General features: G+C 40.6%; 10 protein-coding genes and 4 long non-coding RNA genes across 20 annotated transcripts in view; 7 read left to right on the top strand and 7 right to left on the bottom strand.

The window, feature by feature from the left end:
* Positions 1-14,158: 14,158 nt before the first annotated feature.
* Positions 14,159-42,029, top strand: LOC124260899 (DNA repair protein REV1-like). Its single transcript, XM_046695222.1, is given in 21 exon segments — positions 14,159-14,291; positions 16,652-16,818; positions 17,215-17,329; positions 18,269-18,437; positions 22,199-22,640; positions 22,642-22,891; positions 23,379-23,680; positions 24,475-24,599; positions 25,833-25,907; positions 25,909-25,985; positions 26,685-26,804; positions 27,611-27,831; positions 29,747-29,891; positions 30,299-30,428; positions 31,827-32,159; positions 34,016-34,148; positions 34,676-34,939; positions 37,211-37,528; positions 39,153-39,318; positions 40,703-40,805; positions 41,216-42,029. Coding segments are annotated over 20 exon segments (3,732 nt in total). The 5' UTR covers positions 14,159-14,291; positions 16,652-16,701; the 3' UTR covers positions 41,343-42,029.
* On the bottom strand, positions 17,681-39,511 carry LOC124260902. The gene is made up of 3 exons (XR_006894207.1): positions 39,458-39,511; positions 36,287-36,292; positions 17,681-17,727 (listed from the first exon to the last, which is right to left on the bottom strand). It is a non-coding gene; the product is annotated as an uncharacterized LOC124260902 (long non-coding RNA).
* Positions 42,030-44,771: 2,742 nt separating the features above from the next.
* LOC124260901 (serine/threonine-protein kinase 35-like) lies at positions 44,772-45,954 on the bottom strand. Its single transcript, XM_046695223.1, has one exon. It carries the CDS (start codon positions 45,883-45,885, stop codon positions 45,052-45,054), a length of 834 nt encoding a protein of 277 aa, XP_046551179.1. The 5' UTR covers positions 45,886-45,954; the 3' UTR covers positions 44,772-45,051.
* A 2,151-nt stretch (positions 45,955-48,105) lies between these two features.
* On the top strand, positions 48,106-59,579 carry LOC124260904 (protein SCO1 homolog, mitochondrial-like). Its single transcript, XM_046695225.1, has 7 exons — positions 48,106-48,310; positions 53,291-53,454; positions 53,825-53,915; positions 54,833-55,030; positions 55,498-55,590; positions 57,016-57,131; positions 58,017-59,579. Exons 1-7 carry the CDS (start codon positions 48,280-48,282, stop codon positions 58,152-58,154), a joined length of 831 nt encoding a protein of 276 aa, XP_046551181.1. The 5' UTR covers positions 48,106-48,279; the 3' UTR covers positions 58,155-59,579.
* LOC124260905 lies at positions 59,183-63,854 on the bottom strand. 3 transcript variants are annotated; one of them, XR_006894208.1, is made up of 10 exons: positions 62,707-63,854; positions 62,361-62,492; positions 62,274-62,317; positions 61,963-62,137; positions 61,604-61,691; positions 61,515-61,558; positions 61,043-61,476; positions 60,678-60,899; positions 60,609-60,639; positions 59,183-60,401 (listed from the first exon to the last, which is right to left on the bottom strand). It is a non-coding gene; the product is annotated as an uncharacterized LOC124260905 (long non-coding RNA). The 3 variants fall into 3 exon arrangements; XR_006894209.1 differs by lacking the exons at positions 61,515-61,558; positions 61,604-61,691; positions 61,963-62,137; positions 62,274-62,317; positions 62,361-62,492 and having other exon boundaries at positions 61,043-61,514; positions 62,707-63,853; XR_006894210.1 differs by lacking the exons at positions 61,515-61,558; positions 61,604-61,691; positions 61,963-62,137; ... (1 more) ...; positions 62,361-62,492; positions 62,707-63,854 and adding an exon at positions 62,575-62,600 and having other exon boundaries at positions 61,043-61,514.
* LOC124260906 lies at positions 61,630-62,327 on the top strand. 2 transcript variants are annotated; one of them, XR_006894211.1, is made up of 4 exons: positions 61,630-61,723; positions 61,907-62,038; positions 62,082-62,126; positions 62,307-62,327. It is a non-coding gene; the product is annotated as an uncharacterized LOC124260906 (long non-coding RNA). The 2 variants fall into 2 exon arrangements; XR_006894212.1 differs by lacking the exon at positions 62,307-62,327 and having other exon boundaries at positions 62,082-62,134.
* A 761-nt stretch (positions 63,855-64,615) lies between the features above and the next one.
* Positions 64,616-66,220, bottom strand: LOC124260910. Its single transcript, XR_006894213.1, has 2 exons — positions 65,458-66,220; positions 64,616-65,048 (listed from the first exon to the last, which is right to left on the bottom strand). It is a non-coding gene; the product is annotated as an uncharacterized LOC124260910 (long non-coding RNA).
* Positions 66,221-66,251: 31 nt separating this feature from the next.
* Positions 66,252-83,956, bottom strand: LOC124260908 (glutathione S-transferase kappa 1-like). The gene is made up of 8 exons (XM_046695231.1): positions 83,840-83,956; positions 82,357-82,444; positions 79,868-79,968; positions 72,622-72,750; positions 71,850-71,885; positions 71,315-71,431; positions 70,882-70,975; positions 66,252-67,312 (listed from the first exon to the last, which is right to left on the bottom strand). Exons 1-8 carry the CDS (start codon positions 83,906-83,908, stop codon positions 67,263-67,265), a joined length of 684 nt encoding a protein of 227 aa, XP_046551187.1. The 5' UTR covers positions 83,909-83,956; the 3' UTR covers positions 66,252-67,262.
* A 226-nt stretch (positions 83,957-84,182) lies between these two features.
* Positions 84,183-89,758, top strand: LOC124260907 (mitochondrial coenzyme A diphosphatase NUDT8-like). 4 transcript variants are annotated; one of them, XM_046695228.1, is made up of 5 exons: positions 84,183-84,253; positions 85,065-85,614; positions 86,821-86,953; positions 88,132-88,212; positions 88,948-89,758. In XM_046695228.1, exons 2-5 carry the CDS (start codon positions 85,115-85,117, stop codon positions 89,155-89,157), a joined length of 924 nt encoding a protein of 307 aa, XP_046551184.1. In that variant the 5' UTR covers positions 84,183-84,253; positions 85,065-85,114; the 3' UTR covers positions 89,158-89,758. The 4 variants fall into 4 exon arrangements, with proteins under 4 accessions (XP_046551184.1, XP_046551183.1, XP_046551186.1 ...); XM_046695227.1 differs by lacking the exon at positions 84,183-84,253 and adding an exon at positions 84,278-84,377; XM_046695230.1 differs by lacking the exon at positions 84,183-84,253 and adding an exon at positions 84,278-84,377 and having other exon boundaries at positions 86,829-86,953.
* A 3,723-nt stretch (positions 89,759-93,481) lies between these two features.
* Positions 93,482-103,483, bottom strand: LOC124260903 (mitotic spindle assembly checkpoint protein MAD2B-like). The gene is made up of 7 exons (XM_046695224.1): positions 103,139-103,483; positions 101,753-101,871; positions 100,991-101,163; positions 100,266-100,360; positions 99,433-99,545; positions 98,629-98,721; positions 93,482-93,961 (listed from the first exon to the last, which is right to left on the bottom strand). Exons 1-7 carry the CDS (start codon positions 103,161-103,163, stop codon positions 93,920-93,922), a joined length of 660 nt encoding a protein of 219 aa, XP_046551180.1. The 5' UTR covers positions 103,164-103,483; the 3' UTR covers positions 93,482-93,919.
* Positions 103,484-105,731: 2,248 nt separating this feature from the next.
* Positions 105,732-107,456, top strand: LOC124260916 (polypeptide N-acetylgalactosaminyltransferase 5-like). The gene has a single exon (XM_046695239.1). It carries the CDS (start codon positions 105,732-105,734, stop codon positions 107,454-107,456), a length of 1,725 nt encoding a protein of 574 aa, XP_046551195.1.
* Positions 107,457-124,479: 17,023 nt separating this feature from the next.
* Positions 124,480-127,671, bottom strand: LOC124260894. The gene has a single exon (XM_046695217.1). The coding sequence runs from the start codon at positions 127,669-127,671 to the stop codon at positions 124,480-124,482; it is 3,192 nt and encodes a 1,063-aa protein (XP_046551173.1).
* A 6,167-nt stretch (positions 127,672-133,838) lies between these two features.
* LOC124260895 (polypeptide N-acetylgalactosaminyltransferase 5-like) lies at positions 133,839-135,470 on the top strand. Its single transcript, XM_046695218.1, has one exon. It carries the CDS (start codon positions 133,839-133,841, stop codon positions 135,468-135,470), a length of 1,632 nt encoding a protein of 543 aa, XP_046551174.1.
* Positions 135,471-143,450: 7,980 nt separating this feature from the next.
* The window catches only part of LOC124260896 (polypeptide N-acetylgalactosaminyltransferase 5-like), a 4,910-nt gene continuing 4,181 nt past the window's right edge, over positions 143,451-144,179 (top strand). The window contains exon 1 of the mRNA XM_046695219.1: positions 143,451-144,179. This exon is cut by the window's right edge and continues 709 nt beyond it. Coding sequence (XP_046551175.1) covers positions 143,451-144,179 — 729 coding nt within the window.

A 144,179-nucleotide genomic window follows, 5' to 3' on the forward strand; every position in this document is an offset into this window, starting at 1 on the left:
CTTCCTTGGACATACTTTGACATCTTGACCTTTCGCTTAACCAAAGAACTTTACTTCCACGTCAGAGAAATCAGGTGAGGTGAGGTGAAATTGGGTTTTACGTCATATGACGACGTGCATGCGTGTGTATGTGTATGTGCGGCTGCTTGTACTAGCCCAGACTGAAGCTGGTTTTATAGTGCTAGCCCACAGAGATACCATGCCGCAGTGAAGCATGAATACCCCACTCAGACACATTATACTGACTCCGAGCCGACCAGTCCTTGTTCTACCCATTAATGCCGATCGCCAGGCAGGGACCAACATGTACCATATTTTAACGTCTTTTGGTATGACGCGGTCGGGGATCGAACCCGCGACCTTCCGCTCTCCGGGTGGACGCTCTAACCACTACACCACGGAGGCGGTCCAGAGAAATCAGGTTATACGGTCGTTTCATTACGATATAACAAGTGCGTGAGATATGCTATCCTGTTTAAATGTCAAACGATGATGAATTAGTGTGAGATACGAATGAATGTAGTCTTTAGTTGTCGTAGTGTGATCTACGCAACGCTTCCAAGGGTATTTGCCGAATGTATCATGGAATGTCTTGTTGAAATGCCTCCTGTTTCGGTGTGCTTTGTTCTGAAAACTGGCGTGGTTCTTGGTAGAAACTTAGCTTTGGTGTAATATGGGTAACTATTGCCTAAACTATCTGTAACCAATATTCCCTCTATGTATACAGCCACCTTCGGTTGGCATTCATCTAACGCGATTTCGCTGGAAGGACGTCACGCCGAAGACCCGGGTTCGAATCCCCACATGGGTACAATGTGTGAAGCCCATTTCTGCTAGAATATTGCTAAAAGCGGCGTAAAACCAAACTCAGTCAGTCAGTCAGTCGCTGGAAGGAAAGAAATATAGGTAAGAAATATTCCATAACCTCTTTCTGTTGATTCATACTGGGTTAAGACATATTTTACTTCCACCTTCTTTCAGTTCACCCAGAGGTGAAATGTATTTTATGTTCCACTTTCTCTCAATTCACGCAGGGTTTAGAAATGTTTAACACCGTCATCAACTCATGGGGTTCGATTGTCTAAGGTATTAGAATTAGCAATAAATGGCCGCTTCCGTTTGTCGCGTAAGAATCTGATGCACATACGTTTGTTTTAATACAAAGTGTTATTATACAGCAATATATCAAGAAATCGGGGCACACTGTCACCACACTCACGTGTATTGTACGTTAAAAGCACACACTTCAAACATATGATGGTTTTAAATGTGTGTCTGTTTTGATGCCTAGTCTTAAGTTTCAGTAGTTCCACAAACTGAGTCAGAATTTTATATGTGCTTTAATCAAAATTAAAACAAATATAAGATTCTGACTTTGTCCCCGACTTCATGTCTAATCACAAACTTGTTCTGTAAGCGGCATTTCATGATGTCCATATAAAGATGAACCTCGTGGAATGAAGTTTTCATTGACTGTCAATATTCACGTTTCCCAGTTATAGATCTAATGAAAGAGAATGAACGTCAGTTTTACACATCATGTCCATCTAGATTGGCCATTATTTTCATTTTTTCTAATAATACGATCTTAAATAATCTGTGCTTGATAATTCAAACACGCCTGACATGTTTGTTCTACTTTCATGAACAACGAAATCTAATTGAAGAGCGTTAATACAACGTGTACAAATGCTGTCAAAATAACAATGTTTTGCCTTTCTTCAAGCCAGACTCATAAGCAGTTTTGGAATATAATCGATACGTTTAAAACTCCTAACATCAAGCAGTTAATGTTATTGTGAGCACTCAATTTGGAGCAATAAAACTCGTTTTTCGAGTCATTAAATGAAAACGTTATCTTAAATTACAATCCCAGTCAATTGAAGAAAAACGGTGTCTGGTTTAATGTGTCTCCTTGCGTCTCCAACATGAATAGAACGTTGCGTTTTGACATTTAAAAAATAAAAGAAGCGTCGCAATGTTAGGACCAATTTGTCTCTTCCAAACAAAAAACATTCTGTTTACTCCGGTGGTCGTGTATCGTTAAAACGAGAAACGTAAAATTTGTCAAAATTGTCCGATTTTATATTTCAACACAAACGTTAATTCAAATGGGGTTTTTTACCTCCGAGATATTGAAACGTTGCAAGCACTTGATGGTATATATTTTGTAGGGCCTGGATTGTTACAAGCGACTTTAAAATTCTTACGCGAACTGGAAACTTTAACGTCATCTAGCTACATTCATGTTGTCTAAAAATCAAGTGCTAAAGATATTGAGATTTCTTACTAATTCAGAATCAGTTTCACAGCTGATTTATCCAGAGTTTCTTAATGCAGAGGCCTCAGATGTCAACGCTTACGCACGCGTATTTTTTAATTGAAGCAAATCGTAGAAGCTTGAGTGCGAAGTGAATCCTTCAGAGGTAAAAGCAGATTTGTATTAACATTACTCCATTTGACACTAAGTGTTAAAACGAATAGTCGAACGAGCGTATGCTCGTACAAAAGAACGCGGGCACACAAGACAACACACATGCAGAGAACAATACATGCATGCACATTATTGTTTGCTTCAAGAACTGAATTTGATAGCTATGATCAGCTCTCACGGTTCGGAACCACGTAACAAACGAAAAACAAATCATTTTACTGTAAAATGCAAGCACCTTAATTCACTCATACTTGCGATTCATAACCCCTACTTGTCACAATGGCAACATTCCGTCTTGAAACAAGACTGCCTGGTAACATGATCAGGATCATAATGCATACTGATCTTAAACTAAATTTTCCGGGGACACCACAGGAGAGACTGAATAACCCATAAAGACCGCCACCTAGTACCACATGAGAGACTGAATAACCCATAAAGACCGCCACCTAGTAGCACAGGAGAGACTGAATAACCCATAAAGACCGCCACCTAGTACCACAGGAGAGATTGAACAACCCATAAAGACCCCCACCTAGTACCACAGGAGAGACTGAATAACCAATAAAGACCCCCACCTAGTACCACAGGAGAGATTGAACAACCCATAAAGACCCCCACCTAGTACCACAGGAGAGTGAACAACCCATAAAGACCCCCCACCTAGTACCACAGGAGAGATTGAACAACCCATAAAGACCCCACCTAGTACCACAGGGAGACTGAATAACCCATAAAGACCCCCCACCTAGTACCACAGGAGAGACTGAACAACCCATAAAGACCCCCACCTAGTACCACAGGAGAGACTGAACAACCCATAAAGACCCCCACCTAGTACCACAGGAGAGATTGAACAACCCATAAAGACCCCCACCTAGTACCACAGGAGAGATTGAACAACCCATAAAGACCCCCACCTAGTACCACAGGAGAGACTGAATAACCCATAAAGACCCCCACCTAGTACCACAGGAGAGATTGAACAACCTGTAAAGACCCCCACCTAGTACCACAGGGAGACTGAATAACCCATAAAGACCCCCACCTAGTACCACAGGAGAGATTGAACAACCCATAAAGACCCCAACCTAGTACCACAGGAGAGACTGAATAACTCATAAAGACCCCCACCTAGTACCACAGGAGAGATTGAACAACCCGTAAAGACCCCCACCTAGTATCACAGGAGAGACTGAATAACCCATAAAGACCCCCACCTAGTACCACAGGAGAGACTACACAACCCATAAAGACCCCCACCTAGTACCACAGGAGAGACTGAATAACCCATAAAGACCCCCACCTAGTACCACAGGAGAGACTGACACAACCCATAAAGACCCCCACCTAGTACCACAGGAGAGATTGAACAACCCATAAAGACCCCCCACCTAGTACCACAGGAGAGACTGAATAACCAATAAAGACCCCCACAGGAGAGACTGAATAACCACAGGAGAGACTGAACAACCCATAAAGACCCCCACCTAGTACCACAGGAGAGACTGAATAACCCATAAAGACCCCCACCTAGTACCACAGGAGAGACTACACAACCCATAAAGACCCCCACCTAGTACCACAGGAGAGACTGAATAACCCATAAAGACCCCACCTAGCATCACAGGAGAGACTGAATAACCCATAAAGACCCCCACCTAGTACCACAGGAGAGATTGAACAACCCATAAAGACCCCCACCTAGTACCACAGGAGAGACTGAATAACCAATAAAGACCCCCACCTAGTACCACAGGAGAGATTGAACAACCCGTAAAGACCCCCACCTAGTACCACAGGAGAGACTGAATAACCCATAAAGACCCCCACCTAGTACCACAGGAGAGACTACACAACCCGTAAAGACCCCCACCTAGTACCACAGGAGAGACTGAATAACCCATAAAGACCCCCACCTAGCACCACAGGAGAGACTGAATAACCCATAAAGACCCCCACCTAGTACCACAGGAGAGATTGAACAACCCATAAAGACCCCCACCTAGTACCACAGGAGAGACTGAATAACCCATAAAGACCCCCACCTAGTACCACAGGAGAGATTGAACAACCCGTAAAGACCCCACCTAGTACCACAGGAGAGACTGAATAACCCATAAAGACCCCACCTAGTACCACAGGAGAGACTACACAACCTGTAAAGACCCCCACCTAGTACCACAGGAGAGACTGAATAACCCATAAAGACCCCCACCTAGCACCACAGGAGAGACTGAATAACCCATAAAGACCCCCACCTAGTACCACAGAGAGATTGAACAACCCATAAAGACCCCACCTAGTACCACAGGAGAGACTGAATAACCCATAAAGACCCCCACCTAGCATCACAGGAGAGACTGAATAACCCATAAAGACCCCCACCTAGTACCACAGGAGAGATTGAACAACCCATAAAGACCCCCACCTAGTACCACAGGAGAGACTGAATAACCAATAAAGACCCCACCTAGTACCACAGGAGAGATTGAACAACCCGTAAAGACCCCCACCTAGTACCACAGGAGAGACTGAATAACCCATAAAGACCCCACCTAGTACCACAGGAGAGACTACACAACCCGTAAAGACCCCCACCTAGTACCACAGGAGAGACTGAACAACCCATAAAGACCCCCACCTAGCACCACAGGAGAGACTGAATAACCCATAAAGACCCCCACCTAGTACCACAGGAGAGATTGAACAACCCATAAAGACCCCCACCTAGTACCACAGGAGAGACTGAATAACTCATAAAGACCCCCACCTAGTACCACAGGAGAGATTGAACAACCCGTAAAGACCCCCACCTAGTACCACAGGAGAGACTGAATAACCCATAAAGACCCCCACCTAGTACCACAGGAGAGACTACACAACCTGTAAAGACCCCCACCTAGTACCACAGGAGAGACTGAATAACCCATAAAGACCCCCACCTAGTACCACAGGAGAGACTGAACAACCCATAAAGACCCCCACCTAGTACCACAGGAGAGATTGAACAACCCATAAAGACCCCCACCTAGTACCACAGGAGAGACTGAACAACCCATAAAGACCCCCACCTAGTACCACAGGAGAGACTGAACAACCCATAAAGACCCCCACCTAGTACCACAGGAGAGATTGAACAACCCATAAAGACCCCCACCTAGTACCACAGGAGAGACTGAATAACCCATAAAGACCCCACCTAGTACCACAGGAGAGACTACACAACCCGTAAAGACCCCCACCTAGTACCACAGGAGAGACTGAATAACCCATAAAGACCCCCACCTAGCATCACAGGAGAGACTGAATAACCCATAAAGACCCCCACCTAGTACCACAGGAGAGATTGAACAACCCATAAAGACCCCCACCTAGTACCACAGGAGAGACTGAACAACCCATAAAGACCCCCACCTAGTACCACAGGAGAGACTGAACAACCCATAAAGACCCCCACCTAGTACCACAGGAGAGACTGAACAACCCATAAAGACCCCCACCTAGTACCACAGGAGAGACTACACAACCCGTAAAGACCCCCACCTAGTACCACAGGAGAGACTGAATAACCCATAAAGACCCCCACCTAGCACCACAGGAGAGACTGAATAACCCATAAAGACCCCCACCTAGTACCACAGGAGAGATTGAACAACCCATAAAGACCCCCCACCTAGTACCACAGGAGAGACTGAATAACCAATAAAGACCCCCACCTAGTACCACAGGAGAGATTGAACAACCCATAAAGACCCCCACCTAGTACCACAGGAGAGACTGAATAACCCATAAAGACCCCCACCTAGTACCACAGGAGAGATTGAACAACCCGTAAAGACCCCCACCTAGTACCACAGGAGAGACTGAATAACCCATAAAGACCCCCACCTAGTACCACAGAGAGAGACTACACAACTCATAAAGACCCCCACCTAGTACCACAGGAGAGACTGAACAACCCATAAAGACCCCCACCTAGTACCACAGGAGAGATTGAACAACCCGTAAAGACCCCCACCTAGTACCACAGGAGAGATTGAACAACCCTGTAAAGACCCCACCTAGTACCACAGGAGAGACTGAATAACCCATAAAGACCCCCACCTAGCACCACAGGAGAGACTGAATAACCCATAAAGACCCCCACCTAGTACCACAGGAGAGACTGAACAACCCATAAAGACCCCCACCTAGTACCACAGGAGAGATTGAACAACCCGTAAAGACCCCCACCTAGTACCACAGGAGAGACTGAACAACCCATAAAGACCCCCACCTAGTACCACAGGAGAGACTGAATAACCCATAAAGACCCCCACCTAGTACCACAGGAGAGACTAACAACCCATAAAGACCCCCACCTAGTACCACAGGAGAGACTGAATAACCCATAAAGACCCCCACCTAGTACCACAGGAGAGATTGAACAACCCGTAAAGACCCCCACCTAGTACCACAGGAGAGACTGAACAACCCATAAAGACCCCCACCTAGTACCACAGGAGAGACTGAATAACCCATAAAGACCCCACCTAGTACCACAGGAGAGATTGAACAACCCATAAAGACCCCCACCTAGTACCACAGGAGAGATTGAACAACCCGTAAAGACCCCCACCTAGTACCACAGGAGAGACTGAACAACCCATAAAGACCCCCACCTAGTACCACAGGAGAGATTGAACAACCCGTAAAGACCCCCACCTAGTACCACAGGAGAGACTGAACAACCCATAAAGACCCCCACCTAGTACCACAGGAGAGACTGAACAACCCGTAAAGACGCCCACCTAGTAGCGCCCTCTACCCAAAATGACCTCCTTTATATCTGGCTTTACCACAAAGAAAAATCAATTTCATTCCAATTCACCCTTTTCAACAGAATCAAATTTCATTAACAGATGTTAAGGTATATATTACGGCAACATTTTACAGTGTTTCAAACAACCGTTTTTTGACTTGGCGGTGGGTAAGCCTACTAGTTAAAGGAGGTAATAATGTACCCCAATAGTGTGGATTGATCATGTTATCAACCACAGGTCAAATTTAGAGGCCGGTCTGAAAGTGTGGGTTTGAATCCCGAATGGGACTCAACTCAACAAAAGTACTACAATCTGTACTTTTCTGAAAAAGTGAAGTCCCAAATATAACATGCGTTATGTCGGTGTTGTTTTGTATATAGGTACATATCCCACAAGTGAAATGATGGGTTATTTGTCTGATCTGATTTGTGTTTACTTTTACCGCTTTGAGAACCAATGTTGGAATTAGACCGTAATACATCCCACTTCTCAAGACGGTCGCCTCACTTGAAACGGAACGTTAATCGGTTTGATCTGGCAGACCGTGAGATATCATGTCCCAGCAGCTAGTCTTGCTCGTGTTATCAACGACAGCCCGGCCTGATACGGCGGGAATATTGTTGACTGCGGCATAAAACAACATTCACTCATTCATTCCGTGCTATACTGTCCCTTGTTTCCTTCCTGTTTTATTAATGGAAATGTGTTCTCGTCGCTGTCAAAACCTCTGCAACAGTTGTCACACGCACCCCCTCCACCTCCCACCCCCAAACTTCGGGTCCGTTTGAATCATTATATCCATCTAGATGAGCAATTCAGACATGTATTATTCGTGACGCTAGACATGTTCGCAGTGATTAACTTGGTGGAGATTGTCCTGATCAATAATGTCACATGAAAGAATGTGTTCCCTTATATGAAATCCAGCCACGAATCAAGGAAATATTCCCACAGTCTGTTTGTGATAGGTATGTCAAAAGTCTGTAGGTATAAGGGGGTTAGGAACCCTTCATAATTTATAGCGGGGGAGTGGGGTGGTAGGGATGGTGTGATGATGATTTTTATGGTGAAGCATGTACAATGTGAATGACCCCCCCTAAAATGTATGTACAAAGTAAGTGACCCCCTGCATGTCATGTACAAAGTCAATGACCCCCCTTCCCCTTTCCATATTTTTAAATATTTTTATGTACAAAATTGCTGACCCCACACTAGAAACATGTGTGCAAAATTGATGGACCCCCACCTCCCCAGAGCAAAATGGGTGACCCCCTTAAAATCATCATCAGCCCCCAGCCATAAATTATGAACGGTCCCTTATCGTAATTGTGTTGGAAATTTACACATTTGTACAGTTTCTACAATTGCCTATTAATTTTCGGTGAACGTGTTTTACACAACTCCTTATGGTGAAAGTTGTTCAGTTTTAGGTTTCAACAAATCATATCAAAATGTGTTTGACAATTGTGCCTCAATATTTTAAAGCAGACCACCGACCTGAGTAGTCTGCCGCGCTAACTCTAACGGTTTCAAAGGAGTTTGTGAATAAGATAACCGCATTTGAGGCAAAACAACAGTGGAACTAGTGAACGAATAATGCATTCGAACAGGTATTGAGTGTTTTGTGTTTGTTTTTGGTTTCTGTAGCCGTTTTCTGAGTGGGACTTAAAGATAATTGCAATAATGGCCTTATGGATAATGGAATAGGAAGTACATGCAGGTAATTTTCTATTTTTTAAACACTTGTTTTCAACGTGTCACATTTGTGCTCCTAGTTTTTAAAATTCTCAGCACTTTTTTCAGTTTCATATAAACCTTGATATCACATTTGAAAAACGGTTTTTTTTCAAACTTACTGAAATGTCATTTACGTTTTGTGTGATAAACAAGGAAGCTAAATAAATGGATAGGTAACTTATCAATTACAATAAATGCAACGCTTCACTGTAAGTGTCAACACTGTTAAGATGAAGGTGATGTCCAGAAATATGAAGCAGGAAGGTTAAACACGTGAAGATAAGATTAATGCTTGTTTTCAATTTAAACGGGAAAAGACTAATGTGTACTCAACAGAGGTGAAACAGGTTGAAATATGAGTGAGTGAGTGTGGGTTCACGCCGCTTGTAGCAATATTCCAGCAATATGACGACTGGTGTGAAATGGGCATCACACATTGTACCAGCGCGGGGGACTGAACCGGATCTCGGCTTAACCACTCGGCCACCCCACCTGTTGAAATATGAAGACAGATTGATGTAGACATAACACGATGGGATATATTCAATAAGACACGATGAGATAAACATGGAGTGATTAGATAGACACGATCAGTTAAACAACATGGGTTGATTGGAAGCCATTGCTAAGGTAAGAAGGATGAAGACGACAGTTGGGTATGAATAATCTTGTCTAGTGATGAGCTGATGATCCTTGTATGGGATGTAATAACCTTGATGTTCGTAGATGGCTGGTTTTAGTCTTTTCATGCTGAAAGCTTTTCAGAGTTTCCTGATCTTGCAAGTGCGATTTCGGGAACGTTGAGGTTAAAGCGTTGGCTCGTCACGCCATAGACCCGGGTTCGAATCCCTTCATGGGTACAATGTTTGAAGCCCATTTCTGGTGTCCCCCGCCGTGATGTTGCTGGAATATTGCTAAAAGCGGCGTAAAACCAAACTCAGTCAGTCAGTCTTACAGGGTTAATTTGTTCTTTACTTAGCACTCATAAATATATCATCTATACGGTCAGTAAATAATAGAGTCTGGACCAAGCAAAACAGTGATTGATATCATGAGCTTGGATCTACGTCATTGGGATACGATGATATGCACGAACCATGTTAGTGAATAGCACCACCCAGTCCTAGTTATCGCCTTTTAAGAGCATTTTTTGTCTCATCCGAAAAGAGCTGGTTGCTGAAGACTAATTTTAATCCAGATCTTAATGTGTATCTTCCAACGACTTTTGGTATGACGGGTATGGGAATCGAACCCGGATCAATATTTGTCGTCTGATTGTTTATATTGAACGATGTTTATAACGAACTGGCGGACTGCATTTGTCGTCCCGCTACTTCCTGTATAGTTAAGTCGAAATGTACATACTGAACTACAGTTGCCACGAACTAAAGTAAATAGTCCCTTTGAGTTCCCTGTAGCCATAGGCTACTGCATGTCGACTTCGATGCTGGCTTCCTTGATTATGCCAAATCTTTTGATAATGCTGGTGATATTATCCACAACTGAGAACATATCAAAGGATTATTATGAAAAATAACTGCAAATTGTTTTTACGTTGTCGACCTGACATGTATGCCGCACAAATTCCACACATCAGCCAAACACCATTCCGACGTATGAGCGCCACAACAACCTTAGCTGTGCCATTCAACAATAACAACGTGAAATGTAAAGTATCAACATCGGCACCACTAACCTGATTATAACTGCACCATTCTTGACAGCGTGCCAGACCCAGAAATAATGTGAAACATTTATCTCATCAGTTGGTAAAACAGACAGCATGTAAAATATTCTGATTTAATAAAAGACAAATTCAGTAAGAATCGTCAAGACTGGTTCCTATATTGGATCTGAGTCAGCAGATTAGGTGTTTGATGGATGGTTTCTCATACGGTCAAATTGTGTCTGGTGTTTAGATCTGATTTGTGCATTGTCGTTATAGTGGCGCTCAGTGGGAGAACTGTTTGTGGCAATTCATCAAGTTGCAGCAGAACTTCTGCTGTGAGGGAGCGTTGGGTAGCCTCCTGGTTAAAGCTCGTCACGGGGAAGGCCGGGTTTGATTCTCTGGATAGGTACAATGTGTGAAGCCCATTTCTGGTGTCCCCGATATATTACTAAAAGCGGCTTTAACCTCACTTTGCAGACTCACCTCTTCTGTGCGGCGTCAGGCAACAAATCCAGATACATTTACGTGTGAGTGGCCGGTGCTACTGGTAGAGCAGCAGAGCTACCCTTTCATCTTATTTTTCCTTTTACGGCTCTTTGAATCTGTTTCGGCAAAGCATGAATGGAGACGCTCTGTTGTTTATATCCTCTGTCGTTTATCTCGTGGTGCTCTACGCCGTTTCACAATTTCTGGCGTCCCCCCGGCGTGATATTGCTGGAATATAGCTAACAGCGGCGTAAAACTACACTCACTCACTCACCCTCTCAGTTGGCTATTTTCTAAGTGATTTTGTGTGTAAACTGATGGAGGTTTGTATAACTCACTCATAATGTTGTGTCCACTTATATCAAGGCTTTTTTGAAGGAGGAAGGCCCAGATTGCTGAAAACCACGAGCACGAGGGTTGTCAGGACTAACCTAAAATAATAATCCAAGCGTACGGGGATTCAAGCCGATCAACGGATCCTGGTCTGTCCAAGGGACGTAACTCAGCAAATTGCGGACCAGTACAAAGCTGTGATGAAGTGAGGGTCGGGTTGTTGCTTTGTGACTCGTGTTGCGTGTCATGGAACTCCGATATCTTGGAACCTAACTGTATTGATTTGACAAGTCACTAGTTTCACTGGCCCAGACCCTTAAACAAATATAATATATTTTATCGCTCTGTTTGCGAAACAATAGATACGCCAATTGCATTAACGTGATCAAGATGCAGTAAAGTTTTATTTAATTTATTTATTTGTTTATTTTCATTAGTATTTTCGGGCGATCGGGTAAGCAAGTGGTTAGAGCGTTCGTCCGACCTTGATTCCCCACATGGGTACAATGTATGAAATCCATATTCTGGTGTCCCCAGTCATGATATTGCTGGACAGTAAAACCATATTCACTCACTCATTAGCATGTCTTCAGTTGCCTTTTTTAAATTTAGTCCAAGTTTGATCGGAACCATGTGGTCTCTGATGTAGTTAAGAAGAAACATGTTTGCTCATGGGCCAAAAGGTCGTAAAGGCCAGGTTACACAACCTCATTAAAAACAAGTTACTTGAGATAAATAGTGAGTTCTCTCCATGAAGAAAGGTACAGAATCGGAATACAAAGATGATTTTGATTACATTGGGTTCACAAAAACCCGATCAAATGCACAGAAACGTGTCTACATCGTACACCAACCACCAAACATCACATTATGTCATTAGGTCAGGTCTCGGTTGTGATTAGGTGAGTAGGTGACTACCGGTCCTTAATATACAATCAATCATTCATCCTTTTTATTACCATAAGTTTACAAATACATGCAAAGCATCATGGGGGGTATTTTTCAAAAATATATCACTTTTAGGCTATGGCTTGAAACAAATCCAGCAATTATGTACAGGTAAACTAATCATGTCATGTTGACAGACATTATAATGGAAATAAATTTACATAGATTTCTTAATTGCTTCATATTATGAGTTTCAAATAGGGCTGACATTTTATAATAGTTAGGGTTGTTTACATAATAATTCTTTAAATACATATTTCTGGAAGCAGTAAATTTATTACATTGAAATAAATAATGAAACTCATCTCCGAGTTGGGAGGGACATGACGGACAGAATCGTTTATTTGAGGGAATATTTTCCCAGCGAATATTTTCCCCGGTAATTTATGGTTGGCTGTTTTAAATTTGATTAAAATATTACAGTGCTTTGTTCCTAATTTACGTTCCAGTAAAGAGATATCATAATGAGATTTCATACATTGTACAGTGTCCTAATTGCGCAGAGCGATGACCCGTGAAGATCCGGGTTAGAATTGGTCTTCAGTAACCCATGCTTATCGTGGTCAGGCTTGGGTGGTCAGGCTCGCTGACTTGGTTGACACATGTCATCGTATCCTGTTGATCACTGGATTGTCTGGTCCAGACTCGATTCTTTACAGACCTCCGCCATATAACTGGAATATTGCTGAGTGGGGCGTAAAACTAAACTTACTCACGTAGATCGATGTTCATGATGTCAAGCACTGGATTGACTGGTCCAAATCTGATTATTTACAGGCCCTTGTCATAATGCTGGAATGTTGCTGAGTGTGGCGGTAAACGACAAACCAACAAAACAAAATATTCAGAGTTCAGAGTTTACGACACGTTTTGTCAGTAGGAACTATTAATGATCCAACATCCCACCAAACATATACCGTCAACAAAATGTAATCCCGTAGATAAATCGTGCCAGTGCAGACCGGTTACATAGATATAATAACTTTGGTTTCCCAACACAGACTCAATTATTTACATTTTGGTAAAAAGCTGTCATATGACGGACATTGACGTAAAGTCTGAATCTTGGACTCCCGACTGGGGGTTGAATGCGGAACATGGTGTAAGGGAGGTGACTCTTTGAGTGTTGACAGTAAAGAAGCGAACCCTGTTGGTAAAATCATTACACCATTCATATACTGACTGACTGAGTTTGGTTTTACGCCGCTTTTAGCAATATTCCAGCAACATCACGGCGGGGGACACCAGAAAATGGACTTCACACATTGTACCAATGTGGGGATTCGAACCCGGGTCTTCGGCGTGACGAGCCAACGCTCTAACCACCAAGCTACCCCACCGCCCCACACCATTTATATAACATCGGTAGACATAAACGTTCTATTGCATTAAAACCAAATCCATCATGCAACATTCATGAGTTTGGGTCCATTGCCAAATACAATTAACTCTCAGGGCAAATCGGATGCGGCTACAAATAGATATTAGCGGCGGTCGAATTGCCCCCAGATCAGAAATGCGAGAACTTGTTTTCCTCTTATGGTGCTGTTGTCTAACAACAACGAAACTATATTCCAGGGTGACAGTCCACATCATCTGACAACATACATCTTTGTATACATGTATGTGTGTAAGTTGGGTTAAACCACGCTTTGGACAGTATTCCAGTTATCATGCTTGTCAGCTTTTTTTATATGAGATAACTTTGTTTCAGGGTTTTAACGTCAGTCGAGACCCATCTCTGCCTGGTGAATTGCTGCACTTTGGGCAAGACCCGTGATGTGAAGATACGCATTGATGGTTGGATGACGCGGAAGTGAGAGCCGTCGTGGAATTCTATTAATCATGGAGGGCTAATAGACGTGCACAAGTCTCTAAGGTAAAAAATTATAGTTTAAATTATAATTTCTGAAAGCAAAATAAATAAATAAATAACAGACTGGGGTCCTATCTTCGAAGGATAGAATTACTATACACCCATGTACTTAGCATTCAGTACAGCCTTCAGTTGGAGCAAGGCTAGGAGGGATAACTGCAACGAGTTTTGTAACACGTAAATAATCAAGTCACATGTTTGGATCGATGCCAAGCTAGGTAACTAAGTATCGTTATTTATTGGAATTGAGTATATATCGTTATTTTGTGGAATTCATACTATTAACCATATATAAATAGAGTTATTTATCTCACTCACTCATTTATCAGCTACGATAAGCAGAGCGTTCCCTATATTACTTACATGTCTTTTTCTTTTCTTTTTGGCATGTACCAGCATCTGGTCCTCTTCAAATAGTGTTTTTATCAGCAGCGACAATTCTTCATCGTTCATATAAGCAGCAATAATCATGATTTGTTTGTATAAGCAGCAAAATAATTCAATGTTCTAAAGAATATGTTCTTGTTTCGGGGTGGAACCAAATATAGTCTTTTTACAAAGTTGAATTAATAGCACTTTGAAAAAAATGGAATTAGACACGCACCAAAACAGTGAAAGGACAATTCAACACATACTTCTGAAGTCACCCGATGTTTTTCATAAAACAAGCTCTAGGTCTCTGCTTCAGTGAACTATTGTCATAAAACCAATCAATTAAAAGTATTGACTCATCATATGAATGAATGTCAGAAAGTAAGCACGATCAATATTATGTTATATTATGTCCTGAAGCGATTTTTGTGGTTAGGGGCACTTTGAAACATTTTACAATGAAAATTAGCGGCAAGCCAGTATTTACAAGAGTTATGCCCCTTTCTTCCGTAATGGCTTTGTCCAGGCTCGTTGAGAAGTTGCACAATTTAAGACGTTTTGAGTGCTGCTGAAGTTACAAAAGAAAGGTAGCCTTCCTTTAGCAGACCGACATAATCATTTTATACTTTGAACTTTGTAACATAGGTTTGTGGTGATTGACAGTTGAGATATAGCGAAGTAAACATGACAGAATGAGGATCCAGTTAATTATATATGGTACTGCAGTAAGTAAATATGGAGGAACCTGAAGTAGGAATTGAAAATATCAAATGTGAGTCTCCTCACTTGGTTCAACAGGTCAGGTCTCCAAGTTACCCGAGTCACCTGTTTGTTGCTGGGTTTTTTTCTGTTAGCCAGGTCTGTTTTCTATTCATGAATCTCAGACACAGCATGATTTGACAAGTAGCCTCTAGAAGATGATGTCATGTTTAGTGGCATAAAATGATGGTTCCATGTCACTTCGTATCCAATCAGCTTTGTTACTCTCATGTCTATTCCTTATCCAGATTACTTACACAGTGCTCTTAGTCTGTTTTTGTGCCGAACATATTTGCAGATTCATAAATTTGTTGCCAGATTGATTGTTTTCAGACGATACAACAAGGCAGATTGCGCCACACAGATACTTTGATACTTTGATGATAGTTGTCTTAAATAAGTTGGTCAGGTGTTTTTAAATTGTTCATGCAGTAATCAAGAAATGGTAATCAAGAAAACAAAGTATGTTATCATGCATCGCAAGATACATACATAACAAGTATTGCATTCAAATTCATTAATATTGAAGTTCATTGTTAATATATGTTACCAGTGAGTGAGTGAGTTTAGCTTTACGCCACTTTTAGCAATATTCCAGCAATATCACGGTGGAGGGACACCTGAAATGGGCATCATGCATTGTACCCATGTGGGGAATTGAACCCGGGTCTCCGGCGTGACGAACAAACGCTTTAACCACTAGCTAGACTACCCCACCGCCCCAATATATGTTACTAAAAGTTTCTACTTCCACATGGACATAATGGGTACAGATCCTACTTTTGATTATAGTAAATGTTACTAATACTTGTTGTATTCTGCTAAAACTGTAATCTATTGTCATGTGCCGACTTAAATTCCTGTCCATGAATTGTATGGAAAACTCATTTCATTAAACAACCTGCTTAAGAATTGACATGCACAATTCAATAGTTCTGGACAGAGACCATATACCATATACAGTAAATACTTATTTTATGGAGCCAACATGTTTTTCAACTAAAAAATGTCCAGGGACTCTATTTTACTGATTGTAGACATCAAGTTTTGTTTTTCGAGGTGAAAGGCAGCAACATGGCAACTTCATTTGATCAAGCAACATTACAATTGACATCTATACATACTTTCTAATGAATTTATCACAACTTTGCTTTAGCATACACAGTTTGTAGGAACAGATCTAACAGTTATTTACAGAGTCAGTTATTTATTTTGGGCTTTATTGCACACAGATTTCATGAAGATGACATGCTGATTTAGTGCATTCAGCAAGGGATACAATATGTCGTCAAGAGGCCGCAGCCGAGGTCGACCTAGAAGGGGAGGTAACTCATCAGAATCTACGTCAGGAGGTGCCCTGAGAAAACTGAGACATGAAGGAGACGGCTTTGAAGCCTGGGTGAGGAATAGTCATTTAGCCTCAACTACAGGAACCTGTTACATAGAACTAGTGGTGACAGGCCAAAGGGTTTATTGCCATCAATATGATTTGTAGAACCTGGCAGGAGTTGTAAATCATTGTGCTGCTTATATTCATGGCTTGTAAGATTGTCAGCGTGACTGTTTGCACAGTGTTGAATGGGGGCTATTCAGGCAACATGAAGCTTACCAAATATCCATTTCGTTTAAGCCAGTTTGAGCTCCTGAAGTAAGTTTATATGTTTATTATATGTATATGCTGGGTTGGGGCGTCCTTGACAAGAAGGTGACATTTTATGTTCATAAAGTTATCTTATAGCAAAGTGCTGTACCGTTTATTAAAGCTGATTTAGTCTATGGAAAGTATTTGTTGTAGGGAGGGTACATGCAGGCCAAGATGCAGAAGCTGAATGATCAGTTCAACACAGCAGGGGGAACATCTGGATCAGACATCTTCAATGGAATTCATGTCTATGTCAATGGATACACAAGTAAGTTATGGGCAATGAAGTAGCCTAGTGTATAAAGCGTTCGCTCATCAAGCCAAAGTTTAATTCCACTCCATAGGTACAATGTGTGAAACCCATGATGTTCCCTGCCATGACATTGCTGGAATATTGCTAAAGGCAGCGTAAAATCCTAATTTTTCACTCACATTTAAGTTACATATACACCTGCATTATTCCAGATACCTTGGGGTGGTGGTGTATTTTACATGACTGACAGTGAGTGAGTATAGTTTTACGTGGAACCCGGGTCTTTAGCATGGTGAGCGAACGCCTTAACCACAAGGCTACCCGACCGCCCCTCACATGAATGAGTGAGTTTAGTTTTACGTCGCACTCAGCAATATTCCAGCTATATGGCGGCGGTCTGTAAATAATCGAGTCTGGACCAGACAATCCAGTGATCAACAGCATGAGCATCGATCTAAGCAGTTGGTATACGATGACATGTGTCAACCAAGTCAGCGAAGTCTGACCAGTTGCCACTCGATCTCCGATCGTTTTAGGAGCACAACTTGAAAACCGTTTTTGGCATATATATATCAAACAGACTTTGAAGTGGTGCCTTTTGCTATTTGCTGATTTTTGGCCTTTATAGTTTTCATGATTTCCATGGAAACAATTTGGGCTGGGGGGATTTGTCATCTTCTGATGACTCTTGTTTAATGATTAATGCATCAAAATGTTTACCATAGTTTCTGTAAGACAGGAAATATTCTTACTCAGATGCAGGAAATTCAGACACTTTTCCTTTGTCTGTGTGTGGGTGGGTGTGTGTGAGAGAGAAAGACACAGAGAGAGAAAAAAACACACACATTAAGTTCACATTTATAAGTGTATATAACCGAGGAACATCTGTCTGATCTGTCAGTAGCCATGGTAACAGAGACAAAGGAAGCTGATGTCAAAATATGTCTATTACAGAGCCATCCTCTGATGAGTTGCGCCGTCTGCTGACCACCCATGGAGGGACGTTCGAGCAGTACCTGTACCGGACACGAGTCACTCACATCGTGGCAACCAACCTCCCAGACAGCAAGGTCAGAGAGCTGAAGGGGATGAAAGTCGTACGTCCAGAGTGGATTACAGAGAGGTAGGGACCTAATTAAAGTGCTCAAACAATAGTTTTGAGGTGATGTGGACGAGTGTAAAAGAAGTTTGAAGACAGACAGTGGGGGTGTTTTATCACAGCATACTCACTTAGTGTGGGAGCAAAGCAAGTTGTGGATGCAGCGACAGACTAGACTATTCATCATATTTCAGTGCTGGAACAAGGGGTTAAAGTACTGTCGGAAATAGAAAAACATGTTTTTTTCGCTTTTATATCTACAATTTATGCAGTTAATATGTGAAAGTGTGAAATATCTGTTAACTAAGTTCAGCCTTACTACCGTCTCAGTGGTAGAGAGATAGGAAACATGGAAAAAGGACTTTACTGAGGAGAGATTAGTGCAGAAATAAGCAATGCAGTCCAAAGCGAATTATTTGGAACAGACCATGACTTTATGCAAATTAGTGTGCGATGATACTGTATTGCAAAGGACACTTTTTAAATGCCCATTAAAAAAATAAACTTATCTTTATTATAAGCGATAGCTGACGTAAACAATAATAACTTTAATACTGAAACTATTAAGGATGTAGCTACCATGGAGTCTCACTATCACTATAAAAAGAAACAGGTAGGAGGGGTCGTCTCAAACGGTGGTGCGGTTGGGCTGGGTGATAGAGATATCAGCTGAGATGAGATAATCCTTCAGGGGAAATAGACTGGGGAAGCAAACAGCATGTCATAACAATTTACAAATACTATCCAGTCCTGTCGATCATTGGATGGTCATGCCACCTATATATTTTGAGACATTCATTACAATGGCTGGTATAAGCTTTTCTATGGGTATCATACTCTTTTACATATCTCAATATAAACTTTGTGAAAGAAAGACACGTAAGATGTTAATCAATAGATGAGACATATTCAACACACATGAGAAAGCATAAAATATCTTTGAGATGACCCCCTGTGCCCGTAGGCAGCACATGTATTTCATGCCAGGTGAGTCTACGGGCCGTCGTCATACCTGGCTGAGCGACCTAATTGCCATCTATTTTCTGATCTATTGTTTTCAGTAGCTATTGGTATTTTTTCTAAGTTTTGCCCAATTTTACAGGTAAACATGTTTTTCTGGATATCCTATTACGCATTCCACTGAATGCCCAGTTAGGTTATTTCGACATATACTAACTGCAATTGTGTAAATTTTAGGGATACAGAGTAACAGCCTAGAAACAGGTTTTTCTATTTCCGACAGTACTTTAGCAGTGTTTAAAATTCCCGCCTGCCCGACCATCCGGAATGGTCTATTTTCATCTCGGACGGTCAAATTTCAAAAGTAGCCTGTCCGGTGGTCAGGTAGATGTTTTTACCCCTAACAGTAAATATTTCATAACATCAGACAGGTTCTCTTGTCGTCAGTTTGAGGTGTTTAAGGTATTATGATAATTATGTTAAACTATTTACGATCAGACAGTTCATTTTACAATAACCAATTACAACACATGTACTTTGAGTTTACTAAACTCGGTACATTGCCTGTTAGTGCTATATTGTTCATTGCGATGCCTACAAACAGTAAAGTATTCAGAAACCTGATTTTTTTAAACCGGACAGGCAAGTTTGTATCCGGACTGGTAATTTTTCGAAAACGTAACAGATGGTGAAATATCCGAATGTGAAAATGATAATAATCCCGTAATCTCTGACGTAAATTGCGAACTCACAGAACAGATACTAGACTCGCATATAACTAGGAAAGAAATATTAGACAGCATCCAGAATCTTGAGCTTAACAAATCCCCAGGAATAGACAATATGATACCTGAATTGTTTAAATATTCGGCTGACCTTCTCACCCCATACTTAGATTTATTATTCAACCTGATACTTGAAAAAGGTAACTTCCCTAAAGAATGGTGGAATAATAGTTCCTTTGCACAAAACTGGCGACTTAAACAACATTAATAATCATAGAGGGATAACACTTCTCAGCATTTTCAGTAAAATTTTCACTTCAATTATTAATAAGAGGTTAGTATTCTGGGGGGAAACAATGGATAAGTTAACTGAATGCCAGGCATGTTTTAGACAAGGCTACACAACCATTGATAATATGTTTGTTGTACAAGTATCATCCAGAGATACCTTAATATTAAAGGGGAAAAATTTTATGCGTTATTTGTTGACTTTGGTAAAGCGTTTGACTCTGTCGAAATAAATAAATTATGGAATCTTCTAAACACAAGTAGACTAAGCCCCATAATGAATAAACTCTTAAGACAGATATATGAGAATGTTAAAGCTTGTGTAATATAATAATGTAGTATCAGGAACCTTTGACATACAAGTAGGAGTCAGACAAGGCGGTGTATTGAGTCCCTTCTTATTTTCTTTTTTCATAAAAGAATTGGCCATGCAGATCGAGAATAATTGTACACAAAGCGTACAATTACATCCTGATTTCTGTTGCTTTTTGCTGATGACATTGTATTAATATCAAGTACTATTATTGACCTGCAAAGGCAAATATATGAACTGGAAAACCTTGGTGAGCAGTCAAAGCTGACAGTGAATTTGGATAAAACAAAAGTAGTGGTATTTAAAAATGGGAGAAAACTAGGAAAACATGAAGAATGGTATTATAAAGATTGTAAACTTGAAACTACAAATTCTTACAAATATCTAGGTGTATATTTCACTAATCAATTATCCTGGTCATTGCACGCAAACTATGCAGCAGTGCAGGCACAGAAAGTACTTCTTGGAATCCTAAGACAAATACATATTCTTGGTGATCTCAGTATGAATTCATTTTTCAAATATTTGATGTAAAAATATATCCTATTCTTTTATATGGTGCAGAAATTTGGGGATTAATTACACTTGGAAAATTAAAAATGGTACATTTGTATGCCTGTAAAAAGTTTTTGGGTGTTAAACAAAACACTCCAAATATCATGATTTATGGAGAATGTGGCAGGTTTCCTTTACATATACACTCTTATTTTAAAGTAATTCGGTATTGGATAAAGTTAATACACATGCCAACCTATCGCTTACCGAAGAAATGTTATCATATGATGCTTTTATATGATAGAAATGGACACAAAAATTGGGTGAATGAGATTGAACAGTTATTATTTTCTACTGGATTTGGAGATCTTTGGCATAACCAAGAAAATGGTATATATCCGGAACTTATCAAATCATTTACTCAAAGACTAGAAGATCAGTATTTTCAAAACTGGCATTTTTGTTTTTTTATCTATTTCAAGCAAATGTGACACTTACCTAATGTTTAAATACAATATCCATGCCGAATTCTAGCTATCATGTTTAAATGTAAGAAAGTATAGAGTAAGTTAAACACGATTCCGATGCTCATCTCATGGACTTCTAATCGAGAAAGGTAAATATGTAAATATGGATAGAGAACATAGAACTTGTAAATTATGTAATACAAATGCAATTGAAGACGAGTATCATTTTCTTCTTGTATGCCCTAACTACACTAATCTTCGAAGCAAATATATAAGAGAAAAATATTATGTCCATCCAAACAGCCGTAAGTTTTCACTACTGCTAAACAGTTCAAGTCCTAAAGAAATTGAAAACCTGTCCATGTATATTTTCTACTCATTTGTACATAGAAAACATATTGTTCCTTGAACGTGTATAAGGCAACATATATAGTGTACTATAGGCCTGGGGCCTTTTCAGTACCGGAATAAGATTGACACATATTGAGATAGATATGATCATGCTCACTCTTCGATTCATTTACTGGTCAATTTCAGTGTGGCTGCCGGCAAGCTGCTTCCATACACCAACTACCAGCTGTACACAGCGCAGACTAGATCACAACACGGTCTCACATCCTTCACAAAGACATCCATTCTCAGCCGATCATCAAGTGTCTCCTCCAAAACCTCGGAAGCATCTGTTGGCTGCACCCAGTTCAGTAAACATGGCAGTGTGTTAAATGACAATGACCTTTACCCTATGTCAGATGGAGACAGTTCGGATGAAGACTTGGCCAACCTCCGAACAAAGGACATAGAAAATATGCATGACACCAGCAACGAGAACAGTCTGGACACTATTGATGAAGAAGTATCTGTGAACCAAACCCGCACATCTGCGGAAAAACTAACAGGGTCTTACCATGACAAATTGTCAAATAAAACAATGGCACGGGCTGGAGATTCTAATTTTCTCTCAGAATTTTATACTCATTCCCCGATTGCATCATATATCAACTTGGGGGGCAGAATACCGCGCCTATGTGAATGAGCTGCAGAAACAGAGTGATGGGTCATTTCCAGGGCGACAGAGGTTACAGCAGTTTCACCAGGACAGTGTTGCCAGAACCGGGATCAATAACTTCACATCGGGCTCCTGCAGTGGGAAGCCCAAGAAGGTCATCATGCATGTCGACATGGACTGTTTCTTTGTGTCTGTTGGGCTTCTTGACAAGCCGGAACTCAGAGGTATGCTGCTTTCTCATTGGCTGAGATACTGATCATGCAATTTTCCACAATGGTTCATGAATCCAAATGTGAATTTTTTTTAAAAGATAAAGTTGAAAAGCCAACATGAATATCAGCAGAGCAGCTGGTTATAATTAATAACATTTCATTCATTTATTCATTCATTCATCTGTAATCATGGACATTTGTTGATTAAGACTGCCCTCAGCAATATTCCAGCTACATGCTGGCAGTCTGTAAATGATCAAATGTTAACCAAACAATTCAGTGATCAATATCATGAGCATCGATCTACACAGTTGGAATACGATGACATGTGTCAACCAAGTCAGCGAGTCTGACAACCCGATCCAGTTAGTCGCTCTTACAACAAGCATGGATGCTGAAGACCAATTCTAACCCAGATCTTCTTGGGTTGCAACCTGTATTGTTCGGAAAAGTAATGTCCGTTATCTGACTTGTGTGTGATATATGTGTTATTGCCCAGGTCGCCCCATCGCTGTGACCCACTCCCGGGGCAAGGGGGCAGCCAAGGAGACCCCAGGGTCAGACTTCGCCTTCGAAAAGAAACAATGGGAGCTGAAACGTCAACAAGGAGGGAAGAAAGGTCGAAGGTCACATCATGTCAGTGAAGCTGATGGAAGGTTTGACGAGGAAGAAGAAGAAGAAGGTGAAGGCAGTGATTTGAAGGGGAAAGAAATTGACTTTCTCGTACCAAAGGGTTCCACTGGGAAAGATACATTTCATTCTCTGGCGGAAATTGCTTCCTGTAGTTATGAGGCGAGAAAGGTGAGACAGTTGAATTTGGTTTTGAAGGATTTAAGTAATCAAATAATTGTGGTGTATTTTTTCATACACTTCTGGTTTGACCTGATAGTACTTTATTTGGGCCTCTATTTTCAATGTCATTTAATCTTTTATATTTTGACAGATCTGTGGAGAGTTCAGTTGTGTAAACAATAGTAAAGGGATACGTGATAACAACTATAAATATGATAATATCTGTGAAAATTGTAATGATATTAAAACTCATGTTCTGCTTTGTTCATATCTAATCTAAGGGCTGAAAATAAATTAAAAGGAGAGTTAGTATTTCGATCCTCTTTGTGTTGTGTGTTATATGTTTTTTAGATGACAGCTTTGGAGTATTTTATTTTGATATGCACTGAGAAAATGAATATATTTATTCACAGTTATTTCAGTTTTATCATGTGCTGTCATTTTACTCAAAAGTTAGTAAGTTTAGTTTTATGCTGCTTTTAGCAATATTCCAGCAATATCATAGAAGGGGACACAAGAAATGGGCTTCACACATTGTACCCAAGTAGGGGATCAAACCTGGATCTTTAGAGCAAACACTTAACCACCAGGTTACATCACCACCCCTTATTCAAATGTGTTTCAAGTTGTCGATGTTTACAACATTGTAGTGGCAAGAACAAAGGATCAATATCAGGAAGAATTAGTGGATCCTTGCAAACCAAGGGAGGCTACTCTCCAGACAACTCTTCTATCAACACCCTTATATACATTGAAGCTGTTGTTAGATTTGACTCGTTATAATCTTGTTCTCACTCTTTCAGGCTGGTGTGAAGAATGGGATGTTTATGGGACCAGCCAAGCTACTGTGTCCCGATCTTGTGACCATTCCCTACAACTTTGACAAATACCAGGAGGTGTCTCGAGCTCTGTACGACACAGTGGCAAGGTAAGTCTCACATTACTGCAGCTGGAGTATATTATAAGTTGTTCACTGGTCACGAGGGGGGCATGGGTTGATGTACCCTCGATGTTTGTTAATGTTCCCTGAGCCCGAAGGGTACATCAACCCATGGGCCCCGAGGGACCAGTGAACGACATATTTATCTTACCGAACACCTTAATGTTAATTTTGAATTGTTTGAAGCACGGGTACAAATCTTTTTGTAGCCATCGCTAGATTTTGCTGACAAGAAAAACAGATTTAGAGTTATCTCCCTTCCATCGATTTGCATTTGCAAAACATCGGTAATTTCCGTACATCATACGTGACTCAATGTAATTCGAGATAAAGAATTACTACCACGAAGTACAAAATGAGTTGCCATTGACAGCGGGGTACATTGAAATGTTACTCGCTTGTAAGCAGGGTACATTGAAAATAATAGAAGAGCGCTCAGCGACATTCATGTGTGAGGTAAGATAATGGTGAATGTGTAGAGACACAGTTATGTTTGTAATAGGAATATATTGAAATATGGCTCAGTTAAAATCAGTGAAAAATATACCTTCATATTGTCAAGCAATTGTTAACTAATCAGATGTCAGAAAATACATCTCATATCATTGCAGCCTGAATTTAAGGTGTACATGGTCAATGACACAGTTACGTTCATACTTGGATGGCTAAAATATGTCTGTGGTGCCCGAACATTTCTGCTGGGCTCCCTTGAAAGTCAGTATATGTATTGGGGCGATGGGGTAGCCTAATGGTTAAAGGGTTGGCTCGTCACGCCGAAGACCTGGGTTTGAACCCCCACATGGGCACAATGTGTGAAGCCCATTTCTGGTGTCCCCCGCCGTGATGTTGCTGGAATATTGCTAAAAGCGGCGTAAAACCAAACTCAGTCAGTCAGTCAGTATATGTATTGTAAAAGCTTTCTGAAATGCCCACACTCATGCAAGTGGGCACACTTTTAAAATCAAGCTGTGTTTTTGATGTGGCATGATTTGATTATTTACATTTCAAATACATAAGGTAAACTTTCTGAGACATATATAAGATGTTATGTATGTAATCCAGCTAAAATGTAATTACAAACACACATGTTGCCACAATGGCTGTACCTTGAATGACTACGTTTGAAGTTAACAGAAGTTGTCTACCCCTATCTCCAATTTAGTAAACTGTTAGTAAATATGGTTTACACTATATTATTCATCTCCGTTCACCTGCCTCTAGTTTCACTCATGACATCGAGGCAGTGAGCTGTGACGAGATGTTGGTGGACTGTACCGACCTCCTGGCCGTCACAGGCCACACCTGAGGAGTTTGCGACGTTGCTGAGGAAGGAGATCCACGACAAGACTGGGTGTACTGCTTCAGCCGGCCTTGGTAATGGTTTTACTGTTTACATCTGGCCCCGATTTCTTGAAACAAACTTAAGTCTGAGTTTTGACTTAAGTTAGAGTAGTACTCAAATTTATGAAAACGCAGGAAATTGCATTTCCCAGAATGAACTGAAATTGATATTAAACTCAAACATAGTAGACAATTTGAGTTTGGTGGATTGGTTACTTAAGTTGTTTGAGCTTTTTTATTTTAAAAATGCAGTTGAGTTAAAAATTCAGCTGTGTCAAATTGTCAAGCTCAGTTTGAAATTTGAGCAAAAACGTAAGTTTGTTTTGAGAAATCAGGGCCTGGTCTCAGACTACAGTCTTTGCTATCTGTAGTAAAATGACTGCCCACAATAATTGTAGACTGTTCTCCTGACTAACTTGATGACTAACTTGCCACTTGTCACTAAACAGGAAAATGTCAACCAGAATCCACCATAATAATAATAAACACAATAAACTCTGTCAACAATGGTCATCAGAAGTATTGAGGCAAAAACACATTCTAGAGGCATTGTAATAGCCATGTGTACAAAATGTTCACTAGACACGCTGAAAGCCAGCTTTGATTCCCAGAATAGGTACAATGTGGCAATCCCTATTTTTGGTGTCTCCTGCCATGATATCACAAAAGTGAACCATACTCCCTCTCATATTATAAGAATTTGAAAAGATTTATTTAATATTTTTGTTCCAGGCGGGAGTATTCTGCTGGCTCGTCTTGCCACAAGGTCCGCCAAACCAAATGGTCAGTTTTATCTGACCGCAGATGCTGTTCCAGAATTCATCACTAAACAATCCATCCGAGACTTACCAGGTGCGTATGTGGACTTGCTTGAGAACACTTATTTTAGTTAGTTATAACCATATGTTGTTAAATTCTTTTCCTAAAAAATATACAGAATATGGCCAGGACCCGAAAATGAGTGTGTTTGTTATAAACCTAGTATTATGTATTTCAACTTTTCTGAAATATGTTGATAAGTTTATACTATGTTAGGCCTTATTTTTTTCGTAGGTGGTTTAAGATACCAAAGGACAGCAAAACAAACACTGAAATTAGAAAGACAACAACATAACCTCTGACATTTTTTTTCATTTCTACAAACAATGTTTCACAATACAGTGAAATGGAAAACTAAATTCCAAACTGATCCTTACTTCGAATTCTTTGTGTGGCATATTTAGAAGCTGGTGAATCAGATAAGGAGAAACTTTATGACTGATCTTCTTTATTCAGGTGATGCGCATCAACAAAGCAGTTGTTCAGTCATAAAGTCATACTCTTAATTTTCAGGGGTCCTGACACTTAAACATTATTATTAATACTGCTGTTGTATTGTGTATCATGGTTATCACATTGTTACAGTAATTAAATTGCAAATGATACCATAACCCAGCTAGTAGCAAACTCAGTGATGACTTTATTGTCACTTGATTGGAATTTTTACAAAATGTATTCGGACCTTTTCTGAGTCCCTGTGGAGGCGCTAATAAATTTTGTTGCGTCCATTGTCAATGTTTATGAGTATAGATGCAGGAATTCGCATCCTGTAAATCCCTGTGATCCTATGAAATGGTTACGAACAAGTTTCTGACTCATTCACACACTATGTGATTCAGGTGTGGGGTACTCCATGACCAAGAAGCTGACCACCATGAATGTGACCACATGTGGCGACCTCCAGAAGCTGTCTCTGGTCGCCCTTCAGAAGGAGTTCGGACCCAAGACCGGACAGTCCCTGTATAAATACTGCCGTGGACAGGATGACCGTCAGATCAAGATGGAGAAGGAGAGGAAGTCGGTGTCTGCAGAGATCAATTACGGAATCAGGTTTCAGAGGGTGGGTGTTTGTAAGGTTATTCCACTTCATCAAGGCATCATTTTACTGATGCCAGAGATATTTTGTTTTTGAGAACACACCTGTTTGATTAGCTGTTTCCAGGTCCACCTTCTACATTTTAACCATTTTCATAAAAGGCAACTAACGGGATCAGGCGTTCAGACTCGCTGACTTGGTTGACACATGTTATTGGTTCCAAATTGCGTAGATCAAGGCTCGTGCTATTGAACACTAGATTGTCTGGTCCAGACTTGATTATTTACAGACCACCACCATACAGCAGGAATATTGCTGAGTGCAGCGTAAAACTAAACTCTCACTCACTCACTCACTCACTCACTCACTCACTCACTCACTCACTCACTCACTCACTCACTCACTCACTCACTCACTCACTCACTCACTCACTCACTCACTCACTCACTCACACACTCACTCACTCACTCAAAAAATTGATGTAATTATTTTTTAATTTTGTGAAGTTGAGTATTGGCAGATCCATAATGCAACTGAAAGTGATGTGATTGTTCAGATTCATTGGTAGTTTGATTTTGTTTTTATCCCCCCGCATATAATGTGGGGGGATATAGTCGACGCCTCATCCGTCCATCCGTCCGTCCGTAATCATTTTGTTTCCGGAGCATAACTCAAAAAACGTTCAATATTTTTCAACAAAACTTGGTAGATATATCAAACAGAACCTTAAGTGGTGCCTTTTGCTATTTGCAGATTTTTGCATTTTAATTTTCCCGGTTTCCATGGAAACGATTCAGACTTAGTCGCAAAAGGGAGGGTTGGGCTTTGTTTCCGGGGCATAACTCGATAACCGTTCAATATTTTTCAACAAAACTTTGAAGATATATCAAACAGAACCTTAAGTGGTGCCTTTTGCTATTTACAGATTTTTGTCATTTATATTTTTTTCGGTTTCCATGGAAACGATTCGGACTTAGTCTCAAAAGGGAAGGGTGGGTTTCATTTCCGGAGCACAACTGGAAAACTTCTTAATATCTTTCAGCAAAACTTGGCAGATTACTGAGGCAGATGACAAAGTGGTGCCTTTTGCTATTTGGCAGAAATTTGGCATATTTATTTTTCCTGGTTTCCATGGAAACGATTCTGACTTAGTCCCAAAAGGGAGAGGTGGGCTTCGTTTCCGGAGCATAACTCGAGAACCGTTCAATATTTTTCAACAAAACTTGGTAGATATATCAAACAGAACCTTAAGTGGTGCCTTTTGCTATTTGCAGATTTTTTGGCGTATATATTTTTCCTGGTTTCCATGGAAACAATTCAGACTTAGTCCCAAAAGGGAGGGGTGGGCTTCATTTCCGGAGCACAACTTGAAAAGCGTTCAATATCTTTCAACAGAACTTGGCAGATATATTAGGCAAATTTTGAAATGGTGCCTTTTGCAATTTACAGATTTTTGGCATTTATATTACTCATGATTTCCATGGAAACGATCTGGACTTAGTCTAAAAAATAATCAAGCTGGACTTTAAGTAACTGTCAGATGATTTGTTCTTTCAAATATGTGGGGGGCGGGGGGATATGTCATCTTCTTATGACTCTTGTTCTGAATTTTTGTTACTTTTCATGAACACAAATATATAGAACACCTTAAGTCTTTTAAAATTTGTGTTGGGATCAGATCCATAATTCAAGCCCATTTCTGGTGTCCCCTGCCGTGATATTGCTGGAATATTGCTAAAAGCGGCGTAAAACCCAACTCACTCACTCACTCCATAATTAAAGTGACAAAAACAAATGAGTTTTTTCCGTGTAAACTCATCAGTAAGTTGATTAATTTTCTTGTTTTTAGAGTTACCTTCTGTGAATATCAAACTGAAGAACATCTTACAAAGTTTGAGAATGTTTAAAGGATTCACAAATAATTCATGCCCTTTGACAGGAGTCTGAAGCGGAGAAGTTCCTATGTGACCTGGCAGAAGAAGTGTCGACACGCCTCAAGAACATCAACATGAGGGGCAAGACAATCACGCTGAAGCTGATGATAAGGCGAGGGGATGCTCCCAAGGAAACAGCCAAGTTTATGGGTAGGATTTGACTTGAAAATATACTGAGTTCCCTAGTATATTGATGATTGTTGTATTTTTCCTTATCCTGACTCATGCTTATGTGCTTATCTTCTTCTTCTTTGTGAATGGTAGTGGAACACTTGAATCCCTTGTAGTTCATGAAGAGGACGTAAAAGTTCTCTCACCCACGTGTTGCCTCCCTTTTCCCACCAAAACAGTCATGTGACCTGCCATGCTTGTCAGGATAAAATGTATTTTAAAATATCACATTATGGTAGTTACTTAAAAATTACATTATGCGACGTATGTGTGTACGCCCGATTCTTGTTGTTGTTGAAGTTATTAGTGTTAAGGAGGAATAAGGTTACAGACAATAACACTTTTCAGTGGATTGGTGAGATATGTTCATTGTGTGTTTGATTCAGGTCATGGAATATGTACCAATGTGTCAAAGTCCTCCAGCCTCCCGATGGCGACGGATGATGGGAAGGTTATTGCCAAGGAATGCGTTGCCATGATGAGAGCCATGAAAGCTAATGCTGCTGACTTGAGGGGTGAGGTGCACTAGTTTCACTGTTCCATATACTTTCTTAAGCTAACCCATGAAGATCTGGGTTAGAATTGATCTTCAGTAACCCATGCTTGTCGTAAAAGACAACTATCGGGATCGGATGGTCGGGCTTGCTTACTTGGTTGTCATCATATTCCAACTGTGTAGATCGATGCTCATGATGTTGATCACTGGATTGTCAGGTCGAGACTCAATTATTTACAGTTCCCCGCCATATAGCAGGAATATTGCTGAGTGCGGCATTAAACAACAAACCAACCTTTTTCAGCTATAGTGTACAATCAGTGTAGGATCAATATAACAGCAACATTTAGGAGTTCACTTATTTCATGATTTATCAACCCCATCATGTTTCAAGTGTGGAACAGATCCCTCGTACTCCATATTTGTCATAGACTGAGATATGTGACCTGGGCCTGGTTATTATAATGTGAAAGGATGGACGTTAGGATTATCTTTGTGCAGAGATTCCTGGTTGTGTCACTGTTAGCTCAGGAGCTGAACATGATAAGGTGTATGAGAGAAAAGGCCAAGCAGTTTGGTGTAGTGGTTAGTGTCCGCCCAGAGAGTAGAAGGTCATGGGTTCGATCCCTGTCCACGTCATACCAAAAGACGTTAAAATATGGTACTTGTTGTTCCCTGCCTGCGCTCAGCATTTATGGGTACAAAATGGACTGGTTGGCTTGGAGTCAGTATAATGTGTCTGAGTGGGGTATTCATGTTTAACTGCAGCATGGTATCTCAGTGAGCAAGCACTATAAAACCAGCTGAAGTCTTGGCTAGTACAAGCAGCCACACATACACACGCATGCACACGTCGTCATATGAGCAAAATGTGTGACGTTAAACCCGATTTTACCTCAACATGCAGTGTTGCTCTTTCTGTATTAGTTAGGCCCTTTGTGTTCAAAAGAAGTGTCCAGGTGGATTGTGTGGAATGACTAGACTTTTCTGATTGCCTGAGTTTCTTGGTTTTACGCCGCTTTTAGCAATATGCCAGCAACATCACGGCGGGGGACACCATAAATGGGCTTCACACATTGTACCCATGTGGGGATTCGAACCCGGGTCTTTGGCGTGAGGAGCCAACGCTTTAACCACTAGGCTACCCCACCGCCCCCCTTTCTGATTGCATTTGTCATCATGACCTGATAGAATGGGACGTTGCTCATACTATTAATCACTAGATGTCTATTCCAGGCTCACAGACTCTCAGCCCACCGTGTTAGTTTGTATATCGCTGACTGTTATTAGACACTATTAGACACCATTCACCTATATCATTTTAAACAATTGAACCGCCGCCATATGGCAGGAATATTGCTGAGTGCAGCGTTAAACTAAACTCACTCACTTAAACAACTGATTTTGCATGTGTTGCAGATTGGAATACAGACTCACAGGCTGGAGAGTTCCACACTGGGAAGGTCGTCTACAGGTCCAGGCAATCAGAGCATCCTCAGCTCTGCTGTCCCCAGAAACAAATCCACGTCACCAAGTGCAGCCTCCCAGACCAAGCCTGTAGCCCCTCACAAACAGGATGAACAGGAGTCTAGCTTGACACAAGCCAAGGGGTCTTTTGATTGGTCAGATAAAAATATGCCTACATATGTGTCCGATGATGAGGAGGAGATTGATGATGTTGGTGTTGGAGACGAAGGCAATGCTGTTGTCTTTAGTTCTTGCAGTCTGCCAATACTGGAAGAACTTGCTCGGTGAGTGAATGTTACTTGACAAACTGTTTTGTTTAAATTTAACATACTTAAATGAATAGTACTCATGGCATGATAGATTGTATAGATATAATATTATGAAAGATTCTTCTTTCTAAGATGCTTGGTGAAAGATCAAAGGCACCGACAGTACTTTATCAGACAATAATGTGCACTTTTTTGCATTACATCACAATGTATTGGCGTCACTGCACCATTCTAGTCTGCCCCCTCGTAATCGAACAATTCTGCATTGTGTCACAATGTAAGCGATGTCACGATGCATGTCAGTTGTCATCGCCTCGTACAGCTTCCTACAGTAAACTACCCTGTTGCATCGCGTTTCTTGGTTTGCAGTTGCTTCCTGCAGCTAATATCACTGGTGGATTCATTACGTCTGTGTTTTCCGACGGTTAAAATGTCTCAATTCGACTCAAAAGTTTTCAGCCACACGGTAACGGTCGCAATGTTTACATTCCCACAATGCAATCGTGGAATGTTGCTGGACTACTCAGCTTCATCTAGATGTACTGATCTAAACTTACGTTGGTAGTAGAAATGTGACGTTCATATTGCCCCATATTGTTTACGTTAATCACAGATGTAATTAAAATGATTTAGAGAAGATATTCAATCCGAACGTAAACCGTCATCAAACTGTTTATCATTTGTTTTTTTGGTAACGTTAGTCTTAACATAGGGGGGCAGACACATCAATAGAACAGCGTGCCAGTTAGCCCTGTGCGAGGATTCTTAATTTAGGTCACCGACACTGTTGTTTGTTTTCTGCCTTAGATTAATCGTAATTATCCTTAGAAAGTATTAAATTTGGCATCTTAGAAAAGAAATACAGTTCACTCTACCACCATGTATAGTGTAATAAAGCACACTTTCGCCCTGAACTATTATAACGTTAAAGCACTCGGACAAAAGCATCCTCGTGCTTTAGCTATAATAGTTCAGGGCGAAAGTGTGCTGTATTACACTATACATGGTGGTGGAGCGAACTGTATTTCTTAAACAGAAGGCATATTTTTTGTTATTTGGTTTCTTGTAAAACCAACTAAACATACTACCAACTTTTTTTCCCACCTACAGATACAGAAAATACTGTTTTACATGCCTGAGAACATTAATTTTTTTTTAAAAAAGCATTATGTTACAGTTCACAGAAATATAAATGATGTATTTGAAATGGAGTCGTTATTTCTGGTGTGCATGTATAATATTTATTGTTTAAAAACCTCTGCTCATATTTTGGGTACAGATTGTTGTGTTCTGATAATTATAGCAGTGATCGCAAAGAAAAGAATTAACATAAATGCGACAAAAACGTTTCCATAATCATAAGAAGTCTCTGTTAAAAGCAGTGAATGACTGATTTGGGTTTTAAACCTCTATTAGCAATATTCCAGCAATATTGCTGTGGAACACCAGAAATTGGCCTTATTCATGTGAGGAATCAAGCCAGGGTCTTTGGCATTGAGGGAATGCTTTAACCATAAGGCTATTCCACGTCCCCAACTGAAAAAAAACTTTTTTCGATTCTGACTATGTCAAAAGTATGTGCTCATGAATTACTGTCAAGCAGTGATTATGCAAGGTGTGCCCCCAAAAAATTCATTATATCCTGCTGAATGGCAACTGCAAAGATATGTCGAATGTTCCCCTCTAAAATCATGGGAACATTTTGTACATTTTGTATAAAGAATTGCATCAGTCATCAAATGTGGAAAGCACACACAGTGAAAAAGTCACAAGACACCAGGACTAGTATTCCAGATCTGTGGATCAAACCAGTGTTATGTAATCAGACAAACACCCATTTGATTTACAGTCGATCTTGTGTTGATTTACAGGAAAAAGACAGCAAAGAAAACGACGCCACCTCTACCCTATCTGCCGGATTTCGGATCCCCTAAGACACCTGTCAGGAAGCAGACGGTTGAATCTCACAACGAGGCTCACGACTACTTCCCTTCTCCTTCACAGGTACATGACTTGGGTTTGACAACCTTGTGTACATTACAAACGTAGTTGTGGTACGTCATCAGATGTGGCAATCCAGATTGTGATTACTAGAACAAGCTCAGGTGTGGCAGGTGTAATGGTTCTGATAACCATCATAATCTCAGATGTGGCAATCCAGATTGTGATTACTAGAACAGGTTCAGGTGTGGCAGGTGTAATGGTTCTGATTACCATCATAATCTCAGATGTGGCAATCCAGATGTGGCAATCCAGATTGTGATTACCAGAACAGGATTACTAGAACAGGTTCAGGTGTGGCAGGTGTAATGGTTCTGATTACCATCAGATTGTGAAACTAGAACAGGCTGAGGTGTGGCAGGTGCAATCAGATTGTGATTACCAGAACAGGTTCACGTGTGGCAGGTGTATCAGATTCTGATTACCAGAACAGTTTCAGGTGTAGCAGGTGTAACAGATTCTGATTACCAGAATAGGTGTCACAGAAGCAAGATATTCTGAAATAAATATGTTGTGTTTTCTGATTTCAGATTGACCCTGAAGTGTTGAAGGAGCTACCGCCAGATATTCGGGCACAGATTGAGAAGGACATGGGCACAAAGAGGGCACAAACGAAGACCAGCACTGTACCAGCCAATCAGGGAGCAGATGAAGTTCCAGGTTGTTCTCATTGGCCGTCTCAGGAAGCAACTGTAACCAATGAGGATGAAGCACCTTACTCACCAGAATCCGGTCCTTCAACAGTTGAAGCAGAAGGTGGAAGCAGCATGGAAGCCTTACCGTCGTTCTCTCAGGTACATCAGTGTGAGGCAGTAAGCTAGCCACTGGGTCCCAGCAATGATCTTGGTTTACTTCCTTACAACCAGATGTGTGAAGCAAAACGGTTTTTGGAATACTTTACCTCTATTACATCATGGCCATAAATTCACTTTACAAAATCTATATATTTTCAACAGATGGTAATCGGTATTTGGCACCCTCCAGTATATGTAGAACATGATCCCTGCCTTAAAACTGGAGATTACCCTGACAGGGTGCTACTTCCCATCCGAGCTCTGAGATACCATAGCAACTCAAGACCATAAACATACACCAATTGGCTATTTGTCTCTCTTCTGATACAACATTACCATGGTCCTTGTGGCAGTTCGCTGAAAACCAGCAGATACCCAAGCATAAGAACATACAATTCTGAGTAATGTAATTACAAACTTTAGATTGGCGAAAATCTGGGTTGGTCTTAAGTAACACTTGTAGTGTGTGAGTGAGTTTAGTTTTACGCCGCACTCAGCAATATTCCAGCTATATGGCGGCGCATGAGTCTTGTAAGAGGTGACTAACAGGATCAAGTGGTCGGACTTGCAGACTTGGTTGACACATGTCATTCTATCCCAATTGCCTAGATCGAGTCTCATGCTGTGGATTGTTTGGTACAGACTTAATTATTTACCAACTGTCGCCATATACATGCAGCTGGAATATTGCTGAGTGCAGGATTAAATAACAAACAAAATAACTTTGGGATATTGCCAACAAACGATACTGACTTAATCACCAACTCATGTCATGGAAGCCTGTTTGTTACATAGGAATCAATCCTGGAGAATATACTGCAGCACATTGTCAGTTGTTCAGGGATGCCAACTCATGTCATGGAAGCCTGTTTGTTACATAGAAATCAATCCTGGAGAATATACTGCATGACATTGTCAGTTATGTATTCAGCGGCGTCCGTACCTACGTACGTCCCAATTCTTGTTAACCCGATATCTCATGAACTCTTCAAATTTGGTGACAGCAACCATTGGGGGATTACCCAGACACCAGTCGATTTGGGTGACCTTGATCTTATCTTCAAGGTCACCACGACACTTTGAACACTTTCAAACTCGTGTTAATGTGATATCTCATGCATGTTGTATCCAATACCTTCAAATTTGGTGACAGCCTACATTGGGGGATTACACAGACACCAGTCGATTGGGGTGACCTTGACCTTATTTTCAAGGTTACCACGACACTTTGACCACTTTTCAAACTCTTGTTAACGCGATATTTCATGGACTGTTGTATCCAATGTCTTCAAATTTGATGACAGCCTACATTGGGGGATTACACAGACACCAGTTGATTTGGGTGACCTTGACCTTACCTTCAAGGTCACCACGACACTTTGACCACTTTTCAAACTTATTTAAACGCGATATCTCATAAAACATTGCACCCAATGTTTTCAAGTATGTTGACAGCCTACATTGGGTGATTATGCAGACACCAGTCATTTCAGGCATCTTTTATGTGACCAAAATATAAAAAGTAGTAAATATAGATATTCCATTCTTTAGCGGCGGGGGACATTGCCATATCAGTTGCAAACACTTGTCCAGGGATGCTTCCAAACATGCCTCTGTGATTGTGACATGTCTTTTTATGAACGGGTAGTGAAATAAAGCCATGAAGTACTCACAGAATATAAATGTCCCCTATGCCTTGTATTTTTTATAGTTTTGGGAACCCTACCAATGTCTCACATTAAGGACAAAGCTGATGATTAAAAGGCTAGGACACCTGTATGTGTTGTCAACCATCAAATAATGCCATTTATGCAATGTTTAATGCAAACACTTACTGTTATCCTTGCTGGAAGCAGTCAGTGGCAGTCAGGGTTGTCAGCAGCAGTGATGGAGAAATGCAGTGTATACAATGAAAGAGTGAGTGAGTTTAGTTTTGCGCCACACTCAGCAATATTCCAGCTATATGGCAGCAGTCTGTAAATAATCAACTCTGGGCCAGACAATCCAGTGACCAACAACATGAGCATCGATCTATGCCATTGGGATACAATGACAACGAGCCTGACCACCCGATCCCATTAGTCGGCCTCTTATGATAAGCATGGGTTGCTGAAGATAAGATCTTCATGGGTTCGATAAATGAACTGATGTAGAATTCCAGGTACAATCTGCATTTTTTACCAAACACATTTCCATATTTTTCCTTCAGTATTGATATTGGTGCACTTTATGTTTCTATCTATCTTAAAACAAATAATTACTCTCTCTCAGCTGGACATGAGTTGTCTTAATGCTCTCCCTGAAGACATGCAGAAGGAAATCCGGGACGAGTATGTTCGTCAGGGCCAACATTCAGCAGAGCCGACTGAGGATAATCAACCTCCACCCCTGCAACTTCAGCAGGCCAAGTCTCCCTCCAAAGGAAGAGAGCCAGCTAGAAGGTCACCCAGTAAATCACCAGGGCGAAGCAAGAAAAACAGTCCTGTCTTCAAGGTCCCCAAAGGATGTCCAGTAGGTCGAAAGAAGCTGAGTGCAAAGAAGCTGGAATTCGCAATACAGCCCAAGATAACAACTAACTATGGGGTGAAGGTGAGTAATTACAAAATCACCCTGGAGCTAAGATAAACAAATCATCATCAGATACTTATTTTCAGATATTGCCAGTATTTTCTTTCCCTTCTGTTTAGTTTTCTCAAAAAGCAATTCAGAATTTTTGAAATGGAAAGATTCTTCTGTTGATATCCATGCAAGGTTGACATTCACAGAAGAGATATTAAGATCTTTTTTCACTGCAGTTTCTTTAATGAAAAATGTCATGTTCAGTGTATGAAATAAGGCCGTTTCGACCGCCCGAGAAGGATGATCTAAATTGACAGCTGGTCAGCCTGATGATCTGGTCTTTAGATAACATGTTCCATACATCTGAGTAAATATACCATATCTTAAAATCTATCCTTCAAATTGAGCGTTACTATAGACTTGACAATTACTGTTTGAACATTGAACCTTCGTATCGCAAGCTCAAAGCACTGCGTTGACTTGTTGAGTTCTGCAAATATGTTGTAAATACATGTCTCAGGTTCATTGAATTATTCATTGTACCTAAAAATTGAGTTTTTCTTTGGATTGTCTGGTCTGGTTAAATCCATTTTGGGCTGGTAACATTTTGAAGTTACCAGCCCAGATGTCTGGCTGGGTTTCTGGCTTATTTCATACACTGTCATGTTGCATGTTTCAAATGGCCCTAACAATGATGAGACTACGTTGAAACTTTACAGGGCTTATTTGCATGATCAGTTTTGTTTATGGCAATATGATCACCTGTGATAATTATTTTGTTTCACAGAAATTCAACACAACAATATTAATGATTTATTCATGATGCTAAAATCATGTATATTTAAGTTAAAAACTGTGTTTTGAAAACATAAGATTGTCTTTCAGGAACAATATACCCTGAGCGTGAAAACATTGAATAAGTAACACAAGACGTACCGTATTGATCATTACAATAAGGGATCGTTCATAATTTATGGCTAGGGGGGTGATGATGATTTTTATGGAGAAGCATGTACAATGTGAATGACAACCCCTAAAATTTATGTACAAAATAAGTGCATGTCATGTACAAAAAATGACCCCAGCCCCTTCCAATAATTTCTAATCATAATTTTAAACATATTTTTATGTATTTTTGCTGGCAGACACCCCACCCCCTAGTACCTGTGTACAAAATTGCTGATCCCCTCTAGCTCCCCAGAACAAAATGGGTGACCCCCCCTTAAAATCATCATCACCCCCCTAGCCATAAATTATGAACTGTCCCTAAGAGCGTTTAAACTGATTTAAAATTTAAATGCATACAAATGTAAGAGAAACGGCTCTTCAAAAGTTGAAGGACACAGGATGATGAATATTTTAGTATGTCGTTGTGATCATAACCTGACATTTTGGTGCATCCTCCGTCAAACTTCGGGTTCTGTTGATGTTGCAAAAACAAATATCCCTCAGAAGTTGTTAATACTGTGCTTGAGTTTAGTTGCAGAATCCCAATCGTTAAGGTATTGACCGCTGAGAAATGACGTTCAGATCATTCTGAAACACTGTGACGAAATTAAAATAGAATGGTCTGATGTACTCTGTGGTTCAGTTGCTAGGACATTACAGTGGAAGTTTGTTCCCACACTTACAGGATGTTTACAATATGTTGCAGAACTCAGGGAAGAACCTGACTGAGACACCACAGGCCACGCCCATCCCTGCCCCTCCCCCAACAGAGCCTGATCCCACAGAACAGGAGGAACAGGTGAACCTCTGTGGAGCTGTTAGTATGGAAGAGGTCAAGCACCTGCTGGTGGAGTGGCTGGAGGCTTGTCCAGGTAGATAGGATTGGTGGACAGTTGAATTAATTAATTTATGGATGGACTGAATGGTTCTAGTCTTGCAGGAGTGGACAATGTCCACTTGTTGGTTGGTTGTTTAACGCTGGCAGCCGTCTGAAAATAATCGAGTCCAGACCAGACAATCCAGTGATAAACATCATAAGCTTCAATCTATGCAAATGGGCTACACCAAGGCAGCAATGCTGACTACATTACACCATTGGCAGCAATGCTGACTACTTGACTAGCATTGCTGATTAATTGTCAGCATGGGGTGCTGACTACTTAGAAACAGATTATTGTCGATATCAAAGTAGTAATTGGGTCTGGGAATTCAGTTGGGTGTATCTAAATGATAAACTAACATCCTTTGGTCTCCGATCAATCTGCTGTGGATCTCCAAAACTCTAAAACCAGTAGTCACTTGAGCTAAGACTTTCTCCCTCTATTTAAGCTTTCAAAAGTTCCATCAAAACCTTCCTCTTTAGGAAATATTACAAAGTCTAATTTAAATCTTCAGCCACTTTCTTCTTTTATACACTGAAAACTGTTTTTCCTCATTTGTATGTCCTTGATATTGTAGTGCTTTGAGCATACATTTTGTATTGAATTCAGAGCAATATAGATACACATATGATATTATTATATTGAATATGATAATAACAAATAATCCCATTTACATGGAAACAGAGCCCCAGTGAGAGGGGAGGTTCAAAACCTGAGGAAATCTAGACTTGCGTCAATTAGGGCTTTAGCATTGCAGATAGGGATAAACAGAAGGGAAAATAATGTGGTTCAGGGACTGTGGGACAGACTAGTTTACAGGTTTATATGATGTTTGCTGACTTATTAACAATTAATTGAAATGACATAATTGTGTTGATGTTTTAAGTTTAACTGGATCATCAAAAAGTATCGCCACACTTATTTTCATAAAGACACACCTAAATTATCCGTCTGGTGCCTTGTGGAACCTTTGACAAAATTTGCTGTTCTATCCCTGGTTGCTGAAGACAGACATGCAGGTTATTGTGGATGTCAAAGTAGTAAATGGTTCTTCTTCAGTTGGCTGTAGGGCAGGTGGGGTAGCCTAGTGGTTAAAGCATTCGCTAGTCACACACGAAGGCCCGGGTTCGATTCCTCACATGGGTACAATGTGTGAAGCCCATTTCTGGTGTCCCCTACGTGATATTGCTGGAATAATGCTAGAAGCGGTGAAATACTACACTCACTCTCTCAGCTGGCTGTATTCCATTTCTGGTGTCCCCCGCTGTGATATTGCTGGAATATTGCCAAAAAGCGGCGTAAAACCATACTCACTCACTCACTGTATTCAAAGTGATATTGTGTGTACACTTATGGCGGTGTGTGTGTGTTGCAGAGCCCCAGGAGGAGGACATCAGTGTGATGCTGGAATATCTGGGTCAGCTGGTGCTGGACCACAACCTGGAGCAGGTCGACCTGGTCCTCAAGTTCCTTAACAGGTCAGTGAATCTAGATTGTTTCATTTGACAATTCATCAACATGTCATACAGAATCATGGGAACCGTGCCAGTTACATTTGCCAGAGGGGTACATATGTATGTGATCCAGACTACCAGTTGTCAGACACTATTTTATGGACGCTGCAATGTCTGAGTGGGTTAGATCGCTGACTTGACTGTGTGATGTCGATCAGGTGCCTTAGGCTCAGACTGTGGGTTTGATTCCTGGAAGGGACTCAACCCCCAAAAGTACTAGAATCTGTACTTTTCAGAGAAAGTGTAATTCCAAATGTTACGTGTGCAACATCATACAATATCCACTTTGTTTTGCTGATTTTGATCATCTTATAAAGGTGAGCTTCTGTACCTAAATTGAATTGCTCTAAATAATGTTTTGGTTTGTTTTTCAGGAAAATAAGGAAGCTTGCCAACACACATTGGTATGAATCATTCAAGAGTATTCTCACAAGCACACAGGAAGTGATCAAATCTATCCACGGATGTCAACTCAATGTTGATTGGCTGCTTGCCAGATGAAGCTACATGTATACCAATCATAATCTATTTATTTTGTGTCATCTCAACTGATCACAGGTGCTTTGCATTGTTATCATGCTGGTTAATGGATAGTGTGCACTCAAGAATCATTCTCAGCTTCCTGGAAAGTATACAACCAAAGCTGTCTATGAGGAGGCATATAATCCTACCGGGTACCCATTAACTTGTGTGAACAAATTTTGATGTCACTTGTCAAAGAAACTTTTCATGTGACACTTCATCTTCAATGACAGGCAGGACCAAAATCAAGAAGCTTTTTAGATCAAGACACCAAACATTATCACCCATCTAAACACTCTTAAACACAACTGAACTGCACCTGGTTTGTTACCTGTGCGCTTTTATCAGGACCATGTACTTATTTACTGACCAAATGGTGGTAAGGTAATGATGAAACATTGGTAATGAAACACTGAAAGATGACAGAAACACACTTATTGTAGAGTTTTAGAATGGCTTGGAAGTACCACTAAATAACACATACAGTGGAGAATATTTTTTGTGAGCATGAAAATCTGCAAATGTGTCATTTTTGGTACAAGTAATGTGCAAATTTTCCTTTTCAAATTCATAATATAAGTTGTATGCTTCTCTCAAGGGTAATACAGTCTGATGTACGCCACTTTGTAGCAGTGTTACCCAAGCCGGTAGGCGATGTACGCCTCTTTGTAGCAGTGGATTTTTTAAATCAGTGAAACATATTCTGACAAGCTTAAAACTGCTATGAAAGTGGTTAATAATGTTTAAGTTGAGTGTGCAAATGATTCAATGTATAAAATAGTTTAAATAAAGCAGTGAAAGTCAATGCAATAACTCGGAAATGAAGTGTTATACGGAAGTTGTGGGTTGCCTCCCTCGGTTAGCTCAAAAACAGCTAATTGAATGGTTTTCAAACTCAGGGCACTGCATGCTTCATATTATGACGTGATACGATTGTTAGTGATGCAGCTTCTCAGCAGAGAGTTTGGCGGTTACTGTGGCAGCGGGTAATATTTTTCCAGTTGTCACCCTCCAATGAAATTAAAGTATTTTACATTAAGGTAAGATGAAATGGATTACATGAACACATGTGTATCATCATATATGATCATCAAATCTAATCTGTTGAAAATAACTGAAGTTGATTTTGGCAGAGAAGCACCACTTGTAGTAAGCAGATGGACACAACTGGACCATGGTCAGGTTGTAGAAACCGGCCTTAATTTGGTTGAAAATAAAACTAATAGAGTTGGCTGTTGTATGGCATAAAATGAGAAACGTGAAAATTTAACATTTAACAGTTTTACACTTTTCAAGGGGAATGTGCTCACAATCGTATTGTTTTTGTGCTCTTTTCTCAGTGCTGTAACACTGAATGATGAAATGATTGAAAATATGGAGACCTGAGGGGTGAAAATACAAGCTTTAAGAACAACTACTTCTATTCTTTGAATATCCTTTTGACAGAAATTAGTGAGAAATGTTTTAACAGCTATCACATTCAAATGAGATCTTTTACTCTGTAATGTTGCTCTGCATGAAGGTTTCAGGAGGCCACATCAGGGGAACTCTCTTATCAAGTTTAGTAATTCTTTGTATGGGTGAGCAAAACATCTCTAAAGTATGTAACTTGAAAACAAATTCAAATCTAAAATGGCTCAAATTTATTGTAGTGCCACTATAATGTTGTGTATATTTTATAGAGTCAGTGAGCTTTGTTTCTTTTTGACAAAAATTGAAATTTAAGGATATAAAGTAGTAAATAAAAAACTCTAATGTTTAAAAAAGCTGACCTTGATTGGTTCAAGAATCCACTCATCCTTTATTTGATTGTTTGGTCAAATTCTGTGTGAGATGAGAATCATATTTTCTGTGAGGACAAACTGCTAAATTTATGTCCAACATGACTGTATTGGGGACTGAATTTTCTGAATATTTGTGTCAACAATCAAGCACTCTGTGATAACGTGTCTAGATCATTTGTAATATTGTATGGAAGACACAACCATTTTTACTTTGTTTTCTACAAGTTTTAAGGTGGACACTGAGGATAAAATGTCAAAAGTTCAATGTGACAATAGTCAAAGAAGACAATAATAAACTATACTACTCAAAAGGAGTTGGGAACTTTTTCATTTTGATATTTTCATTTGATATCAGCTTTAACCGTCTGTGAAGTAAACCACTGGTCTGAGGCCCAAGTCAAGTTCAACAGTCTGTCTGACAAGTGGAGCTGATTAGTTTAATAATGTTTTTCTCACATGAATCTTTTGTCAACTAGCTGCAACTAATCCAGCTAATAAGTAAATTGCATTCAACACACCAATAAAATTGAATATTTGAAGAATTTTGCAAACTTAATCTGTACATGTAAAGATGACACTGAACCATGCAATGGTTCTGAAACCTTAGTTCCATAAAACATTTGCAACCTGCTCTTTTACTTGTGTTTTTTTCATTTGCACAACTGATGATATGTACCATTAGAGGGTTTTTTGTTTTAATTCTTTTTATTCATTTCAGAAGGTGTACATTGCCGGGTAGAGTGAAAATTGATATTACAGCACTTACAATACAGTACAACACAGGAGATAGTCGTTTCGTGATATGGGCGTACTATAGGTTCACTAAGTATTCAATTAATCTATTTGGCCATTTTTTTGTAAAATTTGACAATCCTGTTGTTTTTCCTGGCTATGTATCTTTTGACTATTACAATATAATCCCAACAGAACTGTGAAATTTGTGAATACTAATTCAATATTAAGAATGTTTCTAAGAAACACTCTTAATTCATTCCAAAATGTACCATTAGAGGTTAATAAACACAAGGTCAGGTCAATGGCAATGTTTTAACCGATGTCAATTTTGGTCAAGATTTTGGCACAGACTAAACATGTGGGACTTGTCATTTAGTGTGGGAGGGTGATTGAAGGGGCGGAGGAGAGGAGGGTATAGCCCACTTAAACAGTGTACTGACTCCAGGATCTGGATTAAAATTGGTCTTCTTGTTTGTCGAAAGAGGCAACTAAAGAGATCAGGTGGTCAGGACTGCTGACTTGGTTCACATATGTCCTCATATCCCAATTACATAGATTGATGATGATGCTTGGAGGCATTTCAAGTGTTTTATGTAAATGATGTAAGTAATATATCTTTCACAACCCTCCTTGTTCAGCCCACACAAAAAAACGGCTCCTTGAAAAGATGACCGTGAATGCACAGAATATTGAGTATAAAGGGTAAAAATGCAGCAAAGATTAGTAAAATAACCTAGTGGCTTTTTTATGCACTAGTCTTAATCCCCAATGTGTGCAGAGTTGCCCCATTCCTTTGTATTGTTATAATGTTTCAAACAAAAATGTAAAACCATACTGACATTTATGATTCCAGCTCTATTTTGGACTCATTTATAACAAAAGAGCACTGTTAATGATGAAATGCACATTTATTATGTTTCACTATTGCTCTCTACATTTCTAACATTCTAGTGACATGCAAGGCTCCAGCTGGGATAAATGTAAGGCAAATGAAAGCCAGATGAAAATAACATTATGTTTGTGACATTTTATAGTGTAATAATTAGGTGGCAGCAATACACAGTCATGTCAAGTTCAGTGAAAATGTCTGTCTTTTCCTTGGAAAACATTCGATGTTTCAAGTAGTCACAAAGCGGTCCTCATTGAAACTCCCTTTCAATTTCATTTATTCAAATAGTATCCAAGACATCATTAATTGTTGGTCTTCCTGTCGGATCAACAGCTAGCATTCTACCAACAATCCCCTTAACACCATCAGAGACAGTTGCTTTCACTGCAGTTTCAATCTCGTCATCACTGCAGAGAGCCATGGGCCGGTCGTCTCCTGCAGATTTGACCGCGGGGCAAAGTGTTTTCTTTTCCAGCCGCATTGAAAACAATGCATAAACTACAACACCGAGACTGAATACGTCTCCCGAGCTTGAAAACTGGCCTTCTTTGTACTCCGGAGCCCAATACAAAGTCAGTCCACACGGTCCACTAATATAAGCACCAAGAGGTTGGTTTCCTGCGAAGGAACTTGACAAAATGTCCCTCGAACAACTGCACTTGGTTAAATTGAAATCAGAGAGTTTGAAAATTGGTTTGTTTCCATGAGACAAGGTCAACATGATGTTTTGTGGTTTGACATTTCCGTGCACAACGTTGTGTTTGTGCATGTGCTGAAGGCCATGGGCGACATCTTTCATTGCTCGTAGGATTGCTACGTCGTCCATTTTCTCGTTGATTGCAAAGTCATTAAGATTCCCCGGCTCACAGAATTCAAGGACGACATATATCTTGTTATTTTCGGTGAAATGGTCAATAAATGTGACAATATTCTCATGACGTGGGAGATTTTCGAAAGCTTCAATTTCAGTGTTCACAGATGATGTATCGATAGATTGTTGAATTTCTATTTCTTTCAAAGCAAAAGCGTCCCTAAAGTTTGTGACTTTGTGAGTTTTACCGAAAGCTCCGTTTCCAAGCGTTTCAAAAATTCGGTATTTCCCACCGATCTTCATTTTAAAGGATAAGTGTCTGCAAATAAAAGTCGTCAAAACCCGGAAATGAAGTGTTATCGGGAAGTTGTGGGTTACCTCCCTTTGTATTCAATCACACAGAACGTTGAATCTGGATAATTGAACTTCGAAATGAGGGACATTTGGGGTTGGATAATTTTCTTAGATATTTATTGAACTGATTTTTTTCACATGTGATAGCTATGTATATATACAAAACAATCCACTTGGATGCAGAACTATGCTTTGTTTATTATCTCACGTGTACTCATCGTTACTGATCAACACCAATCCTTTACCATCTCATGCAATAGTTATTTCATTATTATAAATTAATAGTTGAAGTCCAGTGGAAAAGTTTTGGCGAGCATTTTAACATTATCAGTTTTATCACTCTTATCTGTCGTTTCAAGAAGAAAATGAGAACTTCATGAAATATCAATCATTCATTCACCGAAATCAACCAATTATTTCAATGACATACACACGAGTCTCTCCACCGAAAAACATTTCCTTGAGGATCATTTCCCCCTTACCTTTGGACGACATGATGTATGTGCATATTCTTTCTCCTCCAACATGTGAGTGAAAGCTGTGAAGCAGATAGCTATATATGTTCACGTGAAAACAACAAAAGTGAACAAATAACAAAGCAAAGTGAGGGAAAAGGATAACAGTACTGACTGATAGTAGTGAAGCCTTCTATATACGTGGTCATGTATTATATGTACATCCTTATCTAATTGTTATCTACCGCCAGGCTAACATGACACAATACTTCATATTAGTTTACCATTTATCATTTCAGCATTTACCACAACATTCACACAATATCCTAAAATTCAATACACGTTACAATGAAGAGTGACAATGAAGTTTGAATCAGTTGCTGTAAATATTATTGCACATTATGGGATTGGTTGGAATTCTTTCCATTGTCTATAATTAAAAACACTCTATATTATGTGGTAAGTATACTCTGTCAATGCAGTTGTATTTTTTTTGTGTGTGTGTGTGCGTATGTGCTACGAACACCTTCAAATGCACCCGTATTGTACAGGGCAGATGAAATCAGTTTGAAATCAGTAATGTACCTGATCCTTCAGTGAGTGAGTGAGTTTAGTTTTACGCCGCACTCAGCAATATTCCAGCTGTATGGCGGCGGTCTGTACATAATCGGGTCTGGACCAGACAATCTAGTGATTAACAGCATGAGCATCAATCTGCGGAATTGGGAACCGATGACATTTGTCAACCAAGTCAGCGAGCCTGACCACCCTATCCCGTTCAGTCGCCTCTTACGAAAAGCATGGGTTACTGAAGATCAATATTATAACCCGGACCTTCACGGGTCCTGATCCTTCAGTCACTCTCAAACAATCAAATATTGTTGTAGTTTTAATCAGATATTAAAGGATGTTTTGACCCCCTGATATCCGTATGTTTTGAGGACAAAGATTAAAGTGTCATTTTTGAAAATGAAGAACGATTTTGTGTATGGAAGGGACCAAAGAAAAAAATAAGTCATTGAAAAATTGTCAATGACCTATCATGTGTCATGATGTGTGTTCTTTGTTTACTGATGTGAAGATGATCACGTGGTAATATGTACATGTATGTTTATGAACAGATCCTTACAGGACTGGATGGTGTTCCATCAGGGCTCTCAATATGGGCAAATGATATTTGTGGATGACACATGTGCTGGTGTTTGTCCAATATAAATTACAGATATGCCCCGGGGCGTGCACAGTACAAGCCAAGTCGTCAAAGCACGAGCTGCACGTGTCAAAGGCATAGGGAACATATTTCACGTGCATCACGCAGAGTGTTCTTACATTCAAGCATGAAGTTCTTGTGTATCTTTGTTTCAAATAAGGTTTTCAAAACAATGCTGTTGAAACCTTAAAGTCGTTCATGTTATGTGACTTGTGGCCATGTATTTTTTTTGTACGACCAGTTGGATCCAAATTTTTAACAGTGGAAATGGTCTGCACTAAACCCATCTGCGGCACATCATACCATCTTGGTATTCGTACACCAGTGAAAATTATCGGATTCGTTTCTTATTTTTCGATTGCTCTGATTGGTGAAACGGCATTCTCTGGAGATGCAATGACGGTTTTATTTCATCTTCCTTTCCATTTATCTCCTTTTAGTAAAGTTAATATGGAAACAACCCAATTAGAACCTCTCTATTATATCAAGGGAGGTCACTCTATTCAAGGGAAGCAACTCTACGCATCCCGCACTGCACTTCCATGTGACTTTCATCAGATCTGTCAAGAAACCTGACGCAATGGAAATGTTGGCCTCGCGAGTCTTGTGTGGAAGATGCTTCCAGCCATTGTCCAAAAGCTGCTCATTTTTCAAATCAATGGCAAATAATTGTCCGACATGTCCACCCACGAAAACCGGTTTTGTGTCGGTAAGCCGGTTTGACTCGCTTGAGCACGTATTTTCGTCCTTGAGATTCGATGTAATTTTTCCTTGGTACATACTCCCAAAAACTGTTTATTTGGGTTGCATGTTTTTACACGATCTCTCATTGGTAGCTATATATGCATTTCTTATTTCTTTCGTCCGTTGTCCTGCGTCTTGGCAGGTTTACAGAAAATTATATAAGCTGTTGAAGCGTACTTACAATATTTGTTGGGTCTGTATGTAAATTTGTAACCCAGGAAAATACAGTAACACTCCCAACTGGTAGACAGAATGCACGGCAAACTTGTAGACTTTGTAATCATCTTACCAAATTTAAGGTAAAGAGCTCCTTCCGTTCCCCCAACTCTAAACCTAATCCTAAACCTAGCCCTAACTTAAGTTTTGAACTTTTAATCATTTTGTGAGTTCTCTAGTAATTGTTGTGTTAAGTTTAGTTTATAATTCTAGAATATTTATACATATTATTTGGGATGGGGGAACGGGAGGAACTCTTACCAATTTAACATTTGGTATGAAGAGTCAGCAAATATTTTTGAAAATGTGTGTAATCTCCAATTTTATCTAGATAACAAATGTATGGTTCAGACAGAAATTGCCTGTAATGTGATTATGAAAGTTTGAAAGTAATTGTGAACATTTAAGTTTGATGCTTGTGAGCACCAGGTTGTCAACATCGGTGATGTTTCAGCTTTCATCGTACAAGCCAACACACATTGATGGAACAAAAATACAATTTAAAATGCAATTAATCTTAATCTGCAAATACATTTTAAACAGAGTAAACTATGAATACATCAAGCACTTAAGTTATGTAGTTATTCCTGCAAATGTTTTCATTCTTGCTGCATATCTAATAGGGCTGTGCATATTACCGGTAAACCAGTATATACCTGTGCAGTATCTCACGATACGATTATTGCGATATGGTTCAGCTTCTGCAATATATTGGGTCATCCAGAGTTAGCCCCCTTTGAATTATATGCCCTTGACTTTCATGGCAACAATATGTGCTCTAAAAGTGTCAAATATAATTTTATTTCAGTTGGTTTCATGTAACATTTTACAAGTGTAATTATCTTTATAAGTGGCTCCAAAAGAGCCAAATATTCTACTAAGTTTTGTGGGTTTGAATGGTGTCATATGTGACAGTTTGGAGGAATTAGGTGGCCTCAAATGGGCCAATGTTTTATTTGGCCTTATTAGTAGAGCCTCTGGCTCTGAGGTACCATTTCACAATTCAAAATGTATATTATTTTTGTTTGTTTCATAGTGCAGGATTTTACACAGACTTTGAAAAAAGAGAGTCATGGTGACTCACAGTATTTAGTTTGGGGAGTCATTTTCAATGTTTGGGAGTCATGAATCTTTAGTGTAATATTTATTTGTGTATATAAAAAAAGCAAGAGTTTTGCAGAGATTTTGTTGTTTTTGTTGTGTTGCCGTTTAAATGTTACCGGAAGTTAATAGTTTATTTTTCAGTTCAAATCAGTCATAACAAAATCCAGTAAACTGAACAAATAATCATGCTTGTGATTTATTCACTGTAGCATACAGTTAATAACATGAATTAAAAGAAATATCTAAATTAATGAAGACCTCATGAAAACTATCATTGTTTGCATATCAAATCAATTTTATTGAACTGAATTCAGGGGGTCACTCATAAAACTTGCGTCAAGCTTGACTCGTATGATAATATTTTGAGAGTCTTTTACAAAATTGTTGCGTCAAATACGCAAAAATCATGCGTCATGTAAAACCCTGTAGGGGGATATATGTTATCAATTTATCATAAAAGCTTAAAGGGCCACTGATCAGAGCGATTAATGTTTCTAGCCAACAGTCTAATTACGAAACCAAGCTGCAGGCTGATCACTACCTGCTCCCTCGACCGCGACGGACACGGGGACTGGGCTACTGTCCACCTTGACAGAATTTCTTCAATCTAATCAGTGGGACATTAGGAAGATTGAATGCCCATCAGATGCCGTAATATCCCCGGTAGTTCTTATCTGATTGTAATAAAGTATCCCAGCAGTGTAGGCTTTTTCATATTTTCAAATACTTGGATGGTATAGTGACTGATCCAATTTGATCCTATTTCTGTGCTTTTAACCTCGATATTTAATCAGAAATATTATGTCTATTTCCTATGCTATGATATCAAAAACACACAATTTTTAAACTTATCCTATCTCACGATTTGCACTTCTCTCTCTTGCTTCGGCGTTGAGTGGAACGAATGAGAACTTTTCCTGTAGGCCTCTCTTGTCCATACACCCGTGTTCCCCAGGCTGCTCTCCTTATAGGACAGGTCCCTAGTCCCCGGCTAAGCGTGCAGCACGTTCCCCTGTCTACCCACGTGACTACCTCAGAGTGATCATTTCTTCTTCTTGTCGCACCACTGTGTGGACGTATTGTGAGAGTTCTCAGCTTTCCTTACAATTAACATAAATATATCATGGGTATTTGACCCTAAGTAGCGTAATTTTGCGCACACTGTAACAATATTTACTTCCTCGGAACCTTGTCATGTGTGGGTTGTATTGACCTGTGTTCCTGGAGCAAACGTTGTCGGGAATGTTCTCCCTTATCAAACACGTTTTTAGAGCATATAGACATGCTTGCTCCCGTTGGCTGTCAGACAGAGCTAGTTACACTTCAACAGTTGATCACCCGACAAACCCCCGCTTTTAACGACTTGTATTAACTGCTTGTCGTCCGGAGATTCCCATGTCGGACGGTGGTGATTTTATTGGCGCATCATCTGATGTCTACTCGTTGTTCCGCCTCATTAAACCGCTCTGTGTTGCCAGCTGACTCACACAGCCGATCTACATCGTCAAATCGCCAAACCAATTCACCACACCGAATCGGTTCGCCATACCGAATGGATCCACCAGACCGAACCGTTTCCCCACTGCGTATATGGATTACGACATCGACTCAATTCGCCATAATATTAAGACTGTTTCTTATCGCCGAAACAGTTCACATCATCGATTCGATTCACAGCACCGAAACGGCTCGCCTTGCCGTAACATCTCTCTTCACCGAAACGATTCACCTCGTTGAACCAATTCACCTCGGCCGGAACATTTCACCTCGCCTCACCGGTTCATCTGTAGTGAACCCAAGCTCACTACTCTCCCCAAGACTCCCCATATACTTTGTTAGGCTTACTTTCAAATTTTTTATAAGAAACCAAATTATTCTTCGAAGTCTACATAATTTTACAACATAAGATGGAAATATTATCGAGTAAAAAAGGTTTCATCTTTGTTGATCAGTCTATACTTATACTATCAATTGCGCATGAGGGTGGCGCAGCAGAAGTAACGAACCAGTCATGAAATCTGGGATATCATCCGGGTAGTCATGGGGAAAAAACAATAACAAAAGCAACAACCAGTCCACGGAAATTGCTCTGGATCAGTGGCCCTTTAAGTCTTACAAATTTTGTAGGACTGTATAATGACATTCTAGTCAAGGATCTTAGCATTGGAGGTTACATGCGTTTTTAAGCTCAAGTAGTTCACCTAAATCATGTTTTTGTTTCATTTTGCAATAGTTCATGTTAACACATGTTTATACTGGAGTTGAATCTGAATGAATCACTGACATACGAGGGGCGATCAAAAAGTATGTAGAATAACCAAGAAAATGATACAAATGCAGTTATTTTTATGTTTTATATTTCTACATATTATCTGTCAAGCTCAAGCAATTTGGATTTGCTATGTTCCAGTCTCGCGATCCCCATTTTGTTTGACCTTTTATCTTGGTACCCTAAAAAAAATGCGAAATCTACAATAAATGCATCAAAAACTTCAGGAAACAAAATATGCAAGAAATATTTTGTGTGTTTTGGGATTGATAGAAGTCCCTTAGAACCACACTTAGTTATTAAAGTGCATAAAAAAGCAATTTGAAATTACAATCGCTTGTTAAAGTAACTCCACACTTCATGTTGACTGAAAGAGCTTGTTTTGGAGACACTACCCATCCCCCTTTCAGATGACGTAATCATAAGGGCATAGCTTATTCTAATGTTTTCACCTATGCATACATGATGCCAAGGGTTCAAACTAAATACTGAATGGTCACACAAGTGTCAGCTCACAATATATTGTAAACTGTGCCAGCTTGAATATCTGGACACAATGTTTTTGAAAGATTAAAATGGGGGTGTCCTTAAAAATAGCCCCCGACTAAATATAAATCAGGCAGTCCAAATCTTTGACTGTTGATCATGACGGGAAGTCATCCAATACTATAGTGAACATATTTTATATGACATTATCTGAGGGCATACCATTATCCAAGAGGTACCAAAAGACAAATCGTTTTTCATTTTCTGCAGTTTTGTTAGAAATATTATACCGCAATGTGTTGTGATGACAAATATCTGGTTAACCACATTACCCACACATGTGAAATGTTGGATATGGGTTTGCTACTGATTCCTTCAAAATAAAATGGAAGCTTTTCAAACATTGGACATCAAGAATATAGTTAGGCTACGTACTTTTTGATCGACCCTCATACCATAACAATAAGTACATCCTGCATTGAAGTGCACTCTGTTGAAGCAAACAACACTGACCATGAAAATTATGTTATACTATTACCTCTATCATTATGTTAGCAAAACTTTGTTGCAATACTTCAATTAAATATTCCACATAAAAGCTCTATTTCATTATATTTATCTGTAAACCATTGGCATACAGCCATACACAATGGGGACGGGGAGCCTGAAAGTATGGAGTAACAACTAAGAAGATGATGTAGCACACAGAGAGCTATTATGAATTTATCATGTATGCACTTGGGCAGAAACCTTCCAGTCAGTATATCACAATATATATTGCAATATCTCTGAAGTTATTGCAATGTATCGCAATATGTAAATCCAGCAATATCCAGCCCTAATATCTAAGCACAATTCCTTTGATTTCAGTTTCGACCAAGATTTTCCACCATGTCCACAATGAGCAACCCCAGTCGGCAGGTGTCCGTCCTCATTCCACAGACAACACATCTCAACAGAAGCTCTCTACAAACTGCCTCTCACAGACTAATGTCTTCGGAACACCGAAATCTGCTGCCAAAAAGAAACAGGGGGTCAGTATCATGTACCTTTCCTAAAGTCCAACATCAGTATTTGTCCCCCAACTCAGTACCAATTGTTTGTTGTTACATTTTGATTTCCAAATTAAAATTAAGTTAACCTGAGATCAGTCTGTAAAAGAATTCAATGTGAAACCAAGAAAGAAATGTGAAATTGACAATTGTATTCTAAAAATAAGTTACCAAAACAGTACAAATCAGTTCAAGTAAGTGAGAGTACAATATAGAGTGGCAGTACAGATTCAAGGGGAATGTTATCTAAAAGCAGTGATTATAGCTATAAAGTAATGGTAACATTCACCTTGCTGCAACAGTGGACCCCCCCTTCAGTAATGTGTACATAGCTGTATATGTCCTGTTCCAGCCTGTATCCTGGAAGGGTCTACTGATAGCTGCAGGGTTGGGAGGTGCCATGTTACTGGGAGTACAGTATGTGAAGAGAGAGAAGGAGCTGGGTAAGTAGACGGAGAGATCTTCATGTTTCCATTCCTTTGTTAAAACAGCCAACCTGTGAGAAAGGGTCAAGACAGCCAACTGTCTTCATGGTCTCATGGAAAGAGTCAGCAACATTGTGAAGCACAGAGGTTAGGTGTGACTATTGAGGGGGAAACAACTATAGCGATAACGATAGTCTATTGTGACCAACTATTACAATAGTATTTTCTCCTTGAATTGTCTCATTTGAAGCCATTTCCCACATGATTGTATAGTTTACATGAAATAAAAACAAGTTGAAGTTGTTTCAGTCTCTTCTAATAACTGACAAGAAACTTGAAACCCTGATCAAGTAAACAGTTAAAACATAAACTCAGTGAAGCTACAAGTCTGCTCCCAAACATCCTGTATTTTACGCTGTGCATTTATCAACGGAAGTCAATTACTAAACTATTGATAGTCAAATATACTATCGATGCATCGATAGTTTTTCGTTTCTACCATCGATTAATTGCTACAGGGACTCAATAATTGCACTGCATTGATAGTCCGATACATCGTTACTGCCCTAACATAGGTCATTATTAATTTGAAAGTTGGTGACCGTAATCTGGTTGTGTGACTTCTGAACTTCCTCGAAATTTGACTGTCATTAACCAGATAGACGAGATTGTAAACTGTTTGAAGCTGAGCATCATGTCCTCCAAGTTACCACTGTTTCTTCATTGGCTGATGATATTATGGTCTGGATTCTTGATTTCTTGATTTGTGTGCGTGCGTGCGTGTGTGAGAATATTTTGATGTTCTATTTATGATAATTGAATTCAATAAGCTTTTGCATGTATGGACTTTCCACAGATGTGGACATTATGCACAAGGATTTTATGCTTATACTTTCATGAATGCAAAATATATTTTGGAACATCTTGGGTTCCAGAAATTGCCAAGGAGAGGAGCAGGTCTCTTGGTAAAGCTGCTCTGGGTGGACCGTGGCAGTTGATCGACCACAATGGTCAAGTCAAGTCCAGCAAGGACTTCCATGGTCAGTGGGTGCTCCTGTACTTCGGTTTTACCCACTGCCCGGACATCTGCCCAGACGAGATCGAAAAGATGATCAAAGTTGTAGACTTAATAGGTGAGAGTTGTCTTGAACAGTAGATCATATCATTATTTTGAATGAGACAATCATTTGTAAATTAATTTTTTTTTATGTAGTTTTGCTCCTTGTTACATGTTTGTTGAAACGTCTTAGGTTTAACATTTTTCATTGTTTAAGTATTTCTTTCTGATTATGGCACCCATGAAGATCCGGGTTAGAATTCTTCTTCAGTAACCCATGCTTGATGTAAGAGGCGACTAATGGGATTGGGTGGTCAGACTCACTGACTGGGTTGATGCATGTCATCGTATCCCAATTGCATAGATTGATGTTCATGCTGTTGATCCCAGGATTGTCTGGTCCAGATACAATTATTTACAGACCGCCACCATATAGTTGGAACATTGCTGAGTGAGGCGTAAAACTAAACTCACTCACTCACTCACTTGTAATGTTTCTTGTTATTTGGGAATAATGCACTGTCTTCATTTTTGTCATTGTAGATGCAACACCTTCCAAGCCGAACGTTCAACCCCTCTTCATCACAGTTGACCCTGAGCGTGACACAATGAAGGCTCTCCGGGAATACTGCCTAGGTGGGTCATAACATATGCATCTCATGCTTCTTAGATTCTGGGTCAGAATGTGTTCCTCGTGCTCGATTGTCTGGTCCTGACTGGATTATTTACAGATCTCCACCATATAGCTGGAATATTGCTGAGTGCGGCATAAAACTCACTCACTCACTCACTCACTGTAGTGATATTGCTGGAATATTGTTAAAAGCAGCATAAAACTAAAATTCCATATAAATTATATGTTTGTGTTTATTGTAAATAGACAGAAAGACTCAAATGATTTATGTACAGTTGTACATGAAAATTATCAGTTTTTTCTTTTGAGGCCAGTTATATTTCTTGTTTTCCGGTTTCGCCGGGCATAATTTTTCAAGAAAAATAAAAAAATAATTAATTTTCCCCGCTCAAAAAATAAAATCCTGATGTTTTATTGTCCCAAAATGTAAACTTGCAAACAGTTTGTTTGTCCCCCGCCGCTCTCCTATGTATTCAGCGGCATCCGTCCATACCTACGTCCCAATTCTTGTTAACACGATATCTCATGAACTCTTGTACCCAATGTCTTCAAATTTGGTGACTGTCTACATTAGGGGATTACCCAGACAGCAGTCGATTTTGGTCACCTTGACCTTATTTTCAAGGTCACCACGACACTTTGAACACATTTGAAACTCTTGTTAATACGATATCTCATGAACTGTTGTACCCAATGTCTTCAAATTTGGTGACAGCCTACATTGGGGGATTACACAGACAGAAGTCGATTTTGGTGACGTTGACCAAAAAATAAACAGTAGTAAATGTGTTGTAAATATTCCATTCTTAATAGCAGCGGGGGACATTGCCATATCAGTGGCAAACACTTGTTTAGATTGTTTTTGCCCCATATACACTTCATAAATTGCCAAAAGTAAAATACTTTTAGTATTTAAAAGGACCATTACTTTGACTGGTGATTTTTTTTTTCCCTCCTGCATTTAGGCTCTGAGGACAAAAATCTGTAAAAGAAGAAATAAAATTGGTCTTATGGTAGATATATAACTGCCCAACTTGTCGTAAGAGGCAACTAACAGGGTTCTGGTGGTCACACTCACTGACTTGGTTGACACATGTCAACATATCCCAATTGTGTAGATCAATACCCAAACTCAATTATTTACAGACCGCCACCATATAGCTGGAATATTGCTGAGTGTGGCATATAATTAAACTCACTCACTCACTTTACATTAGCACCCGTGAAGGTCCGGGCTAGAATGTTGATCTTCAGTAACCCATGCTTGTCGATTATTTACAGACCACCGCCATATAACTGGAATATTGCTGAGTGTAGCGTAAAACTAAACTTGCTCACTCACTTTACATTAGCACTTTCAATATGCAAATTCAGTGAAGCACATTTTCAAATACTGTACTTAACGACATGTTTTTGTTGAACTGCAGAATTTTCGCCCAAGCTACTTGGGTTGACTGGCAGCAAGGCACAGGTGGACGAGGCAACGCGGGCTTATCGGGTTTACTACAGCGCTGGTCCTCGTGACGAGGACAATGATTATATTGTAAGTTATTGATCTTAAGGTGCATTTCATGACATCATACATTTTTAGAGGGTTTTAAAAAGAATTTTGTGTGAGGTAAATAAGGGTTAACTTAGAAACGACAGAAGTTTCACACAAAGTGTATACAAGCAAACATTCCACGACTATAGTGTTGAACGTTACTGTTTGGACATGATTTCATGTTCGTTTTCTCCCTTTCACCTTGTACAGACAACAGTTAACAGTAATGTTAAAGGATAAATGTTCAGAGTTCAAAATTTCCTCATAATAATTAACATTGCAGGGGTTTATTTTGTTAAGACCAATTGATTTTGATCCAGTCCTAAATGTATTCTGCTTCATTTTTTTGCACAATCCGGATACAGATAATAAAAGGTGTATATTGTAATTATTGACAAACAAGGATTTTGCAAAGATTGGTGATGTGTAACGTGATGTAAACTGAAAGTAATTTTGAAAATATTTTGTAAACCTATTTGTGGAATATTTCACCATCTACAGTCTACTTAATGAAAGCTGCATCACTGATTTTAACCTGAACCAGTGCCAACGTCAATGATTAATAGGTTTTGTATATTTTGTAGAGTATATCAATGACCATTGTTGCATTCTGCTGCAGACCCATGAAGCTTGTCATAAAAGGCGATCGTAGTAAGAGGTGAATAACAGGGTCGGGTGGTTAGGCTCGCCGACTTGGTTGATACATGTAATCATATCCCAAGTGCTTAGATCGATGCTCATGTTGTTGTTCACTGGATTGTCTGGCCCAGACTCGATTATTTACAGACCGCTGCCATATAGCTGGAATATTGTCGAGTGTGGAATAAAACTAACTTCACTTGCTCACTCACGCATTCTACTGCAATGTTGTACTGACTGTTTCAGGTTGACCACACCATCATCCTGTACCTGGTTAATCCCGATGGAGACTTCGTTGACTACTACGGCCAGAACAAGAAGTTTGATGAAATTTCAACTAGTATCAAAGTGCATATGGAGAAATTTGCATACCTAAGAAAATAGATTTAAATCCTGGAAATATCGTAGTCGCTTTCAACATTTAATATATTTCAAAGCATTTACTCTCAATATCCTTCTCCTTCTGTGACCTTGTTCAATATTTGTAACTATGACAGTTAGATATAATACACCTTCACCTTTGCTGAAGCGCACTGTTGGTGTACTGGGGCATATGGTTGCCCTATAGTTGCCCTTCGGTTGAAGTGTTTGCTCATCCAGCGCTCACTGACCCACGTGGGCGATATGAGCCAAGCCCAATCTTGTTTTTCTGTTTTGGCTGAAATATTGCTAAAAAGCATCTTAAAACTCACTCTGACCTTGCTCAGGTATAGAAGCTGTCTGATATCACTGGTGTATTGTTTATCAGTCAGGGTGCCCTCTTGTTCAAGCAGCTTTTCAAGGAGACAATTTTCATAATTTGAATTCAAATACAGCAGAAACACCACCTTTGATTGTGAGTAGTAAGGGGGAGGCAGGGTAGCCGTTTCTGGTGTTCCCCGCCATGATATTGCTGAAAGCTGCATTAAACTAAACTCACTGTGAGTAGTAAGCAGTCTTTCTACACGGGAAATGAATCTTTTACAACATGTCAGCCTGTTTTTACAGTTTTATGTCCTTTTTGTTATCAAAGAAGTGCAAATTTACCTGAGTAATTTGTCATTTTAAAAAAACCCAAAAACAGTAGCTCACAGATCAGTGAGACCTTTACGCAGGGTTTGGTGGTTAGAATTAGAAATGCTCATTTTCCAGAGGACACACTGAGAGTATATATACTGGTACCTATATGCCATATCTGAAAGTTTCAGTGATATCAAGAACTTTTACTTTTGTTTTGCCATACACTTTAGTGCTTGAAGAAATCTGCAGGAGAGTTACAATCACCGCAGTGCGTCGTATATCCCATGCCTTGGAGATCTATTTGTGTCTTTTCATGTTGCATGCTTTTGTTCTCATATATTGCATTAATTTTCATTACCTCACCTAAATCCAACCCATTCCAAATATACCATTCTTATTGCTTGTGAGTGAAGAATTTGTTCATCGGTGAATGTTGAGTTGTTCAGGAGTAGACGATGTCCAGATGTTGTTGGTTGTTATAAGGATCATTTCAGAAGTCAAATTGTGTTCAATGGCACTCGGGTCAAGATGACAGTAAATGCAGTATCACACTCAACAAAGGACCGTTCATAATTTATTGCTAGAGGTGGTTCAATGTACAAAATCAATTACCCCCCCCTTACCCCATAATTTTTAAATATTTTTATGTAGCTACCCTCTTCTCCTTCCATACCCCCTTAAGAACAAAATGGACACCCCCTGCCATAAATTATGAGCGATTGTGGTTATATAGGATTCGTAATCCATTTCAGCATCCTTGATTTGACTGTAAAAAGCAGCAAAAAAATAAAGATTTGTTGCAGCGTTGAATGTTTGTCCTGTTGTGAATTTATATATAAAAAGCACATTCATTTCAAAGATTTATTAAAACACACAAATACATTATAAATTGAAAATGATAATTGATAAGAAAATCACCAGTCAAAACCGGTTTCTATTAGACATGAAAGTACTGAATCACACAATACCGCATACAGACATTTTTTTTTCAGACGTGGACAGTTTTACTGCTTCAGATAATCGTTACATACTTCTGTTCCTTAGATGTACATATTTCCAGGAGAATCACGAGGTCTTATTCAGTAGGTTTTCCCCAAAGACACTCATAGTGTAACAGTTCTAAACATCTGCGGTCATTGCATTGAAATATTCAGAGTCAGTAACTCTACATATCAAATGAACTACATATCAAATGGTTCTGTGTTTGTACACATTTCAGAGTCTCCTTCATGATCTGACGACAAATGTCTCCAGATCAAAGACATCAGATTCATTCCATGGTCTGTCCATGAGTTCTACTTGTCCCACAATTTCCACACAGAAGACTGTGACAGTGCTAAACAGTTGTGTGAGAGTTCGGAAAAAAACACTTTAAAGATGCTGTCTGTATATGTATCAAGAGTGAGTAAAATGTGTATGTACCGCCAGGCCTTCTAACAAACAAACTTCAAGGTCACATGGAAAACTTGCCTCAGGGTCATTTTGTGTAAAGATATGCTGAACACCTATCCTGGCAAGGGTAACCCCATATGAAATCTCTCTGACAAGCATGGAGTCCTGTAGACCTAACCTGGCATGATACAAGGATAGAATCCCCACTGTGAAATAAGCAAGGGGTCCTAATACGGTACCCTCAGTTAGACAAGCCACTGGACCTATCTTTGCAAGCTAGAGGATGAAATAGGGTACCAGGGGCGGACCCCCTCAGGGGAGACATGGAAGGGTCCTGTGGAGATATCCTTGCCTGCACACAGGGGACACAAGGGTACCAGGGACCTATCCTTGCACCACGACCAGGGGGGTGACAGGCAAGGGTACCAGGGACCTATCCTTGCACACCGACAGGGTGACATGCAAGGGTACCAGGGACCTATCCTTGCACATGGCTGGGTGACATGCACCAGGGACCTATCCTTGCACACACCTCAGGGTGACATGCAAGGGTACCAGGGACCTATCCTTGCACACGACAGGGTGACATGCAAGGGTACCAGGGACCTATCCTTGCAAGCTACAGGGTGACATGCAAGGGTACCAGGGACCTATCCTTGCACACGACAGGGTGAAATGCAAGGGTACCAGGGACCTATCCTTGCAAACTACAGGTTGACATGCAAGGGTACCAGGGACCTATCCTTGCACACGACATGACAGGGGTGACATGCATGCACCAGGGACTTGCACTACGACAGGAATGACATACATGCAAGGGTACCAGGGACCTCTCCTTGCATTACCAGGGGGACAGGGTGACATGCAAGGGTACCAGGGACCTATCCTTGCACACAACAGGGTGACATGCAATGGTACCAGGGACCTGTCCTTGCACACGACAGGGTGACATGCAAGGGTACCAGGGACCTATCCTCGCACATGACAGGGTGACATGCAAGGTACCCAGGGACCTATCCTTGCACACAACTGGGTGACATTCAAGGGTACCAGGGACCTATCCTCGCACATGACAGGGTGACATGCAAGGGTACCAGGGACCTATCCTTGCACATGACTGGGTGACATGCACCAGGGACCTATCCTTGCAAGCTACAGGGTGACATGCAAGGGTACCAGGGACCTATCCTTGCAAGCGACAGGGTGACATGCAAGGGTACCAGGGACCTATCCTTGCACACGACAGGGTGAAATGCAAGGGTACCAGGGACCTATCCTTGCAAACTACAGGGTGACATGCAAGGGTACCAGGGACCTATCCTTGCACATGACCGGGTGAAATGCACCAGGGACCTGTCATTGCACACGACAGGGTGACATGCAAGGGTACCAGGGACCTATCCTTGCAAAGCGACAGGGTGACATGCAAGGGTACCAGGGACCTATCCTTGCACACAACAGGGTGACATGCAATGGTACCAGGGACCTGTCCTTGCACACGACAGGGTGACATGCAAGGGTACCAGGGACCTATCCTCGCACATGACAGGGTGACATGCAAGGTACCCAGGGACCTATCCTCTTACACTACTGGGTGACATTCAAGGGTACCAGGGACCTATCCTCGCATGACATGACAGGGTGACATGCAAAGGGTACCAGGGACCTATCCTGCGCACATGACAGGGTGACATGCAAAGGGTACCAGGGACCTCTCCTTGCAAAGCGACAGGGTGACATGCAAGGGTACCAGGGACCTATCCTTGCACACGACAGGGTGACATGCAATGGTACCAGGGACCTATCCTTGCACACGACAGGGTGACATGCAAGGGTACCAGGGACCTATCCTTGCACATGACAGGGTGACATGCAAGGTACCAGGGACCTATCCTTGCACACAACTGGGTGACATTCAAGGGTACCAGGGACCTATCCTCGCACATGACAGGGTGACATGCAAGGGTACCAGGGACCTATCCTGCACACATGACAGGGTGACATGCAAGGTACCCAGGGACCTATCCTCTTACACTACTACAGGTTGACATGCAAAGGGTACCAGGGACCTATCCTCGCACATGACAGGGTGACATGCAAGGTACCAGGGACCTATCCTTGCACACAACTGGGTGACATGCAAAGGTACCAGGGACCTGTCCTTGCACGCGACAGGGTGACATGACATGCACCAGGGACCTATCCTTGCAAGCAACAGGGTGACATGCAAGGGTACCAGGGACCTATCCTTGCACACGACAGGGTGAAATGCAAGGGTACCAGGGACCTATCCTTGCAAACTACAGGTTGACATGCAAGGGTACCAGGGACCTATCCTTGCACATTACCAGGTGAAATGCACCAGGGACCTGTCATTGCACACGACAGGAAGACATACAAGGGTACCAGGGACCTATCCTTGCAAGCTACAGGGTGACATCCAAGGGTACCAGGGACCTATCCTTGCACATTACAGGGTGACATGAAGCGGTACCAGGGACCTGTCCTTGCACACGACAGGAAGACATACAAGGGTACCAGGGACCTATCCTTGCAAGCTACAGGGTGACATCCAAGGGTACCAGGGACCTATCCTTGCACTCTACTGGGTGACATGCAAGGGTACCAGGGACCTATCCTTGCACACAACAGGTAAAATGCAAGGGTACCAGGGACCTATCCTTGCACTCTACTGGATGACATGCAAGGGTACCAGGGACCTATCCTTGCACACAACAGGTAAAATGCAAGGGTACCAGGAACCTATCCTTGCACCACTGGGTGACATGCAAGGGTACCAGGGACCTATCCTGGCCTGAAACACCCTCAAGGGTTGGAAAGTGGAACCTTTTCAGCAAGATTTAAAGATTACAACACTAATAAGATAGCCAACTACAACCGTGACAGTATGACAACACGTCTCAACACAAATAACCGTTAGGCAAGCTATCTATGGATCTGTTATGTCCGTGTTTCATAAAACATGGAGGTACATATACACCTCAGTCTCTCCCGACGTTTTTACAAACTGCAGAGCTTCAGAGTGGTAACATTTTTCTTCACTACCCACACGACCACAGTTTTACTGTAAAGCATGGCTGCAGCCTTCTGAGAATGGAAATTGTGGTACAAGTAGAGTGATAGACCAAAGCTCATGGACAAACCATGGAATGAATCTGATGTCTTTGATCTGGAGACATTTGTCGTCAGATCATGAAGGAGACTCCGAAATGTGTACACAGGCAGAACCAGAGTTATTTTGAGATTTAGAGTAACAGACTCTCTGAATACTTCAATGCTACGACCGCAGATGTTTGGAACAGTTACTCTATGAGTGTCTGGGGGTAAAACCTACTGAATAAGACTCACCTTCACCTCGTGATTCTCCTGGAAATATGCACATCCAACCAACAGAAATAGTCATGATTATCCATTCATCAGAAGCAGTGAAACTGTCCACTTCTGAAACAAATGTCTTTGAATGTATGATATGGCAGTGAGAATATGTGCAATTCAGTACTGACAGATCATGTCTAACAGGAAGAGGTTTCGTCTGGTAATTTTCTTTTAAACTGAGTGACTGAGTGAGTGAGTTTAGTTTTACGCTGCTTTTAGCAATATTCCAGCAAATATCACGGCAGGGGGACACCAGAAATGGGCTTCACACATTGTACCCATGTGGGGAATCGAACCTGGGTCTTAGGCTTGACGAGCAAATGCATTAACCACTAGGCTACCCCACTGCCCTGTGCTGCTATGGTTTCATGGGTACTACATCACGGAAATATGTTTATGTGCACCGAAACCTGTGACGTTTTAACACACTACATCGCAACTGGAATTTGGCTTGTGCAACTAGGTTTATATCTTAGGTTGCACCTGGTGCAAGTAGGTTAACATCTCTTAAATCGAGCCCTGCTAGGTAATCACCACAAAATTTAATTCAAAACCTAGCAATATACTTTTTTATAACCAGTGATGTTCTTTTTGCCAAGAATCTTCCAAACAATTCTTCTTACAACTGCCCCAAGACATAATTACCCGGTAATCAAGTATGACAATCCATATTTGTATTTTTTCAAAACTTTCTCAAATGTGCAGAGAGTAACTTAGCTTTAAGGTCTATTGGCTGATGGTATTATCTTATCTGTTTTACATTTGTCCAAAAACAAAAGATGACAACCAACAACAAAAAGAGAGAGAGAGAGAATGGCATTTAACAACACTGCTTTGACCTGTATTCCAGTCGTATCACAGCTTTGACCTGTATTCCAGTCGTATCACAGCTCAATATGGGAATAAAGCCCAAAGTGATGCAGGTCTAAGACATTTACCACTTTGGTGAAACCCGTCAACATGGGGTATGGGGCTGACAAAACAGAAACTTAATTAAAATGAACCAGAATTCAACTAATCACAAGTTTCTGAAGTGCCCAAGGTGTGTAACTCCTCAATGGGAATCCCAGCACCTTAGATGACTTGGTCAGCCATACCCCACTGTCGAGAAGACGAAATGCGGATTGTTCATTACAACAGGTAACTGGTAAGTTTCTTTTAAATTGAGATATCAATTATTTATGTATTGACAGAAAAGCCAGAAAAAGTTTTCCTAAGATATTTATAAAGTCTGTTTGTCATAATATGAAAGAGTTATATACAGGAAACAAAATTTAAGGGAACACCTGTACAATAGGACCAACTTTACAGCTCATTCCAAAATGCCACTCAAAGAAGTCAACTTAACTTTAAGTTGCGTATTTTTAAGACAATGCTGGATTTGAACCTGATCAGTAATCCGAACGAAACATATGACACTTAAAGAAAGCATGAAGGAGATTGTGCCAGCGTTGAATCATGATTTGCATGTGTATCAGCACGGTATGCAACCTGTCACCATTAAAAGTATCGTCAGTGCCTCCAAAAGTCTATCTTGCAAGAGAATTCAGCAATGGGAAGCTATCGGCATGGTACATGGTGGCAGATCTCAAAACGAGGTAGCACGCCATTTTGGGAAGTACTGACTGACTGACTGAGTTTGGTTTTACGCCGCTTTTAGCAATATTCCAGCAACATCACGTCCGGGGACACCAGAAATGGGCTTCACACATTACCCATGTAGGGATTCGAACCCGGGTCTTCGGCGTGACGAGCCAACGCTTTAACCACTAGGCTACCCAACCGCCCCATTTTGGGAAGTAAAAAAGTGTGATTTCCCACCCAATGGAACGATACCGGCACACAGGTCACGTGTCAATTTGACCCAGTGAAGGAAGGCCACAAAAGACAACAGTCTGACAAGATCGCTTCATTACAATAATTGCAATTAGAATTCAGTTCATGACAGTATCAGAAATTCAGAGACGATAGCGAACAAAAACAGTAATATGAATTTCCTGCAGTTCAGTGAGAAACAGACTGAAGTCTACCCAGTTAAAGTCAAGGCGCCCATCCCATGGAATTCAACTTACTGTGCAACACAAGAGGCTGAGACTTCAGTGGTCTTGACAGTTTGGTAATTGTGACAGGTTTACCGGCTAGTCAAGGTTCCTGATGAGATTCAGAAATGGTCGACAAGGGGGGAGCACTATCATGACGTCAATGTTCAAGAGCATGACAGATACAGAAGTGTAATGGTGTGGGGTGGAATAAGGTATGACCACTGAACTGATCTTGTGATTGTCCAGGGATATTTGACCGGCCAGCGTTATTTGGATGAAATTTTATGACCAGTAGTGATTCCATTCTCACAAAGGATTGGTCGAAACTTGAATGAGTGAGTGTTTTACGCTGCACTCAGCAATATTCCAGTTATATGGTGGCGATCTGTAAATAATCGAGACTGGACCAGACAATCCAGTGATCAATAGCATGAGCATCAATCTACGCAATTGGGAACCAATGACATGTTCAACTAAGTCAGCGAGCCTGACCACCCGATCCCATTAGTCTCCTCTTCCTTACTTGAGGATAACGCCAGACCTCACAGAGAAAGACTTGCTTTGGATTTTCTCCAACAGCAGCAGATAAACAGTCTACTTTGGGTTGCCACATCACCAGATCTCTCACCTACTGAACTTTGTTGGATGATTTGGGATGCAGGGTTCGAGGCTGACCACAGCCACCAGCAAACTGATAAACACTCGGACAAATCCTCCAAAAAGAATAGCGCAAAATTCCAAGGGAGGCAATTCGCAATCTGATCTCAAGCATGCCCAGAAGATGCCCGATGCAGCTGGACCAGATACTGACTTTTGTCAAAATTTAGTTCCAAAAAATTCCACCATGACCAAATATCTTAGTGTTCCCTTAAATTTTGTTACGAGTTTATCTTAAAATATGACTGACAGCAGAAGTGAAATAGCAAAATCCTACATGACCACTACAAAAGTTCATGGAGAGCCTACCAACCTACTTTTTCATAACCAGTAATATATTCTGAATGGTTTTAAACCTTATTGCCAAGATTCTTCCAAAGCTTTACATTATTTTCTTACAATTGCCCCCAAATGTAATTAAGTTTTCTGACAATCCATATTTGTATTTTTTCAAAACTTTCTCAATTCTGCAGACAGTAACTTGCCTTAAGGTCTATTGGCTGATCATATTTATCTTATCTGTTTAGTTTTGACAACTAGATAACAACTTGTAAGAAAAATACAGTTAGAGAGAGTGGGGCTCAGCACCACCTTGAAGTGTTGTATCACAGCATATCAGCCTAATATTGGAGGAAACCTCAAAGTGATGCAGGTCTAAGACATTTACCACTTTGGTGAAACCCATGAGCCTGGGGTATGGGGCTGACAAACTTAGAAACTTTATCTGAGTAAACCAGGATCCAACCCACAATGATGTTTCTGGTGCCCAAGGTATCCAACTCCTCACCGGGAATCCCAGCACCGTGTTGGCTTGGCTTGGCCATCCCTACTCCACTATCATCGGGATGAAAACCAGATTGTTGTTCACCCTATGAAGGATTCCATGTGAAAGCCATTGTGATTCAAAAGCTTACTCAAGAAATCCTGTTTCATAAACGAATCATTATCATGTTTCTGTACTAATATAAACCTGGTTGTGCACTAAATTTTCAATTTTAGGATTAAATCAGAGTTTAGATGTGGCCATTTCTGGGACAGGTCCTTTCCATTCTTCACCTGAAAAGCACAAAAAGAGTGAGTGAGTGAGTGAGTGGGGTTTTACGCCGCTTTTAGCAATATTCCAGCAATATCACGGCTGGGAACACCAGAAATGGGCTTCACACAATGTACCCATGTGGGGAATCGAACCCAGGTCTTCAGCATGCGGGGGACAGCAAATGCAACCACTAGGCTACCCCACCGTCCCACACAAAAAGAAGATACTGCTTAACATATTATATGGGTATACTTGTACTATCAACAGGAATTCAGCTCATCAACACTAGACCTATTCTGACCCAGAATCTGAATACAAAAGACAAGCAATTGGTATTTGAGATCCTATTTATCCTAGCTTGGACCCATTAAAAGGAAGTCACACAAGTGCAAGAGGTACTGGGACCTATCCTGGGCTGGAACCACCACAGAGAGACCAGCAAGAGGTACTGAGGACATATCCTGGCCTGGAACCCCCTACTGGGAGACACCCTGACAGGGAGACCAGCAAAGATATTAAGAGGTACTGGAGGACCTGATCCTGATCTGGAAACCTGGAACTCCTGACAGGGGAGACCAGCAAGAGGTACTGAGGACCTATCTGGCCTGGCCTGGAACCCTGACAGGGGGACCTGGAAGCAAGAGGAACTGAGGACCTATCCTGGCCTGGAACCCTGACAGGGAGACCAGCAAGAGGTACTGAGGACCTATCCTGGCCTGGAACCCTGACAGGGAGACCAGCAAGAGGTACTGAGGACCTATCCTGGCCTGGAAACCCTGACAGGGAGACCAGCAAGAGGTACTGAGGACCTATCCTGGCCTGGAACCCTGACAGGGAGACCAGCAAGAGGTACTGAGGACCTATCCTGGCCTGGAACCCTGACAGGGAGACCAGCAAGAGGCACTGAGGGACCTATCCTGGCCTGGAACCTATCCCTGACAGGGAGACCAGCAAGAGGTACTGAGGACCTATCCTGGCCTGGAACCCTGACAGGGAGACCAGCAAGAGGTACTGAGGACCTATCCTGGCCTGGACAGGGAGAACCCTGACAGGGAGACCAGCAAGAGGTACTGAGGACCTATCCTGGCCTGGAAACCTGACAGGGAGACCAGCAAGAGGTACTGAGGACCTATCCTGGCCTCAAACCCTGACAGGGAGACCAGCAAGAGGGTACTGAGGACCTATCCTGGCCTGGAACCCTGACAGGGAGACCAGCAAGAGGTACTGAGGACCTATCTTTGGCCTGGAACCCTTAAAGACAGGGAGACCAGCAAGAGGTACTGAGGACCTATCCTGGCCTGGAAACCCTGACAGGGAGACCAGCAAGAGGTACTGAGGACCCATCCTGGCCTGGAACCCCTGACAGGGAGACCAGCAAGAGGTACTGAGGACCTATCCTGGCCTGAAACCCTGACAGGGAGACCAGCAAGAGGTACTGAGGACCTATCCTGGCCTGGAACCCTGACAGGGAGACCAGCAAGAGGTACTGAGGACCTATCCTGGCCTGGAACCCTGACAGGGAGACCAGCAAGAGGTACTGAGGACCTATCCTGGCCTGGAACCCTGACTGGGAGACCAGCCAAGGTACTGAGGACCTATCCTGGCCTGGAACCCTGACAGGGAGACCAGCAAGAGGTACTGAGGACCTATCCTGGCCTGGAACACCTGACAGGGAGACCAAACAGGGTACTGAGGACCTATCCTGGCCCCAAACACCCAGCAGGTAGACCAGACAGGGTACTGGGACCCTGACAGGGTCCTAGCCCCCAAACACCCTTAAAGACACACAGGGAGACCAGACAGCAAGAAGGTACTGAGGACCTATCCTGGCCTGGAAGACAGGTAGACCAGCAAGGGGTACTGGGGATCTATCCCTGCCCCAAACACCCTTAAAGACACACAGGGAGACCAGTAAGAGGTACTGAAGACCTATCCTGGTCTCAAACCCACAGGGAGACCAGCCAAGAGGTACTGGAGACCTGTCCTGGCCTTAAAGACACACAGGGAGACCAGCAAGAGGTACCAGTGACCTGTCCTGGACTCCAAACACCTGACAGAGAGACCAGCAAGAGGTATTTGGAGACCTCTCCTGGCCTTTAAAGACACACAGCAAGACCAGCAAGAGGTACTGGGGACCTGTCCTGGCTCCAAACACCCACAGGGAGACCAGCAAGAGGTATTGGGGACCTGTCCTGGCCTTAAAGACACACAGGGAGACCAGCCAGGGGTATTGGAGACCTCTCCTGGCCTTAAAGACACACAGGGAGACCAGCAAGAGGTACTGGGGACCTGTCCTGGCTCCAAACACCCACAGGTAGACCAGACGGGGGTACTGGGGACCTATCCTAGCCCCAAACACCCTTAAAGACACACAGGGAGACCAGCAAGAGGTACTGGAGACCTTTCCTGGTCTTAAAGACACACAGGGAGACCAGCAAGAGGTACTGGAGACCTCTCCTGGCCTTAAAGACACACAGGGAGACCAGCAAGAGGTACCAGTGACGTATCCTGGACTCAAACACCGACAGAGAGAACAGCCAAGGTTATTGGAGACCTCTCCTGGCCTTAAAGACACACAGGGAGACCAGCCAGGGGTACTGGAGACCTCTCCTGGCCTTAAAGACACACAGGGAGACCAGCCAAGGTTATTGGAGACCTCTCCTGGCCTTAAAGACACACAGGAAGACCAGCAAGAGGTACTGGAGACCTCTCCTGGCCTCAAACACCCACAGGAAGACCAGCAAGAGGTACTGGAGACCTCTCCTGGCCTCAAACACCCACAGGGAGACCAGCCAGGGAGACCAGCCAGGGGTACCGGGGGCCTATCCTAGCCCTGAACACCCATGGGGACAGCAGCAAGGGGTACTGTGGTAACATCCAGGCCAGGAACACCATCAGGGAAAGAAGCTATGGAAACAGGGGACCTGACCTAGTCTCACATTCACAGGGAGACCAGCAAGGGGTACTGTGGAAATATCCAGGCCAGGAACACCCACAGGGAGACAAGCTAGTATGGGGCCACAAAGACACACAACAGGTACTGGGGATCTATCCTGACATCTTACAGAATGAGGTGAGGTGAAATTGGGTTTATCGTCATGCTTGAGAATATTTCACTCATATGACGACGTATGCGTGCATGCGTGTGTATGTGTATGTTCGGCTGCTTGTACTAGCCCAGACTTAAGCTGGTTTTATAGTGCTAGCCCACTGAGATACCATGCAGCAGTGAAGCATGAATACCCCACTCATACACATTATACTGACTCCGAAATGGCAATTCAGTCCTTGTTGTACCCATTAATGCCGAAATAGCCAGGCAGGGACGAACAAGTACCATATTTTAGCGTCTTTTTTATTATGGCGGTCAGGGATCGAACCCACGACCTTCCGCTCTCTCGGGCGGACGCTGTATAAAGGGGTGCCAGGAGACAAGCCAAAATGGGCAAGATTGATGCTGCTACAGTGAGATAGATATGATCAAGAGTGGGTGAATGTTGGTTTACTGTGCAGGCAACAATAGTCTACCTTTGATACAGCTGCCCCTTTCAAAACAACTTGTCTAGGTAAACAAAACACCTTTTCTTACCTAACAATCTTGCAAGAATATCAAAACGGTCTGCTCCAAAGATAAGTTCCGGTCCTGATTCCACATGTGCAATAATGATTGGAGCACCAAATGCCTGTAAAAGAATTACATAATAATAATACCACGTACCGGTTTGTTTCCTGCAATTTGTAAGAAATTCTAATTTCTTCTGACCTGAAGACATTCTTTTTCTTACAAAACCTGATTAAAACTGACGTGTCAAGATGTTTTGAATATTTCAGTGAACAGTGACATAAGAATAATATATAAAGTCCAAGATCAGATAAAAATCTAATGTAAACATATTCATTCAGAACAAATTTTAAAAGTATGAAATGTACATTTGCTGACTGAAAATTAAATATGAAATGAATACATGTTAATCTTTCAATGGGAAGTCAGTGAAAAAGCATGTTATGAAGTTGAAACTTGCCTTGTAATCAAGTGCATCTTGTGTGTTCTGTTTCAACATATCTTTGATCTCTTGGTCCTTTATACGACCCAACGCATCATTGATTACTGCATCACTTAGACCAGCCTTCTTCCCTGCCTGAAACATGCATGGGTAACCATTATTTGTCTTCAATGGCTTTTGCCTTACAAAATACCACAAAACATACACTATCAGTCTCTAAATCTTTAAGGAGATAATCACTCTTACTTATTAATATTTTATCACATATACCACAAACACATAAGGATGCCAGTGTTTACATTAGTAAATACTCAACAGTATAAAAGTTACAGATTAGCCATTACAGATTAAGTATCGAAAACTGAAAGAATCTTCAGTTGTTATCTGTTTTGGCAGTTTGGGAGGTTGGGGGACCTATTCTGTCCTGGAATCCTATCCTGGACATTAATTGTTAAGGGAATGATCTTTTATAGTGTAACATGGTCTAACTTGGAACGAAGCAATGGAGCTTTGATTGTAATAAGGTTGCAAGTCCGAATGTTGACATTTTTACCTCAATGAAACTGTCTGGCTGGGTGATATCTTCATCCTGATGACAAAAAAAAGTTTCAAATTCAACATAACTTGAATATCTCAAACCGAAGTCTGTGGTAAGTTGCTGACTAGAGTTTGATGCTGCACTAAGCTAAGCTAAATTCCAAGTGTAATGAAATACATTCAGTATGGACCCAACCATTCAGTCATCAATACTGTCATAAAAGGTCAGAGTTTGTTACAACCTGACCATAACAACACTCAATATTCTACAAAGGTTTCAACCATTTGCTGCCACTAACAGTCTGTAGACATTAACTTATTAAAACTTGCACAAGCCAAGGTGAAGGACACACAACATTAGGGACCGTTCATAATTTATGACTAGTGGGGGTGATGATGAATTTTATGGAGCAGCATATGCAATGTGAATGACCACCCACCCATACCCCTAAAATTTATGTACAAAATGAGTGTCTCCCTCCAACATGTCATGTACAAAATCAATGACCCCAACCTTCCCATAATTTCTAAGCATAATTTTAAACATGTTTTTCTGTACAAAATTGCTGAACCCTACCCACCCACCCCAGAACATGTGTAAAAATTGATGACACCCCTAGTTCCCCAGAAAAAAATGGGTGAAACACCCACACACACACACACACCCTTCCTTAAAATCATCATCACCCCCTCCTAGCCTTAACTTATGAACGGTCCCTTATAGCATCAATATGACAACAAGACATTAGACAGAAGACACTCATATTGTAATACAACAATCTGCAGACCCTGCTCCATATTCTCATCCAGAGTTCACGGGACAAAGCCTCTGTCTTGTCAGGATGCTTCATGTCAACCACCGTCAAAAATCGCATCGCCTGGAGGGATCCCTTCACCAGCACTGCCTCCACAAAATTCTGAAATGGGACAATACCAAGCTTTTATTTTCTGCAAGGACTGAACATTTAATGAGTGTGCGAGTTAAACTTAAAACTTTCATCCCAGAATATCTAAGACAAGAAGCTAAACATTAATATTAAGTATATTTAATTGAAAGAAAACCTAATATGGATGGACAGTACAATATGTACATTATCAAAAGTTCGACTTTAAAATAGAAAAACCATAAAAGATTACATTAAAAGTCAACAGTACAACATAAATAGAGGATATTATATGAGTGCCCATGTCATACTATGTTTACGACACGAGTATCTAAATGTTGATACCGATATTTAGGCACGAGTGTCGTAAACATAGTATGATATGGGTATGAATATAATATTCTGTTTATTACCGAAGTCGTCAAATTGAGGAAAATAACCCAAAACCTACTATAAAACATAGGCTGGCTACCCGCCGTCGCTGTATGTAGAACGCAACGTCACAGAAGAAACGTGACGTCATAGCATTGTTTATGACGTCACATCACCATGACAAACTGATATTTTGCCCTAGGGCATCGTATGAAAAATATGAACCCCGATATTTTCGACCTTGTTGGTAAGAAAAATGGGCTACAGACTGCCAGAGACTGAAATTTGGCCATCAAGAAATTCTGAACCGGGCTGCGAGGTATTTGTCAAAAAACATTCAGGACATCCAGTTACCAAGTATGTAATTTTAGAGTAAAATTTATATTTTATACTTATCCTGACTCATGCTCTTTTGCTTGTCTTCTTCTTCTTAAGTAACATAGTGGAACACTTGTATCTCCCTTAATTGAAGCTCCCTTCAATGTAAAATCACTAATTAGTACACCCACGAAGTTACCTCCCTTCCACAAGCTTGGGAACGAGGGCTTCACCTCCACCCATGTGCCTCACTCTCTCCTCATATACTGAGCCCAACATTTGAATTTACAGGGAAATCCAAAGTGTTATGTGGGGAGGATGGAGGGAAGTTTACCTCATGAGTCAGGTGGGTATAAAATATCAATTTTACTCTAAAAATTACATATTTTTCCTTATCCTGACTCATGCTCTTTTGCTTGTAGAATCCTATGGAAAAGGAGGTGGGAATATATAATACTTTGGATTTTATTAATTAGTGATTTGAACTGTGATGATTGTAATAACCCTATGGGAACTTCATAAAGGCACTGAACTGATGAATTCCTGCTGCTAACTTATCAGCTGCCATATAAAGGTTATTACAATGTACTTATTATGATAAAGTATATATAACATTAATACAATGCTTAAGACTAATAGACTTAAGCTTGTTAATATGCTAGTATAAACTCCTTAGAGTTTGTTAGCTAAAATACTTTTAAGATATAACATAGTACTGAGCTTAAGATATGATTAAACTTTAAGCTAATTATATAATAGCAAAACTCTTTAGAGTTTGTTAGCTAATATACTTATATGATATAGACATAGTGCTGAGCTTAAGATATGAATAAGCTTTAGCTACATATATAATAGCAAACTCTATAGAGTTTGTTAGCTAATATATTTTACAATATGAGTATAGTAGTGTGCTTAAGATATAAGTAACTTAAGCTACATATACAATAGCCAAAAACTCTGTAGAGTTTATTAGCTAATAGACTTATAATGTAAACCATAGTACTGAGCTTAAGATATGATTAAACTTAAGCTATATATATAAAAGCAAAACTCCGTCAGAGTTTGTTAGCTAATACATTTTATAATGTAAACCATACTGCTTAAGATATGATGAACTTAAGCTAATTATATAATAGCAAAAAACCCTTTAGAGTTTGTTAGCTAAAATACTTATATGATATAAACCTAGTATTGAGCTTAAGATATGAAGGAAAACCTTAAGCTAAATATATAATAGCAAAAAACCTTTTAGAGTTTTGTTAGCTAATATACTTATATGATATAAACATAGTATTGAGCTTAAGATATGAAGGAAACCTTAAGCTACATATATAATAGCAAAAACTCCGTAGAGTTTGTTAGCTAATACATGTTATAATGTAACCATAAAGCTTAAAATATGATGAAACTTAAGCCAAATATATAATAGCAAAACTCTTTTAGAGTTTGATAGCTAATATACCTATATGATATAAACATAGTACTGCGCTTAAGATATGAATAAGCTTAAGTTACATATATAATAGCAAAAACTCTGTAGAGTTTGTTAGCTAATACATGTTATAATGTAACCATAATGCTTAAGATATGATGAAACTTAAGCCAAATAGCAAAAAACTCTTTAGAGTTTGTTAGCTAATATACTTATATGATATAAACATAGTACTGAGCTTAAGATATGAATAAGCTTAAGCAACCTATATAATAGCAAAACCCGTGAGAGTTTGTAAGCTAATATATTTTTACAATATGAGTATAGTACTATGCTTAAGATATAATTAACTTAAGCTCATGATATAATAGCCTAAAACTCTGTAGAGTTTGTTAGCTAATGCATTTATAATGTAACCATAGTACTCACGCTTTAAGATATGATTAACTTAAGGTAAATATATAATAACAAACTCTGTAGAGTTGTTAACTTATATATTGTATGATGTAATAATCATAGTACTGTGATGATAAAAAAGAACTTAAGCAAATTATATATAGCATGTAGCTATTTAGTACTGTTATAAGATAAGTAGAAATCTGTAAGATTGACTTATCTTCTCCGAGGAACTGTCAACTGTTGTGCGAGGACCATGGGACCGAATTGGTGGATACCTGAGACGTCCTCGGCGGTGATATCTCTCAGATAATGGTTGGCAACCACCATATCGGATCTCCAAAAATAACCCTCCATAATTTCAAATAACATTTTGTGTAGATCAATTGTAGAAGTTAGCTTCTAATATCATGAGTATTAGCAGCTCATGGAGGGTCGGATCGGGTCCATCAGTCTTCTAGGCACGTAGTATGACAGTTCTCATCCAAAGGAGATGGTAGTACATGAGACTTCAGTCTGCGTAACTTGATGATTGAGGAAATAATCTGATGCATTTTTCCCTCCTGTTTGGTTCGGTGGAGATAAATTTACAGTGCTCTTGCTGGCAATCGCGTGATAGAATCATCGTATCATGAAGTCCAAGTATGTCATCCAGGCGTTGTTCATAAAACCTCACTTGTGAGGTGTTGGAGCACTATATACAGATCCCCAAGTTGGAGGCGTGAAACTTCCGCTTTAATCCTCCAATCAGAAAGCTTAAGTAGGTTTACTAACCATCTAGTTGTGTTAGTAGCTTGATGATGAAATTCAGCTGTAGTCTGAGGCGCTGTGGATTTAGATCCACTTGTATCCCACGTCGTCTAGGTAAATTCGGCCTCGCGAAGTCCTTTGACGATGTAGGTGCACAACCAGGTGTGTCTGTCCTCGCTGAAACTTTATGTTAAATCGCCTGACTGCCGCGGCTCCCTCGTCCTAACTTTACAGGGGAGGTCTCTAACCTGAAGAAAGCAGCCCAATCATGAAGGTTCAGATTAACTGGACTGTAAGGAGGCTTGCTCGTTCACTGATATATAGTTGTCACTTGTAACGTAAGTCTTGAACTGTGAACTAAGATCGACCTCTCGAGGGTCGTTGTCCTGTCGCGGGTCCAATCAAAACAAGGCATTTTGATTCTGTAGAATACCAGCTGTGATATCACCGGTGTAGCAGGAAAAACCTTTGTATAAAATCTTGCCGTCGTTTATATTAGCATAATCGCCGGTCTTCACCGTAGCTTCCCCGGTTACCCGAAAGTGACCACGTGTTTCGAGGGTTAATGGTAAACGCAGCTGAAACCTCCGTATGAAATACCTCGCTCTGAAATATTAATGCTGGGTAGGTTATTTTCCTGGCTGTCGTGAAAGTAACTTCAGTTTTGAATATAATTCCGACTTCCTTATATAAAGGTACAATAAACTTGCAAGTTGTCAGCTTGTAGACTGTATACATCAATGTATCGTCATAATTGTAGAATTAAAAGCTGATTATGAGTTATACTCGCTGTAACAAGGCTGCTGTTCAATTTCGATATTGAATTGTCTGCAGATCAAGCGTAATGGTCACGCATGTAGATAATCGTATCGTGAGTGCGAGATAGCATATTCTAGCAATCTATCACGGAAAGTTGATTTCTGTGAAGATCTATGAAGCGTCGTTGACTAATTAATATAGCGGCGTTTTGTGTTGTAAATAGCCTGTGCAATTGTCTTCGCGTAGGCTTATAGACGGCATATGGCATACAGTTGATAGACAACTTATGCGATGTCTTGAACGGACTGACGAGTAGCTATATATGGACGGGTGGCTAGTATATGGAGACCTTGGAGGATACTTCCTCGTGAGCGCCGGAGACTTCACGAAGCTCGAAGTATCCCTTCTAGATCTTCTGGGTGAAGTAGACTTGGAGCCACTTAGCCTTAGCGACCTTCGCGAAGGTATCGAGTCAGAGACCGATCAGTATATATATATGTAATTTTTAGAGTAAAATTGATATTTTATACTTATCCTGACTCATGCTTGCTTCGTGAAGCGACCTCTGTGTTCAACAGGATGTGGGTCGTGGGCTACTTCTCACGTGGCGTCCCTTGTAACTGGTGAGGCTCTAGTTCCTTCGCTGAGGCTGCCTGGGACTTCCTTAGCGAAGTGTCTAGAGTCCGATCAATATATGAGCGTTAGCTTCATACAGGGTGTGGTTCTTGCTGGTTCTGCATAAGTAGAGCCGAGTAGATCATCCTATCATCTTCAGAAGTCGTGTTACGAAATCTGGTGATAAGAATCTCATTGATCGTTCTAGATCTATTAAGGCCAAAGAACATACGCCTCTGGCGTTGAACTTACATGGCTTTATGGTAGGCTGTGTCCACATTCTGTGGCACCGCAGCAATCGGGTCGATCGGAGGTAGGGTGACGACGTCTGCATCGTCTTCCTTCATCAGGTATGTCTGCACTGAGTTGCCACTCTTGGATGGTGAAGATATCTAGGTTGTTTACCATCCAATATCTTATCTCAGCGTCTGAGAAGATGATGCCTCCATCATCTTCTGTACCAGCATCGGTGATGAGAGGTTGATGCTCTTCTGATGGTGACCTGTGTGCTGCTATCTCTATGTCGTGGGTGGCTTGGGGAGACCTGACTGTAGACTTATTGTGCCGACTTGTGTGGTGATGTACGAGGAGATCGGTGATGGTGAACGGCGTGGAGATCGCCCTAGGTGATCTACGTCTATGGGATGACCTTAAGTCCGCATCTGAGGATGAGGCCGAGGGCGGTGGCGATCTCTCCCGTCTTCGAAGGCCTTCGCGAAGACTGTACATCTGGGTCCTTCGCCGAGGTGGTCTGTGACTTCCTTTCGAAGGCTGCTTCGGTCGTGGCTGCTCACGCTGACTGGGGTTGCCTCTGGGGTGTCATCTGCGTTGCTCAGGCTCTGGGCTGGCTGCTTCTCCCGTCTGTAGTGGCCCTCCATCATGGTCATGATCTGCCGCAACAGCTCGTCTGGGATGGTCTGCGGCGAAGTGGTCGGTGCCCTCTCTGCGATGACAGCTGCTGAGCCCTCAGGGAAGTCGTCCTGACATCAGTGTAGAGACATCAGGCTGCATGGCGATCTCTGCTGATGTCACTGGTCGCTTCTTCTTGTGAAAGTGACGCCGGGGATGATGATCGGTTGATCATCGTGAGAGGCTAAGTTCAGCGGCTGGAACAATCTCGGTTGAGAAAGTCCTAGTAGACTTCGTTGATTTCCCCTCAGAAGTCGACGCTGCCCTGGGAAGTCGCGAAGTCTGCGTTGAGTGTTGGTAGCGGCCGGGACCTTCAGGAAGATCATCGAATATCAGCGTTGGTACATCAGGCTGCATGTTGATCTGCGCTGACATCACTGTTGCCGACATCGGTCATTCTTTTGATGTACATCAGGTATGATGATCGGGCTGATCCTCATACAGGCCCAAATCTGCGACGGGAACAATCTCGGCTGAGAAAGTTCTAGTAGACTTCGTTGATTTCCCCTCAGAAGGTCGGACGCTGCCCTGGGGTGTGAAGTCTGGCGTTGAGATGCAGTAGAAGCCCTCTAGTCTTCCGGCATCGACGATGGGATGTCTGGGGAAGCAGGGACGCTTCTTGAGGCGGGCGGACTACGCCCCACGCCTCTCCACCACTCTAGCGGATCACCAGACGGGAGGGGGTCACCAACAGCAGTAGACTGGCGAGGGTGCAGGTGTATCAGTCATGGCTAGACTCTGCATACGCAGCGACCTATCTGCTGCGGCGTCTCAAACATAAAGTAATTATTTATTAAAGGCAGAATTGATAAATTAGTACCGCGAACTGCCACCTGAATAAAATGAACATGGCGCAGTACAGCTAGGGCATATTAAATGCACCGGATCAGCAGCAGAATAAAAACGAATCTGCAACAGTACAGAATTTTCATCAACGTAATCCACAGAACAAACATGGCGCCCCGTGAATAAACAGTAGAAACACGACTAAATATCAATATATAATTGTTGAAGGATACTAGCTAAACCTCTATAGATGTCTATAATGAGGTAACTAACTAAATATAATCAAAGGATATAGTGTGTCGGAGACACAGCGCTCTCACGTCCAGCTCACTGGGAAGAAGGAGAGAGTGAGGCACATGGGTGGAGGTGGCCTCGTTCCCCGGGCTTGTGGAAGGGAGGTAACTCGTGGTGTACTAATTAGTGATTTTACATTGAAGGGAGCTTCAATTAGGGAGATACAAGTGTTCCACTATGTTCGCAAGAAGAAGAAGACAAGCAAAAAGAGCATGAGTCAGGATAAGGAAAAATTTGTATTTTTCACATAAACTTTGATACAAAAATATAATAATTCAGTTTTACATCCCTGCTTTTCCCCATTGCAGACAAGGATGGCCCATAAACATTTTATTCTGACAACTTCAAAGTTGTTCAAACATGGAAATAGAAAAAAGACAACAGCAAATGATATTTTGACAAAATAATTCTGATGGTCACAAATTTTCATGCTTAAAACATGCATATGAAATCATATCTAATCGACAAATAATACTCTCTCTTTCAAGAATTTCTTTTGCATTCATACAAGTTACCTACTGCAGGTTGATTTAGAGGAACGTTCATGAATTCCCGCATCCTCTGCAAGTCCTTGCTCATGTAAGCTGCCTTGTTGGGTACAGTGGCTGGGGGCTTGTTTTCTGAAAACAGACTTTCTGTTAACACTGTGATTGCAATCATACAAACCCATAGCTAAAAAATTGTAAACCTCGTAATTTCAAGAATAAAGTTTACTACTCACACTTTGAAAAGGATCATAAAAATTCACAACTTCACCTAAACGTAGATTTATGATTTGAAAATGTATCCATTCAAAACTGGTGATTAATAAGGCCTAAAAAAAAATGTTGTGGTTCCGATTACCTGACCGACCCTTGAATTCTGGTGCCGACTATTTTTTTTAAGAGGTATGAATAAAGTAAGCTTTCAGATACCATTGTTTTTTCCTGGCAAAGACAGAATGGGTCATTCTGATAGAGAAAGTCAACATGATGGTCGCAAATTTGATTGAATAATTAATTACTCTTTGATAAATGTGTTATTTGTTCGTAATTTATTTCTTAAAAAAATATATAATTTTTTAAATTCCTACTTACCTACCCTAAATTTCAAAGAGGTGTAATCGGAACCACAACATCTTTTTTATTTGGCCTAATATGGTAACCCCTCTTTAGGCAAACAGCCACTTTATTCTAATCTTATGCACTTGACGAGTAACCATAAAAAATGGTTTTCATGTCACCAATCATCCATTTTGCAAATCATGCAGCTAGACATTGACAAATAAACAACACCTGTCAATAGCAGGTATGGGATCCACAAGATGAAATGACATACTGAAACCTACGATCTATGCTTACAATAACCTTAGATTTTTAAACCAAATTTGACCCCCACATCATAGTTTTCTGCTGACTCCATGATTTGATCCTTAGCAATGTGTGAATAGTATAATTATTACATCTCTAAAGCAAATGTTACGAGTATTATGTTGCCTTCAGGAATTATAATAATCTTGCTAAGGGAATAAAAGTACTCTGACCCTCATTTGATAAATTCAGTATGACTGACATGATTGTATAATAATCTCTTATTATTAATTGTAATTTGTATGAACAAGTATAAAATATCACATGCACTAGTGTACTGTTTATCTGTTTGTCATCTTGGCAACATGATCATCATTCAAACCTTACTGTGGTGTTAGGTTTGGAATAACGTCACACCACAAACACCATCAAAGCTCAAGCGTGAGTGAGTGAGTGAGTTTAGTTTTACGCCACACTCAGCAATGTTCCAGCGGTCTGTAAATAATCGAAGTCTGGACCAGACAATCCAGTGATCAACAGCATGAGCATCGATCTGCGTAATTGGGAAACGATGACATGTGTCAACCAAGTCTGCGAGCCTGACCAACCGATCCCGTTAGTCGCCTCTTATGACAAGCATAGTTGCCTTTTGTGGCAAGCATGGGTTGCTGAAGACCTATTCTACCCCGGATCTTCATGGGTTCAAAGCTCAAGATCAAAGGGATGCATCCAGCTTTTCACAAAAACAGTCTGATCAAGGGCCAATATGTTTTATGCTTTTTAACAAGTTTTTGACCTCACTATTCAAGCACTCCAGGAAAAGGCTGTCACATGATTATGCTCACTCACGAATTCCAAGAAAGCAATCAGAACATTTACCTTTGACCATGGAAACCTTAGGATATTAGGATGATTTGAACTGAGAATTGTTTTTGTTCAAGATACAATGGTAATTACTAAAGTGCTGTTCATATTGTTATTATGGTTTAATTTATATCTCACACTAAGTCAACAAAGTGCAACAACACAACTTTATATACATGAAATTTGGTTCACTGACTGGTACTGAAGGACTAACCGCAAAAAGATGGAGCCCACATCGCTGCTCATAACTATATTTATAGCCCCGCTTTGATAAAATCTATTGAATGAAGAGAATTTTGGTGAGTGAGTGAGTTTAATTACACACTGCTTTTAGCAACATTCCAGCAATATCACAGCAGAAATGGGCTTCAAACATTGTACCCATGTTGGGAATCAAACCCGGGTCTTTGGTGACACGAGCAAACGCTTTAACCACAAGGCTACCCACCACCCCTGACTGACTGACTGAGTTTGGCTTTACGCCGCTTTTAGCAATATTCCAGCAACATCACGGCTGGGGACACCAGAAATGAACCACCCCTGAAGTTTTGGATTGTCAGTGACACAAGGATTATCAGAAATTCATGGCTGTATCACCTTCTACTGGAGAATCATGAGCAGAAGTGGGTTGAGTAATGGGAGTAGAGGAAGGTGAAGAAAGCGGGGGGATGTCCTTCAAGCCCTACAATGGTGTCCCTAGAGTACAGTTTGTGATGGAAGTGTAATGTAAAATTTATTTTGTCACATTGCATCTTAGGTAGTTCCCTCTGTGTGCAATCTGAACAATATCATTTGTATCTTGACAAATTCTCCTCAATATTCTAACAAATATAAAAAATTTAGAGATTTCACAACCTGAGCCTTGCATTACGCCTCCAAGAAAGAATGGCCTTAACTGCAGATTTATGTTCCATGCTCCACTAGCCCTGTATCGACACAGCACCTGTAAATGAAACAGTGCATGGCCTAGTTATCGTGCATTTAGTCCATGCATGTTATTACTGTTAATAAAAAAAGATTATTCACACACCAAATCGTTGGGTACTAACTGAGGGCTGGGACATGTCTTTTTCGCGATCGGTAATTAAATACCAAACCCCAATACCCAACCTATCAAGTACTTACTGCTGGAAAAGGATATTAGTCAGATGTAAAAAGTGCACAGACAGAAAGAAATGCCAACATGAGTGACTTGAGGTGTCACTAAACCATGGAGTTTCATGTTTTTTGGGAGATAGAATATGTTCGCCACCCACAAAGAAAAGGAAAGAAAGGCCAACCCTAGCCCTAACCTAACCCTGAGTATTAACCTAGGAAAGGTTTATTAGTAAACATGGTAAAGTAGTTACAAAACAAGTTGGCGAACATATTCTATAATCACATTGTTTTTTGGCTGACTTTGGGTCGAGGCACAGGGTCTTGTAATGCCAAAAACCTGACATCATCCATATTGTCACAAAGGATCATATCAGTCTACATCACATCAGTAACGTATAGTATAGTAATATATACCTAAATGCCAGTTTGGGGTTACAAGGTCCAGGAAGACTAGTTCATATGAATAAACTCGTATTCATGCCAAGGCCTACATCGCGCACACCTTGGTATAGTGCAAAATCGTCTAGTTATACGCTGGACTACAGGAGGACTGACTGACTGAGTTTGGTTTTACGCCGCTTTTAGCAACATTCCAGCAACATCACGGCAGGGGACACCAGAAATGGGCTTCACACATTGTACCCATGTGGGGATTCAAACCCGGATCTTCGGCGTGACGAGCCAACGCTTTAACCATTAGGCTACCCCACCGCCCGACTACAGGAGGAAGACCAGTGGGACCCTGACCCAAGTTATCCTTCACGGTCATGTGCTTCCTGCTGGAAGATTCATTTCATTTTTATCTGTCTCCAGTTTAAAAACAATTCTTCATATCTCTACACCATACTAAAAATAACAGTAACTTCCACGTGTTCTGCAACATGCGTAACCCTCCATTTGCCCTCAATTTTTATTATCCCTTGATACAAGTTGAAGACAGGGGGTATGAATTACGATTCATTCGTGGCAAGCGTCATGTGGGGTAGTTCTACCAATATCTCATATCCATGATTGTTCTGTTCCAAACATATGTTCATATTTATTTTCTATGGACTTGAAGATGTCCTTGGTGTTACATGTGCTTCTGTGTAGCCAGTGAAGGTGCAAAGTTCATATTTCCCATCTCTAGTGACTATCGTGACTTCGTCAGAGGTTTTCTTCGTGCATGCGCATTGTCATTTCACAGGGCGATATACCCCAACTAAACAACATTCTTTACATTAATCTGACAGCTTTGTACCTCAAACGCAAACCACGAATATGGAGAAACAACATCATAAAACAACTCGACTCTCTTTTTCGCCGACATTTTGCGCGAGTGATCACTTGGCTCCTCACAGAGACGAGCCGTGCGAGTATATAGACTGGTACCCTGTCTTTCGGCTCATGACAGTTACCACTTAAAGTACGACGAAGAGCGCAAGCACTCTTGGGCAGGCAAACCAGTCACATCGCGTTTTCCAATGTCAAGTGCTGAGAATGAGGTTAGTCAAGCTGGTTCCCGGTTCTCTATGCGCAACTTCTACTTATGTTGTGAAGAGACGGGTCTCAGCTTACATAGTCCTTCACCTTATCGCCCGGATGTGATAACAAGGTGAAGGTCACTTCACAACGGACCTTTGACCCAACGTTGTTCTGACAGTTGATAATCAAGGTTAGTATATCGCTATATCAATCGGTCAAGTATACACAACGGCTTTTTCACAGTATGGACATGTATCTGTTGTATTCAAGTGTGTATTACACGCACAGAAACTCCGGATCAACCCAGGACTGATGTAAGGTGTCATTTAACTTCACTTGTCACTTGCCTGACACTGTGCCTCTAACTTTTGGTGCAGTCCTGACAATATGTGATGATGATTTTTATGGAGAAGCATGTACACTATGAATCACAACACACACACAGACACACACACACCTGACACACACCTACACTTTATGTACAAAATCAATTTACCCACTAACCCCACCCCCAGTACATGCATGTGTACAAAAATTCAAGTCCAGAAGGATGGTGAATGAAATCAAACTCTGATATGTACTCGTAACTTTGAGTGTACTTCTTAATAGAATTAGAAAACAATGTCACTAACATGTAACATTTAGTCTGGAATTTTGATTAACAGTACTGGGCTTTTTACCCTGCATACTTATGTATGTAATATTGCTGGAAACAAGTTTAGTCTGTTTGTTGCTACCATATACCCTTGTTATTGACTTTGTAACCATGGGAAAAAAAAAAAAAAAAAGTTTAGTCTGGACCCCCATATTCATGCCTTGGAAATACAACATACAACTAGAGTGCCTAAGACTACAAAATTGAAGATTAGATAATGAAAGTTTTTCCCAATATCTTTAGTTAGTCATTGATGAGTTGAAACAAACCGATTGTTTCTATTGCACTGCACTGCACTGCACTTTCTCCTTTACATTTCTAACAATGATCCTCTATTTTCTTTCAGAATATTCCTCGATAAACATTTCATTAAAATTCAAGCAACTTTACATTAACATGGAAAGTCTCAGGCTGCAGACTCAGTGGAAATACCTTCTAAAATCTTGTATCAGAAAACAAGAGCTTACCAAAAGGTGCTTCCATCACACATCCCCACTGCCATACAAGAGCCAGTGTCATGTCAGTAACCATAGTTACAGGATAATAGCTACAAGCAGTCCCATGAACATGATGAAGGGCAGACATACATGGCAGGCTTCACCAGCACAGCAAATAAGACCTTGTGTACTTTGTCAAGGGATGAATAGAAGGCATGTCTGCAGAAAGCATTTTAGTACAACTTCTAGAAAAATGGAAATAACGTTAGACACTGTGTTCTCAGTAAATAACAAGAAACGCGTACAAGATGATCTGTTACGTGTTCAACCCTCCAGGGGGTCAAGGTCAAAGCAAGGTCACTCAGCAGTGCTTGTGCCTCTGTGTACAGTCAATGGAGAGCCAGCCTTCCTGTTTACCCTCAGGTCAAGTTCTCTACGCAGTCACAGAGGTCAGGTCAGGTAGGTAGTAAACAGATGAATTTACGATTGTGCTGGATTTGTACAGATGTATGTTGTCCAAAGCAGATCTCAGGGACCCTGACTAATATGTTTTGAATAAATATTTAGTAGCAATATCACAAGATTCTGTAATTATAGAGATCTAAAAAGATGTAGTGGTGTAACGATTCATCGATACGCATCGATCCATGGGCCGCCGATACAGTGAATCAATACAAAGTTTTACATACCGGTAGTCGTATATCCCGATACGATACTTCAAATGGGCCACGATACATCGATGTTTTACTTTGAATATTGCCGAATCCCGATATCTGTCAAGAAAGACTTACTTTTGTTTAATGATTAAAATATATGCATACTTATTTTCCCTTCATAAGTTTCTCGGAAATTCTTGCGTCAGGAACTGTGTCAAACATATCGCTCGCATTTTATTGACATTCACGAAGTCCATGTATAAACGTTATTATCTCATTTCCGAATAAACATTGAAAAATGCTGACGGAATTTGACGAAATACTTTAAAGTAGTTTTGTTTTGATCTTAAAGTGTTTTATAGTTTGTGTTAAAGGTTTTAGTATCGTGATACGTATCGTATCGTCACCCTTGTATTGGGTTTCGTATCGTATCGCAGCTTCAGTGCACAATACTTTGGCAATATATCGGCGTGACTAAAATTTTAGTATCGTGATGCATCGTATCGCAGGGTGTATGCCAATACCAGCACTAAAAACATGTTGAGCACAGTTTGCATACATTGGCGGATCCAGGGTGTGGGGTGTGGAGGGTGGGGTTTCAGGGGTACGAACCCCAACCCCCCTCTTTTGATAATGACTAAAGACCACATTGAAATTAATTTTATGCATTGGCGGAGCCAAAGTTGGGTTCAGGGCTTCGAACATTCCTGGATGTATTCCCGCCTATGGCATAGATATGCAGCTTTGATGTACATAGTGTGCACAGCATATTCGATGGTCCATAAAAGGACAAAATATTGAAGTCAGTTCATAAATATACAAACAAAGAGGTGGATGATGAGGTCGAATATTAGTTTGTGTCAGATTAATCACAATTCGTAAAATTTCGATTCAGAAGACTGTGGCTGTTAGAGAAGTAACATTCAAGTCACAAATTTACATCCGGCCCAGATGATGAAGAGGAGAGGTTCTTGCAGTGCTTCAGATACAGGATGTTGATGTGTTTTAGTTTTCCAGGTGGCAAGATGGATGACACTGACAGGGACCCTGTCCATACTGCCCTGCGGGAAACATGGGAGGAACTTGGCATCACCATGGAAACAGTAGACATTTGGGGATCTATGATGGCTCTTCCAACCAGGGTAGTTACTTAGCTTTATATAGCTTGTGTTAAGTTAACTGCCAAGAACAGTCTTTGACTTTAGCGACTAGTCTTTCTTCTGTGAGTTAATATTTAGCATCACTGTTCTTGTATGACCAGCCAAATCTAGTATTATACTAGGCCAGGCATTTACAGAAAGTACATGCAAACATAGAAGTTTGAGACTCAAAACCTTTACCAGGAAAACATAGATTTAGTTAACATAATTGATAACTGTATCAGTGTTGTGTTGTGTTGTGGGTTACAGCACTACATGGTGAGTTGTTACATCAGTAGCATGTTGTTGTTGTGGATACATCTCTATGGTATCCAACTGAATTGCATATATAATGTTACTGCAACAGAAACATCTTTATCAACATTGAGGCAGAACCGAGAAGGGCAGATGTGTATCTCTGTTCACCAATTGTTTGGATTATTGTTAAATTGTTATTATTTCTAAAGACAAAGTAGCCATTGTTCTAAGCAAAATAAATGTTTGTACAGAGTTACATCCCCTATTCATTCCAGGATCTACTATCATGGTAAAAATTACAGATTAGGTCTGGATATCTGAACATCTTGACCTACATCACTTAAGACTTTCACCTGTCTATAATGTACCTATAACAATGTAAAAGACACATCAAAACATTGTTAAACCAATCACTCCGTCTAGTTATTTCCTTTGATGACATCATCATGTAACAAGATAACCATCACAAGTTTCCAGTTTCTGTGTATCACTCATCATAAACACAACTATCAGGATATGAATCACTTATTAGTAAATAGTTATGCTCTAGGTCTGGGACGGGATACCCGGGACGGGTGGGTAATGAGTTGGACCCGGGTACCCGTCTCAGTACCGGGACCCGTTATGATCATGTGACTAATAGATTAAACAGTGTAAAATGTTATTCTTTCATGATTAAAAGGTTGTATTGTCTTGAAGATTTAGACATATTTACAATCACCTGTTTTGAATATAATACATGGTTAAAATATTGAAAAACTCGGAATTTTAGCCTCCAAGCTGAAGAATATATTGCCATTTCTTACAAATCTGATGTCAGGAATTAACATAACGGGTATCTGGGTAGGGTAGGGTATTAGGGGTGGGGGTACCCTGGTAGAAAATTTGGACCCATCCCAGCCCTGTTATGCTCCTCTGTTCAGGTGACTGGTGGCAAAGTGACGCCGGTGATTGGCTACTGTGGTGAGGTGGACGTCGATGGGCTCACTATCAGTGAGGATGAGGTGAGTGTCAAGTACAAACAGCAGTGGATGCAATCAGGTTTCCCCAGGAACTGAAACTTACAAATTACCCATTTTCCAAGGGTTTCCGCAGGGTATCCGTTACCCAGACTCCAACAGGTTTCTGCAGGAACTGAAACTTACAACAAATTACCGTTTCCAAGGGTTTCCGCAGATTTTTTTGTGATATGGATATACTTTCAGTAGAAACAACCAGGATTAATTTTAAAGTCAATAAAACTAAAAAAAAGTCCTTCCTGTTATTTGCTGTTTTCTGTAGTGCATCAGTAAACAAACTCAGTTGATTAAACCCTTACATGTGCAAACCATCAATGGCTGACAATGTTATTTTGCAGCCTTAATTTTTAGAAAAGTGTCATTAACATGTAATTTTAGGGCGTATTAATGATTTAATTATTTTGATCCAGGTGAGAATAGATCCCCAGCAACTTTATCTGGTTGTTTAGGCATCTTTAGAGGCTCCAGCTTTAAAAGATATGTTTAGAAGCTTGTTTAATTGATTGTTAATTGTAGTCCAAAGGCATAAGACCACTTAGAGTATCACTGGATTGTCTGGTCCATCTTTGAATATTTACAGTCAGCAAAAACAAACAAATGGGAATGTGTAATCCCAAATATAACATATGTAACAAATGAACATACTTGTATGTTGAAATTGGAATGTAATGGTAATGGTGCAGTCCTTACTGAAACTATTCTTGCACACCTTTATTTCAGGTTGAGTTAGTCTTCACACGCACAATAAAATCAATTTGCGAGCCAAAACACAATGGCCAGACCCAGTTTCGAACCAGTCCCGGCTACACCCTGCCCGTGTTTCTTGGTGGAGAACATAGAATCTGGGGACTGACGGCCATGATTCTGCACATGGCTTTGACCATCATCGCCCCAGGATTGTATCGCCACAAGCTCCGACATCGGTCTTGATGATGACTCTGTTTAGGATATATATAGTCTGTTATATAATTTATTTATCATGATTGTTTCAAATGCTTAACATCTTAAAGGCAGAAAATGAATTACTTTTAACGTACCCTTATTTTTATAAAAACATGTTCTTATTCTCTCTAATTTATGGAATTACCCGGTGATTGAAGAAGTCAAAGTAGATTTTTGGCTCCAGTTTCTCTGTAGCTGTACAGGAGCAGTGGGGTAGCCTTGTGGCTAAAGTGATCGCTAATCACGCCGAAGACCCAGGTTTGATTCCCCACATGGCTACAATATGTGAGGCCCATTTCTGGTGTCCCCTGCCGTGATATTGCTGGAATATTATTGCTAAAAGCGGCGTAAAACTATACTCACTCACTCACTGTACCTGTACCACAGAATGACAGCAGGCTTTGTGCTGTAGCTAGAAAGTCAGTGTGGTTTGATGTCGCATTTAAGTTTATTGCACTTATATTGAGACATATAAGCATGTGTGTATAAGGCTGCTTGTACTAGCCAAGACAGGGCGGTGGGGTAGCCTAGTGGTTTAAGCGTTGGCACATCACACCGAAGACCCGGGTTCAGTTCCCCAGTGGGTAAATGTGTGAAGTCCCTTTCTGGTGTTCCCCACCGTGATATTGCTGGAATCTTGCTTAAAGCGGCATAAATCCAAACTCATTCACTCACTCTTCATCATTGACAGACTGTAGTGATCATACACATACATTTAAGTCATTTGGTGATATGTTTCCAAGTACAGCATCGGGCCAACCTAACCGAAATTGTTTCACTAATACATTCATAGTATTGTTGGCAATTATTTTTAATATAATTTTACTTCATGTTTTGCCATTAGTTATGATATCATGATATCACAGTGAATGATAATTGTTTACAACATGCCTAGTGGTGAGAGTGGGCAAGTGAGATTTAGTTTTACGCCGCTTTTAGCAATATTCCAGCAATATCACGGCAGGGGACACCAGAAATTGGCTTCACACATGTGGGGAACCAAACCCCTATCTTCGGCTGACGAGCAAATGCTTTAACCACTGGGCTACCCCACCGCCCTAATGGTGAGACAGATGTGGCCGCTCAGTCTCAGGTAGAAGGGGCTGGATTAATGCTGAAAACAGTTGCAACAATTTGCTATTGCTCATCATTGCAGTTGTTTACTGTTCTATAGATGTTTTACATAGACCTGTTTCAGGAAATAGTCACGATATGGCTGAAATATAGCCGATGTGACGTTAAATATTAACTCACTGTTTCAGGAAATAATGTATTGAATAACATGCTGCATGCATTTATTATATTTTTATGAAGTGTATTAATATCTAATGTACATAATGATATGAATTGTTAAATGTGATGGATGCATGTGAAAAACTGTATGATTTTATCCTGGGGATGCTATGAATAAAACAATTATATACATGAAGAAACATGAGTGTTTTGTTGGGTCTTTTGTCAGTCTACCAGTACCAGGTATGTAAGCAAGCATTAGAAATAAGCAAGGATGGTGACTGTTCTGACCTGTGCTAGTGCTCATGGAACACTGTTTGCTGAGAAACACAAATAACTGCACAAAATAAACGAGTGAGTGAGTGAGTTTAGTTTTACACCGCACTCTGCAATATTCCAGCTATATGGCGGCGGTCTGTAAATAATCGAGTCAATCCAGTGATCAACAGCATGAGCATCAATCTGCGCAATTGGGAGCCGATGACATGTGTCAACCAAGTCAGACCACCCGATCCCGTTAGTCGCCTCTTACGACAAGCATGGGTTACTGAAGATCAATATTCTAACCCAAACCTTCACGGGTTCACAAAATAAATGAAGAAAACCAGTTCAGGAATTGTTGTCTCTCCAGAGGCAAACACTTCTGTGATTTAACAAGATGAGACTTTTCTACTTTCCACTTGCCCTTTAAACATTTGAAAAGACACAGACCATCAGTCAATCAGTCTGAACGCTGCCTGATGAGAGATCATCAAAGTAGATGATTTACTTTGTTGAATGACAACACAAGTCTGTTTGATCAAATCCTGCCAATCTGCAAAATACTTCTTTCAACAGTCCTAACCAAAATCAGTTTGGATACCAATATCAGCTTTGAGTATCTGCTAAAGTATGTTAGTTTACTCTAGTCCATGTATGAATCCTAACATATTTCAGCACATCCTTGAAATTAGACATCATCCATTGAAAATCATCTGATATTTGGGCAGGAGTGAGTGACTTTAGTTTTACGACACCGTTAACAATATTCCATCAATATCTTCTGAGTCTTCTATGCGTGACGAGCGAGAGCTTTCACCACTATTGTATCCTATCTTACCATTCTGCATGGATTATTCCATTATCTAAGGTAACAGGTAATTACTTAGCTGTGCATTCAGCTGAAAGTTTGATGCCTTACAAATGGGAGGACACCGACTACCCTGCCACCCATCCATTTGGGCAGGTAATGCCTTTCCAGTTTCTAAGTTTCATATTTGACAGATCAATATCAATACAAGTCATATGATACAAAGTTGAGCTCGCCAGTCAAGCCACCTATAGCTAGATGTTATTTTCACCAGCCGGAAAGAAAAGAAAGTAGCCCAAACAGCTAATTCACAACATTGCCACCAGGGTCCACTTGCACAAAGCTATCTTAGCACTAAGGTGATTGTAACTCCCATACTTTAACATAGGGTTGCGATCATCGTATCTCTAAGATTGCTTTGTGCAAGTGGATCCAGGTGTTTTCAAATGGCTTTTCACAGGTTTATTGTTCTTATCATTAATAACAACTCACTATGTGAACTCGACAGAGTTTTATTAAGGCACATATGCCGACATTCAACAAAGTATCATGAAATATGTCTCTAAATATACATCAATAACAATGCAAAACAGTGTGTCATGGGTTTTAAACCCACACTTCGATGGAATGTTTTCTGTGTTCTGTTACTAAACTCGGCACATGAAGAACAAACTTGCCAGGATGGTCAGTATTCTTGTAAGATTCCATAGTGTAAAGAACCTGCCCCATGATGAAGTTATTCAGTATACTGAAGGCGGCCACTGAGTGGTCACATCATTGAGAACATGGTTGTCAGTTATAACAACACAGGGCAGAAGTGCTTACTGGAATATTCTGTTATTCAGAGCAAACAACAGTAAACTACAAGGAGAGCAAAAGTCATCAGAAGATGACAAATACCCATCAAATTTGAAAGAACAAATCATCTGACAGTTATTTAAAGTCCAACTTGATTTTTTCCAAATCATTTCCATGGAAACCATGAAAAATATAAATGCCAAAAGTCTGTAAATAGCAAAAGGCACCACTATAGGTTCTGTTTGATATATATACCAATTTTTGTTGAAAAATATTGAAAGTTGTTTTAGTTATGCTCTGGAAATGAAATGATTATGGACGTACGGACAGATGGACGAATAGACAGACGGATGAGGTAATACATGCCTGGGGGATGAAAATGACAACTGACACATATAGCAAACTGTTGCTTTTCTTTTTGTCCCAACCACTTTGTATTTGAGTCAAAATGCATGAAATAAATTACAGTTATAACAAACAAAAATCATTGCTCCCTTTGAGTTTGAAACTTCTGTAATAACAAGTGTTAAATATTTTAACTGTTAACATGGACATTTAGGCCATGTTTTAATTTAGGGATTCTGGTCTACGCGTGCAACAGAATGGCTGTCATTAGATAATTGGCTTCAATATGTATCATAATATGTAAATTTATCTTTTGATAAAAAAGTCTTCAGAAACTTCAGTTTGGTCAAGTGGAACAGGAACTGAGACAAAGGAAACAAGTCTGAGGGCAGTGTTACTCGCGTTATGACGACACACAGACATTGTAAATATCTGGACGGTGGTTATCTGTTGTAACTTAGTTATTTCACATTTGTCTATGAGATTAGCAAATTATTTGTGAGTGCAAAAACAATATTAGAGATACAAATGGATACATACTGTTGATATATACTGACAATTACAGCTGACAAATACATGTTTTCAGAAAAAATATGACTGTTCACACAAACATTACAATAATATGCTGACAATATAGATGAAAGTTAAAATATAATATTGGTCATCTGGCTATTTCAAAAGAAATTCTGAGAACCCTAAACCAACATGTCAGCAAATGTTACCCCTGAAATTAGAAAAACATATGCAACCCTCTGATTGTTCGTTGTTCCTTCATTTGTTTATTCATTCATTCTAAATACCCAAGAATGCAAAAAATAAAAAAATAAAATAAAACACTCTCTTTCTCTTTCTCTCTCTCAGAGCCACTGTTCCTTTAGAGAAATTGCTGCTGACAAAACCAGTGGATCCTTGCATGTTCAAGGGGCATAACCCAACACACTATATTTAAGTTCACTATCATGTTGCATAGATAGATTTAAATTTCATAATTCATTAAATCAACCATGAACAATGAGAAAAAACTTTACCCTGCAATATCACGCAATTATGGATAAAACTGTAATATCAGATTTCAATATGACAATTGTGTCAGGAAAATTGCACTAGAAGTCTCAGTGTCACAACATTCTCTTGTGAAACAGTTGCTCAACCTTTCTAGTAACTTTCGTGGTTATATATTTAACTGGGCTCTACCACCACATGGGCTCAAGCCTGAGAGAAGAAAGTCCCACACATACTTGTACGAAATAATTTACATTAAACCCAACCCACTACAAACATACACCAGCACACACAGACTCCGCATCAAGATGTCTTCTTAGCACTTTCTTCAACAAACAATTGCATCTGAAAAAAGAGAATTTAATTAGGCTAATCAATAACTTTGAATAAGACTCCAGTGTAAAACAAAGGTTACCGAAATATCACTAATTTGCCTTGGTTGCATACCTCACACACACAACATTATATATATCAGAGATAAAGAGAATAATAAAAGTATCCCATCTGAAGTTGAGTAGTATACAACTATATAAGACAACCTTTGTTAGTATATTTTTATTATACTCTTGATTGAAACAACGCTTGAAGCAAGTTATACAAAAAGTGTCTTCTCACTGGTGTAAATTACCTGATTGACTGGGCACAAGGGGAGTGAAAATTTGTGAGAACTTGTGAGTATATACTCAATGGCTTAAAATGATTTTCTGGATTCCTTCTGTTTGTTTAACACCACACTCAACTATATTCCAGATATGTGGTGGCGGTCTGTAAATAACTGAGTCTGGACCAGGCAATCAAGTGATTGACATCATGAGCATCAATCCACACAACTGGGATATGATGACATGTGTAAACCAAGTCAGTGAGCCTGACCACCCGACCCCATTAGTTGCCTCGTATGACAAGCTTGGTTGCTGAGATAAGCTCTAACACAGATCTAACCCAGGTCCCCAAAGTTAATATTATTAAAATCTAAATATTTTAGATATTTAAATGGTTACCTTACCATAGGTCTTATGCATATTACCTTGAGCTCCGCTTAAAAGAGATCAGACAGTCGTTGATTTGCCATTCTCTAGAATGGCTGCCTGAGGTATCGACGAGTGTACAGGAACGGAAGTGACGTGATCTCCCCTCCCGCGCAAGCACGGTCTATCCAAAAATCACTTTTACTGACCAGGTCCGAAGAGCCCAGAGAGGGGAGGAGCTTTGGCAGGGAGTTACCGCCCTATGGTAAGGTAAGTATTAAAATATCTAAAATATTTAGATTTTAATAAATTTTTAATTTACCTTACTATAGGTCTTCTGCATATGGATTCGACAGTAGGACGGCACTGTCGGGCTTCAGAGGACCGCCCCTTGAAGAAAAATCAAGACCAGGTTCTGGTTGGCCACCAAGGCGTGACCAAAATCAGATGAATCATCTCTGTGTGCTTGACCTTTGCTATGACTGCTGGCAGCAGAACTGGTGGTGGAAAGGTGTCGACTGCCCATGCCGCCGGATCTGGAAGGGGAGACACGTACAACGGAAGCTGTTTGCTGAACCGAGTCGCAAACAGGTCGATCAGAGGGCGGCCGTGACTGTGACTTAGAAAGTTGAAAGCTTCTGGATGTAGCATCCACTCTGTTGGCGACGGCTTGCCTGGCCTTGAGAGAGCGTCTGCTAGGACGTTCTTGCACCTTGGGATGTGCCGGGCTCTGGCTCTGATGCCGCCGTCGTCCAGGAGACTGACCAACAGGAAGGTCTGCTCCAACAACTGCTTGGACCTGGTCGTTCCCAGGTTACGAATCAACCACACCACCGTAGAATTGTCTGACGCTATCAGGAGGCTTGTGTTCTGCAGCAGACGCGTCCAGTGTCGAACTGCTAGAATGACTGCTTGGGAGCTCCAAGTTGTTGATATGCCAGCCTAGCTCAGCATTGGACCACAGCCCTGAGGTGGTCTGGTCGTTGAAGTGTGCACCCCAACCTTGAAGAGACAAACTCTGTCAAGGAGACTCCTATGCAGACGTTCGACTCTACATCCCACTAGCGGAGGTAAGCGTGGAGATGCAGAGGCAGAAGGAACCTCGACTGCAGGTCGTCCGCCTGGATGTTAGGCAAGAGGAAGCGCTGTAACGGCCGGAGCATCAGACAACCTCTGAGCGTCAAGTCAAAGTCCCTGAGTGCGAGTGGCCGGGACAGACCTCGGCTGGGAAAACTGACAATTTTCCTCCAGCGATCCTGTGGAATCCTGACAAGGTCACAGTGAGTCAGAAACAAGCCTCCTATGAGCATCAGTTCCTGGGACGGCTCCAGGTGAGGCAAAGTTCATCTGTTTGCGAAGCAAATGAGGGTCGAGGTGGTTCATTAGACAGTCATCTATAAAGGGTCGAAATCGATGCCCCTGAGATGGAGGAACAGGGTGATCGGCGAGGTAATCCGAGTAAAAAGCCATGGGGCCGTGGAAATTCCAAATGGAAGCACCTTCCACTGGTAGCGGGACCCGTTGAAAACAACCTCAGGTACAATCTGTGACGATGGTAAATGGGCACATGCAGGTAGGAGGTCAAGGCTGGCCAGCCAGGCCCTGGGCGCAAGCCCGGCATGTAGTTGTTCCAGGGACACCATCCGGAAGTGAGGTGTCTCCGAAAGGTAAAGGTCGTTAAAAACTGCCATGTTGTGAATCATGCGCATTTTGACTGAGTCTTTCTTGGGAACCAGGAAATTTGGTGAGTAGAACCCCGGGGCTGTTGGGGGTCTAGCACTGTCTCTATAGCTTGTTAGTCTAACAGAGTCTGAATGTTGTCTTCTAGCAGTAACTCTTGATCTGGAGCATACACACGTGACTGGGGCGTTGTAGTCAGAGGCGGCAACACAGCGATTGGCAGCTTGTAACCGGTCTTGAGAATGTTGGTCACAAACGGATCTTCTAGGACTGTCCAATTGGGCCAGAAGATCCCCAGTCTCCCACCTACTGGAGTAGGACGAACCGGCTGGACGTCAAAGGAGGCTCCCGGGGACGGTCCTGCTGATGGCGCTGAAAATCGGGGTCAGATCTGCCACCTCCTCTGCCAAAGGCGCTACGGACAGAGTCCCTTCTCTTGACGTAACGGTGCCTCCCCTACCCCTCGTAGACGACTTGCCACAAAAGGCCGAACTCAGAGCTTCGAAAGTAGACAGGGACACCTCAGTTTTAGTAAGCTCCGCATGCTCCTTATAAACCTCCGGAATCCGGTCATCAAAGAGAAAGCGAAAGGGGCTCTCAACAGCTTTCTTTTGAACTCTTCCTGCCAAGAGCAAGGCTCAAGGAACCCTGTCTGCCGAACAAAAGTCGTCATGGCCAACGCCGTCCAGAGGTGTGCCAATAAATCATGGCGATCAGCGAAAAGGAGGCGACCTCGAACGGGACCGACGGTAGCGCCTCCCATGAGTCAGTGACTTTGAACACCTCTCCCTATCATCGGAACGTCTGGGAGAGCGAGACCTGGAATCAGACCGATGACGGTGATGATTAGCATCAGAACTATGACGAGGACTCCTAGAACAATGGCGCTGTCGAGGACACCTAGAGCGAGATCGCTTAGAACGACGGGAGTGCTCGGCTTCCTGGCGTCAGAAACGCTCCTCCAATAACTGACGCTTTAAATCCTCCTTTCTAGAAATCGTAAACACAGGTGCCTTCTTGGGGATACGGTAGTCTGATAACGGCGTCGGCGCTTGGGGAGGCGCTTGCTGATGCAACAATCCAGCAACGTCAGGGCTAGGTGCCACGGCCGTAGGCGCTGGAACTGGGCAACGCCGAAGTTGGCGCTGGGACAGCACTAGGTAACGAGGGTGTCAGCGCTGGAACGGCGCTAGCTCGGGCTTCAACTGCTGCATGTAAGAGGAGCATCCTTAGAAGCTTCTGTACCTCCGGATGAGATAAGGCGTCCAGCTGAGATAAGTCAACGAAGGCGTCAGACGGGCGCTGGGCTTCAGGCGTCAGCATACGCGGCGCAGGTGTAGACGTCTGTTCTGCTAAAGGAGAGCAGCGTCTGTCCGGCATTCGTGGAAGAGAAGATCAGGACCCCAAAGAAGAAGCAGGTGAAGACATCTTCCTCTTACGTTGCGACAATCGTTTCTTCTTAGCGACGGTATAAGCCTTAAAATCAGCGACGGACAAAGGAGTGCAAAAATGGCAACGCTCAGCGAGCGAACAGGAAACTGTAGCGCAGTCTGGGCACAAAGGGTGGGGATCCTTAGCAAACTTCTGCACCTTGCAGATGCAGCAAAACTGACGGGTCATGCACACAAAAGCTGTAACACGGAAAAGTGAAACGTAAATAATACGTAAACACACAGAAAAAACCCTCCTGCAGAGAAAATGGAAACACCCCTGCAGTAAGAATGGGCACGCCCAAGCAGGTGGAACAGTAGACAGTAAACAACCAAGATGGCTGCCCCCACTGAGCCGAGAAGAGCGTGAAACAAGCACAAATGAGGTAATAATATCAAGATACACAAAACCAAGCAAGAACATTATGGTGAAAGAAACATAGGTGTATACAATACACCAAACATGCCTAGCGGAGTGACACTCGCCATGTTGGAACACACCCGACACCGAAGTGAGAGACACCAGGCAGCCAGGTAAGTGACGTTTATTCTAATTATGTTCTTCACCCACACAGAGAAGAATATAGGATATAAAAAGCATACATACCAAAAACAAACAAGAACTTTAATATCTGAAAGTATCAGTAGGTAGCAAACTAGCAAAATCAAAAACGTCTGACATGCAGTACGCTTGAAGTAAAAGTGATTTTTGGATAGACCGCGTTTACGCGGGAGGGGAGATCACGTCACTTCCGTTCCTGTATACTCATCGATACTTGAGGCAGCCATTCTAGAGAATGGCGAATCAACGACTGTCTGATCTCTTTTAAGCGGAGCTTGAGGTAATATGTGTAAGACCTATGGTAAGGTAAGTTAAAAATAATGCATTTCTGAGAATTGTAAGTTGGAACATAACTCCAATATAATCGTCTACCTTAAAGAAGTCAGATTTCATAGACTTGAGAGGCACAAGCTTTGAGTCTTCCATTTTCTGCTGCTTTTCATCAGCTTCAACCCAGGGGAAGTTCTGGAAACGTTGAGTGAAACATGCTTTATCATATAATGTGTAGGCTTTTTGGCAGTGAAGCCAACACATAAAAACAGTACCTGTAGGGGTCATTTATGGATAAAGATACACTCATGTAGGTAGTACTTTCAAGGGCAGTTGGGTAACCTTGTGGTTAAAGCACACACACACACACACTGGCGATATTGCTGGAATATTGCTAAAAGCGGTGAAAAACCCAACTCACTCTCTCACTGGTACTAACATTATTACCCCAATTAAACCAAGCTGCTTGGCTCAAGAAGATTAGTATCCCTTTGGGTACTTATCCCACTGGGTACCCATTCACTGCTGGGTCAACACAGGTAATTTTGAACAAACTTAAGGTGATTTAACTTCAACTTCAACTGATTTGTGACCTGGGTTCTATGCACCAGACAACACACCAACAAACCAGTAATCGACACTAGTGACAGCTTTGAACAGTATTGAACAGTATATCAGAGAAAACCCCAGAAGAGAAGCAGGATGCATGTGTTTTCTACATTGCTGAAACTCATAGGCATCGTTTCAGTGCTGAGAGACCAAGGGCAATATTTATGTTGTATATGTAATCCAAACAGCAAGGAACTAAAGGAACAGCAAAGAGTCCTAGACTTGGAAACAATGGGCTGAGAAAGGTACATATTATACCACCGTCATGAATCTGATCTCCCACTACACATTACTCACTGGTCTGGAGTGTAGAATCTCCTCGAATCTCCCAGGGACTTTGATGACCTGTTTCTCATCCAACTTCTGGGCTGCAGACTCCCGTGTGTGGATGTGCACTGTCCAGGTGCAGTCTGGGAACACAGGCGGACCATATATTTCACATTGTAGTGAGTGAGTGAGTGACAAGTTAACGTTTTAACCACATTTCACATTGGAGAGTGTGTGAGTGAATCATTGGGTGAAATACTGAGTGGACAAGTGAGACAGTGATGGAACACAATAAATATTTCAGCTTTATCATGGTGGTCAAGAGATAATAGTGTCTAAGGAAGAACAGGGGCAGTGGGGTAGTCTTTCGGTTAAAGCATTTCCTTGTCACGCCGAAAACCCTATTACGACAAGCATGGGTTACTAAAGGTTCATTCTAACCCAGACCTTCACGGGTTGTAGTGTACGGGGCAGTGGGGTAGCTTAGTGGTTGAGTTAGCTCGTAACACATGGGTACAATGTGTGAAGCAAATTTCTGGTGTCACCCACCATGATATTGCTGGAATATTGCTAAAAGTGGCGTAAAATCACACTCACCTCACTCACTCACAGAGGGAGAAAAAACAATTGATAAGGGGCAAGTGTGAAAGGTTATAGACAATTCCACAGCAGTTTCAATAAACCAACAATGTTTTATTTAAGTCAAAAGTCCAAAATATTGAAAAGAAAACAATCAGCCTGGACTAGCCTGAACACATATCCTACATCACACCATCACTGCTATGTGATAACTCCAGGTATCCCCCATCAACACCTTCCCCCCACACCAACAGTACTAGGTGATAATTGCACATATCCCCCACCTTCAGGTAGAGGCTGCAATACAGAGTCACAGATGTTCAGCTTCAGTAGGAACGCCCTCAGGGATTGTTCCAACTGGAACAGATACTCATCAGTCCTGCAACCAAAATCATACTTTGATCTGAAACAATTGTTTTAACAATATCTCAGGTAAGTAATGTCCATAAAACACATCCTGCTGTATCAAGCTTAATGTTCACAAAAGGAATAACTCTCGCTTTAACACAAAAATATTTTAACAATACAAAATTCAAATATGCACTTCAGTATGTTCTATGTTCTATGAACAGAAAAATCCCACATATATGAAGTTGATTGGAGTTCTGAATGACACACATAGAAGAGGGCAAGCAAAGGGCAGGACTGACATTTCCAATACTGATGTTCCTTTTGGAGACACCACACAATGAATCAATCACAAAAGCTTCAATTCCCCAGTCCTTATAATCACAAAAGAGATGTTGAAAATGAAAACTTACAGTTAAGAACTACAGATTGCAAACAATATGCCACAACATATATTCACTTTCAGCTAAAAAAACATAAGGATGTTAAAAAAAAACACATACATTGACAAGTGCCTATTACAATTTGAAATCACCATAAAATCTTAGAATTAACTTGGGAAATGAAATTTATTAGAATAACTGTCTTTGAGGGCAGTTGTGTCACCTGCCACTTTGAGTTGCCTCTGTGAGTCATCAATGTCCATTCAGTTGGAACTTACTTTGACCTGGTGTTGTGTGTGTCAGTTATCTCAAACACAAATCTCTCCAGTGGAGAGTTATCTGCCCTTAGAACAACAATGGCCACTGTCTCGACCTCTCCCTGCTCCAGCAGCCACCTGACCCCATCAACAACGTGGATAACATACTCCTTCACTTCAGGGTGCAGACACATCTGTTGATAATCAGACATCAACAGATACACAGACATATCAGACACATCTGTCAACACCCATCCTCAATAATCTCTAGGGTATACATTACGATAACTCTCCACTATACCCTGGATGCATCCACGGCACGGGTTCGATTCCCAACATGGTTACAATGTATTGATGAGTGCAGCGTAAAACTAAACTCATTCATTACAATATATGTAGCTCATTTGTTGTCATGAGGATATTCTTTTCTTAAAATTATAAATGTCTTATTCATAATCTCTTGTTCATAATGCTTGAAAAAATAACAAAGGACTGTCATGGACAACAAAAATCATCACATGAAGATGTTTATCTTCATATCCATCCAACCATCCTCACACATGCTACAGTATATAATAATGATAATAAACATCATAAAGCAAAAATATCATACATCACATTTAAATGCTAAAACATCTGTCATTGAATAAATCAGCGAATTGTATTACAGATACGTTTTGAAGGAACAAAGGAATTTCCAATGTAAACGCTGGAAAACAAGAAATTATGGATCAATATACTTAAATATTTCATAAAATATTTTGAAAAGTAGGATGGACGTACTTGAACCGGGACATTGTACTTCTTCCTCTTCACAAACACTCCTGCTGGGTAGAGGCCTCGGTTGTACAAGATGCAATGCACAGCCACTTCCAGAAACTCACTCAGGACATCAGATGACACTGAGACAAAAATTAACTCCTCTTTAATGCATAAGTTTTGTTGGAACCACGCTTTCTCAGAAACGCAGAGATTCTTGTACTTTTTCAGCTTATTTCCATCAGGGGTTCAACTCACACTCTGATTGAGGCACCAAACCACCAAGGCCCATTTCACAAAGCAATCGTAGCCCTACTATTGTCATACCTCCAATACTGTAACATAGACTTATTACAGTTGTAGCTCTACCATAGCTTTGTGAAACGGGGGCCCAGCACACCAAGATAGTGATCTAACCCACACAGCCACCCACTTTTTCCACAAAAATCCAATTCTGTCTTCTGGTAATCCAGATGATGTACTTTGTGTTCCCAAAAGACAAGTGTGAATTGGGTTGGCTCCTATAAGCAAAATCTTTCAACATACAATGTAAGAAAGCTTGTAAAATGCTATATTTGGGATTACACTTTCTCCGCAAATTACATATTCTCGACAATGTAGTTGATCCTTGAAATTGTTGCTTTCATCCTGGCCATAACTCAGAGTATTTAACACCTGAACTGTTGAAACATTTAATAGATATTCAATTGACTTAGCCACGTGCATCTTGCGCTTTGGCAACTCGACCCGTGAAGGTCCGGGTTAGATTGAATCTTCAGTAACTTATGCATGTCATAAGAGGCGACTAACAGTATCAGGTGGTCAGGCTCGCTGACATGGTTGACACATGTCATCGGTTTCCCAATTGCGCAGATCGATGCTCATGCTGTTGATCACCGGATAGTCTGGCCCAGACTCGGTTATTAAACTCACTCACTCTTTGGCAACTCTGTTTATGAAATTGCCATTCTTGGGCACCTATCTAATTCATCCTGGACCAGCCCAAGCACATTTACCAATCACATGACTATTATCTGCCAATAATGATAGGCCTATTATTAGAAATCTTTGCCCTGATCAAGAAATCAAATCACACATCTCATTGTACAGAATCACACACTGACTGTCACACCGAATAAATCATGATATACCTGCTCATAAACGGATTAACTATTCAACTTGATGTCAGTAGATGACCAGAAGTGTCGTTTGTTAATTCCTCGTGACTGCGTGCACGTGGTAAACACTTTGTATGAATGGGATATGATAAAATACAAAGTTTTTCGTAGCTATTATCGAAAATAGTAGGGCAAAATTTGATCATGGTTTAACTTTTATTTTTAATGCATTTCAGAGATACTACTTCCGAATGCAAATATGAACAATTAAAACCTGCATGCAAAATATTACCTTGCAGACAACTAACGTTCTCCATAATCTCTATGTCTTTCAATATCAAAACGTTTCGCTATTATTTATAATGCATTCTTTGCTCATCTGCACACAGACGAAATCGTAAACAAAAATCCAAGGGAGGCCACTCTATTTCACATTTTGCCATTGCTCATTTGAATGCAATAGCCAAACTATCTCAGTTCGAATGAAGAACCGGGTTATTTTGTAAATTGATATTTTCCAAATCTATCATTATAATGTCCTACTTAAGATAATACCAGTTAATGTTCTGTTTTGGAAGTCAGTACTTCAGAACAATACCTGATAAACAATACAAGATAAGATGATACTTTGTTGGCCCAAAGGAAATTTGTCCTGCGACATAACAGGTTCATACAGGTAGGTGGGTGAGTGAGTGAGTTTAGATTTTACGCTGCACTCAGCATGGCGGTCTGTAAATAATCGAGTCTCTGGACCAGACAATCCAGTGATCAAAAGCATGAGCATTGCGCACTTGGGAACCGATGACATGTGTCAACCAAGTCAGCGAGCCTGACCACCCGATCTTTAAAGTCGCCTCTTACGACAAGCATGGGTTGCTGAACACCAATTCTAACCTCGATCTTTTCATGATGTAGGGAGGCAGAATTTTGTGCGCCTTAAGGCTAATTTAACTGCTAATCAGGACAGAGACGAAATCTTAAGGATTCACAAGGTTCCGATCATTGAGGTATGGAGTTGTTCCAGCAAGATAATACCAGGCCTCACACAGCAAATCGCCAACCCAACCTCTCTCTCTCTCTTTCAAACGCAAATTCAGTTCATGTCGAGACGCTCAAGAGGAGGTTTAGGGGCTCATGGTGGCCACAAGAGATACTGAAGACAACGCTAAACTGGAAACAGGCGCCTCCACTTATTGAACATTTTACAGGGTATGGTATGCAACTAATGGATTACTGTACTCGTGTCTGTCAGATACCATTTATCTTACAACTTGCTTTCGCCAGTTAAATACGTTTTGAAACAACTCGTCATAAGATAAATGGTATCTGAAGACAATCGTTAAGTAATCCTGTAACATATTGCAATACACTATGCATGGCATTATATGAATTAACAGAAAATAACTTAAACCATGGACAAAATCACAAAAGTTGCTACGGCTTTTTTTAAACCAATATCGGTTCTCAGAAAATATATTCCAATATGTATCATGTGAAACGCACATTGGGTTTTGCAGCTATAGTGTACGGGTAATACCGTGCAGTCAAGCATACCGCAGTCCCTTTGGAATGCGTGGTTAGAAACTTAATGGTTCACCATAGTTACATGGTTGATTCACAACAACGCACACGATGTATTTTAAAGCGAACAGGTTAAAAAAAGGTTCATACCAGCTATTAGCGCGAAGCGGTGGGCGATAATAGCCGACTTCGCTTGTCTGTCATAAAACCCTGACATCTGTGAAAGAAAACATTTATTGCGCGACTAAAATAGTTTCGCAGTTGCAATCAAACAGACGCCTTGCCCATATGGTATTTAAAAAGAGATTTCTTGCAGTATTTTCAGTTCAAAGGCCGAGATTTACAGCTTTTGCGCTATGGGTTTGCTACAGTGATAAAGTCAATCCTGTTTAAACTACTTTAATGACACTGTATAGATCTAGAACTACCAACTAGTGAAAAAACGGAAGACTTAATGACAGACATCCTCGCATGACAGCCTCAGCAACAAAGGTGTGAAACTGTAAAACGTAAGGTGATTGGGTCATTAAACGAAACAAACCAATCGCGATCGGTTTTACGAAGCGCTCCTGTTTTACTCATTATACTCATTTGTAATATTATACTAGTGAAGTTGATCCAATGATTTATCGACCTTGGACCTGTGATATTCACATGTCCAAGGTCGATTAATCATTGGATCTACCTCACTAGAAGTCAATAATTGTTTTATTACATGACAAAAGTACTAAACACATTGACAGTGGCGGATCAAAGGGGGAGGGTTAACCACCACCCCTCCCCCCTTTTCAAAATTCCTGGATCCGCCCATTGAATACACAGTCATGAATCTTCGTGCTGTCGTGTCGTGAGATGTGACGTAACTCTAAACCAACACAGTCACAGGGACGAAGCTTCCTTATCTAGCGAGACGCACGCAGGGTGGAGTTCACAGCTCCCAAACTATTTTTAGCCACGGGAGGCGCTTGGATTGTTATATCATCCTCAAGCGACGTGGCGAGGTTGACAATGACATCGCTTAGCGTCAACGCTGTCATGTGACCAAATGGGCCAATCCGAAGGGGGAAAATGCCATATAATAAATTGCAATATAGTTTATCTAGCAATATATATTTATAAATTAAAGACAATATTAATATTGAATATAAAACATATTTATGTATTTCACGTTCTGATATTGTGTCAGAAACATACGTGTTACTTATAATCGTTATGGGGGACAATGTGTTCACGGACAATTTAATGATTTATCAGAGCGAAACGCTGTATTCAGGATAACTCCGCATGATACCAAACAATAACGACGTTGTTTACCACTTGAGATCAACAGCTAGTCTTCACTGTTGCCGAGAAGTGTGTACACCATGGCCTCACTATGCCCGGGGTTCCGAAAACGACGATCCTTCCGACGGACCATCCGTATTTGTATTTTGATAAGCGTCATTGTCGCTCTGATGCACAGTGTATGGACGAATCACAATGACTTGTCTCGGGAATTGCTAGATCCCTTGTCCAGTCTCCACCATCCCGATGATCCCAATGTGAAACTCGTGTTTGCCCAAATGAATCTGACGAATCCAGGAGTCGGTGGGACAGGTCTATTGTTAGATGTGTCGAAACTTCCCAAAGAAGAAGCCGAGAAGTTCCAGAGGAGTTTGGAGCAGAGGGAGTACTCCAGTTATACCAGTAGTCTCATACCTCTCCAGAGATCTCTGCCTGATATCCGTCTTAAAGGATGTCACTCGCTGTACACAGACCTCAATCTCCCTGAAACTAGTGTGGTCATTATCTTCTACAACGAGCACTGGTCAGTCGTGTTACGGACCATCCACAGCGTCATGGACAACACTCCACCCCATCTCATCAAGGAGATCATCTTAGTTGACGATGCATCTACAGACGAGGTTCTGAAGGAACCGTTAGAAAGGTATGTGTCCCGATTCAGGAAAGTGCAGATAGTGAGAGTTAAGTCAAATGTGGGATTGACAAGAGCGCGGATGATAGGCTTTGAACAGTCTACTGCTCCTGTAGCAGTGTTCATGGACGGACATTGTGAATGTTTTCCTGGTTGGCTGGAACCACTGGTGACAAGGATCGCAGAAAATCAGAGTATAATAACTACCCCTAACCTTCACGCAGTAGATTCTAAAAGCTTCAAGATCAACGAATGGGGGCAGGGCAGGGGTATGGGCATACCCATTCTCGGCTTCCCAAATCTTTTCTTCACCTGGTCCTCCATGTCAGAAGAGGAGTGGAAGAAGAGAACACGGGAGACTGATCCAGTACGGTCTCCAGCCATGGTTGGATGTGTCATTGCCGTCAGCAGGAGTTGGTTCAAGAAACTTGGAATGTTTGATCCTGGTTTGGAAATCTGGGGTGGGCAGGCTACCGAGTTAGCTATCAAGACGTGGCTCTGTGGAGGTGGACTGGAGATTATTCCCTGTTCCAATGTAGCGCATTTGTACCATCCTCATCGACCATCAGAAAAACGTAGGATCGCGTACAACAGAAACATAGCTCGTGTATCCAATGTGTGGTTGGACAAGTACAAACACTTTAGTGACAATTATGACGGTAGCATTGCGGATTTTGGTGACATTTCTGATAGGATAGCTCTCAGAGATTCACTTAAATGTCATCCATTTGAGTTTTACTTGACAAATGTTAATCCATATCAGCTCATCCCAGGGAACGGTATTTACACAGGTCTAATACGTAATGTTGAGCTTGGTACCGACTGTCTCGACTCGGGAGGCACAAAGAATGGGGATAAAATCAATGTTTTGTTGTACTCTTGTCATGGGCAAGGAAATCAACTATGGGATTTCACAGAACGTCGTGAGATTAGAACTGGAGGACAATGTTTAGATTCAGGATATGGAGATAACGTTGTGATGCGGAACTGTCACGGTCTGAGAGGGAACCAGGAGTGGGAGGTGGTCAGTGTGGAAGGTCAAGTGTTGCTCCGGTCTTACGGAAATTGCGTTGGCGTTACCAAAAGTAACCATGCTCTTGTCTTGGAGAAATGCCACAATTCTGCACTACAGCGGTGGACTTGGAAGCAAAACAGGAAACCTAGGATTTCTTGACAATATATTCTGTTACTTCGGACAACGATGTATCTCAGTCCCCAGTACAATAGGACAGATTAACAGAGGAAAGTACGTTTTTTCTATCACGCATAACATTTTTTTTGTTAATGATGACATTTGATTTGGCAGATTGAAAAGACATTTGAAATCATAAGAGAGAAGATATAATTAATCATTATGGTCCAGAGTTTCTGTGTTTGTTTCAACAATAAAATATATTTCGCAATATGGCTTCATATTGTCTTTGTACGCTGAATCCGTGAATTCAACCATGTTAGAATTTATGTCACAATAAATATTTCAAAAGTTGACAACAAAGTAAAGGAGTGTTGTGAGTGAGTATGGTTTTACGCCGCTTTTAGCAATATTCCAGCAGTATGACGGCGGGGGATACCAGAAATGGGCTTCACACATTGTACCCATGTGGGGGAATCGAACCCGGATCTTCAGCGTGACGAGCGAACGCTTTAACCACTAGGCTATCCCACTGCCCCTCATACAAACAAATTAGTGACAAAACACATTCACAAAATCATAAGGACAACATTTTTTATTTCTCATGAAGTTTCTCATCGCCCGACCGACTGTAACTTGGCCGTCCACCCAACTTTAGATCATGGTGACAGATTAAATCCTTATAAATACACGTATGCATTTCTTTTTTGGGGGGTGTATATAATAATTATAATGCTTGAAGTGTACGACAAAACTCGCTAATTTCGTATCAAGTGACTAGTTTTTAATCGTTGTGTGTTCGAACAGACGTATTCACAGGTTTTACAGTAATGACAATTCCAGAATAGGGCACAGTGTTAGCCGCACGTGTTTCCGTTTTAATGTGCCACACTGTGTAACCCTCATCCAAACAAATCCGAATTCAGGGAAAGACACCAACTGTAACTGGATATAAGTGACGCCTTCATCTCCACGCATCCTCTTATGATCGATGATAAAGGAGTACCAGGGCGGTGGGGTAGCCTTATGGTTAAAGCGTCCGCTAGTCACGCCGAAGACCCGGCTTCGAATTCCCACATGGGAAAATTGTGTGAAGCCCATTTCTGGTGTCCCACGCCGTGATATTGCTGGAACATTGCTAAAAGTGGCGTTAAACCATACTCAATCATCCTCACGGTGGTACAGAACTACCAGCCACGCTGCCGTGATCGTTGTAGCAAGTCAAAACATTGATTACACAACAGGCTCGTTTCATGTTGACTGGGTTCCGTCCTATTGCGCAACTTAGTACAATAACCAGTCCAGAATTTTGAGACCAATTCATTTAACTGGCAGTCTAAGTAAACTTAGGCTCAGTATTATTCGTTACACTGCTGTACTAAGTCTAACAAGACCTTGTGGAAGGTCGCGTCAGATAACCTTTTCAATTGACCAATCAGAACACAGCTTACCAAATCGCGAAAGTTGACATTCGCACATACCTTTTGAACTTTTACCTCCAAAATGTTAGTACCGAACGATTTCGAATGCTATTTTCCGTACAGTCGCTGAAAATAGCGTTTTGTCAGTATTCAAGCATGTCAGCTTGCTGAAATATTAGCTAATGATAACCATGTCAACAGAAACCCCAGAGCGTATATACTGCAGGGCAAATATGAGTGTTTTATGCAATTTTCATTTGTTGGGAGATCAGTGTTGGCGATCCGTTAGAACCGTTCGGCCGTCTCGCGTTTGATTGGACGGCTATAGGTCGGTCAAAGGTTACCTGAGCCTAAGTTAACTTAGACTGTTTAACTGGATACATAAATATGAATCAGTATTATTTTATACATCTAAGCACTTGTATATTGCAACAGAGACCATATAATTATATATATATATATTATATGGTCTCTGATTGCAACACTACGCTCCTTCTAATCCTTGTAAACATGTCATGCAGCGTGCTCTGTCGTACAGCGATCTCTGACAAACGGAAACATGGAAATCGTGGAAATATCAAAACGAGTTTAAAATTAAAATTCATTTGTAAATAGCATTTTCTTATGAAACAGGGAATTGGAATTCTGTGTAACCATAGTTGTTTGTGATGTCTATTTTCTCTTTCGGACCGGCTGAAAAGTAGGTCATTGTCTGAATAGTGAGTGAGTGAGTGAGTTCAGTTTTACGCCGTTTTTAACAATATTCCAGCTATATCAGGCGGGGGACACCAGAAATGGGCTTCACATATTGTACCCATGTGGGGAATCGAACCCGGGTCTTCGGCGTGACAAGCGAACGCTTTAACCACTAGGCTATTGTCCCACCGCCCCATTGTCTAGTAGGTCTCATGTTTCGGTTTGTCTCGATCGTCGTCACTGCAACTGGAGGGTCTGTAACTTGAGAACTGATGGTGGCATGGGCTATTCTTTTTATCTAATTGCTCAACAGTAAAACATATGGCAGGGACCTAGCACTCATGAAGAGTGAGTGAATGAGTGAGTTTGGGTTTACACCGCATTCAGTAATATTCCATATATGGCGGCGGTCTGTAAATAAGTCGAATCTTGACCAGACAATCCAGTGGTCAACAGCATGAGCATCTACGCAATTGGGATACAATGACATGTGTCAACCAAGTCAGCAAGTCTGACCACCCGACCCTGTTAGTCGCCTTCTCGTGAAGAACCAAATTCAAAAGGCACAGCATCTCGGAATTAAATCTGTTTACCTTCGTGATGTGACGCATGCAAGGTGAAATCTAGTGAGGATGATCTGGTATCTAGAAATACCCAGAACATCTTCAAGCGTAAGACAGACGCTGGCCTTTTCACTTCCATTGAACAGTTTGTTTAAAAAAGGTGGTTATCTATATCCTCTTCGCATATTATACAAATGGAAACTTTTGAATTTGGAGATAAGTTTGGGCTTGTTTGTTACTATCAAATTATATATATACAAGACGCTTTCCGTCTACATTATAATAGCGATGTGGCTGACACATGTAATCGTATGCTCATGATGTTGATCACTGGATTATCTCATCCAGACTCGATTATTTACAAACCGCAAAATAGCTGGAATATTGATGAATGCGGCGTTAAACAACAAAGAAACAAATCTCCGCCTAAGAAGTGTTTGGTCGGTGAATCTCAAAGGACCGTGGCTTCTTGACTACGGAAACCTATCAAGGCCACGCTACGCTATTATTCAGCATCTTGTGTCCTGAACATTCAAACTAGTATCTTGAAGATTCAACATCCTATCTTGAAAATTCGACTTAGTATCTAGCATGATCAACTTACTATCTTGAAAATTCAACATCCTGTCTTGGAAATCTTAAAATTCAAGCAAATTAGTACTTAAATTAAATGTTCTGCGTTCATTAGACGCATGTCCACAAGTTCTCTGAACACGAACTGTGGCTGATGAATGGAGTAAAGCGCTGACAATATCATCTCTATGTATTTTTCCTTCGGATTATCTAACACCGAGATTAATTCACTCTAATTAACAATGAAAACGGAGGATTGAGTTCACACAAACAAAATCACAAAAAATGATACCTTTAAGATACCCTAAAGTCAGTATTGTGTGTGGCGTCTATGAGCATCGATGAAAGCGTTGCATTGTCTGTACGTGGCATGAATTAGCCGGTTGATGAAGGCACAGCAGCAGTTGTCGGCCTTAGGTGGAGGTCATTCGATCTTCTTTGAATCTCGTCCGAGAGGTGTTCTATTGGACTCAAATCCGGACTGAGTGCTGGCTATTGAAGGGTTTAGATGCCATGTTGTCTTAGGAAGTCCAATGTTACTCTGGCAGTGTTCGCACAAGCGTTGTCTTGCTGGAAAATGTGATTTCTGCAACGTCCAAAATGTGGTACAACGTGGGGTCTTATGACTTGGTCAGTATAGCGAGCAGCTGTCACGTCGTTTCCTCACCCTGGACCAAGATTCTGGAACACCAATGTGCCAACTATCTGGTTCAGACCGATTGCATCCCAAACCATGATTCTTGGACAATCCCACAAGTCTCTTTCAACAATAAACTCATTGGAAAACAGTTCCCCATGCCTTGACCATACTCTCACTCTGCCATCGACTGTCGAAACGCAATATCGGCTTTCATGAGAAAAAGCACTGTTCTCCCTTGTCGATAACGGCAATTTTGATACAGAGTTGCCCATTGCAGTCGGTCTGGGCGGTGATAAGCGGTGAGGACAGGACTACGGTAGGGTCTGTGACAGCCGTGGTATCTTCCGCGCAAACGTCGATGCACTGTATCGGCACTGATGGGTCCGTTGTGAGTCCCAATTTAATGGTCTGGCGGGCTGTTTCCGTCGCTCTGGGAAAGTGATCCTGCAGATGGTGGCGCACAATCTGTCCTTTGTGATGTTGCTGATGTTACTGAAGGTCACCCACTACGTGGACGGTTGCATTTCAGGCTGCATTTACATGTCAAGGAAACACCGAGGAGGGGCCTTAATTCATATGCTGCTTCAGGATGTGAGCAGTTTGTATGTGCGTTGTATACAAAACCAAGTCTGTTCAGCGTTGATGATGTACGCTATAGTTTGTTCTAAAAAGGAAATGCTCCAGCAACACACTTTTGTCCTTTTGACAAAATGAAAGGAACAGACGCTGCTGTCTTTCCTCCTTGAATGTTCAAAAGATCAAGAGAATTATGATATATAAACGTTTATTATGCTTTTGGCACAAGTTTACTTACCAAGAATGTGTTTCTAAGCTTATCAACCTTATTTACAATTATTTATCACTTCAAAGAACAATCAATAAAGAAAGATAACCCCTGGCTGTCGCACGTTAAATATATATTAGACAACACTGGACTTTCGTATGTTTTTGAAAATCCCTCAATTTGTACAACCCAGTGGCTGGTCTCAAAAGGTGAAGATAGTCTTACGGATCAATTTACCCAAAACTGGAACAATGACATTATTTCTAGTCCCAAGGGAACAGACCGATCCACTCCGTCTATCAAAACTGGCGCATGCGTCACTTTTGGCCATCAGAAGGCCGGGTGCACTGTGTGGATTTGTCAGACTTATTTCCGGGGTGAAACGATGCCTCCGAAGCGATGTGTTTCGAATTCTGCCATATACACACGCTATATCAATTACATATTGCTGATTTGATGTGTATTTTTAACAAAACCATTACGGTCACGACAAAAATAATTGAGGCGGATCAACGAACGCGATAGGTCTCGCGATCAGATAATTGTCTGCACCATCGTTCACGAAACCTACGTCTGTCCGCAGATGAGAATTTGCACGAATTTCCACACCTTTGCACATGTGCAAAATCATTACTAATTGATGACAACAAATAGCAGTTTACAATCTATTTTATAGATACCAAAACGATCTGCAACATGAACATGTGCATGTGTTCACGATTTTTATGCAATTATGATGGGAATTTTTTTGGGGAAAAAATCCAAGCAACAAAATTCAGTTACCCTTCCCCTGCTGATATCTTTGACGGAGCTGAATTACCAGATAGACTAATTTTGATTCGAAAGAAAATACGCTTCCTTCTCTCAGTAGCTGGCCGAGACAATTTTTCATCGGGCATGTTACTCATTTTCACTAGCCAATTGCAATCTGCCAACTAAAATATATTAAAAATCATATACCTATAACTTGCCTCTTTAAATATCATTCACACCCATTTCAGGTGTCCCCCGCCGTGATGTTGCTGAAATATTGCTAAAAGCGGCGTAAACCTAAACTCAGTCAGTCAGTAAATATCATTCACAAACGACGGATACCGAAGTACCACAAGCATAATTCATCAACAACCTTCTCAATCACGTACGTTTCGCCGGTGTAAGATTGAAAACATACCCGCGTTGAAAAGGTACCCGGCGGGTACTTTTTCAACATTGAATTATTACCCGGACTCACTTTTCAACGCCCGGGGTCTTTTTTCAACATTGAATATTTACCCAGCTGCTATTGAAAATAAACCCGGATCACGTATTGAAAAGATACCCTCGTTGAATAATGACCCTCGCTGTTTCTACACTGTCAAGTAAGATACATATGTTAAGATATATACGCGCATGCAACGTACCGGACATCTGTGGTTTGATGCAATGTGCGAAATAGCCACTGGTCCGCTAGTCCGTGGCTAGTAAAATTCCAGTCGGGCCAGTCAATCCCCACAGTCACTGGGACGACTGGCAAGTGAACTTTCATGGGGTGATTTTGAAAACATATAATTCTCTCCGACATGTTAACTTATAATATACTTTTAAATCATGCAAGATTAAGGCCTGATAAGAATGTTCATCATATTGGCAGCTTAATGATGAAACCCGTGTCTACATTCAAATTTCGGGCTAGTGATATATTTTGTGGGCATAGCTTGCCCGACTGGTAAGTACAATTTGGAAACTATTTCGCATACTGGTTGGATGGTGAACATAGACACATTTTAGCTCACCTGGACAAACTTCAGATGAGCTTATGTCGTTGGCTGTATGTCCGTCGTCGTGCGACATCTGTAAACATCATTTCCGAAACTACTTAGCCGATGAGGCTGAAACTTGACATTCATGATCCAAACCAAGAGGACACCAAAGGTTGTTAGAGGCATTCCGATCCAATTTCAGATATGGCGACTACAGCAGCCATATACTGAAAATGCCATTTTCGCTCTTTATTCCCCAATTTCTGCAGTGAATCAGCTGAAAGTTGATATATCTGTGCCAGATAGCACTCAACACATTTGCTTTACTTCGCCATTTAACTCTGTTTGACCTGTTATTCGACACGGCCTTTAATTTCAGTTATATCTTTAAAACATGTTCTCTGAAACTACTATCTACTTGAGTGATGAAGTTGATCATTTTCATATATCTTCTTGCAATATGTATATGGCCATATTGAAAATGCCATTTTGACTGATTTGTGACTCATTTCTGCAGCAATTCAGCTGAAATTTACAATGTAGGTACTGAATAGTAAGAATCAACAAATATAGTGCGGGTTTTGCTGTGCATCGCATTTTACCTTCATTATAAAATTGCCATCTTGTCTCATTAGTGGCTCATTTTCGCACCGATTCAGCTGGAATGTGTTAAATAGCAATACGTAACGCATGCATATCATGTTACGGATTTGGCTGTGTGTTTTGTTTTGACCTCTCTCGTTGCGCTAAGCACGTTTCCGTAAACTACAGTGCCGTGGCACAACTGTTTCTGATATAGTTGTGTTATTGTAGGTATGTGTCTCTTTGATTAATTGTATCATGGCGAGAGTAATTTTGTACTTTTGAAAATGGACCAGTAGTATGTTGCACGTTTTATAACGTATGACAGAAGTAACTTTGTCAGCGTTCCTTGAATTTTGTATACCGTGCGTGTCAAATCTCGTAGATTGTAGTAGAATTATAACTTATAGCATGAACTATTTTCAAGAGTAGATGTCCAATTTTGTTAAAACATGTTGATCACACGTTCTGTAAAATGTGAATAAAAGCGCACGGATCACAGCTTGTGAAAACCGGGCAAATCCAAAACCGTGTAAGCAAAGTATATGACGGATCTCAGACGTCCATGTGTGGTACCCAGCAGTATCTAGGTAATACAACATAATATATGCCTTTTTCGGAATTCGTTCATCATGCATTGTCATTAACTTAAGCCAATATGCCATCGTTAGAACGTAGGAATTAATATAAACTGGAAACCGTCAACATTCTCCATATACTATTGCATTTGGTGTCTGTGGACCGACATTTAAAAACATTTTACATCCTTGTAAGTGAATTGTTTTCAATGCTATCGGATATTTTAACCCCCAAGCTTCTGACACGTACAAACATATTGGCTGAATTTGGCTGTCAAATATTAATAAATATACTTTCATAGGTATTGGTCATAATTTCCTTAAAGATCACATGCAACGTAAAACACAACTTTGCAGATTCTGATACCTTTCGGTATGGACTTACTGAAACAAATCATCAAAAATGCAAATTCAACTTATCAAGTTGAAAAAAAACGCGATGAAAAAAAACTCGCGAAATCGGAGTTCAAACGATTCACTTATTTTCCCCTAGCACTTGGGGGAAAAAGTGGTTGTTCTCTCTTGGTGTGCCGCCGCCGCAATACGACCAGGGTCGATATGATGAAGCCCAAAAGTGGTTGTTGAAACCACTTTTTCCCCCAAGTGCTGGGGGAAAATTAGTGAATCGTTTGAACTCCGATTTCGCGAGTTGGGTTGCGCTGCGCTGGGCTGCGGTCATAGTCGGTTATCTCCCAATTGACAGACACCAAGTTGACAGACAGTCAGTTGACAGCCACTGAACTAGAGGGTTAATTAGGGTAACACCTATGGGTATAATGGAACGGTCCACTGTCTAGTGAGTAGAGCAGGGTGAGACTGAAACAGGTTCGTTACTGAGAAGTTTGATTGTGTGTAAATAGAACTGAAATGATTGAAACATATTATATTCATTCAAGAAAAGGGTTAAGTTATCCAACTTTTAAAAGCCCTCTCCCAATAATAGGACATGAACAACAGAATTTAAGTGAGAAATCGTTTTGTTTGAGAGAAATAGATATGTACATATTTGAAAACATTCTGATTTTCAGTAATTAAGATACCTGCATGGTCATGTAAGATAAGATTAATATCACTCAGTGATGTAAGTTTTAACAATACTTTCTAAATATTGTAACAGTTTGTGTCTTTGAATAGTATACAATAGACATTCAATGAAGTAATGAAAATATTCTCACATCCGTGGCCACATTGACATGATGCGTAATTTTATTTATATTTATTCTACATAAATCATAATTAAGTGTACTCACCATGTATCTTATATCATATGAATAGAATTTAGGTGCACATTTTTCTTTCACATGGATATAAGATTTAAATGATGCAACAGAGTCGCAATTTCCAATAGCTAAGGGAATATTATTCCACCTTTTAACTGCTGATGGAATAAACAGATGATGTTGAATACCTCAGTCTTGTACATGGTTTGGCTAAAATTATGCCAGTTCTTTAACTCATAACTTGCCCGGTTGCCTACTACAGGTGGGAGTAAATCCTGAAGAAAAACTGGCGTTGTTCTATTTAGTAGGAACTTTAATTTCCGAAATCTCCAATCATTTTAGATGTCTTTTGACCAAGTTTTCAATATGATGCCGCTGACTCTCGTCAGACGAGAAAGTTAAACCCAAATGTTTATGAAAAGCAACCGTTTTTATAATGCAGCAATCAAAATTAAAATTAATGTCTTTTCGGTCATCTTTCAAAGTTAATATTATAGCTCCAGTTATTTTTTCTTGTGTTTTTATTTGGACTATTCCATTATAATGAGTAGGTAACAGGCAGTAGCTAACCTGTGCATTGAACCGTAAATGTTGTTGTTTTAAGGCGTCTGCGAAATGACTGTCTTCGTAATGGGGGTTGTCCGGTGAAGGCTTTGGTGTGAGCTATTTTCTAATGTTTTGTTGATATTTCACAGGCGCGAGCTTTTAGTGTTATGACAGTAGATTACCGATTTAACTGTTTATATAATTTCATTTGTCTATTTCACCACACGTTCTTCTTACCGAGTCACTTTCTCAGTTCAATTCTTAAAAGCAGTGTCATTATTTAGCCCTGACAGAATTTCTAACTGTGATATAGATATGTCGTTATCACAGACAAAACACAATGTCTGTTTTACTGACACCTATGTGTCTGCGTGCCCGTCTGCTAATGACAATATTCAATACACAACTTCGATCACTGACCACATGCAATTTGAACACCTATCAGGCTATACACCATAAACAAATCGCATTGTTTTATGGCCCGAGTTCGGTCTCTGTCACATTATGTAATTACACAAACAGGCAGGTGTGATACTTGTACACATGACATGTTATGATGTCTATTGATTGCAAAATGTTATACACAAAATGAGCATGTATCTACAAAACCCAACATCTCTCTATATATACACACACAATGAGCCGTGGGCATCTGCAAATGTTGAACCAGCCGTTACACTTGAGTGCACACCCACCCGCTCTGACTGGGTTCCGTATCCCGGCTGCTTCGTTTCTTGGGATGTAAACCCAAATACAAAATATTGCACTTTTAATTTGCGATTGTACTCTTATAATTGTGTTTATATGTTTTTTCATAATCAGCAATGTTTATTATATGTGATGAATAAGTGATAATTGTGTTTTAATTATGTTTGATGTTTTGGTTGCATGTGACCTTTAAGTTTATAGCTAATTCCATTTAAGCCTTCTTACTACGAGCTGCAAGCTCTGAGACAACTTGTCTAAGACTACAATTACAAGCGAAAACAAAACCTAGATATTTGTAGCAGTTTACCGCTTCAATGTTTCTCTCATCATAAAGCGAGTTTTCCTTAACCGCTAATTCCCCACCTCTCCTAAAAACAAGATTTTTAGTTTTATCTAAAATTACAGTTAATCTTCAGTTATCTGCATACGATATTAAAGTGTCTAACTGGCACTGAAGACCACCAGTAGTATCTGACACAAGAATTACATCATCCGCAAATAACAACATTAGAATTTCAAGTACATCTGGAAACAATTGGTCTCCATGTTTACCATAATTTGTGATTTCTACAGGAAGTTCATTTATAAACAATGAGAATAACATTGGACTCAACATACAACCCTGCCGTAAACCAAATGTACCGTTAACTCGGATTGAACTCTGAAACACGATTTCACTGTTTTATATTTAAGAAATACAGGGTGCCGTTCCACTAACGGATCTTATCTAAGATCAATCTTAGCAAGTTACGCCAATTTTACAATCGTCTTAGCTAAAAGTTACACCCGTTCCACTAACCGATCTTAGGCCGATCGTAGCCGGTCCCGATCTTACGATCCGATCCAAGCTTAGATCGAGACTCTTTCGTGCGAGAGATAGAGGAATGCGAGGCACGAGTTATCTCCCTTTGCATAGTCTAGCAAATGATGGAAGTAGTTTACGAACCAACTGAGTGAGTGAGTGAGTTTAGATTTACGCTGCCCTCAGCAATAGTCCAGCTATATGGCGGCGGTCTGTAAATAATCTAGCTAAGATGCATAGCGTTCACTAGCATGAGCGTTCATGTTAGTGAACGCTATGTATCTTAGCTATAAATAATCGAGTCTAAACCAGACAATCCAGTGATCAACAGCATGCGCATCGATCTGCGCAGTTGGGAACCGATGACATGTGTCAACCAAGTCAGCGAGCCTGACCACCCGATCCCGTTAGTGGCCTCTTACGACAGGCATGGGTTATTGAAGTTCAATATTCTAACCTGGGCCTTCACGGGTATTTTTTCCAACCAAGTGTAAACGTGGAGAGAAAAAAACTAGAGCAAAATATTAGGGTAGTGAGCACCTTGGTTTCAGGTGCAAGTGCGTGAGAACGCTGGGTATCAAGCATAATATAATAATAATAAATGCATATTTATAGTGCGCCTATTCCACATCCTTGGGCATGCTCAAAGCGCTGTGTACAGATAATTTACACGAGAATATTTACAGCCGAGATTATAATTAAGTAATATACTGAGAACAGGTTTTAAGTCTGGACTTTAAAAATGTCAATTGTGTCAGAGCTTTTAATATGTGCCTGAACCTTGTCAATCAGAATAAACAAGGCGTGACGAGGCTATATATAACGTATGTAGAATCTGTCTGTGGTCTTGAATAACACGCGGCCTGTCTTTAGAATCCCACACCAAATATGCGCAGTGAAATCGAACATATTTGTATCTTTTTGCTTCAGAACATTGTTCACTTCACGGCTGTCCCTATTCTTAACCATGACGTTGCAATATTCTTGTACAAATGTGTTACACCGACTCGCTCGATTGTGTTCCAATGACGACAGTGGTCAGACTGGCCTGACATTTGTAAGGCTTCAGTGCAGTGTTTGTTTACATCACAGAAATATACAAATTCATTTCATGGGGGACTTTAGGGGACGCTTACGGTGAAATGCTCGCTCTTATTTTTCACAAAGAATAGGAAAGTCACCATTATGGTTTCTCTACGATTGATTTTAGCTATCCTAAGTTGGTCATGAGCAACTTAGACTTTGAATCTTAACTTTACGATTGACTTAGGTAAGATTGGTTAGTGGAACGGTATGCCGATCGTAACGTCACGCTAAGATTGGGATTTTAGGGGTTTACGATTGGCATAGGGCTAAGATCGATTAGTGGAACGGCACCCAGTTCGCTTTACCACCATGTATAGTGTAATAAAACACTCTTTCGCCCTGAACTATTATAGTTAAAGTACGAGGACGCTTGCGTCCGAGTGCTTTAACGTTATAATAGTTCGGGGCAAAAGTGTGCTTTATTACACTATACATGGTGGTAGAGCGAACTGTACTTCTTTTCTAAGATGCCAAATTTAATACTTTCTAAGGATAATTACGAATAATTTAAGGCAGAAAACAAACGACGGTGTCGGTGACCTAAATTAAGAATCCTCGCACAGGGCTAACTGGCGCGCTATTCTATTGATGTCTGCCCCCATACGTTAAGACGAACGTAGCCAGAAAAAAACAAATGATAACAGTTTGATGACGGTTTACATTCGGATTAAATATCTTCTCTGAATTATTTTAATTACATCTGTCATTAACGTAAACCATATGGGGCAATATGAACGTCGCATTTCTACTACCAACGTAAGTTTAGATCAGTACATTCAGATAAAGCTGAGTAGTCAAGCGACATTCCACGATTGCATTGTGGGAATGTAAACATTGCGAACGTTACCGTGTCGCTGAAAACTTGTGAGTCGAATTGACACATTGTAACCGTCGTAAAACATAAACGTAATGTTTCCACCAGTGATGTTAGCTGGATGAAGCAACTGCAAACTAAGAAACGGGATGCAACGGAGTAGTTTACTGTAGGAGGCCGTACGAGGCGATGACAACTGACATGCATCGTGACGTCGCTTACATTGTGACGTAATTTAAAATGGTTCGATTACGAGGGGGCACACTAGAATGGCGCAGTGACGGGATAACGTCATTCAATTGTTACGTCATAAAAAAACTATACCTTTATTGTCTGATAATGTATTTTTTTTACGATTGTTCTAACCGCTAGGCATCTTAGAAATACTCATAAGAGCTTGCAACTTTGGTTTACGCCGTATGATGAAAGCAATTTCCAGAGTTTATCTGTATTTACAAAACCAAAAGCTTTTATAATACCTTCTTCTACACAGATTTTTCTCGATGATAGCATACAATGTGAAGATTTGGTAAACAACTGAATAGCCCATCCGAAAACCAGCGAGTTTCAGAAGCTTTATCCATAACATTTGCCCATTTTGTTAGTCTTTCATTTAATTGCTATAATACTATAATTGCTCTACTCCTCATTTGTGGGAAACAACCATTTAAAATATTTTATTGAACATTGCTACTCAAAAGGGCATTATTTTAGATTCACTTGTTTTAACCATTTCTATAAGGACGTTATCATACCTGGAGATGTACCATTTTTCATATGTTGTATCACATGGATTCAAATCACTGTTTGGACACTGTTACGCAGTGGAAAATTAAACTAAAACTACATAAATATTGACTTACCTTTCAATCAAGTAAATGTGAAATCCCCTTATAATCAACTAAACGTGAAATCCCCATATAATCAACTAAACGTGAAATCCCCTTATAATCAACTAACCGTGAAATCCCCTTTTTAACTTAAACTTAAGTTTAAACTTAATATGAGGAAACTGCCCGTCTAGCAACTGTCAAAATGTTAATGGATAATTCTCTCGACTATGTGTATTTCTATTTAATCTATACTTTTCTTGCTAGTTCAACATCTATCACGTGGAGAGAGTTACCCATTAACAACCGTCACTAGCGCCTAAAACTGAAAGTTTTAACATCTGTATCATACGCGGTCGACCTTTGCACAGAATCTCGTGCAGCTAATGTCCTTGCCGCGCGTGTATTTGTGCTATCAAGTACTGTGTCCGAGAACATCAGTTCTTCACGGACCCTTCAGAACAGACACTAATTAAAAAAAAATGAAAATGTGAAAATATACTTTCACGAACGTATATTGCTTTCATATGTTGAAATAACCAAGTGGCTTGTTCTTTAATGCTTTATTCTTGTCTTCTTATTTCTTGATACAAGATCAGTTAAATGCAGATTGACTGAAAGAGATGAAAATCTCTCTTACTTTTAACATATGAAAATTCAATGTTAACCAGCTTCACTTAAATGGAACTCCACAGCATATCATATGAACATAAAGGTTAAGTATGGTAAGGTGAGCTAACATGGTGACATACTCAACACATGGGGAAAACAAGTGACTGTGCTCAGAATGGATATCACAGAACTACTGTAACCTTAACATATTAAATATATATATATATATAAAGCATTATTGCATTTAATGTAACCACTTTATGTCTGAGTCAAAAGGATAAGTGGCTTACCATTGTTTTAGACCTCTAGCTTGTGAACTTGGTGACTTGAGCATGTGCATGCTGAGAGCACATGGCATGATATACCTGACCCAAGGCATTTACCTCCCCTTAACAGGTATGGAAGGGTAACTTATAGACTGGTGTATCAAAAACATAGAATCTTAAATGAAATATGAATTTAAATTAGGAACTTAAGTGAAAAAGGGAATGATACAAATTTGGAACTTAAGGAAACGAAAAATGATTCTCTCATTTTGAGTAATTAGTTGACTTTGGCCACAACACACCGGCCTCCTAATTGTAGAACAATAGTGAAACAATTACTAAATGGGTATCTTGGGGGCAAAACGCACATTTCTTATGAATCAAAGTAAAATAACTTAGAATATCATCCAAACCAACGTTCCACATTGAATTAAAATAAAACAATTTTTTAGTCAGTTACAGTTAATGTTCATTTATCCCTTTAATACTGTTGTTGTATTTCTCTGCTGTCCATATTACACGGAACACATTCAATCACTATTCTTCAGAATAACACACAGTTTATCAATAGGTCTCGTGAGTTCAGAAGTAGCAGTTTTAACTTTCACAGTTCGCACTAAGTCTCTTCTGTCTCTGAAAACGTCAGTGACACGACCAAGTGCCCATGCATTACGTGGTGAACTGTCCATGACAAGCACAATATTTCCAACTTGAATGTTTTTCTTGCTAGTGTTCCATTTTTCTCTTTCCTGCGATAAGGGAAGGTATTCTTTGCTCCATCTTTTCCAGAATATATCTGCTAGATATTGTACTTGTTTCCATCTGCGCTGGCTGTACACATCATCTTTAGAAAATGTGCCAATGGGCATCGTCTCACCAGACCTCAGATACAGAAGATGATTCGGCGTTATGGGTGTCAGATCATTAGGACTGCATGGCACATCTGTAATTGGCCTTCCATTTACTATGGCTTCAACTTCACAAAAAAGTGTATTTAGAGATTCATCATCTAACTTTATGACCTGCTCATGCATCAGTGAGTACATGATTTTGCGTACAGTTCGTATCATTCTTTCCCAGATGCCACCATAGTGTGAAGCTGCTGGAGGGTTGAAATGCCATTCAATACCTTCGTTTACCAATGCTGAAGCTAACTTTGATTGATTGAAGCTAGCGAGTGCTTCACGAAGCTCCCGTTCACTACCAACTAGATTGGTACCATTGTCAGATCGAATACTCTTGGGTGGACCACGCCTGGCAATAAACCTCCTGATGGCATTTATGCATGAATCAGTATCCAAAGTGCTTGCTACTTCCAGATGAATAGCCCGAATAGCCATACAGGTGAAAAGCACACCATACCTTTTGACACGGCTTCTACCACGCTTGACTTGAAATTGGCCAAAGTAGTCAATACCAACATTGGTGAAAGGGGGCATGTCAGGCTTTAACCGGCTCTCTGGAAGATCTGCCATTTTCTGTTGACCAGCAGGGGCTTGATACTTACGACAAATGACACATTTTGCAAGCTAACTATAAGGTTAGACAGATGACAGTTCTTTGGCAAAACTATTGGGTGCTTTGATTCATAGTTGATCTTGGATTGCCCAAGGCGTCCTCCCACTCGGATAACATCATTTTCGAGAAATGGATCAAGCTTATATAAGGCACTGGTCTTTCTTACTGTCTTACCTGAGAGTGAGAAATTCTTTACTCTCAAGATTTCAAGATCCTTTGAGAAGTGTTGACACTGGCAGTTTTGAATCAGTAATTTTTCAGCACTCTGAAGCACATCAGTAGACATCTGATAATTGTCAAAGTCATCTTTGTGTTCATCGTTATTACGCGAATTCTTCTGTCGAAGTTTTCTCACAACTAGAATTAACCATCCAACTGCTCTTTTCAACTTTTTCCAGCTAGAATAGTGGTCCACAAGTCTGTTGAAAACACCATTGTCTGGATGTAAAGTAGCATAGTTTACAGACTGCTTTACTTCAGGGTCCTTTTCCATGGAAGTACTCGGCAATATTTCTGACTGAGGCCAATCAGCTTCAGGGTGCCAAAGAAAACTTGGTCCATTAAACCAACAGTTCATCTGCCTTTGATTGCCAAGATTTATACCCCTTGAAGCATAGTCTGCAGGATTTGACTTTGTGTCAACGAATCTCCACTGATGTACAGCTGTAGCTTCACGTATTACAGCAATGCGGTTAGCCACAAATGTTTTGAAACGTGAAGTTGTGTTTGAGATGTATCTTAAGACAGACATACTGTCTGTCCAAAATATGGTGTCATTTATGTGATACTGAAGCTCCTGAGTGATCATGCCAGACAGTCGTACAGCAAGGGCAGCTGCCGTGAGTTCCATTCTAGGAATGGTTATCTTCTTCAGTGGGGCAACTCTAGACTTGGCCATAACCAAGACACAATGAACCATGTTAACTTCATTCAAGAGGCGGAGATAAGCCACAACTCCATATCCAATTTCACTGGCGTCAGAGAAAAGATGTATCTGGCATGATACCACCTTGCCAAAGTCCTTAGGCTTGTAAGAACGTGGAATATGGATTTCCTCTAATCTAGGTAAGTTCTGTTGCCATAGTTGCTACTTGTCTCGTGAAGCATCATCTATTTCTTGATCCCATGCATATTGTTTCATCTGAAGGCATTGCAACAACTGTTTTGCATGGAGCACAAATGGAGCTATGAAACCTAAAGGATCATATATGCTGCTAACTATGGAAAGGATACCTCTCTTTGTGTTTGGTTTATGTTTACTTTGAATTTGAAATCCAAGGGTGTCAGACTCTACAAACCAAAACACGCCCAAAGCTCTTTCACTTGGGAGGTCTCCACAGTCAAGGTTCAACTGTTTCACATCTTTAGCTCTTTCTTCTGATGGAATAGATTTCATCACATCATGACTATTACTTATCCACTTGGTAAGTCTAAATCCATATTTGTGACATAAGTCTGTTACTTCTTTGACAACACGTACAGCCTGTGTTTCATCTTGAACAGTAGCAAGATAATCATCCACGTAAAAGTTCTCCTTTATCATATTTGTAATGTCAGGGTCATATTCATCTTTATGATCCTTAGCTGCTTGTTGCAGTGCAAAGGTAGCACAGCTTGAGGATGACACAGCTCCAAAAAGGTGGACAAGCATCCTGTACATTTGTGGTTCCTGTGTATAATCACCATCTGGCCACCAGTAAAATCTCAAAAAGTCACAGTCCTCTCTTGGCACTCTCACTTGATAATACATAGCTTGTATATCTCCCATCACAGCAATGTTTTCTTGACGAAATCTTAGCAGCATCCCAAGTAGGTTGTTGGTGAGGTTCGGACCTTGTAGTAACATGCTGTTTAGAGAAACACCCTGGTAACCAACTGTGCAATCAAAGACCACTCTAATCTTCTCAGGTTTACGTGGGTGATACACTCCATGGTGAGGGATGTACCATACCTTCCCTTGGGTACCTTGAATTTCACTGACCGGTACTTTCTCAGCATATCCTTTATCAAGTATGTCTTTCATGAATACCTTATAGTCTTCATGGAATTTCTTATGCTTGGATAATTTCTTCTTTAGACCATTTAGTCTATGCAATGCCTGTACTGAATTGTCAGGCATTACAACATTCTCTCTTCTGAAGGGCAGCTTGATTTCATAATGACCTTCTTGCTTGTGAATGGACTTTGATACAGCAATGATGAACTCTTTATCTTCTTGTGACATTTCATTTTTGTCATCAATGTTCCTTTCTGGAAAATCAAAGTTCATACTTTCTTTCACCATTTTGTCAAGTCTACTTATTTCTTCAGCATTCTTGAAGGCAATTTCCGTTTTCATGGATGGGAAACGATTTCCTTCTTCCAGCTTTTGAGCTCGCATGACATTCCATAGAACCCAACCCAACTGAGTTCTAGTAGCATGAGGACTACCTTGTGGACCCGTTCGAATCTCAAGTGGAGAATAGGCATCTGGTACATTGGATCCAATCAAAAGCTCAACTTTGGCATCAATTTCTGGTACTCTGATGTCAGCTAGATGAGGCCAATGTGATGCATCAAAGGACGTGGGTATGTGCTTGTTAGATACAGGTATCTGCTCCCTTGAGTACACTGTCGGTAAAGGTATGACATTCTTCAACCCAAGATCGTATACTTGAAGACCATTTACTGCTTGAACTATTGATGTATGTGGATGTCCCATAGTGTCAATGGTAATTTCCATCTTCTTCCCACTACATCCAAGCCTGTTCATAAGATCTTCTGAGCAGAAAGACACAGTGCTTCCTGGATCCAAGAAAGCATATGTTGTTCCAACAGTAAGGCCATTTCTACATCCTACCTTAACGGGTATGATAGCAAGAGTACTTTCATAGTTACCGGCCTCCTTAGAGGTACCTGGAATGTTAGCTAATTCAGAACAGGCACTGATAACCTTCACCTCTGTGTTCCGGTCAACATGAAGAATGGACTGATGGTTCCCACCGCAATGTGAACAAACAACCTTCTGGACACAACCCTTACTCATGTGCCCTCTATTTAAGCATCTGAAGCAGAGGCCTTTTGATCGCAGAAACGACAATCTTTCCATGTGAGGCTTTGAAATAATCCTTTTACATTGACCAACTGAATGAGTTAGATCATCACAGTAAATACATGGTCCTTGCTCATTCTGTGTTCTGACAGGTGTTGCAACATTCGCAACAGAAGGTGGTTTCAGAAGATTCCTAGAGGGCTTGCTTGGTCCTAGCACATCAGTACTGAACGAAGGCTTTATTGATGTAGCTGCAGGTTTTCTTACAGGTGGTTTACTCTTATCTTCTGCCTTTAATGCATCCTTACCAAACATGGGATCTGTAGCTTTCTTAGCTTCACGCTTGACGAAGCTAACAAGGTCGTGGAAATCAACCAATCTTCCAGAATCTCTTACATGCAAGACATTATTTCTCCACCTTTCATGATAGAAATACGGCAATTTCATAACCAGTTTCCTCAGATTATCAGGATATTCAAGGATTTTGACAGCGGTGATAGTACTCACAGCATTCAAACATTCTTGTAAGAAGATAGCATACTCGTCAAGAGATTTTGGATTGTCTGTTCTAATGTGAGGCCAACTAAGAGCACGTTTAACTAGAGCAGAAGCTACAACCTCCTCATTGCCATATCGGTCTTCCAACTCCAACCAAGCTGCCCTATAACCTCTTCTTGCATCCAAATAACTACATCCCTTAACTATTTTGAGAGCCTCTCCTGTAGTAAATTGTTCCAAGTAACTCATCTTCTCATCAACTGAATCAGAATTCTCTACTATTTTTATCTGGAATTGTCTCTTGAATCTTTGATATTCAAGTGGATCTCCAGCAAACCTCTGAATGTCAGGTGGAGGTTTACGTAACTGCTGCACCACAGAATATATTACACCAATGTCACCATGAGTAGCATCGACTTGACCATCAGTACAGATGTTCACTGGCTTATAAACAATTTGCGTCTTGTCAATAGGCTGATTAATATCCTTGGATTCTCCTGAGGTCGCTCCAACAGGCTGTTCCTTTTCAGTTGAAATGCGAGGTATGTTAATGTCAGTGTGCTGTTGCGATTGCTGTTCGTCAGACCCATGACATTCAAATTGATCATAGTTATGGTCCTGAAGAATTCTACACCTAGCATCGGATATTTCCATTTGAGTCTTAAGTTCCAGTTCCTCTTCTTTCATTTCTACTTTCAACTGGGCAATTTCAAGTTTCTGCTTCTCAATGTTAAGCTCCTGCTTCTCCATGTTAATCTGCTGCTCTCTTTAAGTGCGTTTACTTTGGCTTGTAACTCAGCCTTTATCTGCATTTCCCGTATCTGGGCAGAAGATATACTTGATCGTGTTGAACGTGTGCCTTGAGAACAAACAGACCTCTTCTTTGATGAAATAACACTTGTCCTGGTACCATCATCAATATCCCGTTGTATTGAGCCATACAGCATGAAGAAATGCTCAAATGTGGACTTCAAAGCTGTTAATGTAATATCTTGTAACCTGCATGTATCATCAAAGTCATAACCTTCACCATCGCACAGCAGCCTGGAGTACTCACTACGAATTTCGAACAATCCACTGTACAATTCTAACCATTTTGCATATTTAACACGTAACTGTTCAACCTGGTCCTTTGTCAGAGGGTCTCTTGTCATTTCAGGTTTAACCTGATCATAATTCCTCAATAGCTGTTTATAAACACTATCCAATTTTTTACTTGTTGTTTCCTTGGCATATGCTAAACCTCTTTCAGTCATTTTTCTTGTTCTTTGTTCAATATTCATATCTTCAACATTTTCTTCTTCACTACTCATTCTAACGTCTAACAATGTCAATGCTGAAATAACCAAGTGGCTTGTTTCTTTAATGCTTTATTCTTGTCTTCTTATTTCTTGATACAAGATCAGTTAAATGCAGATTGACTGAAAGAGATGAAAATCTCTCTTACTTTTAACATATGAAAATTCAATGTTAACCAGCTTCACTTAAATGGAACTCCACAGCATATCATATGAACATAAAGGTTAAGTATGGTAAGGTGAGCTAACATGGTGACATACTCAACACCTGGGGAAAACAAGTGACTGTGCTCAGAATGGATATCACAGAACTACTGTAACCTTAACATATTAAATATATATATATATAAAGCATTATTGCATTTAATGTAACCACTTTATGTCTGAGTCAAAAGGATAAGTGGCTTACCATTGTTTTAGACCTCTAGCTTGTGAACTTGGTGACTTGAGCATGTGCATGCTGAGAGCACATGGCATGATATACCTGACCCAAGGCATTTACCTCCCCTTAACAGGTATGGAAGGGTAACTTATAGACTGGTGTATCAAAAACATAGAATCTTAAATGAAATATGAATTTAAATTAGGAACTTAAGTGAAAAAGGGAATGATACAAATTTGGAACTTAAGGAAACGAAAAATGATTCTCTCATTTTGAGTAATTAGTTGACTTTGGCCACAACATATGTTATGATTAACATATATTTCAAGTTTGAACAAAATCGGTGAAGAAATGAATATTTTAGAAAATTCTACCTCTACACCCGTTACATCCGTTACATAAAATACACATCGCGTGACACTCGCGATGCTAGAAACCTAATCGAAACTGAACAGCCCGATTCTACACAAAATATTGTGTTGAGGTAGGTCATGCTTTTACCTTTCTACTCATCGTATTCAATTTGTCTAACTGCATTTCATATTTTGACCACTGACCCTCGCATTAGCACTACCCTCTGCTTTGAACAAACGTCTGGCCTCTCGTCGGTAAACATCGAAAATCTTGAATGTTATTTAAGCCGTTTCGAGACAATAACACATATGCCATTTGTAAACAATAACACATATGCCATTTCCAACACCGACATGTGCGTTGATATTTCGTGTCAGCTCCTAGTTGTCTCGAAATAGTACACACAAAACATGGATCTTAACGACCAAATTGATTGAATATAGTTAGTATTAATGTAGTTTGATTAGGTATAATTCGATGATTTGGTCCCATTTCCTCCTGTTGTATGCTGGAAATAAACTGAACGCCTAGTAATAGTAACTAGAAAATGGTTGTTACCACATTATATAATTAATGATAAATAGATCTAACACATTTGAAACACATAACTGATTAATTCGAAAATTTATTTATGCAAAAGTGTAAGTGTGAAAAAAATAAAAATAAAGAAGAATATATTTATTATTTTTCATACATCATTTCAATATAACATCCATATCTTTTCTTCCATTTTGCATGGGGTTGATCATGGTGACACAATATAGGCATTGATCTTAAAGTATAACAATAGTCATGGTATGGCAACATCTGCGTGATGCTGCCGAGAAGTTGATTACACATCGGACCACTGGCGTGTTTTCTACTAGATATGGAAAATCACATCACTATGATTATATAAAACTGAATATACCCCTCCAACCCCAGATACAGCAGTGGTTGCTGCAGTTTTTTATGTCATCGGAAAACGGACACATTATGAAATATTAATAGGTTGTGAAATAATCATGGTTTGAAAAGGTGAAAAAATATCTTCACATTTCTCACATCTTGTTTTAACCAGACATATTCAAATCCAAGTCTAAACAGAATATGTTTTATATGAGTAGCCCATATGGTACAGCCACTGTCGTCTATTAGATAGCATTGGCGAGGCAGTCAGTGTTCATCCAAATACAGTAGCCTGCACCAATACTTAATATTTAACCCTTGGTGTACTCAAGTCTGAGAGGAGCTCTGACACAGTCTCCCCAAACCATAGCATTGTTTGTTGTATTACACATTTTATGCTGTACATCTTCAATAATTTTACAATATGGGGTGCCCTACACTTCTGCACCATAACACACTATAGAGACAATCATAGCATCAACTATCTTAAATATAACTTGGCATTGTATATTTCCAACTTTCTTTTAATACCTGTACAATGTCATATTTGCCTCTTTACTCTGTGTACCATGAGTAGTTTGTGCTTTAGTCCAAATACGTTTAGGTGGTAACACAATATCCAAATATCATAAAAGACACAATTTCGAGACACCCCATACAATTTTAATTTTTAAAACAAATCACAATAGTGAACTGGTCAACAATTTCAGAGAACATTCTCCAAAATTCAAAGCAAAATCACTGATTGTGTGTTGTAATATAGGTATGTATGCACTGCTGTAAAATATAAAAAAGTAAAGCAAAAAGAGTCCATTGCTGCATTTAATCAAACGTATTACCTGCTATCTGGCTGAATAATTGTTGATATCAAATTGTGTGATTATTGACATGTATCAGATCTATTCTAATATCACCAGGGTTATCATGCTCAAAATGATCAATATATAGCAAATGTATATGGACTAGAAGCCGGCCCCCCAAATGGTGAAAAAATGGTGCAGTTCTGGCGACCAAACGGGATGTGATTTTTCACGATCAGGAATGATTTAGCTTTGATTTAAAGCCGGTTGTCATCAGCTACCGTGCTTGACTACCGTACAGAGGCCCTTTTAAGGTGCAACATGTCATGTCAGTTATGGCAATATTTTAACCGATAACTGGGTGGTTTAATTTAATAACTCTGGTTTGGTTTGAACGATTTTCATAACAAAAATAGTTTTTGAATGATCAGACCATGATTGAAAATTGTGGACAATAATATAACATATATGTTCATCGCAAAAATATTTTGGTAAGGTCAAAGGTCAATTTTAATAGAAAGGGCATTTGATGAGAAAATATGAGTTGCACTTTACAAATCAAAGGTAATTGTTTCCAAAATTATGTTTTTCTAATTCAGCTATATCATTTGAAGATCATATATACCTTTGGTTGGCATTGTATTCATGAAAAACCATTACAAGGAAATAAAGGTTGGTACTTTATATTTAGATCAGCAAAACATAAGATAATTTCAGCTCCATGCTTTACAAAGTATCAACAATACTAAATATGTCGAAGATACTGTTGAACTATCATACAAATTTGCGTTTATTGACATTCTAGCAGAAACAACAATTCAGTTGATGTCAGAAGGAGATAAGTGTCAGTATTGCACTGACATGCCGTGAAACCCTTAAAGCTGATGGATAATAATATGACATCCCAATGGAAGGTTTACAATTGACATTATGGTGTTCCATTTTTTCTGTTTACAATGTGAAATATTACGACTTTGGTTTTCTTTCTTTATTTTACACCGGCAAACATTGATACATTGTAAAAGATATGACACACTCATCAGAAAGGCGTTTTGGTATCTTACACACAGTCATGCCATCATAACACAAGCAACATTACCTTCATATCAATTCGTATTTATTGTTCTTAATAGTCATAGTGTATTCCCAGTTGACATGTTAGTCAATGTCAACATTGTCAAGATCACGGGAACATGTTTCATGTCCACATCCATATGTCGAAGCACACAACAGGTTCAACCTCTTGCAGCTACTCATGGCTACTCATTGGCGTTTATATGCACAGATATGTTGAAGAAGGTCCACGGAAACGATTTAGTCTTAACCTATTTGCAACCTTATCACAGAGGAACAGAGGAATATTTGATGAAGATCTATTACGAAAGAAACGTACTGCTTTAAATACAAAACATTAAGTGCCTAGTTTTGTGGACAACTCAAAGAGAAATTCCTAGACAATATTCATATAAACATCTTGCTTCTACTGTAACGTTCATAAAAATATGCATGCCTTGGTTTTAGTAATATGTAATGATATACACAAAAGAGTTACACATAGCATGGTCATGACACTATGAGCATCGATCTTCACAAGTGGGATACGATGGCATGCATCAAACAAGTAAGTGAGAACGACCACCCAATCATATTAGTTCGCTCTTACAACATGGGTTGCTGAACATTAATTTTGGCCCAACATATTTGTGAACCTGTGAGAATGGTTAATGAATAAATGCATAGTCAGTCTCATGATATCTATTGTAGATCATTCCAAATGCTATTACTGACAACAGAATGTATGTCGCCAATATCTTTTCTGGTCTCTGCATAAGTCGTACCTCAGAGAGCCAATTGTCAAGCTGCATTTAATTAATATCAGATGTTCCGTACGCGCACAGAAGTTAGTATATACGTTGACAGACGCTTTAGAATTATATTTTGCGCGGAAAACCTTGAATCGTCTATACATATTGACAGTATTGAGTGGCATCGTCTAGATGGATACTAAAAGACCAACTGTCGTTCCTTTCCTGATTTCCATATGTCGCATGACTAGGTTGTCCTTCAAGCAGAGAGTGAATGGACTGACAATAGTTATCCTATCATGGAATTGGCTCACATAAGTCACTATCTTCATGAGCTGACGCACGTCGACAGCTCTAACATATTGACAGACCTCACCCAGATGAACATTACCAAGTCGGCTGTAGTCAACTGCATTGTTCCAACAGCTGTGATCAGCAGAGTGTGTTTCAAATGCTTGCCCAGATCTATATATTAAGTTTCCGAATGCTAATATTACTAGGATTAAGGTTTTTAAATGCATATTTTAAATATATGTACCTTTATGGCAAGGTATGCATTTTAGGGTAACATCTCGTGACCACGCCCTATTTTCTCGTGATCACGTTTTATTATCTCGTTGTCACGCCTTACTGTTGATATTTATTTACTCATCAGATGTCCCTTCTTCGGTTCTGTATATAATCGCGAAAACAATTAATGTTCTTTTCCGAAAACCCGTAACAAAGTAACATGACGATATGTTTAATGTTGGTCCAAAATCTCAACATGAACATGACCGAATGATACCCATAGGCATATTTGACAAAAACACGTGGATATCCTGGATCAGCCGTGGTGTCGTGTCGTCTGCCATGAGATCGGACGTAACTCTAAACAGTCACAGGGACGAAGCGATGCCTCGCTTCCTTATCTATCGTGAAGCACGCAGTGCGGAGTTCACAGCTCCCAAATCTATTTTTCGCCACGTGAGGCGCTTGGATTGTTATATCAACCTCAAGCGACGTGGCGAGGTTGACAATGACATCGCTTAGCGTCAACGCTGTCATGTGACCAAATGGGCCAATCCGAAGGGGGAAAATGCCATATAATAAATTAAAGAAAAATATTATAAACATATGTATGTATTTCACGTTCTGATATTGTGTCAGAAACATACTTGTTACTTATAATCGTTATGTAACGGGGGACACTGTATTCAGGATAACTCCGCATGATACCAAATAATAACGACGTTGTTTACCACTTGAGATCAACAGCTAGTCTTCACTGTTACCGAGAGGCGTGTACACCATGGCCTCACTATGCCCGGGGTTCCGAAAACGACGATCCCTCCGATGGACCATCCGTATTTGTTTTTTGATAAGCGTCATTGCCGCTCTGATGTACAGTATGAAAATACGGACGAATCACAATGACTTGTCTCGGGAATTGCCAGATCCCTTGTCCAGTCTCCACAACCCCGACGATCCCAATGTGAAACTCGTGTTTGCCCAAATGAATCTGACGGATCCAGGAGTCGGTGGTACAGGACTATTGTTAGATGTGTCGAAACTACCCAAAGAAGAAGCCGAGAAGTTCCAGAGGAGTTTGGAGCAGAGGGAGTACTCCAGTTATACCAGCAGTCTCATACCTCTCCAGAGATCTCTGCCTGATATCCGTCTTAAAGGATGTCACTCGCTGTACACAGACCTCAATCTCCCTGAAACTAGTGTGGTCATTATCTTCTACAACGAGCACTGGTCAGTCCTGGTTCGGACTATCCACAGCGTGATGGACAACACTCCACCTCATCTCATCAAGGAGATCATCTTAGTAGACGATGCATCTACAGACAAGGTCCTGAAGGAACCGTTAAAAAAGTATGTCTCCCGATTCAAGAAAGTGCGGATAGTGAGAGCTAAGTCAAATGTGGGATTGACAAGAGCGCGGATGATAGGCTTTGAACAGTCTACTGCTCCTGTAGCAGTGTTCATGGACGGACATTGTGAATGCTTTCCTGGTTGGCTGGAACCACTGGTGACAAGGATCGCCGAAAATCAGAGTATAATAACTACCCCTAACCTTCACGCAGTAAATCCTAAAAGCTTCAAAATCATCGAATGGGGGCAGGGCAGGGATATGGGCATACCCATTCTCGGCTTCCCAAATATTTTCTTCACCTGGTCAACCATGTCAGAAGAAGAGTGGAGGAAGAGAAAACGAGAGACTGATCCAGTACGGTCTCCAGCCATGGTTGGATGTGTCATTGCCGTCAGCAGGAGGTGGTTCAAGAAACTTGGAATGTTTGATCCTGGTTTGGAAATCTGGGGTGGGCATCCTACCGAGTTAGCTATCAAGACGTGGCTATGTGGAGGTGGACTGGAGATTATTCCCTGTTCGAATGTAGCACACTTGTACCATCCTCATCGACCATCAGAAAAACGTAGGATCGCGTACAACAGAAACATAGCTCGTATATCCAATGTGTGGTTGGACAAGTACAAACACTTTAGTGACAATTATGACGGTAGCATTGCGGATTTTGGTGACATTTCTGATAGGATAGCTCTCAGAGATTCACTAAAATGTCATCCATTTGAGTTTTACTTGACAGATGTGAATCCATATCAGTTCATCCCAGGGAACGGTATTTACACAGGTCTAATACGTAATGTTGAGCTTGGTACCCACTGCTTCGACTCGGGAGGCGGAAAGAATGGGGATTCCGTCAATGTTTTGTTGTACTCTTGTCATGGGCAAGGGAATCAACTATGGGATTTCACAGAACGTCGTGAGATTAGAGTTGGAGGACAATGTTTAGATTCAGGATATGGAGATAACGTTGTGATGCGGAACTGCCACGGTCTGAGACGGAACCAGGAGTGGGAGGTGGTCAGTGTGGAAGGTCAAGTGTTGCTCGAGTCTCATGGATATTGTGTTGGTGTTACCAAAAGTAAATCTGCTCTTGTCTTGGAGAAATGCCAAAGTTCTGCACTACAGCGGTGGACTTGGAAGCACAACAGGGAACCTAGGATTTCTTGACAATATATTCCTGTTACTTTGGACAACGATGTATCTCAGTCCCCAGTACAATAGGACAGATGAACAGAGGAAAGTACGGTTTTTTATCATGCATAACATTATATTGTGTTAATGATGACATTTGATTTGGCAGATTGAAAAGACATTTGAAATCATAAGAGAGAAGATATAATTAATCATTATGGTCCAGATTTTCTGTAATTGTTTAAACAATAAAATATATTTTACAATATGGCTTCATATTGTCTTTATACGCTGAATCAATGAATTCAACCATGTTAGAATTTATGTCACAATAAATATTTGAAAAGTTGACAACAAACAAAATGAGTGTTGTGAGTGAGTGAGTAAGGTTTTACGCCGCTTTTAGCAATATTCCAGCAGTATGACGGCGGGGGATACCAGAAACGGGCTTCACACATTTTACCCATGTGGTGGAATCGAACCCGGGCCTTCGGCGTGACGTGCGAACGCTTTAACCACTAGGCTACCCCACTGCCCCTCATACAAACAAATTAGTGACAAAACACATTCACAAAATCATAAGGACAACATTTTTTATTTCTCATGAAGTTTCTCATCGCCCGACCGACTGTAACTTGGCCGTCCACCCAACTTTAGATCATGGTGACAGATTAAATCCTGATAAATACACGTATGCATTTCTTTTTTTGGGGGTGTATATAATAATTATAATGCTTGAAGTGTACGACAAAACTCGCTAATTTCGTTTCAAGTAACTAGTTTTTAATCGTTGTGTGTTCGATCAGACGTATTCACAGGTTTTACAGTAATGACAATTCCAGAATAGGGCACAGTGTTAGCCGCACGTGTTTCCGTTTTAATGTGTCACACTGTGTAACCCTCATCCAAACAAATCCAAATTCAGGGAAAGACACCAACTGTAACTGGATATAAGTGACGCCTTCATCTCCACGCATCCTCTTATGATCGATGATAAAGGAGTACCAGGGCGGTCGGGTAGCCTTATGGTTAAAGCGTCCGCTAGTCACGCCGAAGACCCGGCTTCGAATTCCCACATGGGAAAATTGTGTGAAGCCCATTTCTGGTGTCCCACGCCGTGACATTGCTGGAACATTGCTAAAAGTGGCGTGAAACCATACTCACTCATCCTCATGGTGGTACAGAACTACCAGCCACGCTGCCGTGATCGTTGTAGCAAGTCAAAACATTGATTACACAACAGCCTCGTTTCCTGTTGACTGGGTTCCGTCCTATTGCGCAACTTAGTACAATAACCAGTCGAGAATTTTGAGACCAATTCATTTAACTGGCAGTCTAAGTAAATTTAGACTCAGTATTATTCGTTACACTGCTATACTGAGTCTAACAAGACCTTGTGGAAGGTCGCGTCAGATAACCTTTTCAATTGACCAATCAGAACACAGCTTACCAAATCGCGAAAGTTGACATTCGCACATACCTTTTGAACTTTTACCTCCAAAATGTTTGTACCGAACGATTTCGAATGCTATTTTCGGTACAGTCGCTGAAAATAGCGTTTTGTCAGTATTCAAGCATGTCAGCTTGCTGAAATATTAGCTAATGATAGCCATGTCAACAGAAACCCGTATATACTGCAGAGCAAATATCTGTGTTTTATGCAATTTTCATTTGTTGGGAGATCAGTGTTGGCGATCCGTTAGATCCGTTCGGCCGTCTCGCGTTTGATTGGACGGCTATAGGTCGTTTACTTAGACTGTTTAACTGGATACATAAATATGAATCAGTATTATTTTATACATCTAAGCACTTGTATATTGCAACACTACGCTCCTTCTAATCCTTGTAAACATGTCATGCAGCGTGCTCTGTCGTACAGCGATCTCTGACAAACGGAAACATGGAAATCGTGGAAATATCAAAACGAGTTTAAAATTAAAATTCATTTGTAAATAGCATTTTCTTATGAAACAGGGAAGTGGAATTCTGTGTAACCATAGTTGTTTGTGATGTCTATTTTCTCTTTCGGACCGGCTGAAAAGTAGGTCATTGTCTGAATAGTGAGTGAGTTCAGTTTTACGCCGCTTTTAACAATATTCCAGCTATATCACGGCGGGGGACACCAGAAATGGGCTTCACATATTGTACCCATGTGGGGAATCGAACCCGGGTCTTCGGCGTGACGAGCGATATCAGTCTACCCGATGAGCACATAGACAAACAGTGAACAAATTTATACGACATAAGCTGTACTTAAAACTTGCAAAAGGTGAGTAAGAGTGTTAACCTGACTGACTTTCCCGTGACTATATCTCCCTCAAAGTATGTCGGATGAGGAAATACATACAATGAAATCCATATAGACAAATTTGAAAAGAAAATCACCCAGACAAGGCCTTGAGTAACCTACACGTGAGATGAAGGACGTTATTTCGCAAACATAACTTGATTTCCCAGAAGTATTAACAGCACATATTGTTCTATCAATATTCTTACCATCATGGAAAGCTCTCACTTATCAGAAAGAAAAACACATAGTTTTGCTATTTATTTCCTTCTATGATCATCCAACCGAAATAGAAGAACTATAATAATGTTTCGATATATACACAGCTTATTTCACTGTGATGAATGAGTGAGTATTGCTTTACGCCGCTTTTAGCAATATTTCAGCTATATCACGGCGGGGGACACCAGAAATGGGCTTCACATATTGTACCCATGTGGGGAATCGAACCCGGGTCTTCGGCGTGACGAGCGAACGCTTTAACCACTAGGCTACCCCACCGCCCCATTGCCTAGTAGGTCTCATGTTTCAGTTTGTCTCGATCGTCGTCACTGCAACTGGAGTAACTTGAGAACTGATGGTGGCATGGGCTTCTCTATACAAGACGCTTTCCGTCTACATTATAATAGCGATGTGGCTGACACATGTAATCGTATACTCATGATGTTGATCACTGGATTGTCTCATCCAGACTCGATTATTTATAAACCGCAAAATAGCTGGAATATTGATGAATGCGGTGTTAAACAACAAAGAAACAAATCTCCGCCCAAGAAGTGTTTGGTCGGTGAATCTCCAAGGACCGTGGCTTCTTGACTACGGAAACCTATCAAGGCCACTCTACGCTATTATTCAGCATCTTTTTGTCTTGAAAATTCAACTTAGTATCTTGAAGATTCAACATCCTGTCTTGAAAATTCGACTAAGTATCTTGCATAATCAACTTACTCTCTTGAAAATTCAACATCCTGTCTTGGAAATCTTAAAATTCAAGCAAATTAGTACTTAAATTAAATGTTCTGCGTTCATTAGACAATGCACAAGTTCTCTGAACACGAACTGTGGCTGATGAATGGAGTAAAGCGCAGACAATATCATCTCTATTTTTCCTTCGGATTATCTAACACCGAGATTAATTCACTCTAATTAGCAATCAAAACGGAGGATTGAGTTCACACAAACAAAATCACCAAAAATGATACCTTTAAGATACCCTAAAGTCAGTATTGTGTGGCCCTAATATTGTGGCGGTGGAGGTCATTTCGATCATGAATTAGCCGGTTGATGAATCTCGTCCCAGAGGTGTTCTATTCGTCCCAGAGGTGTTCTATTGGACTCAAATCTGGACAGAGTGCAGGCTATTGAAGGGTTTGTATGCCATGTTATCTTAGGAAGTCCAATGTTACTCTGGCAGTGTTCGCACGAGCGTTGTCTTGCTGGAAAATGTGATTTCTGCAACGTCCAAATTGTGGTACAACGTGGGGCCTCATGACTTGGTCAGTATAGCGAGCAGCTGTCACGTCATTTCCTCATCCTGGACCAAGATTCTGGAATACCACGGTGTCAACTAACTGGTTCAGACCGATTACATCGCAAACCATGATGCTTGGACAATCCCACAAGTCTCTTTCAACAATAAACTCATTGGAAAACAGTTCCCCATGCCTTGACCATACTCTTACTCTGCCATCGACTGTCGAAACGCAATATCGGCTTTCATGAGAAAAAAGCACTGTTCTCCCTTGTCGATAACGGCAATTTCGATGTAGAGTTGCCCATTGCAGTTGGTTTGGGCGGTGATAAGCGGTGAGGACAGGACTACGGTAGGATCTGTGACAGCAGAGGTTTCTTCCGCGCAAACGTCGACGCACTGTATCGGCACTGATGGGTCCGTTGTGAGTCCCAATGGTCTGGCGGGCTGTTTCCGTCGCTCTGGGAAAGTGATCCTGCAGATGGTGGCGCACAATCTGTCCTTTGTGATGTTGCTGATGTTACTGAAGGTCACCAACTACGTGGACGGTTGCATTTCAGGCTGCATTTACATGTCAAGGAAACACCGAGGAGGTGACTTCATATGCTGCTTCAGGATGAGAGCAGTTTGTATGTGCGTTGTATACCAAACCAAGTCTGTTCAGCGTTGATGATGTACGCAATAGTTTGTTCTAAAAAGGAAATGCTCCAGCAATAGACCTTTGTCCTTTTGACAAAATGAAAGGAACAGACGCTGCTGTCTTTCTTCCTTGTCGAGTATTGAATGTTCCAAAGATCAAGAGAATTATGATATATAAACGTTTATTATACTTTTGGCACAAGTTAAGGTGTTTCTAAGCTTATCAACCTTATTTACAATTATTTATCACTTCAAAGAACAATAAATAAAAAAATATAACCCCTGGCTGTCGCACGTTAAAAATATATTAGACAACACTCGACTTTCGTATGTTTTTGAAAATCCCTCAATTTGTACAACCCAGTGGCTGGTCTCAAAAGGTGAAGATAGTCTTACAGATCAATTTACCCAAAACTGGAACAATGACATTATTTCTAGTCCCAAGAGAATAGACCGATCCACTCTGTCAATCAAAACTGGCTTCGAATTATGTCACATACACACGCTATATCAATTACATATTGCTGATTTGATGTGTACTTTTAACAAAACCATTACGGTCACGACAAAAATAATTGAGGCGGATCAAGGAACGCGATAGGTCTCGCGATCAGATAATTGTCTGCACCATCGTTCACGAAACCTACGTCTGCCCGCAGATGAGAATTTGCACGAATTTACACACTTTTGCTCATGTGCAATCATTACTAATTGATGACAACAAATAGCAGTTTACAATCTATTCTATAGATACCGAAACGATCTGCAACATGAACATGTGGATGAGTTCACGGTTTTTATGCAATTATGATGGGATTTTTTGGGGAAAAATCCAAGCAACAAAATTCAGTTACCCTTTCCCTGCTGATATCTTTGACGGAGGTGAATTGCCAGATAGATTAATTGATTCGAAAGAAAATACGCTTCCTTCTCTCAGCAGCTGGCCGAGACAATTTTTCATCGGGCATGTAACTCATTTTTACTCGCCAATTGCAATCTGCCAACTAAAATATATTAAAAATCATATACCTATAACTTGCCTCTTTAAAAATCATTCACACCCATTTCAGGTGTCCCCCGCTGTGATGTTGCTGAAATATTGCTAAAAGCGGCGTAAACCTAAACTCAGTCAGTCAGTAAATATCGTTCACAAAAGACGGATACCAAAGTACCACAAGCATAATTCATCAACACCGTTCTCAATCACGTACGTTTCGCCGGCGGTGACGCCATTGTGATTAGTCAGTGATTGTACCCCCTAACGTCAAAAACGAAGTGGGCGGGGCTTATCGGCCGGGACTGGATCGGTCTATTTACTATCAGCACCTGAAACCATTTCCTAATTTTGACGTAACGTATTTCTTAACCATTATTGAGATTTTCCTAATTTTGACGTAACGTATTTCTTTACCATTATTGAGATTTAGAACATGTAACCATAGTTTACCTATTGAGACGGGCCGCTGGTATAATATTCCAAGGGGCGAAAGAACGTGTCAGCTATGCACTTCGCAGTTGAATCTCGTGACCACGCCTTATTTTCTCGTGATCACGTTTTATTATCTCGTTACCATGCCTTTTTATCTTGTGGTCACGTCTTAACATCTCGTGACCACGCCCTATTTTCTCGTGATCACGTTTTATTATCTCGTTGCCACGCCTTACTGTTGATATTTATTTACTGATCTGATGTCCCTTCTTCGGTTTTGTATACACTCGCGAAAACAATGAATGTTCTTTTCCGAAAACCCGTAACAAAGTAACATGACGATACGTTAATGTTGGTCCAAAATCTCAACATGAACATGACCGAATGATACCCATAGGCATATTTGACAAAAACACGTGGATATTGCCTCTTGGCCAAACCGAAACATGAGTCTCATTAACCTATTCAGACAATGACCTACTTTTCACCCGATCCGAATTGTCTCGTGTGAAAGTGAAAATAGACATCACACACAACTATGGATACACTGAATTCCAATTCTTTGTTTCATAAGAAAATGGTATTTACAAATGAATTTTAATTTTAAACTTTAATAACGTCGTATTTCTATATTTTATGGCGATGTGTAGGCAGCATGACCTAAGACGTCACAGACTACCCCAGTTTGATGAGGTCGTAAAATGATTCACAATGCATCTGGCTCACTGGTTACATCTGTTATATGTTTTTGTGCGCTTATGTCGCTTGTTTTTATGCGTTGTAGTTCTGTAACTCACAATGTGATTGATATAATATTAAGTCCGTACCAGACCGCCCAACTTTCCAAGCGGCAGAGCCTCGTTTTGAGCTTTCCACGATTTCCAGGTTTCTGATTGTCAGAGCTCGCTGTACGACAGAGCACGCTGCACGACAAGTTTGCAAGGATTATAAGGAGCGTAGTGTTGCAATGTACAAGTGCTTAGATGTATGAAATAATAATGATTAATTATCATGCATCCAGTTAAATGAATTGGTCTCAAAATTCTGGACTGGTTATTGTACTAAGTTGCGCAATAGGACGGAACCCAGTAAACAGGAAACGAGACTGTTGTGTAATTAATGTTTTGACTTGAAAAACGGAAGACTTTATGACAGACATCTTCGCATGACAGCCTCAGCAACAAAGGTGTGAAGCTGTAAAGCGTAAGGTGATTGGTTCATTAAACGAAACAAACGAATTATACTAGTGAAGTTGATCCAATGATTTATCGACCTTGGACACGTGATATTCACATGTCCAAGGTCGATAAATCATAGGATCTTCCTCACTAGAAGTCAATAATTGTTTTATTATATGACAAAAGTACTAAATAAATTGACAGTGGCGGATTCAAAATTCCTGGATCCGCCCATTGAATACACAGTCATGAATCTTCGTGGTGTCGTGTCGTCTGCCATGAGATTAGACGTAACTCTAAACCAACACAGTCACAGGGACGAAGCGATGCCTTCGCTTCCTTATCTAGCGTGACGCACGCAGTGCGGAGTTCACAGCTCCCAAATCTACTTTTTAGCCACGGGAGGCGCTTGGATTGTTATATCAACCTCAAGCTACGTGGCGAGGTTGACAAAAACATCGCTTAGCGTCAACGCTGTCATGTGACCAAATGGGCCAATCCGAAGGGGGAAAATGCCATATAATAAATTGCAATATAGTTTATCCAGCAATATATATTTATAAATTAAAGAAAAATATTAATATTGAATATAAAACATATGTATGTATTTCACGTTCTGATATTGTGTCAGAAACATACTTGTTACTTATAATCGTTATGTAACGGGGGACAATGTGTTCACGGACAATTTAATGATTTATCAGAGCGAAACGCTGTATTCGGGATAACTCCGCATGATACCAAATAATAACGACGTTGTTTACCACTTGAGATCAACAGCTAGTCTTCACTGTTGCCGAGAGGTGTATACACAATGGCCTCACTATGCCCGGGGTTCCGAAAACGACGATCCCTCCGACGGACCATCCGTATTTGTTTTTTGATAAGCGCCATTGTCGCTCTGATGTACAGTGTACGGACGAATCACAATGACTTGTCTGGGGAATTGCCAGATCCCTTGTCCAGTCTCCACCATCCCGACGATCCCAATGTGAAACTCGTGTTTGCTCAAATGAATCTGACGAATCCAGGAGTCGGTGGTACAGGACTATTGTTAGATGTGTCGAAACTACCCAAAGAAGAAGCAGAGAAGTTCCAGAGGAGTTTGGAGCAGAGGGAGTACTCCAGTTATACCAGTAGTCTCATACCTCTCCAGAGATCTCTGCCTGATATCCGTCTTAAAGGATGTCACTCGTTGTACACAGACCTCAATCTCCCTGAAACTAGTGTGGTCATTATCTTCTACAACGAGCACTGGTCAGTCCTGGTTCGGACTATCCACAGCGTGATGGACAACACTCCACCTCATCTCATCAAGGAGATCATCTTAGTAGACGATGCATCTACAGACAAGGTCCTGAAGGAACCGTTAAAAAAGTATGTCTCCCGATTCCAGAAAGTGCGGATAGTGAGAGCTAAGTCAAATGTGGGATTGACAAGAGCGCGGATAATAGGCTTTGAACAGTCTACTGCTCCTGTAGCAGTGTTCATGGACGGGCATTCTGAATGCTTTCCTGGTTGGCTGGAACCACTGGTGACAAGGATCGCCGAAAATCAGAGTATAATAACTACCCCTCACCTTCACGCAGTAGATTCTAAAAGCTTCAAGATCATCGAATGGGGGCAGGGCAGGGGTATGGGCATACCCATTTTCGGCTTCCCAAATCTTTTCTTCACCTGGTCAACCATGTCAGAAGAAGAGTGGAGGAAGAGAAAACGGGAGACTGATCCAGTACGGTCT

This window comes from Haliotis rubra, unplaced genomic scaffold (assembly GCF_003918875.1).
Source record: "Haliotis rubra isolate DU_JTF1 unplaced genomic scaffold, ASM391887v1 Scf780, whole genome shotgun sequence".
NCBI lineage: Eukaryota > Metazoa > Mollusca > Gastropoda > Lepetellida > Haliotidae > Haliotis > Haliotis rubra.

Excerpts from the sequence above, each read along its gene's own strand:
- LOC124260895 (XM_046695218.1), top strand. The coding sequence starts at position 133,839 with ATGAAAATACGGACGAATCACAATGACTTGTCTCGGGAATTGCCAGAT.
- LOC124260894 (XM_046695217.1), bottom strand. The coding sequence starts at position 127,671 with ATGGAGAAGCAGGAGCTTAACATTGAGAAGCAGAAACTTGAAATTGCC.
- LOC124260903 (XM_046695224.1), bottom strand. The coding sequence starts at position 103,163 with ATGGAGAACGTTAGTTGTCTGCAAG. Across the intron at positions 101,872-103,138 it reads GAACGTTAGTTGTCTGCAAG|TGTCATCTGATGTCCTGAGT; the intron begins GTAATATTTTGC and ends TTTTTGTCTCAG. Across the intron at positions 98,722-99,432 it reads AGATTCTACACTCCAGACCA|AACTTCCCCTGGGTTGAAGC; the intron begins GTGAGTAATGTG and ends CAACGTTTCCAG.
- LOC124260907 (XM_046695228.1), top strand. The coding sequence starts at position 85,115 with ATGGAAAGTCTCAGGCTGCAGACTCAGTGGAAATACCTTCTAAAATCT. Across the intron at positions 85,615-86,820 it reads AGTCACAGAGGTCAGGTCAG|TTTTCCAGGTGGCAAGATGG; the intron begins GTAGGTAGTAAA and ends GATGTGTTTTAG. Across the intron at positions 88,213-88,947 it reads TCACTATCAGTGAGGATGAG|GTTGAGTTAGTCTTCACACG; the intron begins GTGAGTGTCAAG and ends CCTTTATTTCAG.
- LOC124260916 (XM_046695239.1), top strand. The coding sequence starts at position 105,732 with ATGGCCTCACTATGCCCGGGGTTCCGAAAACGACGATCCTTCCGACGG.
- LOC124260904 (XM_046695225.1), top strand. The coding sequence starts at position 48,280 with ATGTCCACCCACGAAAACCGGTTTTGTGTCG. Across the intron at positions 55,031-55,497 it reads CAAAGTTGTAGACTTAATAG|ATGCAACACCTTCCAAGCCG; the intron begins GTGAGAGTTGTC and ends TTGTCATTGTAG. Across the intron at positions 57,132-58,016 it reads ACGAGGACAATGATTATATT|GTTGACCACACCATCATCCT; the intron begins GTAAGTTATTGA and ends TGACTGTTTCAG.
- LOC124260901 (XM_046695223.1), bottom strand. The coding sequence starts at position 45,885 with ATGAAGATCGGTGGGAAATACCGAATTTTTGAAACGCTTGGAAACGGA.
- LOC124260908 (XM_046695231.1), bottom strand. The coding sequence starts at position 83,908 with ATGTCGGCGAAAAAGAGAGTCGAGTTGTTTTATGATGTTGTTTCTCCA. Across the intron at positions 79,969-82,356 it reads AGGCGTAATGCAAGGCTCAG|AAAACAAGCCCCCAGCCACT; the intron begins GTTGTGAAATCT and ends GTCTGTTTTCAG. Across the intron at positions 70,976-71,314 it reads AAGATGCACTTGATTACAAG|GCATTTGGTGCTCCAATCAT; the intron begins GCAAGTTTCAAC and ends ATTCTTTTACAG.